General features: G+C 57.3%; 9 protein-coding genes, 1 long non-coding RNA gene and 1 other non-coding gene across 13 annotated transcripts; 6 read left to right on the top strand and 5 right to left on the bottom strand.

The window, feature by feature from the left end:
• Positions 1–210: 210 nt before the first annotated feature.
• Positions 211–1,176, bottom strand: LOC142003834 (uncharacterized). The gene is made up of 3 exons (XR_012642887.1): positions 1,041–1,176; positions 459–613; positions 211–241 (listed from the first exon to the last, which is right to left on the bottom strand). It is a non-coding gene; the product is annotated as an uncharacterized LOC142003834 (long non-coding RNA).
• Positions 1,177–9,252: 8,076 nt separating this feature from the next.
• On the bottom strand, positions 9,253–11,040 carry LOC142003669 (uncharacterized). The gene is made up of 4 exons (XM_074980812.1): positions 10,911–11,040; positions 10,696–10,793; positions 10,148–10,297; positions 9,253–10,035 (listed from the first exon to the last, which is right to left on the bottom strand). Exons 1-4 carry the CDS (start codon positions 10,978–10,980, stop codon positions 9,604–9,606), a joined length of 750 nt encoding a protein of 249 aa, XP_074836913.1. The 5' UTR covers positions 10,981–11,040; the 3' UTR covers positions 9,253–9,603.
• Positions 11,041–11,243: 203 nt separating this feature from the next.
• LOC142003668 (uncharacterized) lies at positions 11,244–14,810 on the top strand. The gene is made up of 4 exons (XM_074980811.1): positions 11,244–11,365; positions 11,483–11,580; positions 12,024–12,173; positions 12,522–14,810. The coding sequence occupies exons 1-4, from the start codon at positions 11,296–11,298 to the stop codon at positions 13,644–13,646; spliced, it is 1,443 nt and encodes a 480-aa protein (XP_074836912.1). The 5' UTR covers positions 11,244–11,295; the 3' UTR covers positions 13,647–14,810.
• Positions 14,811–14,910: 100 nt separating this feature from the next.
• On the bottom strand, positions 14,911–28,556 carry LOC142003851 (uncharacterized). Its single transcript, XM_074981175.1, has 7 exons — positions 28,454–28,556; positions 25,740–26,403; positions 23,928–25,060; positions 23,622–23,742; positions 22,437–23,072; positions 21,730–21,887; positions 14,911–21,387 (listed from the first exon to the last, which is right to left on the bottom strand). Exons 2-7 carry the CDS (start codon positions 26,395–26,397, stop codon positions 21,379–21,381), a joined length of 2,715 nt encoding a protein of 904 aa, XP_074837276.1. The 5' UTR covers positions 26,398–26,403; positions 28,454–28,556; the 3' UTR covers positions 14,911–21,378.
• A 1,480-nt stretch (positions 28,557–30,036) lies between these two features.
• LOC142003898 (uncharacterized) lies at positions 30,037–38,079 on the top strand. Of its 2 annotated transcripts, XM_074981256.1 has the most exons (7): positions 30,055–30,177; positions 30,537–30,976; positions 32,252–33,384; positions 33,570–33,696; positions 34,245–34,880; positions 35,451–35,608; positions 35,929–38,079. In XM_074981256.1, exons 2-7 carry the CDS (start codon positions 30,544–30,546, stop codon positions 35,935–35,937), a joined length of 2,496 nt encoding a protein of 831 aa, XP_074837357.1. In that variant the 5' UTR covers positions 30,055–30,177; positions 30,537–30,543; the 3' UTR covers positions 35,938–38,079. The 2 variants fall into 2 exon arrangements, with proteins under 2 accessions (XP_074837356.1, XP_074837357.1); XM_074981255.1 differs by having other exon boundaries at positions 30,037–30,976.
• Positions 38,080–39,877: 1,798 nt separating this feature from the next.
• PSMC4 (proteasome 26S subunit, ATPase 4) lies at positions 39,878–49,386 on the top strand. The gene is made up of 11 exons (XM_074980574.1): positions 39,878–39,985; positions 44,347–44,445; positions 45,140–45,326; positions 45,406–45,552; positions 45,808–45,917; positions 46,205–46,298; positions 46,591–46,758; positions 47,047–47,123; positions 47,284–47,452; positions 48,357–48,412; positions 49,210–49,386. Exons 1-11 carry the CDS (start codon positions 39,950–39,952, stop codon positions 49,321–49,323), a joined length of 1,257 nt encoding a protein of 418 aa, XP_074836675.1. The 5' UTR covers positions 39,878–39,949; the 3' UTR covers positions 49,324–49,386.
• A 3,585-nt stretch (positions 49,387–52,971) lies between these two features.
• TRNAI-AAU (transfer RNA isoleucine (anticodon AAU)) lies at positions 52,972–53,045 on the top strand. The gene has a single exon. It is a non-coding gene; the product is annotated as a tRNA-Ile (tRNA).
• Positions 53,046–58,037: 4,992 nt separating this feature from the next.
• Positions 58,038–78,499, top strand: GRAMD1A (GRAM domain containing 1A). Of its 2 annotated transcripts, XM_074980858.1 has the most exons (19): positions 58,038–58,145; positions 60,286–60,484; positions 60,966–60,986; positions 61,601–61,685; positions 62,096–62,199; positions 65,731–65,826; positions 66,311–66,391; positions 66,823–66,944; positions 67,174–67,327; positions 68,564–68,771; positions 69,094–69,231; positions 69,730–69,848; positions 70,038–70,180; positions 72,753–72,856; positions 75,305–75,490; positions 75,817–75,880; positions 76,906–77,004; positions 77,210–77,330; positions 77,806–78,499. In XM_074980858.1, the coding sequence occupies exons 1-19, from the start codon at positions 58,141–58,143 to the stop codon at positions 77,890–77,892; spliced, it is 2,136 nt and encodes a 711-aa protein (XP_074836959.1). In that variant the 5' UTR covers positions 58,038–58,140; the 3' UTR covers positions 77,893–78,499. The 2 variants fall into 2 exon arrangements, 1 of the variants encoding a protein (XP_074836959.1); XR_012642873.1 differs by lacking the exons at positions 75,817–75,880; positions 77,806–78,499.
• Positions 78,500–80,900: 2,401 nt separating this feature from the next.
• Positions 80,901–89,900, top strand: SCN1B (sodium voltage-gated channel beta subunit 1). Its single transcript, XM_074980810.1, has 6 exons — positions 80,901–81,887; positions 83,203–83,369; positions 85,556–85,796; positions 86,753–86,894; positions 86,993–87,102; positions 88,560–89,900. The coding sequence occupies exons 1-5, from the start codon at positions 81,845–81,847 to the stop codon at positions 87,057–87,059; spliced, it is 660 nt and encodes a 219-aa protein (XP_074836911.1). The 5' UTR covers positions 80,901–81,844; the 3' UTR covers positions 87,060–87,102; positions 88,560–89,900.
• A 16,293-nt stretch (positions 89,901–106,193) lies between these two features.
• LOC142004020 (olfactory receptor 6N2-like) lies at positions 106,194–107,147 on the bottom strand. The gene has a single exon (XM_074981440.1). The coding sequence runs from the start codon at positions 107,145–107,147 to the stop codon at positions 106,194–106,196; it is 954 nt and encodes a 317-aa protein (XP_074837541.1).
• An 11,351-nt stretch (positions 107,148–118,498) lies between these two features.
• LOC142004019 (olfactory receptor 6N1-like) lies at positions 118,499–119,452 on the bottom strand. Its single transcript, XM_074981439.1, has one exon. The coding sequence runs from the start codon at positions 119,450–119,452 to the stop codon at positions 118,499–118,501; it is 954 nt and encodes a 317-aa protein (XP_074837540.1).
• Positions 119,453–121,896: the final 2,444 nt, after the last annotated feature.

The following is a 121,896-nucleotide window of genomic DNA, read 5'->3' as shown; positions in this document are numbered from 1 at the left end:
GCTTGGGAGTTAGGGTGGGGGGAACCCGGGCTGAACTAGCCACAGAGGGAGAGATGCCCTCCCCACCACATACCCTACTTGGCCTCCTACCTGATCCAATGGCCGGGCTCCCCTGCAGGCCAGAGCCTTGGGGTGAGCCCCCTTCGGGAACAAGAGAGGGCCCCGGCACAGAGCCAGACAAAGCTGCATAGTAGGGGTAGAAGGAGGGATGGGAGAGCGTCCGGGTGGAGAGCAAGTGACCCTGTGGAGAGAAGAATAGAGAACTCAGGGCTCTGCCGACACCCCTCACTCCCAACCCACAGGCCTGAGCTCCCCAACCCCAGCCAGTGCCCCTCACTCCCAACCCACAGGCCTGAGCTCCCCCACCCCAGCCAGTGCCCCTCACTCCCACCCTGCAGCCCCCTGCTGGGCCCATACAGCTGCAGAGCCTGGTTTCTGACTGTCCCTTATTCACAGACCTGCCCAGTTAGCAGCCCTGGTTCCCAGGGGCTCTTGTCAGCAGGTGGATGCACAGACGCTGTCTGATCTGGTGCCAGTGGGGACAGCCCAGCGGGGTGAGCTCGGAGGTCCGTGCCCAACGGCTCCTGGTCCAGCCCAGCTCCAGAAAGGTGCCCTTGAAACAGGGAGATGTTCAGGCAGCTATCCCTTCCCCCACCTGGCAGTCCTAGCCCAGCACTGGGATGCAGCTGTCTCTGGAGTGGAGCTGGGCGACTGTTCGTACAGGGGTCTCACCCCTCACCCTGGAGAACTGGAGTCAATAGGGGGTCTGCGGGGAGAGCTCCCACCCCACCGCAGAGCTCCCTGTAGTGCTGCACTGGGCCAGCCCTGAGTGTGGGGGGACAGTGCCCCTACTGAGCCTGCAACATCCTGCTCCCTGCAGCACAGCACTACTGAGCCGCCACCCCCCAGCATGGTGCCCCCTGCTGAGCCCCCAACCCACTGCCCCCAGGGAAGACATGCATATTGGACTGGGTGAGATGAGCCCCATGTGCCTGGTGTATTGTCAACCCCAACCCGACCGCCCCCAGCCACCAACCGACCTGCCCAGCCGGCGAGCAAACCCCTGTAGCAGGGCTGGAGGCCGTGCGGGGAGAAGAGCTGCCGGCAACATGGCTGAGATCTGGCAAACTCATTACCCAGCTGGGGGAAGCTGTGACCCACCGGGGGGTCCTCCTGCAGCCTGTGGGGGTGGAAAACCCATTGAGCTTGAGGGACCGTCTGCTCCCCCAACTCCCGCCCCATAACCCCTGTCAGATCCCACCCAACAGCCCCCCTCCACCAGCCCCAGCCACCAGTCCCCAGCCTCCAGCAGCCCCTGCACCCCACAGCCCCACATCACCCCAAACCCAGCTCTCACCAGCCCCTATCCTCTGCCCAATCTGAGCCCAACTCCTCTTCCTCCTCAGACCAACTGCTCGCGCCGTCCTCAGCCCACAGGCCATGCTGGAGGCCCAGCTCCTCAAACAGCATCTTGACCCTACAAGGAAAGAAGCCGATGGTGAGAGCGCCAGCTGCCTCCCCACAGCCCCCGGCCACGTCCCCGCAGGCCGCTGCAGGGCTCCAGTCCCCTCCCGCTTTGCAGGCAGCCAGAACCTGCAGCCTCCCCGTGGGTCCAGCTGCCCCTGTGCTGGGACCTGGAGAGCTGGTGGGAGCAGCTCTGGGGCTGGTGCAGGGGGAGCCCAGGGGCTGGGAACCTTCCACCAACGCGGAGCCCAGCCCCTCCCACCTGGCCAGGGTGTGGAGCACAGTCCACTTGGCACCTGGTTAGCACCACTGGGCCACACCTTGCCCTGGGCTCAATGCAGGGGTGGGAGGCAGGGTGTCACTCAACAGGCTGCAGTCCACTGTGGGGCTTCCCAACTAGGGTCACAGCCTCAGCCCCACCCCTGGCCAGCAACCCCCATCTAGAGACCCCCAGCTCTGTAGGTGCCCCTCACTCCCAACCTGCAGCCCCCACTGCTCCAGTCAGCAGCCCTGTGCTGGGCTCAGCGGTTGGTGCAGTGCCCCGCCCAGCCCAGCTTTGGAGCTCACCCTGCAGCAGTCTCGTTTACGCCCACGGGCCCCCAAGACTCCGGATTTGCCCCAGTCACACGGGCCTCAGTGGCAGAGCCAGGATGGGCCCTGACTGGGCCCACTAGACTCACAGGGGAGGGGGTGGGGAGCAGCTGGCTTCAGCTTCCAGTGAAGGCAGGGGTGGGAGCTGAAGGGTTGGAGGCGGGGCTGGGCTTTGGATGGGGGTGCTTGTAATGAGGAGCATGGCCACGGACCCTTGGCACACACCTGTGCACCCCCCATGTGCCCACCCCCACCCTTGGCACACGCCTGTGCACCCCCCATGTGCCCATCCCCACCCCTTGGCACATGCCTGTGCAGCCCCATGCACCTGCCCCCAGCCTTGGCACATGCCTGCCTCACATACATGCTTGGAAGGTGCACACCCATCAGCGCGTGCGCACACACGCACACACGCGCACACACACACACAGAGTTCCTGTCCCTGAGCCCCTGTGCGCCCACGCAGCCCAGCTGATGGACCCAGCCCATGCCACCTGCTCAGGCCCAGCCAGCTGTGGTGACCAGTGTGAGTTTCCCCTCCCCCATGCCATGGGGAGGCTGGCAGGGGGCGTCATGATGGCTGCCAGGCCCCTGTGTGTGCGTCCCATCACCAGCCCACAGCCCAGGGCTCTGCTCAGGCCCAGCCCCACATGCCAGCCAGAGACCCCAGCCTCTCCCTTTACAACAAGCCAGGCCCTGCAACCCCCTCAGCTGGCCTCTGGCCCAGCTGGCAGGGAGCCCGGGCCAGTGGGATCCTCTGCTCTGGGGCTGCCCCCAGGCTCCCGGCCATGGACAAAGCCTCGGGGGGAGCTGAGTGGCCGTGAACCTTTTGACAATGGCACCGCCCAGAACTGCCCAGCCAGCCCCACTTCATAGCCCACCTGGCACCTGCTCCGCACCCCAGGGGAGCCAAAGGGCCTTGGTGGGGCCCTCTGGCAACAGGATCGGGACCACTTCATCCCTGGGGCTAATGGATCCTGTGCCTGTACCAGGTCTGGTGTGGAGCACAGCATGAGACTGTGTGCCAGGGCCTCGTGCAGAAGGGGCAGACCCATGGCCGACTGCACCTCCACAGGCTCAGCCCAGTGCTGTGCGACCAACTGGGAGCCCCCTGCCGTGTCACTCGCCACAGCCCCCTGTCTTTGTCACCTGCCGCTGGCCCCCTGCCCAGCCCCCCCGCCCATGTCACTTGCCCCTGGCCCCCCGCCCAGCCCTCCACCCGTGTCACTGCCCCTGGCCCCCAGCCTGGGCCAACCCCCACCCCTGGCCCCCGGCCCCTGGCCTGTGCCAATCCCACCTTCACTAGCACTGACCTTCCCTGCCCACATCAGCACCCCCCCAGCTCTCAAACCTGCCAGCCCCTGCCCAGCGCCACACAGTCCGTCCTGCCCCTGCTCACCTCTTCGGACCCAGGTACCCTCAGAGGGGCCAGCAGCTCCGGCCGTTTGCCCTTGGCCCAGGGGATCTCCGGCCCCTCTGGGGCATTTCCTGGTACTCCAAACTCTGAGCCCAGCCAGGCTCGCAACACTGGGAGCCGTAACACCACCTCATTGCCCTCACGGGGCAGTTGATGTCTTCTCCCCCACTCCATGGCCCCCACCTCTGGATACACCCCGGGCTGGTCCAGCCCCCTCCCAATGCCCAGCAGGAGTCTCCCAGCCCTGTGCCCCACAGAGAGGGAGTCTGCCAGGGCTCCCCGGCTGAGGGATGGGCAGAGGACACTGGAGCAGGGCAGGGCTGGCATGGGAAGAGGGGGCATGTTCTGAAGGGGGGCTGGGGTGGAGTGGGGCTTAGGGGGGCCAGAGCTGAAACCCCCAAACTTCCCAGCATTCCCCAGCCCAGCTTGGACCCCTCCCTCCTACACCCCACCCCCCCGAGCAGCACTGAGCTGCCCACCCCCATGGAGCAGAAGGGGGCAGGAACTCCCTCCCCACAGCTGGGGGAGCTTGGGGACAGGGGCTCAGAAACCTCTGGCCCTGGAGAGAACCTAGGGGCCAATGGGGGGTCCTAAAGGGGGTCATTCACCTTCCCCCCCCAGTGTCACTAGGAAGGAGGGACCCAGCCTCCCCCACACACCCCCTTCTGCTCTGGAGTTGTCACAGCCGAGGGGCCAGCAGCCATGGCCTGTTTGCAGCCCAGGCAGCCTGTACCCACAGGTCCAGCTTTGCAGAATGTGGGTCCCCCTCAGCGCTCCCCCCAAATGCGCTCCAGCCCCCCACCCTCACTGTGACCCCCTCCAACCCCACTGCTCCGTCTATGCCTCCTCCAGCCCCCGTGTTCTGACCCCTCCCCCGCTCTGACCTCCCACGTGCCCCCACCTGTTGGTTGCTCCACCCCCAGGTGAGCCGGTCGGGGCGGGGAGATCAGGGCCGCGGGACCAGCCGGGGCCCAGGGAGTGGCGCAGCTCCTGCAGCAGAGGCGGGAGGGGCCAGCCCCAAGCCCTGCGCGGGCCCAGCTGAACCAGCAGACAACCTGAGCGCGCTCAGCCGGAGGTGAGCTCCGCCGGAACCCCCGGGGGAGATCGGCCCCAGGTGCTGTGTCCGCACCGTGCACCCAGTGCGTCCAGTCTCTGCACCCTGTGTGTGTGCGCCATGCACCGAGCGCGTCCGGTCTCTGCACCCTGTGTGTGTGCCATGCACCGAGCGCGTCCGGTCTCTGCACCCTGTGTCTGTGCCATGCACCAAGCGTGTCCGGTCTCTGCACCCTGTGTCTGTGCCATGCACCGAGCGTGTCCGGTCTCTGCACCCTGTGTCTGTGCCATGCACCGAGCGCGTCCGGTCTCTGCACCCTGTGTCTGTGCCATGCACCGAGCGCGTCCGGTCTCTGCACCCTGTGTCTGTGCCATTCATTGAGTGCATCCGGTCTCTGCACCCTGTGTCTGTGCCATGCACCAAGCGTGTCTGGTCTCTGCACCCTGTGTCTGTGCCATGCACCGAGCGCGTTCGGTCTCTGCACCCTGTGTGTGCGCCATGCACCGAGCGCGTTCGGTCTCTGCACCCTGTGTCTGTGCCATGCACCGAGCGTGTCCGGTCTCTGCACCCTGTGTCTGTGCCATTCATTGAGTGCATCCGGTCTCTGCACCCTGTGTCTGTGCCATGCACCAAGCGTGTCCGGTCTCTGCAGCCTGTGTCTGTGCCATGCACCGAGCGCGTTCGGTCTCTGCACCCTGTGTCTGTGCCATGCACTGAGTGTGTCCCGTCTCTGCACCCTGTGTGTGTGCCATGCACCAAGCACGTTCGGTCTCTGCACCCTGTGTCTGTGCCATGCACTGAGTGTGTCCCGTCTCTGCACCCTGTGTGTGTGCCATGCACCGAGCGCGTTCGGTCTCTGCATCGTGTGTGTGTGCCATGCATTGAGTGCATCCGGTCTCTGCACCCTGTGTCTGTGCCATGCACCAAGCGCGTCCGGTCTCTGCACCCTGTGTCTGTGCCATGCACCGAGTGTGTCCCGTCTCTGCACCCTGTGTGTGCGCCATGCACCGAGCGCGTTCGGTCTCTGCACCATGTGTGTGTGCCATGCACCGAGCACGTTCGGTCTCTGCACCCTGTGTCTGTGCCATGCACTGAGCGTGTCCGGTCTCTGCACCCTGTGTCTGTGCCATGCATTGAGTGCGTCCGGTCTCTGCACCCTGTGTCTGTGTCATGCACCAAGTGTGTCCAGTCTCTGCACTCCATTTCCATGCCATGCACCAAGCATGTCCGGTCTCCGCGCTCCGTGTCCGTGCCATACACCGAGTGCATCCAGTCTCTGCAACTTCTGTCCGTGCCATGCACCTTCTGTCCATGCCATGCATTCAGCTTGTCCGGTCTCTGTGCCCCATGTCTGTGCCATTCACTGAGTGCGTCCAGTTTCTGCACTCCATGTTTGTGCATGCACCGAGTCCAGTCCTTGCACCCTGTGTCTGTGCCATGCACTGACTGTGTCCGGTCCCTGCACCTGTGTCTGTGCCATGCATTGATCGTGTCTGGTCTCTGCACCCTGTCTCTGTAATGCACTGAGCATGTCCAGTCCCTGTGTCCATATCATGCACCAAGCATGTCCAGCCTCTGCACCGTGTCTGTGCCATGCCCCGAGCATGTCCGCTCTGTACCCCGTGTCCATGCCATGCACCGAACATGTCCAGGCCCTGTACCCTGTGTCCATGCCATGCACTGAGCGTGGCTGCACTCTGTGTCTGTGCCATGCACCAAACATGTCCAGTCCCTCCACCCTGTATGCCATGTACTGAGTGTGTCCAGTTCCTGCACCATATCTGTGCTATGCACCAAGCATGTCAAGTTCTTGCACCATGTGTCTGTGCTCTGCACTGTGTGTCCAGTTTCTGCACCCTGAATCCATGCCATGCACCAAGTGTGTCCACTCTTTGTACTGTGTCTGTGCCATGCACCAAGTGTGTCCACTCTTTGTACTGTGTCTGTGCCATGCACTGAGCGTGTCCAGTCTTTGCATTGTGTGTCTCTGCCATATACTGAGCATTTTCTATCCCTGCACTGTGTGTCTCTGCCATGCACCGAGCATATCCAATCCTTGCACTGAGTGCCTGAGCGTGCCCTCACTGTAAGCCATGTAAAACAGCATATCCCTGAGGTACAGAGCTGTGGGCTTGGGTGATTCAGCTGTGGCCTTTTCTGTGTGATTCAGGAATGGCTCTGGGGGCACTCCTGCAAACTAGCTGGTTGTGGGCTCTGCCCATGCAGTTTTGCTGTGTGACAGCAGCACCTGGCGAGGTTTGCTCCTTGTCACTAACAAGTCATTGTGAGACAGCTTGGGCTGGAAAGTTGAAGGGGCAGAGAGATCCCACAGTAATGGGCTGCACCCTGGGGACCTGTCACGGTAGGGCAGAGGGCATGCACAGCCACTGGCATGAGGGGAAAGGGGGACAAGAGGAGACCCTAGCAAGGGGCAAGGGAAATAGGCAGGTTTATAGAGGAGGAGTTACAGGAAGTCCCTGAAATGTGGGGCCTGGCACTGGAGAGTGGCACCCAGGTCATGTTTGGGAGCAGGGTTAGATTCCAGGAACCCCTGGGTTGTGCAATGAGCTCAGCCTGCAGAAGCTACAAAGTATATGTACTGTAGTGAGTGGGGTTAACCCGTGAGACTCCCTACCACTGGGTTCTCAGTGAGATTAGCTGGTGTGATGCCATTCTAAGTCCATCAATTTTCCCCACTGGGGACATTGCTTCCCTGCCCCAGCCATGGCCCTGAAGAGCCATGAGAGGCTGTGGGGAAGATCTGGTAACCCTGGTGAGATGCTGAGATGGTCTGTGATGCTCAGCCCAACGCAGAGCACAGATCAGGAGCTGCACCCCTTGTGACTATCAGGAACAGGCCCAGCTTTCCCCACAGAGGTTCTGCCGTGGGCTGATAGGGCAGCAGTAGGAGCCGTATCCATCATGCACAACGCTGCTGTGCTACAGACTATGTGCCACAGCTGTCTTCAGGCAGCACTAGCAGAATGTGTGATGGGGCTCAGGGGTCCCCAAGCTCTGCACCCCGTCCGCAGGCAGGAGTGACTCTCACTCAGCAGGTAGAACAGGAAGTTTACTAGGCAACAGAGGCCCAGTTTCTCACAGAAGCGTCAGTGCAGCAGTCAGAGACAGTCATTCCAACCCATCCTGGGGAGAGGAGCCTGAGGGGTGCCCGTCTGGGGTGTAGCTTCCCCCCCTCGCCAGGCTGGCTGCCTTCCAGCTCCCTCTCCCCACAGCCTCCAACTGCTGCCTCCGATTCAAAAACCCCCGCTTTGGCTCCTCCCTCCTCCGTGTTCAGGGCAGAGGTGTTACCTGCCAGCCTAGGTTATAGCCCCAGGGTCATCCTTGGCCGCTGGGAGCTGCTCCGCTTGTCTCATACACATCCAGCCTGAGTCTCACACATGCACTCCCCACACTCCATCACAGAATGTCACACAGTACGCCAGGTACAGAGCCTGGTGTGGCTCACCATGGCATGACGCTCGAGATAGGCCTGCAGCATGGGGCCACCAAGGACAGAAGGTCCTGAGGCCTGGATCTTAAGGGTGTCATGCAGCATGTACATGCGGCAGTATGGAGCAGGATTCCCCCAGGAGCTGAGGACTGTCAATCTGGCAGCCCCAGCAGGAGCAGTTCATCCCCCAGACCACTGGGATCAGGGCATGCCGGGGGCATACAGGATCTTGGGGTCCAGGTGCTGGCAGTGCAGGCACTGAGAGGAGACAAAGGAGACGCTGACCACTGGACTGTGGTAGTCTATTTCCCCACGCTCTGAGCTCTCAGTATCCCCATGCTGGGGCTCCCTGCCCAACCAGATGGGGACTCCCTTGAAACCCTATGACTTAACAATTGCAGCCAGAGTCAGAGGGGTACAGGCTCGGGATTTCTTAAGTTTGAATTTTGATTTAGTATCCATCTATCCCTCCTAATGCACAATCATCTGTCTATCCATTTGTCCCCCTTTTGCCCCAACTATCCATTCCTCACCCCAAAATACCCATACTTCCATTTCTTCCACCTCACATCCATTCACCCATCCATCCCCCCATATACACATCCATGCATTCACTGCCCCCTCACGCACCCATTCATCCCGCACATCCATCCATCCAGTCATCCTCACACATCCGTTCATCTCACACATTCATCTATTCATCCCCCCGCCACACACACACACATTCATCCTACACCATCCATCCAACCACACACCCATCCATCCCACAGACCCATCCAGTCACCCCCCCAACTCATTCATCCCCCACACCCATCTATATCCATTGATATGCACATGTCCCTGTCCATCCATTCATGCCCCCTACATCTATTCATCCTACACACCCATTTATTCACCCCTCACACACACATTCATCCCACACACCCATCTACATCCATTCATACACACACACCTGTTCACCCATTCATCTCTCCCACATCTATTCATCCTACACACCCATTTATTCATCCCACACACCCATCTACATCCATTCACACTCACATGTAAACACACACACTCATTCATTCATTCTTCTACACACAGCCATCCATCCATTCATCCCCCTGCACCCGTCCACATCTATTCATACACACTCATCCCTGTTCATTCTTTCATCCCCCCTCACATGTCCATCCATTCATCCACAGACACGCACCCATTCATCCCTCCATCCTCATATACCCACACATCAACCATTAGTCAACCACACCAAAGATTTTGACTTTGGAATTTCTTTCATTTAAAGGTTTTTAATTAAAGCTCATGTCTGAAATCACAATGTCCATTACACAGGACTACAGGGAAGGCTCAGTCCATCTAGGGTCATCCACTCCCCACCCCCTCCTCATTCTTGCCCTCTTTATTCACTGCGATTTGATTCACTCATTCAGACTCATGAGTTGCTTGCACTGTATTACACTGGGTAGCACCTAACAGCCCCAGCCATGACCGCAACTCTCCATATCAGGGGCTGCAGTGACAGGGAGAGGAAACCCCTGCCCCCAATGACAGCCTGGGAGGGAGGGCAGAGCAGTCCCCTCATGCCCCCTCTCCAAAGCCTCAGGATTCAGCTCATGACACAGGGCACTACTGAGCTCCCATGGGCAATAGGGTTACTGCCTCCCTCCCACAGACCAGCTGCCTGTCAGCAATCTGACAGGGAAGCCGGTGCCCTCCGGATAGCCCCAGGCAGCGGTAGCAGAACACACAGTGGCATTCAGGGCAGATCACACTGGGGTAGCCTTGCAGGGTGTGGCTCAGAAGGGCGTAACAACGGGGACAGGCCCGCAGCGAGGGGCAGCCATGGAGGGAGGATGGGGGGGCCTGGATCTTGGGGGCATCATGCAGTGCAGCCTGCAGGGGGCAGCGTGGATCAGCGTGAGGTGAGGTGTCTGGCCAGTCCCTGCCGCAGCCCCAGCAGAAGCAGTACAGCCTCCTGGCCTGCTGGGAGCAGGGCAGGCAGGGGGTGCGCAAGGGCCCAGGTTCCAGGCGCTGGACGAGACGCTGGCAGCGCGGGCACTGGGGGGCAGAATGAGGTATTGTCAGCTACGGAGACCCCACATTCCAAATCCCAGCCAGGGCCGGGAAAGGGGGGCTGGGGTCTCCTCTCCCCCCCCCCCACAAAACTCACCTGGCGGTAGCTGCCCGTCGCCCCCTCCTGCACCAGGATTTGGGCCTCCAGCCTGGCACGGGCCTCATCAGTGAAGAGCCCAAGTTTGCACAGCTCCTGCCAGAGCCACGGGGATTCTGGGCAGCGCGGGCAGCGGAACGAGGGGATGCCCTGGACGGGAATGTGGGGAGCCAAATCAGCTGCCAATTTTACCCTGCGCTTCCGCCCCGCCCCCAACTCCCACCTGCCCACCCCTGCCTCTCCCTGACTCCCCTCTTCCACCCCAGACCCCTTCCCCCTCAGAACACCTGATCCCTCCCCTCTGAGCCCCCTTCCCCTCCCCATCCAGTCCCCCAGGGTGCGTCTAATGCTCCCCGCTTCCCCATCAGCCCCAGCTGACCCCTCCCCACACCCCCTTTCCCTGGCACCCCCCACACAGCCGCTCTCAACAGGCCCCACATCTGCTCTGAAGCTCCAGCCCCCTTCCACCGCCCATCCCCCACTCTCCTCGCTTTCCATTCCTGCAGCACCCCCCCCATCTCCCCCCAGCCCCAGGGGAGGGGGGTTACCTGGTCCAGCAGCGCCTGCACCCAGCCCTGCAGCCCAGCCACGTTCACCCAGTGCCCGCAGGACGCCAGCCCCGGCAGCGCCCCGGGGGACCCCACGCCTGGAGGGAGGCAGAGGGGGGAGGGTGAAACGGGGCCCAAAGGCCCTGGTAGCGCGGCCCCTCCCGCAGGGACGGCCCCAAAGGCGCCCCGCGCCGTGGGGAGGGGAGGGGTCTCACCTGGGGCCCCCCCAGAGGGGCAGATCAGCTGGAACTGCTCGGCCAGCGCCCGCCACTGCCCCGACGCCATCGCAGGCACCGACCGTCTCGGGCTGGGAGTCGCCCGCAGGGCACCCGCCCGCTTTCGCTTTCGCCCTCTCCGCGGCGCCCCGCTCCCACCCGCAGCCCCCGGCCCGGCCCGGCCCGGCCCGGGGCTCTCCTGCCCCCGCCCGGCTGGGCGAACGCCCCTGGGGCTGCCGGGGCGCAACCTGCCGCCGCCTTTGCCCAGCCCCGGGGCCCGGGGTGCAACGAACGCCCCAGCAGCGGGGCGCCGCGGGGAGGGCGAAAGCGAAAGCGGGCGGGTGCCCCGCGGGCGGCTCCCAGCCCGGGACGGTCGGTGCCTGCGATGGCGTCGGGGCAGTGGCGGGCGCTGGCCGAGCAGTTCCAGCTGATCTGCCCCTCTGGGGGGGCCCCAGGTGAGACCCCTCCCCTCCCCACGGCGCGGGACCCCTTTGGGGCCGTCCCTGCGGGAGGGGCCGCGCTACCAGGGCCTTTGGGCCCCGTTTCACCCTCCCCCCTCTGCCTCCCTCTAGGCGTGGGGTCCCCCGGGGAGCCGCCGGGGCTGGCGTCCTGCGGGCACTGGGTGAACGCGGCTGGGCTGCAGGGCTGGGTGCAGGCGCTGCTGGACCAGGTAACCCCCCTCCCCTGGGGCTGGGGCGAGGGGGCTGCAGGAATGGAAAGCGAGGAGAGTGGGGGATGGGCGGTGGAGGGGGCTGGAGGTTCAGAGCAGATGTGGGGCCTGTTGAGGGCGGCTGTGTGGGGGGTTCCAGGGAAAGGGGGTGTAGGGAGGGGTCAGCCGGGGCTGATGGGGAAAGGGTGGTTCGAGGTTGCCAGAGGGACTGGGTGGGGAGTGATGAGGGGGAGGAGAGAGATCAGTGGGGGTGATGGGAAGGGAGGGGTTGGGGTGCCGGGGGGGTTGGATGTGGAGAGGTGGGGGAGGGGGTGGGGCTCAGGGTGAGCTGGGGTGCTGGGGAAGGGCAGGAGGCTGGAGGGGGGAAGACAGAAGGGGAGAGGTGGGGGAGGGGCTGCAAGGGAGACTTGGAGGCTGATCCAGCTCCCCCGCTTCCCATCCAGGGCATCACCTCCTTCCGCTGCCCGCGCTGCCTGGACTCCCCGTGGCTCTGGCAGGAGCTGCGCAAACTCGGGCACTTCTCCGATGAGATCCGTGCCAGGCTGGAGGCCCAAATCCTGGTGCAGGAGGGGGCCAGGGGCAGGTACCGCCCGGTGAGTCCTGGGGGAAGGGAGGGGACCCCAGCAGCTCCATGGGGGGGTCTCAGTGGCTCTGGTGGATGGGTGACTGTGTCGGGCAGTGAGTAAAGGGGTGTGTCGGGGGTGGATACGTGGGTGCCTGGACGGACGGACAGACACTGGATTAACACAAAGCCTACAGAAATTCCCAGCCGAAAACCTTGGGACAGCAGCTGTGACTGTTAAGTCCCTTTATGGCATTTGGCGGGGGGGAGAGGGAGGGGGTCCCTAGTGAGCCTGACTGGGCCGAGCCCTGGGACACTGGCAGCTCAGAGCCTGGGGCAATAGACCCCAGGAGCTAAGCCCCTCATTCTGCCCCCCCAGTGCCCGCACTGCCAGCACCTTGTCCAGCGCCTGGAGCCTGGGCCCTTGCGCACGCCCTGCCTGCCCTGCTCCCAGCAGGCCGGGACGCTGTACTGCTTCTGCTGGGACTGCCACATGGACTGGCCGGATCCTCCAGCCCAGAGCGAGTCCTGCTCCAACCCCTGGTGTGCCCTGCAAGCTGCGCTGTACGACGCCCCCAAGATCCAGGCCCCCGACTCATCCGTCAAAGGCTGCCCCTCGCTGCGGGCCTGTCCCGAGTGCCAGGCCCTGGTGAGCCACACGGGGCTCGGCTGCCCCCTGGTGGAGTGCCCGGAGTGCTGGCTGGAGTTCTGCTACCGCTGCCTGGGGGACCATCTCTGGGAGGATGATGAGGTGCCCTGGGAGCAGGAGGAGGAGGAGGAGGTGGAGGAAGGCCTGGTCTATGCTGACTCCTGGGAGGATAGTTGCACCATCGCTGGGCGGCAGGAGCTGCACAGGGCCTCCCAGCCCAGGGGAGAGCCCAGACTCAGCTCTGCCTCAACCCCTCCAAACACCCCTCCTGCCTCCCCCAGGCCAGAGCCTGGCCCTTCCCTGGCAGCGCCCCCAGGTTCGGGGGCCCCCCAGGGTGCAACCCCCCCTCCTGGCTTGCAGGACACAGGGGGCAGTGCAGAGTTTCCAGGGCAGTGCAGTACATGCAGGAGCAATGCCTCTCCCCGATATGGGGGTGCAGAGGCCAGTGCTCCCTCTCCTGGGTTTTGGGGTGCAGAAGGAACTTACCCCTCTCTTCACTATTGGACTTCAGGGGCCATGGGCCCATCTCCAGGGTATCAGGGTTCACGGGAGGCTGATGCCTCCCCCAGATACCGGAGCACGGGGGGCAGTTTCCCTTCTGCAGCAGACTGGGGTTCTGGCAGCACTGCTGCTTTGCCTGGGTGCTGGGGGAGGGGGCTAGAACTGGGCTCCCCAGGTGGAGCACTAAGGCACCCATCATCGCTGTTCCCCCCACCACTAGTTTGCGGGTACTCAGAGGCTACTGTGCTCCCCCAAGCTCAGACAAGCTGGTGGGCAGAGGCTGCCCTCGCTCCCTTGACCCCTCACCTGGGTCTGGCCCCAGCGGGGGCAATGGGAGCGTGGAGCTGGTGGTGATGTCAGGGTGACAGCGTAAGTCATGTTCTTTGTGGGGTTGTGCCGGTGCCTAACTCCAATGCACTTAACGCAAAATCTTTCCTGTGAGCTGTCGCTGCAGAGCTTGTGCCCATCTGTGTCTGGTTTGGGTGTGCCTGGACTATCACTGTCAGCGTGTTCAGGCTGGGAAAAGCCCGTTGTCGGCCCAGCAGGACACAGAGCCAGGAGCAGGGACAGCTGAGGGGCAGAACTGTCTTCGAAGCCAGTGAGCACGTCACGGACGCTGAAATTCAGTGGAGCATTGTGCTTTTCCGCGGGGAGAGGGTGGAACACGGCTCCCACCCTGAGGAAAATGTATAGAAGGGGAAGTGAACAAAGATTGTCTTCGGCTGTCTTCCCTGACTCCCCATCCCTGGGATCCATGAGAACATCTGGAACCAAAGGGGCTGTAAGGATGGGGGTGGTGAACAGCTGGACCTGGTCTGAACAGAGGGCTCTGGCCCATGATGGACTTTCCCTGACCTATGAACCTGGGTGAGGAGCTCTGATTTGTAACAAGTTCACAGTGTCTTAGGCTCAGCTGGCGAGTTGGGTTTTCTTCTGCTTAGTAACTTACTTCGACCTGTCTGCTCACTTCTGCCGTGACAGAAATCTTATGGTTCATACTCACTAAACTCCTTTGTATTTATCAACCAACCCCGTGTGAATGACTGTCTGGGGCAGGCTGGGGTGGGGGAACCAGCTGGCGTATCTCGCTTACATTGATAGGGCACAGATGCGGGCTGAGCCTGCTCTGGACAAGCTTTACACTGTGTAAATGGATGTGGCTGGAGTTCTGGCCTGGCGTCTGCGCACCTGGGGCTGTGTCGCGTCCTGCGGCTGAGCCCTCCCAGCCCTCCCGTGTTGCTCTGTCGAGGGCTGTGACCCCAACTTTGTGCCTGTGCTGGAGACACCAGTGCCTGTGGCCCAGCAGGTGGGTGGTGGGTGCCCCAGAGAGCAGGTTCGGGGCTGTGACCAGCCCATCAAGTGACAGACTCAAGAGGATCTCTGTGACCCAACCCCTCACAGCCAGTCAGACCAGGGCAGCTCCCCATCACCGCTAAGTCGGCTGGTGGAGTTTGAGTGGGTGCAGTGCTCCTCCTTGGGCGGTGATACTTACCTAGCTGTGAGAGGGGAGCTGTGGGGAAGGGCCTGGTCCCAGACGAATGAGCTGTGGAGTCCATGGCGGCAGGCTGGCGGGGGGTGGAGACAGGGTTTGGGCTGGGGAAGGAGTGGTGGCTGAGACAGGCTGTGGTACCAGGGTGGAAAGCAGAAAGAAGCAGGATAGCACGTTAGGTTGTGAAGGGGAAGGGACAAGCTGGGTGCTGGGGCTTGGGGACTGCAAAGGGTGAGTGGAGTGGTGGTAATGGGTGCTGGGCACGTCCCCGGCTGTCTGTGAGACACAGCTGCGGTGCCACAGCAGGGCAACGAGGCCTGGGTGGGGAAGGAGGGATTGACGGACTGGCAGGGCTCTGACCTGGGTTTACACTGCACATCTGCACAGAAAGGGGCCTTGCCAGATGTGTCCCAAAGCGAGGTCTGGCCCATCACTGTGGGGACGCCATGCTAGGGAGAGGAGACCTTGTTCTGGCTGGGGGGGGAGAGTGTTTGAGCCCCCCAACTCACCAGCGGGTCGGATGGACCAAGGAGGGAGGGCAGGTTTTAAAAGCCAGAGGCCCGGTGACTAGCAGGAGCTTGTGACCAGCATGGGTCTGCTCATGTCAGTTTGTGAGGGGGAATCCGAGGGAGTCCTACCATGGTTAGGAAGACTCGTGTCACCTGTGCCAGCACTGTTCCTGTGTCCTCTACCTGCGCCTGTAGCCAGACAGATTGCCTGACCATGCCTGCCTCTACCCACACCCCGGTGTGGTTTTGCAGAGATGGTGACTCACATTTCCCTCATACTGAACTCCAGGATGAAAGTTGCCTGCTAGTGGAATCTGTCGGAAAGCAGGTGGGGAAGGTGCAGGAGGAAGTGATTAGGCTGAGGAACATTCAAGCTCATGAGGAATTCCTGGAGAGTATCCCCAAGGGGGCATTTAAGGCTGAAGAATCTATCCAGCTCCAGGGGACCGCTGGCACATCCCTGGTGGAGGAGGGGATGGCTCTGTCTCAAGGGGGACGCTGACAGCTGATTACTTCTCACAGCAGGCAGTGCTCCACCTCTGCTCTCAACGCTTCTACCATGGTTCTGGAGAACGTTATGCTGCTCTGGATACCAGAGCTGAGGAATCAGCCTCTCAGGTAGAGAAGCTATGCACCCCCAAGGCTGGGAGGTCTGCAAGCACCACTGTGAGGAGGACACACATGGCTGTGGGGTTCAGAGAATCCCTTCCGAGTGGGATGGAGGCACCCATCTCTTGCCCTGACATGACGTCTCAGGAGGTATGCTGCATGCAAGGGGCCCATATCTGAGATATTACAGAGGGATTGTCAAGGATCACCTAGCCCTCTGCCTACTACCCTCTGCTCCTCATCCACGTGGGCATGAATGATACTGCAAGGTGTGACCCTGAGCAGATCGCGAGTGACTACAGCACTCTGGGGGTATGGGTGAAGGAGTTTGGAGTGCAGGTGGTGTCCTCTTCAGTCCTTCTGGTCAGAGGCCCAGGCAGAGATGTGCATACTGGTGGTGAACGTCTGGCTGCAGCGATGGTGTTGCCAGGAGAGCTTTGGCTTTCTGGAGCATGGGATGCTGTTTTAAGGACTGTTAAACAGAGATGGGATTCACCTATCTAGGAAGGGTAGGAGAGTATTTGGATACAGACTGGCTAACCTAGTGAGGAGGGCTTTAAATTAGGTTTGACAGCAGGTGACCAAAGCCCACAGGCAAACGAAAGGCATGGAGACCTAGGAGATAGGTCAGAAATGGGAGGGAGCATGGGCTGTAATATCAGACATAAAGGAAGGACAAGGCAGAACTGGAAGGTAAAAGCAAATCAGTATCAAGTTGTCTGTATATAAATGCAAGACATATGGGGAATAAACAGGAAAAAGTTAATGCTAATAAACACAGGAATAACATATTTGCAGTCACTGAGACTTGGTGGGATAAAACACTTGGTTGGAGTATTGATACAGAAGGCTACAGTTTGGACAGGAAGGATAGGTCAGGCAGGGAAAAAAGGGAGGAGGGTTTGCATATACTCAGACTGAGGCTGAGACGGACATAGGAGACAAGCCTATTGAGAGTCTCTGGGTGAGGTTAAAAGGGATTATCCAATGAGTTCTTGGAATGTGCTGGAGACAACTTTTTTTTAAGTTCAGAAGGTAGAGAAAGCTACTGGGGGAAGCTGTTCTAAGTTTGATTTAACAAATAGGAACACGTTGAGAACTTGAAAGTAGCAAGCAACTTGGGTAACAGTGATCCTAACATGATATTCATGATTGTAAGGAGCAGTAGAAAGGAGAACAGCAAAATAAAGACAGTGGATTTCAGGAAGGCCGACTCCAGTAAACTTGGAAGGCTGAGCCCTTACCCATCTTGGATAGCAAGACTATGAGAAAAATCATTTGAAGACAGTTAGCAGTTTTTCAAAGGCACCTTACTAAAGGCACAAGAGCAAACCATTCCTCTGCATAGGAAGGATGGGAAGTTTGCAAGAGACGAACTCGGCTTAGCCAGAAGACTTTGAATGACCAAACATCAAACCAAAAATGTATAAAAAGTGGAAATTATGTCAAAGGAGGAATATAAACAAATAACACAAGAATCGAGGGGCAAAATTAGGAAGGCAAAAAGCACAAAATGAGCTTGATCCATAAAGGGAAACAAGAAAACATTCCATGAATTTATTAGAAGCATGAGGAAGATCAAAGACAGCATGGGCCATTGCTCAATCAGAGGAAGAAATGGTAACAGAAAATGTGGAAATGGCAAAGATACTCAATGATCTCTTTGTTTCAGTCTTCACCAAGAAGGTTCATGAAGTGACTGAACATAGTGAATGCGAGTGGAAGTGAGCAAAGTCAAGAAATTAAAATAGGGATGGAAAACAACGGTTACTTAGAAAAAGACAGAGGTCTTTAAGTTACTAGGGCCTGATGAAATGCATCCTAGTGTACTTAAGGAGCTGCTAAAGGAGGTATCAGACCCACTAGCTATCATCTTTGAAAAATCATGGAAGTCAGGAGAGATTCTAAAAGAATAGAAAAGGGCAAATACAGTGCCCATCTACAAAAAGGGAAATAAGGCCAACTCAGGAAATTACGGACCAGTCAGCGCTTAACTTCAGTGCCAAGAAATATGATGGAACAAATAAGGAATCCATCTGCAAACATCTGGACGATAATCAGGCGCTAGGGAACAGCATGGACTTGTCAAGATCAAATTATATCAAACCAAACCGCTAACTTTCATTGATAGGGTAACGAGCTTTGTGGATAAAGGAGAAGCGGTGGACTTCAGTAAGGCATTTGATAACAGTGACATATGATTTATCAGTAGACTAGGGAAATGCAACCTAGATGAGGCTACTATGAGGTGAGTATGTAACTGATTGGATAACTATTTACAGAGAGTAGTTATTAATGGTTCCCAGTCACGCTGGAAGGGAATAACAAGTGGAGTTCCACGGGGTCAGTTCTGTCCAACAGCTTCGTCAGTGACGTGAAGAGCAGGGAGAACTCCATCTTGGTGGTAGTGGGTGGGTTCTGCCTCAGGCGTTCCCACACCTTTTAGTCTAACACAGAGGTTGAGGCAGTGACCAAGGCCTGCTTCATCACTATTTTCAGCCAAGTAGGGGTCAGCAGATTTTGTCACAGCTGATGGCTGGGTGCGAGGCATGCCCAGACCAGTGCAGAAGACATGGAGGTGACTCAGAGCAGCCACAGCTGGAAAGAGCCTGGGACAGATAAGCACTAACTCATGAATAAGCTCAGTTGGACAGGGGCAGGCTGTGTGAATAAAGCCAGAAACCTGGCTGCAGTCATTGTGTGTGTAGTGGGGGGCAGGGGTAGAAGGAAACCCCCTGAGACCCAGCCTTGCAGGAAGGGGACAGCCAGGGTTCTGCATTGCTTAGAGGAACCTTAATGCAACCACAGTGCCAGCTGGATGCCATATGCCCCAAAGTGATGACATGCTAGATGCTTTAGGCAAAGCGAAAGAGCCAAGGAAGATTGACCTGGCAAAAGGATGCTGGCAGATTCTTTTAGATGAGGCACAAAAGAAGTCTGCTTTTATTTCAGACATGGAACTTCCTGAGTTTAAAATATTACTTTGGGGGTTAATTACAGGAGGGGCCTCTTGTCAATCAACTGTCTGTAATAAAACAGATTACAGGACTGTGCAGGAGCATGTCTCACTGATCTAGCAACTGCAGTGAAAATTCACACTTCACAAGAGACACTTGGGGTGTGAATTTTCAAAACTCAGAGATGCAGCTATTACAGTAAAAGCATCTAAATCAGAAACAGGAACAGCCACAATTCTCTGGTTTGAACACACAGAGGAGCAGCAAACCTTGGAAATTGTTAACTGTCCTACTCAGACCTTTCCTAGGTTCACGCTACTGACGTGAACGGGCTGAGATGCATTGTGTCCACCCTGAGGGACTTCGGAAGATGACAAAACCAATGTCCTGTGGCCAAAGGCTCGTCAGGAGGGCTTTGCTAAAGGAAGTCTTGTCTGAACAACCTGTTCTGGCTGGCCAGATTTGGACAAAACATTTGAATTCCACAGAGCTGCACCAGTCAGCGGTTTAAGTGCAATACTGGTGCAAGCCCAGGGAAGAAAGCATCCCCATGCAATCCTGAAGGAATTCTGTTCAGGAGAAGTCAGTTCCTGTCACATTATTTTATGGGCAATAAACTACGGGGTCATTCTTCGCACAGAACTCCAGGCTCTAACTGGCCCATCTCCACTGGTGTAGGTACACAAAACCAGAGGCACTAACTCCAAAATGCTGGGTTGGAGTACGACATGTCAAGCATATGCCATGGAAGTTGTGCCTATTAAAGGGAGGAAAAAACGTAGCCACAGCTGCCCTCTCCTGAAGCAAGAGTTCGGACCTGCAGCCTCCTTCCCACAGCACCGTAAAAGCTGAGACATGAGCCTAAGAGACCCTTCCGGCCAAACAGCAAAGGCTGAACAACATCCCTTGCCAGCATATTCAGCCAAATTGTGTCGTTAAAACCCAGTGACCCATTGTCCCTTGTGCCTTTGCCTGGGGGTGGCAGGGCTGCATATGTGTGGGTCCCGCTGTAGAGGCACTGCATGCATAAGATAAAGAAAGGGCGTTTGGCCTGGATACCTGTGTCTCCAGAACAGGATAACACAGACACTGGCAATACATCAAAGCAACTGGAGAAGCAGGGCACTGAGGAGGAGAGGCACACATCAAGGGTTCACTGGGCTATATATAGCCAGGGAAGGAGAGAGCTCTCAGCTATCCCCCACCTAACGGGCACAGGTCTGAAGGGCAGGAGATATTGGCAGCCAGAAAGTGGTTTATGGAAGGATTCAGTTTATTAGAGTTAAGTTTCAGGCACTACAAAGCATATTCCTTTATTGTGTTTGTAACCTTTTCCTCTCGCGTCTTCCTTTCTTCCCTTTGCATTCTCTATTATTAAACATTGTCTGATCACAAAACCGTCTCAGTGCTGTGCATCCCAGGGCAGGACCTTGGCTCAGCTAACAGACAGGGGTGGGCTCTGTCTCCTTGGAGGGAGCGAACCTGGTTTCTGTGAGTGGCCGTAGGAGGGATTGGACACTGCAGAGACAAGATTTGGGATGCCCAGCAAGGCAGAGGCTCAAGGCATTTGCTGGTGAGGTGGACAGACCAGAAGGGGCAGGGAGCTGTCATGCTCCAGGCAAAGCTCCCTCTCCGTGGAGCACAGATGTAACGCAGGGAGTTGGGAGTCTGGGTTCCCTGAGGAGAGTGGCACAGCCCTTCAGCACAAACCTGTTCTCTGCCTGCCCTGTGGTTCTGACCCCTGCCCAGCAGGGGAGGCTAGAGCCAGGAAAGGGATGGGTTCCTCTGGCTGGAGACAGAGGAAGACCTGTAAGGGTTGCACTGAGGGGAATGGGCACCAACAGAGCTTGGGGTGCCAGCTGCCTCCTGGCAGGTAGGTCCCTTGGAACAACGGTCCAGCTGGTGTGTGCAAGCAGCATCCCACAGGCCCTGCACTGCTAGGGGCCAGGACTCTGCCCTTAGCCCCTCTGCCCCATCGCAGTGAGGGGCCAGGAGATTGGGACAAAGTGCTGAGCACCCAGCACTCCCACTGAGAGCACAGGCTGCTACTGGGCCAAGGGAGACAGCAAAACAGTCTGTTCCAGAACAACGGCCACAGCCGGCCCGGACCCAGGGCCTCTGCCTGCATTCTGCACCTATGGGGCCCAGAGCACTGCACACTGCTTTACTGAGACCAACCTGAGAAGAGAAGGGGAATAGAGGGCTTTGGGGACATCATATCAAAAAGCTACTGAAGTAGGAAAGGCTCCCTCGAAAGTCCAGTGAGGAGACACCAGCTGCCAGGGTTCACCACAAGCCCTGCTGGATCCAACTCCCAGGACCGCTGGCCCAGTGCCACTCGGGTCCTGTCCAAGGCCTCCATGATGCAGGTTCTCGATGCCAGCGGCTCTGGGCTGGAGCGGGGCCCCCAGGGCCAAGTGGGAGATAGTCAGCTTCTGCTGGCACTGCCTATGCTGCTGCTGAACACGTGGCGGGCACTGGGGTGCTAGGCCATGGCCAGCTGCGCACCAGGCACTTGGGCTTCAGGAGAGCTGCAGGAAGGAACAGAGTGAGAACAGGAGCTGGTTGGCTTAGCCCGTGAGCCCCCATACTAGGCACCGGGTTCAGGCAAGGAGCTTGTCTCTGTTCCTTATGCTCAGAGCCCTGCATCCAGCACAGGGTGGATGCAAGGAACCGACTCAGCTGGGACTGGCAAGACACTGGGCAGGGGCAGAGAAAGGAAACTTCCCAGCATAGTGACCCCTCCCAGGGTGAGCTCTCCTGGCCCTGTGCAGCCCGAGCACAGGCAGCCTTGTGCCCAAGGCAGCTCTTAGTCTGTCCAGGCCAGGCGGGGCTGGGCCCCACCGCAGCTGTTGCTCTGGCTGGGCACTTACATGTGTTGGTCGGGGCAGGCCCACATCAGGACTCTCGGCTGCGGCCCAGGGGGGTTTCGTTGTTGTCAGCTTCCTGTCATTCAGGATGCGTGCAATGGTGCCCAGGGCTTCGGCCAGGCCCTGCAGGTGGGCGCCGCTGAGCCCATACAGGGTGGAAGCTGCAGAACAAACACTGACTGGGTCTCGCCATGTGGCTGAGAAGAGTACCCATCTCCCTGCCCACTCCCTCCTGACCAGTCTCTGGGTTAACCACCAGCTACTGCCACTTGCTGAGAGGACCAGCCGAGGGGTAGACAGCCTTCTACTGCCACCCTGGTACAGGAGTTGGCAGAACACCCCCCCAAAACCGCACCCAATCCCGCAGCAGCGCTGCCTGCTGGTGGAGTTGCTCCACTGGTGCATGTATCAGTCTGGGACTGTGACTCTGTCTCCATGGGCTGCTCCAGTCAGATCTCCTGCCCCATGGAGTAAATCCCTGAGCTCAGGCACCAGGGCTGGGACTTTGCACTGAGCTCTCCCCTACCCCTGGCAACAGGGCCAACCTGGAGCTGATCCCCAGAGGTGCTGCCTCTCCCCACTTGGATCCAGCGGCCTGCAGGTGCTGAGCCCATCTGGGGTCTGTTTGCTGCTGTCAGGCCCTGGCTGGAGACAGAGCTGTCTCTGACAGCAGCCCAACACCCCTGGGGCCGCTGGTGGCCAGCACCTACCTTGGGTGATTCTTAGTTCCTCCCGGGCAGCATCCAGCTCGGCCCGCAGCACCGTGCAGCCCAGGCAGCGGGGCCGTGCCCCCGGGCAGGCTACACAACCCTCTGGCGCTCTCTCTGCACTGCCCTCTCTGTCCCATGGGGAGTCCAGTGATGTCACCAGGCCATCCCTGAGGAAGGGGCCATCAAGCTCTGGGGACGTGCGGCCGGCGCTCCTGTGCTGGGAGCTGCAGATCCTGTCCCCCTTGGAGCCAGTGCGATCTGGCTGCATGTGGCTAGCAGGGCTCTGCTGCTCACACGGAGGACGGGGCACAGGCAGCCGCATAACCCCATTCGGAGCCTCCGAGACGCTGCTGTGCCCTTGCGTGGTGGCTCTGCCCTGTGACACGCTGCCCGTCCCCATGTGCCCTCCGGGGCCAGCACCACATGGCTCTCTGGCCTTCACAGCTGCTGGAGGCAGCACTGGGGCAGTGTTCTTCTCTGCTTGCCGCAGGGGCCTGGTGCTCTGCAGGGGCTCTAAGCCGTTCTCCACTTGCAATGCCTGCATGGAGCTCTCTCTGTCACACAGGGGCTGAAGAGCTGCAGGCTCAGTCGCCCCCAGGCTCAGTCTCTGCATCAGTGGAGCACACGCCATGGAACCTGGGAGCAAAAATCACCAAGAGTTACTGCTCGAGAGGCCAAGGGACCACGCAAGGCACTGGGGAGCTGGGTTCACCCCTCTGCACCAGTCTCCCTGGGACCTCTGGCCAGTCCCGGCTCTGGCCCTAGCTCTGAAAGGGGGATGAGAGCGTGGCCCTGCCTCATGGGAGCTGAGTGCAGAAGCCCGTGGCCGTGATTCAGCCTAGTTGCTCTGAGACATTCCCTTCATGCCCTGGCCCCTCCTCAGCCAGGGCACAGGCACAGTGACCCTCCCCCATGCAGTGCACTCAGCCCACGGGCGGGAGAGTGGGGAAACGTCAGACTCACACCTTGCTGCTGCTGGCCCTGCTCACACTGAGGGCCCTCAGGCTCAGTGCGCCACATGCTGCCGGCTGCCCAGGCGCAGAAGCTCACCAGCTGGTATGCGGGCAACTCAGGGGAGCTCCTGCTAGTCCCCTGTGACCACCCTGGCCGAGCCCCCAGCCCTGGGCTAGAGGCCCTGGCCATTTACAGCCAGCCAGCTCCAACCCTGTGGACAGGAGCACTCACCCAAGGAGCCGCCACGCCAGCCGTTCTCCTGCGCGCTGGCCCCCTGGCACGCCCTCAGCTGCTTGGCCAGCACAGCCTGCTGCACCACATCCACATCCCCGGCACCTTCCTGGACAGGCACCTGGAACAACGAGTGGCCCTCAGTGCCCTCTAGTCTGGGCCTGGTGCCCGGCTCAGCGCAGCCCCATGTCATGGAGCCACACAACATCCCCTGCACCAGGGACAGGACGGGCAGCGAGCCCGGGGCCAACCCTCAGCACACTCACTCCATGTGCCCATGAATGATGCAGGATCCTGCGGGCTCACCTGGGGCTGCTGCCGCCCAGGCTCCTGGGGAGCGAACTGGAACTCTTCGGCCAGAGCTACGGCCTCCTGGCCGCTCCCCGGGCCCCGCTCCCGCACCCAGATCTGCATTTCCATGGGCAGGAGGCTCAGGAACTGCTCCACAACCAGCAGCTCCAGCATCTGCTCCTTGGTGCGGGTCTCCGGCTGCAGCCAGCGACGGGACAGTTCCTGCAGGCGGCCGTAAACCTCCCGGGGCCCCTCTGCCTCCTGGTAGCGGAAGCCCCGGAAGCGCCGGCGTTGCGTCTCCATGTCGTCGTGGTGCAGGACGACTCCCTTCGCCTTGGCACCATCACCGCTGGCATCCAGGCTGGCCTGGCCTTGCTGGGCTTCCCCAGGGAGGGCGGGGAGAGGACAGACTCCCCCCGGCCCACCAGAACCCTGGCAGGTGTCAGTCACTCCTCTGGACAAGGCCAGATTGGGCTCCGTCTCCCCGGCTTCCCCCACTCCACGTGAGGCCAGAGGGGCTGAGAGGCCCGGCTGACCCTCCCGAACCCGCTCCCCCCAGGGCTGCTGCCCATTCAGCGGTTGCTGCGGCACCAGCCAGCGCAGGATCTCGTCTGCTGTCCAATACTGCACGGCCTGGGGGGTTTTCCCTGCTTGTTCCAGGGCCCCTGCAGGGGCAGGGCTGCCCGCCTCGGCCTCCAGCCCCTTGGCCTGTGCTCGCACACCCTGCTCCAGCACAGCGGGGGCATGGAGCCCGCCCCTGGCTCCAGCTCCCTCCCGCCCCACCGGCTGTGGCTCCTGCACTGGGGGTGTGGACTGGGCCAGGGTCCCCAACATCTCCAGCTGTTTCTGAAAGAGCTTCTCCAGCAGCTGGGCCTGGAACTCCCGGTCCTCCCGCCGCATCTCCCGGTCGTGCTGGATGAACTCGGCCAGGCTCTGCCTCTCGTCTGCCCGCCACCCACCAGCTCGACGCGCCCGCTTCAGCTCCAGCTGGCTGCGCCCTTGCTTCTGGTTGGGGCTTTGTGGTGTCTCCTGTGGGCCATCCTCCCGGGCCTTGCGCTTCTTGGCCCGGAGGTGCACGAGCCGGTCCAGCGCCGAGACCAGCTTCTGGGAGGCTGGTTGTGGCTCTGCTGATGCAACTGGGGAAGGGCCTGGAGAGAGCGAGAGCGGAGAATGAGGACATGCTGCACACCTGGCCGGGCACACGCCCCCTTTACTAGCAGAGTTAACCCCACATCTCATCCAGAGAAAGCAGAACCTCTGCGCACTATAGGCCAAGGTCCTCCACAAGGACCCCACCTACCAGCACTCTTCTGGAAGGACAGTACTGACTCTAGCATCCAGTTCCCTCTAAGCTGTAAACAATTTAAGAGCCCAGTAAGCACTGCACACATTCTCTGGGCTCTGGGTGAGGTCAAATTCCTTTCCCCAGAGCCAGACTTAGCCCAGCCCAGCCCACCCATGGACCTGCTGTTGCCATGGGAGATGCGCTCTTCCCCCAAAACTGAGTTGCTGGTGCAGGGAGACACCTGGGTGGGGAGTTGAAGGACAGGAGGTCCAGTTCCTCTATCACAGCCTTGGCGCTGACCGCACCCCAAGCTGCCCATCCCCAAAGCCACTCAGTAGGACTCCTAACCAGCCTCTCCCCCAGCCCCGAGTCCCCTTCCACACTCCAGACCTCTCAGCACATGAATTTGTTGCGTGACCCACTATGGGGTGATGTGGCTCACATCTCCGCCAGTTTGGAGCACATAACAAAATTCATTCCACACCTAGGTGGTTAAAATGAGACAGAACCTTGCCCAGCAACCCTTTAGCAAGGGGCCTTACGAGGCTCTGGGGGCAGCTCATCCGTGGATGCCTCCTCCTCCTTCACCTGCACAGCCTGCACCTCACCCAACAGCTCACATCCCCAGCTCTCAGGGGCCTGAGTCTCCCACTGATCGGAAGCTGGGCCCCCCCAGTTCTCCAGTGCGGCCATGCTCTCCTGCTTGTATGTGCCGCCAGGTTCCTCGCCACTCTCTGCCAGGAGGCTGGCGCGGGTGCTGACACAGCGCTGCATGATCTGGTCCATCTCCTCGTAGAAGGGGCAGCGCATGGGAGGCCTCCCAGATGCATTGTTCTCCTTGGCCTTGCGATATGCCACCTTCAGGGCTTTCATTTTCTCCCGGCATTGGTCCCCAGTGCGGTAGATGCCCAGCTTGGACAGGCGCTGGGAAATGCCATCGTAGACAATCCTGTTCCTGCCATGGGAGCCCAGGTCGTGCACAGCAGCCGCCTCTGCCCAGTAGGAAATGAGCACCATGACATGATCAGCTGGCCAGCTGGCTGCCCGCTCTGGGGGCCGGTCCCGATGCATAGCACCTGGTGGGAGGGGATCACCACACGGAGTTGGCTGCTGTGGAAACAGCTTGCATGCAGCAGGGAGAAAATCCTGTTCTCCTGGTGCGTGTGTACCAACAGAGAGGGGGGAATTTGCTGGAAACATGTGCGCCTGCAGAGAAAAGAGAATATATGCTGGGAAGGCACATCCCTGGGGATGGGGAATTATGCACAGATTGGGGTGGAGAGCGCTCAGGTAAGGTAAATTCTCAGGATGGGAGGGGTATGCACAGGTAAGCAAGCTGGGGTGGGGTTATGTGCAGGTAAAGCACAGGCCTGGAGGCACTGGGAAGTGGGCAACTTATGCCTAATTCCCTTCCTCCAACCCATAACCTATCCCCTTCTCCCCCTGGCCATACCATACCCTTTCTCTGCTTATCCACCCTCACCATCAACTCCTTACTCCATAACCCATGTTCCCTGTACGCCCTGTGCTTGACCATCCAGGAGAGTCCAATGCCACCCAGCTGATTAGCAAAGCGCCCACAGCCATCAAGCAGCATGTGTTCCACTGGTGGTGCACAGTAGCTTATGCCTTGGTGCAAAAAACAAAACTTGATCCCACACATGGATGCAAAAAATTAGAAGGAACACTGCCCATAGCCCACATCTTGGCCTGCGACCACACAACCCAGAGCCTTTCGCCTGAGTCTCATTATCCAGCTCCCTGTCCCTGGCCTTCCTGCTTACCCAACTGCCTGCCTCTCGGCCCAGACAGGCCTCTCCCCACCCCCCCTGCTCATCCACCTCTGTGCACAGTTCACAGTCTACCGATTCATAACCTAGCTCTCCGCCCCCAGACAAGACAGACACTGCCCTGACAATGCTTCCTCTAATCTTTCTACAGACTTTTTCCATCCATGTGTGAAATAATTGTTTTGCAGGCACTGAGGCATGCGTAAATGCGCACCACTAACAGGAAAAAAAAACAGCTGTGGGTGCTCTGCTAACCAACTGGGCCCAATTTGATTCTCTCCTGATTGGCCATACAGCATCCAGGGAACACTGCTCCCCACCCATCCGCTCCAGTACCTTGCTCCCTGGCTCTGTTGCCTCGCCCCATCCCCATCCGCCCCAGCTCCCAAACCCACCTCCTGGTCTGTTGCAATACATCTACGCAGCAAAGTCATGTTGCAATAACAGCCGCTATTTCAAAATAACTTTGCTCCTGTCTACGCAACATAACTGCTCGTTTAAAATAATTTCAAAAGAGCATCTGGCTTATTGTGAAAAAGGTAAACCTCATTAAAGGAGGAACAGCGCCTATTTCAAAACAGCAACAAAGAGGAAGCCGTGCTAGTCCATACGCTATCAAAACAAAAAGCAGTCAAGTAGCATTTTAAAGACTAGCAAAATGGTTTATTAGGTGAGCTTTCGTGGAGGGGCTTGTCTGCATAGTTGGCTCAATCTAATTCTTGATCTTCCCCCCCACCCCTCCACTCTCTGATTTGCTCACCTTGATTATCTTTTTCTGATTTATCCTCCTAGCTTACTGTTTTTGGTTCTCTGTGTCTTAAATATTGAGTCTGGTCTGGTCTGGCTATGGTCTGAAGAAGTGGGTCTGTCCCACGAAAGCTCACCTAATAAACCATTTTGCTAGTCTTTAAAGTGCTACTTGACTGCTTTTTGTTTCAAAGCAGCTGTTTCAAAACAGGTGCTGATATGACAAGGAATAGCACCAGTTTTGAAGAAAGCCCAAAGGCATCACACAGCGTCACGCATCCTGGTGCCGTAGAACATCGATCTGCAGCGTCCATGCGGGTTGCTCATGCACAGCAGGAATCTTGTGGTGCCATTAAATGGCTCTACTTCAAAGCAGGCTCTGCTGCGTGTGGGTGCCGTACTCGGAAAGAGCTGCGTGGGAATGCGATGCTGAAACGCCTTTTGTGTGTGGCAGTTACTTCGAAATAAACGAGTCCAGGAGCGCTCTACGTGTAGACACACCCTTATTGCCTGGCCCCACTTCCCTGCCCCATTATCCAGCCCCATTCCCCTGCCCCACAGCCCAGCCCAGCCCTGCTACCCTCTCACCCCAGCCCCCCGCCTGCCCCCCACCCCCCACCCCCAACGCTGCGCCCGCTGCCCCTTGACCCAGCCCCGCCACCCCGCTCGCCCAGAGCCCCCTGTCCCCAGGCCCCGGCCCGGCCCCGCCTCTCCCGTACGTCGCTCTCCGCCCGCCGGTCGCGGGTACCCGGAGGACTCCTGGCGAGGATGCGGGAGGCCCCTTGGTCACCAGGAACAGGGCTCGGCCCACGGCAACAAGGGGCACAGGCCCAACTCGCCGCCTATTGGTTGCTCCTGGCCGAGGCGAGGGCGGGCTCTTAGTGAAGCCAGCCCATCCGCTGTGTGACATGAGACTGCAGCCAATCACTGCCCAGAGGCGCCTCACTGACAGTCCTTCACACCAATTGCTAGTCGTAGGAACGCTGCTCCTCATTCCAGGGACCAGCCTATCCCTGGCTGCTCACCGCTCGTGGGGTCAGCCTATCCCGGCAACTGTATTGACAGACGCCCAGACCGCTCGCGATACCCTTCCCCTCTGACTGGCGGCCTCACCCTCCAATTGATGCGCCCACTTTTATGACTGACAGACACTTCAGCCAATTGTAAGGTGGCCTAGTGGCCTTGATGGCATTTCCCGAGAGCGCCCTGCGCAGGCTCCGCCTCAAGCAGACTTCCCCCCCACGCGGGGCCCTGGCAGCGGTAGGTGGCTCCGGTGCAGGGGGCCGGGCCCGGGTCGGGCCTGTTGGGGGTTCGTGACCCCTCCCTGCCGCCTCTTGCGGCAGCCGTTGGGCTAGTTCCTCCCGCGCGCTCCCGCTCCTTGTGCCGCTCTGCCCCCCCCCCCGCAGCTTGGCGGGCAGCTGTGGGGCGGGGCGCCGCCCCCCCCCCCCTCCAGTCCCCGGGCTGCTGGGCCCCCGCCCCCCGGGACCGTTCGGCCTTCAGGCCACGCCCCTCCCTCAGCGCCCCCCGCGCCTGGCGGGTAGCTCTGGGCCCGGGGAGGGGGAGCCCCCTGCACCTCCCGCCCTAGCACAGACACCATCCCCCATCTTCTCGGGGGCAGGGAGCTGGGCTATGGGGCGGGGGGAGGGAGGGGTGATCTGTCTGTTGCGGGGAGCTGGGCGATGGGGAGCAGGGAGCTGGGCTATGGGGAGGGAGGAGGAAATCTGTCGGGGGGAGCAGGGACCTGGGCTATGGGGGGATCTGTCTGTTGTGGGGAGCTGGGCTATGGGGCGGGGGGAGGGAGGGGTGATCTGTCTGTTGGGGGGAGCTGGGCGATGGGGAGCAGGGAGCTGGGCTATGGGGAGGGAGGAGGAAATCTGTCGGGGGGAGCAGGGAGCTGGGCTATGGGGGGATCTGTCTGTTGTGGGGAGCTGGGCTATGGGGGGGGAGGGGTGATCTGTCTGTTGGGGGGAGCTGGGTTTTGGGGGGGAGGGAGGGGTGATCTGTCTGTTGGGGGGAGCAGGGATCTCGGCTATGGGTTGGGGCAGGGGGAGCCTACTCAGGCAGAGAGAGCTGGGTACTTCACTGAGATCCGTGACCTGCCCACTTTGGCGCTTGGCCCCATAGGAACTGTGCCCATCTCCACTTGACCTGACTGATGCACTGGGGCCTGTGTGGCTGCACCTTGCTGTACCTGAGGGGGCTGGGCTGGGCTGGCCACTTGTGATTGGGAACCCACAGGGAATAGCAGCCACACTGATTGCATTTCTTATCTTGCTCAATACAGAACACTCGGCCTTGCTCATCTCTGCAGCACTGATGCCAAGGGGAATTTCTTTGGGGCTGATGTTACCCGGCAGATCTGGAGCCACTGGCCCTGTGCCTGAGAACCCCTGTGTCTGGTGTCTCCTAGCCATGGCCCATGAGGCACCTGGGGCCAGCCTGTGTGAGTTGTGACGTCTGGAGGAGGTGCAGGGAGCAGAGGCCTGAGGCCTGGCTAGGCTGGGTTGTGCTGTGTCACGTGGGTTCCCGGTGTCAGACCAGACCAGGGTGGTGCTGGGCATTGTAGCCTTTCCCTGGGGGTCTTCCATTTGTCCAGCCCCCTCTTGTTGCGATGCGCCGGGACAAGCCTCAGGAACGGGCAGCCAGCTGGCCAGCTGACCACATCAAGGTGCTGATTGCATTGTGGGCAGAGGCAGCCACCTCGCATGACCTGAGCTCACGTGGCAGGAATAGGGTTGTCTACGATGGCATCTCCCAGCGCCTGGCTGAATTGGGCATCTACCGCACTGGGGATCAATGCAGGGAGAAGATGAAAGGCCTCAAGGTGACGTATCGCAAGGCCAAGGAGAACAATGCGGCTGGGAGGCCTCCCATGCGCTGCCCCTTCTATGAGGAGATGGACCAGATCATGCAGCGCTGCGAGAGCACCCGCTGCAGCCTCCTGGCAGAGAGCGGGGAAGGGTCCAGTGCTGTGGACCGGCAGGAAGGCATGGGCGCCCCAGAGTCCTGGGGGGCACCAGCCTTTGAGCCCTGGGATTCCCAGGCTACTGCTGTCTTTGAGCACTGGGAGTCCCAGGCCTCAGCCTCTGACCATTGGGGGTCCCAGGCTGCTGCCTCGGAGAGCCAGGGAGCTGAGGAGGTGAGCTACATGCTACCGGAGGCACAGGCCCCGCTGGGCGAGGTGCAGGCTGTGCAGGTCAAGGAGGAGGAGGCGTCTGCGGATGAGCTGCCACCAGAACCTGGTAAGCCCTTGCTGGCACCTGGTAAGCCCTTTTTGGCAAAGGGTTATTGAGAGGTGCTGTGCTGGGGACCCTGTCTGGAGCTCTGGAATTCCAGCCATGCCAGAATCTCACCATCCTGGCAAGCAGCAGTCCTCTGGCCAGCCTGGGAGCTGGGCCAAGTTGGGACACACCGAGGGCTGCAGCTTCAGGATGTGGAAGGTGGCAGCAGCCATGCTGGCCACATGTCCTTGGTGTAGCTGAGTCCCAGGCCCGTGAGCAGGCTGAGGCCAGGGTTCCACAGGCACAAAGTGCCCCTGTTGTGGGCTGGTGTAGCTGAGCCCTGTTCCCCTGGTGGTGTCTAGACTGGGGGCCACTGTATAGAGGGGCAGAGCAACCTCACTGTTATCACATGGCCTGACTCACCACGCCTCAGAACATTAGGGCCACATCCTTCTCCAGGAAGAGTCCAGTCCCCTGCTGCCAGCAGCCCCATGCCATCTGCAGAGGAATGGGGGCGGGGGATGTTATGTTAATTAAGATGGAGCTGTAGCTTGATCTCAGGCAGACATCTAAGCTGGGCTGATCAACCACCACAGGGGTTCTCCAGCCTCTGGCTCACTGCCCTGGTGATGGACATCACCTGGCCATCGTGGAGGATGGGCATCGCTGAGAACCCCTGAGGTGCAGTGGTGGAGGGCAGAGGTTCTGGGCTGGAAGCTTTTCTCCAGAACTGGTCTATGGTTTTCCTCCCAGTCTCTACGTAGGCTGTGAAGGGGGCCTGAGTGGAGCAGAGCCCCTGGTCACTCTGCAGAAGTTAGCCCTGGCACACCAATGCCGCTCTTACTCCCAGGCCCAGCTTCCATGCAGGCCAGGCACTGCGGCCCCCTCTGAGTTGCACCAATCCAGCCTGGCTGCTTTCTTGTCCTGGCCAGAATCACTCTCCATGCCAGGGCCTGCTTCTGCTGGCGTGCCTGGCTCTGCCACGCTGCTGGTGCATCTGAATTGTATCTGAGGTCTCGGGCCTTCCTCTGCCTGCCTGCGGGCAGAAAGTCAGCCTGGGTTTCCTGCTACTTGTACTGGGCACCATCAGCTTGACCTGAGGTGGGGCACTGTGCCCCTCTTTCTAGGCAGCATCTCTGTCGGTGCCCCAGCCTGACTGCGACCAGGCTTCCAACTCCCTTGCTGCCTCGTGCTGTAAAGTAAACAATGGAAGTGCAGCCCTGGGCGGTACCATACCTGGTGTGTGCCCGGCCAGGTGTGCAGCACGTCCTCACTCTCCGCTCTCGCTCTCTCCAGGCCCTTCCCCAGTTGCATCAGCAGAGCCACGACCAGCCTCCCAGAAGCTGGTCTCGGCGCTGGACCGGCTCGTGCACCTCCGGGCCAAGAAGCGCAAGGCCCGGGAGGATGGCCCACAGGAGACACCACAAAGCCCCAGCCAGAAGCAAGGGCGCAGCCAGCTGGAGCTGAAGCGGGCGCGTCGAGCTGGTGGGTGGCGGGCAGACGAGAGGCAGAGCCTGGCCGAGTTCATCCAGCACGACCGGGAGATGCGGCGGGAAGACCGGGAGTTCCAGGCCCAGCTGCTGGAGAAGCTCTTTCAGAAACAGCTGGAGATGTTGGGGACCCTGGCCCAGTCCACACCCCCAGTGCAGGAGCCACAGCCGGTGGGGCGGGAGGGAGCTGGAGCCAGGGGCGGGCTGCATGCCCCCGCTGTGCTGGAGCAGGGTGTGCGAGCACAGGCCAAGGGGCTGGAGGCCGAGGCGGGCAGCCCTGCCCCTGCAGGGGCCCTGGAACAAGCAGGGAAAACCCCCCAGGCCGTGCAGTATTGGACAGCAGACGAGATCCTGCGCTGGCTGGTGCCACAGCAACCGCTGAACGGGCAGCAGCCCTGGGGGGAGCGGGTTCGGGAGGGTCAGCCGGGCCTCTTAGCCCCTCTGGCCTCACGTGGAGTGGGGGAAGCCGGGGAGACGGAGCCCAATCTGGCCTTGTCCAGAGGAGTGACTGACACCTGCCAGGGTTCTGGTGGGCCGGGGGGAGTCTGTCCTCTCCCCGCCCTCCCTGGGGAAGCCCAGCAAGGCCAGGCCAGCCTGGATGCCAGCGGTGATGGTGCCAAGGCGAAGGGAGTCGTCCTGCACCACGACGACATGGAGACGCAACGCCGGCGCTTCCGGGGCTTCCGCTACCAGGAGGCGGAGGGGCCCCGGGAGGTTTACGGCCGCCTGCAGGAACTGTCCCGTTGCTGGCTGCAGCCGGAGACCCGCACCAAGGAGCAGATGCTGGAGCTGCTGGTTGTGGAGCAGTTCCTGAGCCTCCTGCCCATGGAAATGCAGATCTGGGTGCGGGAGCGGGGCCCGGGGAGCGGCCAGGAGGCCGTAGCTCTGGCCGAAGAGTTCCAGTTCGCTCCCCAGGAGCCTGGGCGGCAGCAGCCCCAGGTGAGCCCGCGGGATCCTGCATCATCCATGGGCACATGGAGTGAGTGTGCTGAGGGTTGGCCCCGGGCTCACTGCCCGTCCTGTCCCTGGTGCAGGGGATGTTGTGTGGCTCCATGACATGGGGCTACGCTGAACCGGGCACCAGGCCCAGACTAGAGGGCACTGAGGGCCACTCGTTGTTCCAGGTGCAGGTGCCCGTCCAGGATGGTGCCAGGGACGTGGATGTGGTGCAGCAGGCTGTGCTGGCCAAGCAGCTGAGGGCGTGCCAGGGGGCCAGCGCGCAGGAGAACGGCTGGCGTGGCGGCTTCTTGGGTGAGTGCTCCTGTCCACAGGGTTGGAGCTGGCTGGCTGTAAATGGCCAGGGCCTCTAGCCCAGGGCTGGGGGCTCGGCCAGGGTGGTCACAGGGGACTAGCAGGAGCTCTCCTGAGTTGCCCGCATACCAGCTGGTGAGCTTCTGCGCCCTGGGCAGCTGGCAGCGTGTGGCGCACAGCCTGAGGGCCCTCAGTGTAAGCAGGACCAGCAGCAGCAAGTTGTGAGTCTGACGTTTCCCCACTCTCCTGCCCGTGGGCTGAGTGCATTGCACGGGGGAGGGTCACTGTGCCTGTGCCCTGGCTGAGGAGGGGCCAGGGCATGAAGGAAATGTCTCAGAGCAACTAGGCTGAATCATGGCCACAGGCTTCTGCACTCAGCTCCCATGAGGCAGGGCCACGCTCTCGTCCCCCTTTCAGAGCTAGGGCCAGAGCCGGGACTGGCCAGAGGTCCCAGGGAGACTGGTGCAGAGGGGTGAACCCAGCTCCCCAGTGCCTTGCGTGGTCCCTTGGCCTCTCGAGCAGTAACTCTTGGTGATTTTTGCTCCCAGGTTCCATGGCGTGTGCTCCACTGATGCAGAGACTGAGCCTGGGGGCGACTGAGCCTGCAGCTCTTCAGCCCCTGTGTGACAGAGAGAGCTCCATGCAGGCATTGCAAGTGGAGAACGGCTTAGAGCCCCTGCAGAGCACCAGGCCCCTGCGGCAAGCAGAGAAGAACGCTGCCCCAGTGCTGCCTCCAGCAGCTGTGAAGGCCAGAGAGCCATGTGGTGCTGGCCCCGGAGGGCACATGGGGACGGGCAGCGTGTCACAGGGCAGAGCCACCACGCAAGGGCACAGCAGCGTCTCGGAGGCTCCGAATGGGGTTATGCGGCTGCCTGTGCCCCGTCCTCCGTGTGAGCAGCAGAGCCCTGCTAGCCACGTGCAGCCAGATCGCACTGGCTCCAAGGGGGACAGGATCTGCAGCTCCCAGCACAGGAGCGCCGGCCGCACGTCCCCAGAGCTTGATGGCCCCTTCCTCAGGGATGGCCTGGTGACATCACTGGACTCCCCATGGGACAGAGAGGGCAGTGCAGAGAGAGCGCCAGAGGGTTGTGTAGCCTGCCCGGGGACACGGCCCCGCTGCCTGGGCTGCACGGTGCTGCGGGCCGAGCTGGATGCTGCCCGGGAGGAACTAAGAATCACCCAAGGTAGGCGCTGGTCACCAGCGTCCCCAGGGGTGTTGGGCTGCTGTCAGAGACAGCTCTGTCTCCAGCCAGGGCCTGACAGCAGCAAACAGACCCCAGATGGGCTCAGCACCTGCAGGCCGCTGGATCAAAGTGGGGAGAGGCAGCACCTCTGGGGATCAGCTCCAGGTTGGCCCTGTTGCCAGGGGTAGGGGAGAGCTCAGTGCAAAGTCCCAGCCCTGGTGCCTGAGCTCAGGGATTTACTCCATGGGGCAGGAGATCTGAGTGGAGCAGCCCATGGAGACAGAGTCTCAGTCCCAGACTGATACATGCACCAGTGGAGCAACTCCACCAGCAGGCAGCGCTGCTGCTGGGCTGTCCCCACATTTGGGTGAGGTTTGGGGGGGTGCTCCCCTGGCTCCTCTCAGCAGGTGGCAGTAGCAGGCTGTCCACCCCGGGCTTGGTCCTGTCAGCAGGCAGTAGTAGCAGGCTGTTAACCCAGGTGCTGGCTGGCATGTGGGAGGGCAGTAGGCAGGGAGATGGGTTCTGCTGCAAGCCATTGGGCGAGATCAACTCAGCGTGTTTGTCCTGCAGCTTCCACCCTGTATGGGCTCAGCGGCGCCCACCTGCAAGGCCTGACCGAGGCCCTGGGCACCATCTCACGCATCCTGAATGACAGGAAGCAGACCACAACCAAACCCCCCTGGGTCACGGCTGAGAGTCCTGACGTGGGCCTGCCCCGACCAACACATGTAAGTGCTCATCCAGGCCAACCATTGCCCTGTGGCCCAGTCCCACCCAGCTGGATCCACAGCTGCTTTGGGAACAAGGCTACCTTGGCAGCTCAGCCTGGGAGAGGGTACTCCTCTGGCTAGTTCCGTGGAAAGCTCTGTCCCCCGTGGCTTCCTGAGTGTCCCAGCTGAGCTGTTTCCTTGTATCCCCCCACAGCTGGGAGATGTCGTCTCTGCTTATTGTGCTCAGAGACCCACCTCTTTACCTGAGCCCGATGCCCAGCTTGGAGCTTACAGGCTCGTCTGGCCGGCTCCTGTTCTCACTCTGTCCCTCTCCACAGCTCTCCTGAAGCCCAAGTGCCTGGTGAGCGTCTGCCTGTGGCCTAGCACTGAGGAGCCGGATGAGTGTTCAGCAGCAGCATGGGCAATGCCAGGCAGAATGTGATCATCTCCCGCTTGGCCCTGTGGGCCCTGCTCCAGCCCAGAGCCACTGGCATCAAGCATCTGGAGTGGGCAGGCCTTGGATGGGATCTCAGGGGCACTGGGCCAGCAGTCCCAGGGCACTTGGAGCTGGATCCAGCATGGTTTGTGCTGAGCCCCGGCAGCTGGTGTCTCATCACTGGACTTTCTAGGGAGCCTTTCCTATTCCAGTAGCTTTTTGATACAACATTCCCAAAGCCTTCTCTCCCCTTTCACTTCTCAGGTTGGTCTCAATAAAGCAATGCACCTCGCTTGGGCCTGGGGCTATGCCTGCACCTGGGAGGAAGTATCTGTCAGGGACTCCCAAGTGCACCATGGCTCATTCAGTTCCCCTGGCAATAGCAGAGAATGGTTTCAGCACCCAGCCTGCCTTTTGGCAGGAGGCCCCTGACAGATGCCCAGTGCTTAGCCCTATGGCTGTTGACAGAGGGATCTGTTGCCTGGTGATACTGACCATAATGTAGTTAGACTTAACATCCCTATAACGGGAAAAACACTACAGTAATGCAGCACTGTAGCATTTAATTTCAGACTACACAAAAAATGAAGATCTTAAACAGAACTTAAAAGGCACAGTGCTAAAAGTGAAATCCCTGCAGACTCTATGGAAACTTCAAGACACTATCATGGAGGTTGAACTTAAATGTATGCCCTAAATTAAAAACACAGTAAGAGAACTAAACAAGTGTCACCATGGCTAAACAAAGTAAAGCTGTGTTTTTTAAAAATGGAAATTAAACCCTAATTGGAAAAATAGCATAAAGTCTGGTAAATGATATGTAAAAAAAATATGAGCAGAAAGTCAAACAAGAATTTTAAAAACAGCTAGCCCAAGACTCAAAGTAATAGCAAAAATTAAGTACATCAGACTCGGGCAGCCTGCTCTACAACCAGTGGGGCTACTGCATGACCAAGATGGTAAAGGAGCACTCATGGACTATAAGACTGTTGTGGAGAAACTAAATGAATTTTTTGCATCGGTTTTCAGGGCTGAGGGAGATTTCCAAACCTTAGCAATTCTTTTTCTATGACAAGTCTGAGGAACTGTCCCAGATTGAAGTGTTGTTAGAGGAGGTTTTGAAACAAATTAATAAAACAAGTAGCAAGTCATCAGGACCTGATGGTATCACCTAAGAGTTCTGAAGGAACTCAACTGTGAAATGGAAGAACTAATTGTGGTTTGTACCTCACCCTTCAAATGAGCTTCTGTACCAAGTGACTGGAGAATAGCTAATGTGACAGAGAATTTTACAAAGGTCTGTAGAGGTGATGCTAGCAATTACAGATCAGGAAGTACTGGGAAAACTGGTTGAAACTGTAGTAAAGAACAAAACTGTCAGACGTAGATGAATATAATTTGTTGGGGTATAGTCAACATGGTTTTTGTAAAAGGAAATCCTGCCTCAAAAATCTACTAGAATTCTGTGAGAGGGCGCTAAGCACATAGACAGGGGGTTCCAGTGGGTAAAGTGTACTTAGATTTTCAGAAAGCCTTTGACAGGCTCCCTCACCAAAGGCTCTTAAGCAAAATAAGCTGGGAAAAGAAGGGAGGCACTCTTATGAATTGGTAACTGGTTAAAAGATAGGGTATGAATAAATGGTCAGTTTTCAGAATGGTTTCTCCCTATGGTTTGTGGTGGGACCATTTGTATTCAACATATTCATAAATCATCTGGAACTAAAGGTAGTCAGCGAGGGGACAGAATTTGCAGTTCATGCAAAATTCTCCAAGATAGGTAGGTTCACAGAAGATTGTGATAAGCTTCAAAAGGATCTCACAAAACTGGATGACTGGGCAACAAAATGGCAAGTAATACATATTGGAAAACATAATGCCAACTATGCATATACAATGATGGTGTCTAAATGAGCTATGACCACTGGAGAAAGATCTTGGTATCATTGCAGATCATTTTCTAAAAATCTCTAATCAATGTACAGCAGCAAAGAAGTAAACAGGGTTGGGAATCATTAAGAAAAGGATACATAACACAGAATATATTATTGCTGCTTTATAAATTGGTGGTACACCGTACCTTGAATACCATGTGCAGATGTGGTCCCCTCATTTCAAAAAAGCTTGGAATTAGAAAATATTCAGAAAAAAATTCTTGATTAGGGTATGGAACAGCTGAGAGAGTAGTGAGACTGGCACTTTTCAGTTTGGAACAGAGTGAGGGGGTGGGGAGGGGTTTATGACAGAGATCTAAAATGATGACTGGTATGGAAAAAATAAAAGATATTCCCTGCCATAGCACAAGAAGTAGAAATTACCAAATTAATTTAATAGGCAGCAGGTTTAAAAGAAGTTTCTTCAGACAATGCACAATGAATCAACCCACTTCATCAGATGCACAAAAGCTTATGCTCCAAACTATCTGGGAGTCTATAAGGTGCCATAGAACTTTTTGTTGTTTTTCAAGATACTAATGGGGTACAAAAAAAAACCTAGGTGAATTCATGGAAAATGGCTGTTAGGTAGGACAGGCATGGATGGTTTCCCTTGTGTCTGTATGGACTAGGAATGGGGTGACAGGTTGAATCACTTCACAATTACCTGGTTTTATTCATTCCCTTGTGGGCACCTTGCATTGGCCACATCAGAAGACAGGATAAAGGGCTATATGGGCCTTTGGTTTGAACCACTAGGATCATGGTGGGCATTTTGGAGGCAGCATTAGAGGGATGTGAGAAAATTCCACCAGCAGCACAGGATGTGTTTCCACAGAACTTGAGATAAGTTGTAAAAACGGCATCTATTCAGCAGTGCAGGGAGGGGAAACAAAGCCTCCTTGACAATGCACTTTGAACGGTGTTTGCAAACCAAGGGCCTTGCAGGGAGCAGCACAGATCCCAGCGCCTGGCTAAAGCCTTCCAAACTGCAACCTCAGCCAGCCAAGTACCCTGCACCTTGTTTCTTACAAAGGGCTGGAACGTAGCGATGTGGGAGAATGCACCACACTGTTTGCAGGGACACCTCTGGCTCCCCGTGTGAGGAGTAACCCTCTTTTTGGGGCAAGGACCCAGGGGCTCTGCCAGAAGGACGTTAGCACCGATGTGGGTCCAGCTCTCAGCCTGGATCACTTCCCCCTTGAAGCTGCAGAGACAACTCACGCAGCTCAGAGCCGGGAGCCAGGGAAGTGTGCCAGGCTGGCGTTCAGTCCCGTTGAGCACAGGGCGGCAGCTGCTTGACCCTGTGGCTCTCTAGCAAGCACGTCCTTTCCTGGGGCCGTTTCCCAAGGTAGGGGCTGCTCCAAGCATCGCGCTGCCACCTGCTCCCCGGTGCTGGGACCGTGGCCGTAGCTGCACGAGCCAGGTTAGGAGCAGTCACTGTAAACCCGCCCGGCCCAGAGGAGCGCTGCAGGAGCGCTCAGGGCGGAGACAGGCGTGGGCCTGTTGCAGCCCGCTGGGCTTCGCGGCCGGACAACGCCTGGGTGCGTCGGTCCCGGGACAAAGGCTCTGCACGGGCCCAGCTCCCCGCGAGGGAAACGCGCGCGTGCGGGGCCGCCGCAGGGCTACGGGCGTCCTCGACGGGGCGGCGCGGGTGTGGCACGGGACGGGCTGGGATCCAGCGCCCAGCACCCACACCGGGCCGCCCCGCTCGGCTCCGGCCCGCACAGCGCGTCACTGCCCCACGCGGCCGGAGCCCCGCTCGTGCCCCGCTTCCCCCGCCCGGCAGGAGCAGGGCGGATAAAACCCACCAATGGCTGCGCGGGCCCAGCGGACTCAGTTCCCAGCAGCCCCCGCGCCGCGGAACTACGACTCCCGGCAAGCCCCGCGCTCAGGAAGGGATTCCCGCTCCCGGCAGCCCCCGCGCGCCTAGCGGAAGCGGTTCCGCTCCCAGCGGCCCCCGCGCGGAGAGAGGCGGCCCCGGCGGTGACAATGGAGGAAATCGGGATTTTGGTGGAGAAGACGCAGGTGCCGGCAGCGCGAGGCTCGCAGCGGCGGTGCGGGGACCCCGGGCCTCCCCGCCCCCGCCGTGCGTCCGTCCTCCCCAGTCCCCTTCCCGGCAGGTGCCGGGTCACTGCGGCTCTGGTGGGGAGTCCGGGCTCCCCCTCCCCGCCGGGCGCGGGACCCAGGAGTCCGAGTTGTTCCCTCCCGCCGGGCGCGGGGAGCCCGGGCCGTCCTCCCCGTTCCTCTTCCGCGCCCCCCGTAGCGTGTCCCACGACCCCTCCCCCCCCCCGAGAGATGCCGAGTCACTGCGGTCCCGGCCTGGAATCCGGGCGCCCTTCCGTGCCGGGCACAGGGCCCTTCCTCCTCCCCCGCCGGCCGTGGAAATCAAGAGTCCCGGTTCCTTCCCTTCTCCCCACCGAGCTGGGCGTGAAACCCCCTTCTGCTCGGAGCCCAAGTCCCCTCCCCGCGCACCTCCAGGGTCAGGGCTCCAGCCTGGGGGTCTGATTTGTGTTTGTTCCGTCTTAGTTGCTGCCTTTTTAGGATAACGTGGGGGAATTTTCATTTCTTACCTTCTCGGGGTTTAGCAAATGCTCCTGTTTGGTGATTAGGCAAGTCCTACGTTCATTGAAATCTGCGAACTCAACATTTTAGTTTTATCTGTTAACTAAAATGACTGTAAATATTTTGGACGCATGGGGGAGGGGTTATCAAGCCACGTTTTACCTGAAAAGTTTGCTGAGTTCATAAAATATTTATAGCTACGTAAACTCTTGTTTCATAGTTAGTAACTTGTGCTGACTGTTTCCTGTCACTGCGTAAAGACAGAGCTTGTACAGGACTAAAGTAGACCCCTGTGTGAGACTGAGATACTCTGAGGGCCCTAGGAGCGGGACCAGAGTGAGGAAGATTTCTGCACAGGGCAGTGTTGTTGGAGCTCTCAGGTGCTTGGTGCTCGCGTAGCTTGTTGGCATGCAGAGATTGGACAAGAAAACAGCTTTTCTGCTTGTTTAGCTCCCAGCTTGTTTCCTAATGTGGAATAAAGTGGTGAGGGAGCTGTGTCCTCTTCTTGCTGCAGGAGAGCAAAGGCTGGTTTAGCCCTCTCCCAGATATGGGTTCATCCTCCGACTTTCACTCGTTTGATGGCCTGATTTTCTCTAATATATCAGAAAACACGTACTTCTGATTATTTTAATAGGCTATGGCTACACCGTAGCTGTAACTCAAAATAATGAATTGTGCAAAGGTTTCGAGTTACCTTATTTTGAACTCTGTGCCATTCAAATGGCACCAGGCCATTTTGAGGTTTCTGCCATCCCTGTCACAACAAAGGGTAGTAGAAACATAATACTGCTATTATTTCGAGCATGGAGTTTAGCCCTGGAGTTGCTGTTGTATCCTGAAATAGTAACAATAGTATAGCCATAGCCACAGGTTCCCTTGGCTTCAACACTATACGCATGTCCAATAAAGTCATAGAACCTAGGGTGACTGGTGAGCTGGACCGGGGAAGGCCCACACAGCAGCACTGGCCATGTGACCCTCCCCCTCCTGGGGAAGGGTTGGGACAGCCCCCCCATCCCCACCCTAGGCTCTGCCTTTCCCCTTCTTGCCTGTGCCACCAGCTGAGGCGGCCTGGGCGTCCAGTGCCAGCAGCAGGAGTCCAGCCCCACTCCTGCACTCACCAGAAGCCATGTGGAAACTGAAGCAACGTGGCTCAGTTCACTTTGCTGTGTTGCTCCATTTCCCACCAGTGAGCGTGAGGGTGGTTCTGCAACATGGCTGGGAAAACAGAGTGAGACAGAGCTCCTTTGCTTGTTTTCCCTGTTGTTGAATGTGTGGGTGCTAGACCCCTGCTCCATGCACCAGTTGGACCTGCTAGCTGGTCCTTTGTCCCTTTGGGGAGGGTGGGAGAGCGGCACATGACCCTGCATGGAGTCCAGGGCCCATGCACCGTCCATTTCAAATTTAGGTATGCTCATTTTTGTTAAACTGCATTTAATTTATGCAAATCCAATCTAGCTTTAAAAAAATGATTAAAATCCATTGTATCAGCTTTGTCTGATTCCCAGCCTTCCTGCCCTAACCTCCATGCCCCATCCCAGAGCCAGGGATAGAACTGGTGTCCTGACTTCTAGCCCACTGCTCTAACCACTGAGTAACGCTTCTGTTTTCTCTTTGCTGTTTGACCTATCTAGAATCATTGAGGTACAAAGCACTGCAGTGGCTATCTAGTCTAACCCCCTTACTGAGGTGCAGGGTTCTTTGTGGTGAAACCATCTAAGAAAGCTGGCTCCAGTCTCCTTTTGAAACTTCCAGTGAGGGAGCTGCTCCCTTGGCTTTCTGTTCTCTCCACTAGGAAGTTATTCCTAAGATTTAATGGAAATCTGCCAGGCTGTAGTTTGGACCTGCTACCTCTTGTCTGCCCTCTGTGGCAGGAGAGAACAACTTCTCCCACTCTTATGGCTGCCTTTCGGGGATGTCCCTTAGCATGTCTCCCCTTTTCCAAACTAAACATGCCAGTTCCTTCAGCCTTTGCTCAGATGGCAGCACTCCATTCCTTTGATTGTCTCTGTTGCTCACCTCTACAACCTGGCCCTGTTGTTCACATCCTTTGTATATATTACTACTACTTAACCCTTGTACTCCGCGTGGAGCACAGGTCATCTACAAGTCTCCACTTCACTCTGTCTTGGGACAGAATTTCTCGCTGGCCCCAGGAGTACCCCAGTTATTGTCCTTCAGTCTCAGTCGATCTTCTCCACCTTGTCCAAGGTCTTCCTCTTTTGCGTATTCCATGCAGATTCCATGTGAGAGTGTAACGGACTTTGCTGGATGCCACCCCCGCTTTCTTCTGTGGATTTTCTGTATATTGGTGACCAATATTTGACACGACTCCAGCTGCAGCCTAGGCAGTGCCATGCAGAGCAGTGCTATCACCACCCATGACCTAACATTGCCTTTGATTTTCTTTTTTTTTTTCTTTTTTTTGCTGCTGCTGTTGAGGTTGTGATCCAACACAGTGCTCAGAGCTGGCTGCCACCAAGCCATTTTTCCTCATTCTGTATTTGTGCAGTTGGTTTTCTTCCTGCCGTGCAGCACCTGACTTTTCTTTGCAGAATTTCATTTTGCTGTCCAGAGCCCAGTTCTCCAATTAATCAAGAACTCTCTGATTTTGGCTGTGTCCTCCCAGTGTTTGCAATGTTGTCCTCCTCCAGCTTTGTGTCATCTGCAAATTTGTTCAGCTTGCTCTCGCTTCCTACTTCTGGGTCACTGAGAAAGATGTTAAACCCACTGCACCCAGAGCAGATCCCTGTGAGACCTGCCTCCAGTCCAACCCCTTCCCGTTACTAGTTACTCAGTTTGTGACAGTTTAACCAATCATGTATCCAGTCTGTAGCCAGTCAGTCAAGCCTGCATGTCTCCAGATTGCTTATCAGACTGTCATGTGGGACTGTGTTAAAAGTAGAACGGCCTGTTAAATGCAGCTAACTCACATGATTAACTAAACAAAATTAATTGCATTTTCAAAAATTGTGGTTAATTGCAGATGTAATCTCAGTGTTAAACCACAGAATGCCAGTTGATATTTATGTTTCTTTTGGTGGTGCACATAAAACGTATTTCAGCCATGGATGGAAAAAATTAGTGGGAACATGGATTTTGCCACTTACTTCCTGTGAGGGCGGTCTCCGGTGATGTCCTGACAACAAACATGTGCTGGGTCATTTTCACAACAGATTTGACAAAAGGCAGAGAAGGTACCAGTGTGAGCTTTTTAAAGCTAGCAACAGCCTAGTCAAAGTGCAGGAATATTACATCCACTGCATCTTCCTGTCTACCAAAGAAGGAAATCTGTCTGGTTTGGCATGGTCTGTTCCTGGTGAATCCCCCTTTGTCCTGCATGTATTAACAAATGGACTCTTGTGTCTATTGCTCTAGTAGCAGCCCAAGTGGTGAGGTGAGGCTGACTGGTCTGTGTTTCCCTGGCTCCTTTCCCATCTCTTAGAGCTGGGTGCTACCTTTACCCTTCTCCGGTCTTTCAGGATCTTTCCTGCCATCTGTTAGTTTCTGTTTTCAACAGTTGCACTGAGATTCCTGCAGCACCCTTGGGTGACTTGCATCCAGCCCCACTACCCTGAATTCATTCCTGTTCTCTGATGGCCCTCTACTCCCTTCATTCCCCTGTGCCCATGTGGCAGACAAATGAGGGGTGTCTGTCTCTTGTTGGGCTCAGGGCCTCAGCACTTGGCACCCTGGTGGCTGGGGTCAGGGTCAGATTGGGATTGAGACATTTGCTGCTCAGAGGGAGCTTCCCCCGTCCCTGGGCTGCGGTCATGGCCTCCGGAGCGTCCATCTCTTACCCTGCCTGTCTGTGGCTGTCCTAGGATGAGCTGCCTGCGCTGGCCATCTCCAGGCCCCAGACCGGCCTGTCCTTCCTGGCCCCAGAGCCTGAGGACCTGGAGGATCTCTACAGCCGGTACAAGGTGAGTCGGGGGCTGGGGTGGTAGGAAGGGGCTGCCCTCGTACAGGAGCTGTGCAGGGAGAGCAAGCCCCAGGGTGGGAGTGGCTCTCAGACCAGACAGGAGGAGCTGGGCTGGCAGGCCCTGAGGGGGGTGTCCTCGCACAGGGGTTGTGGGCCTGCAGGGACAAGCTGGCAAGCACTGAGGAAGATACTGTCCCATGGAAGCACATGGGTTGAGGGTACTGGGCTAGGAGGCTGTGAAGGTGGTGCCCTTGCATGGAAGCATGGAGGGAGGTGAGCTGGTGGATCCTGAAGGGGTGCCATGGTGCAGCGGGGTGGGGTGGGGTGGGGTAGGGCTGGCAGGCCCTGTCGCCTAGAGGGGACCTGGTAACACTTCTGATCAGGGTTGTGTGGCTGAGGTTTGGGGCCAGGGACTGGGTGATTCGGCCTCCAGTAAGCTCTCAGGGGTTTGGTTCTTCCAGTCCCAGCGCCGCCTGCAGCCTGCTGCCCTGCGGAGCATCCAGCCACAGCACTGAGCAGGGAGTTGCTGTGTGCTGAGCCACTTCCTCTAGCAGCTGCTGGGGGCCCCTGAGCAGAGCAGGGAGGAAGAGCTGTCTGTCTGTCTGTCCACCCATCCCTTTGTAAGCTGCAGCAGGGGCTGGAATCCCTGGTGGGGCAGGAGGAGAGGCTGTGTCTGTGTGTGTTTGTCTCTGTAGAAGCTGCAGCAGGAGCTGGAGTTCCTGGAGGTGCAGGAGGAGTACATCAAGGATGAGCAGAAGAACCTGAAGAAGGAATTCCTGCACGCACAGGAGGAGGTGAAGCGCATTCAGAGCATCCCCCTGGTCATCGGCCAGTTCCTGGAGGCCGTGGACCAGAACACAGCCATCGTGGGCTCCACCACAGGTGCTGGAGGGTGGAGTCGGTCAGGAAGGGGCAGGCCCCAGCTCTTCCTGGCTCACCATCATCTGCCTCCCACCCGCAGGCTCCAATTACTACGTGCGGATCCTGAGCACCATCGACCGGGAGCTGCTGAAGCCCAACGCGTCGGTGGCCTTGCACAAGCACAGCAACGCGCTGGTGGATGTGCTGCCGCCCGAGGCTGACAGCAGCATCATGATGCTGACGTCAGGTGGGGGCTCCTTGTGCCTGCCCCAGCATAGCCAGAGCCACAGGGAGCAGCACTCCCAGTGCCGGGGGGTGGGATGCCCTGGCTGTGGTGGGCATGAGTGGGTAGGGGTCCTGCAGGAGGGGGGGTCCCCTGGCCATGCTGCTCGGCTCCTGTGGGGGGTGGAGTCTGCTGGCCAGGCTAGGCGTACGGGGATGGGGTATTGCAAGAGGTGGGGTCCCCCAGCTGTGCTGGGCTCAGCCTGCTGTGTGCCCACAGATCAGAAGCCAGACGTAATGTACGCCGACATCGGGGGCATGGACATCCAGAAGCAGGAGGTGAGGGAGGCCGTGGAGCTGCCCCTGACCCACTTTGAGCTGTACAAACAGGTAAGGGTGAGCCCAGGCTGGGGGTGGGGAAGGACGACCTCCGGGGTGGCTTTTCCTGGGGCTGGGGCTGAGCTGCACCCTGCAGGCCAAACTGGGCAGTTCCTGCGGGGTCAGGACTGTGTGGGGTGGGGTGGGGTGGCAGGCTGGGGTTGCCAGGTTGCTCTCAGAGCAGGAGCTGCACAGCACCATTGACTCTGGGCAGTGCCCAACATGGACCCTGCCCGCTTCCTGGGCCCCTCGGAGCGGGGAGGCAGGGGAGCCCCCAGTAACTTGCTCTGTCCCCTCAGATCGGCATTGACCCCCCGCGTGGCGTCCTGATGTACGGGCCCCCTGGCTGTGGGAAGACCATGCTGGCCAAAGCCGTGGCCCATCACACCACAGGTGAGCAGGGTGCCAGGCGGCGGGGGAGCAGCAATGCCCAGCACCCAGCTGGCATCATGGGAGTCTGGCAAGATCCCTCGCTTCTCAGGCGCAAAGGTGCCAGGACCAGGGGCCCGGCTCAGGCAAAGCCCTGGTTTCTTGCTGCAAGTGCCAGAGGCTGGGGCCAGACCTGTGGGTTGCCCCAGGGAGCACTTGGCCTGTGGCGGACAGGGGGTGTCTCTCTGCTCAGGTGGGAGGGGGCTGTAGCCCTGCACGGGAGCCGGTCGCTCACACGGGGCGCCCATCTCTCCAGCTGCCTTCATCCGTGTCGTGGGCTCGGAGTTCGTGCAGAAGTACCTGGGCGAGGGGCCGCGCATGGTGCGCGACGTCTTCCGGCTGGCCAAGGAGAACGCGCCCGCCATCATTTTCATCGACGAGATCGACGCCATCGCCACCAAGCGCTTCGACGCCCAGACGGGGGGTGAGCGGGGCGCCGCCCGGGGCTGGCTGGGGCGGCAGTGGGGTGTGGGCCCGGATCCAGTGCCGGCTGCAGGGGAGCAGAGCTGCAGCCAGGACCCCTCCCTGCGGGTGCCAGTGTCACGGTGGGACGAGCCCTGTGCTCCCCAGGCAGTTGGGGCGGGGGGCAGGTCTGGGGGGTTGGGGCAGTGGGGGCAGGGCAGGACGGCAGCCAAGATGCGCAAGGGCAGCATAAAGGGAAGGGGGGAAGTGGGACAGGCGCCCTGCTCACCAGGCTGTCCCCCTTCCCCAGCCGACAGGGAGGTGCAGCGCATCCTGCTGGAGCTGCTCAACCAGATGGACGGCTTTGACCAGAACGTCAATGTCAAGGTGCGGGGCAGGGGCAGAGCCGGGGCTCTGCTGTACGGGGGAGGGCGGTGGAGGCTGCTGTCCCCGTGGGGTTGGGGGCCAGGACCCGGGGAGCTGAATCTCCCGATTGCAGATGGGGAGGGGGCTCTCTGGAAGCTGATTGTGGGCTCCTGCCCCCCAGGTTATCATGGCGACAAACCGGGCAGACACGCTGGACCCCGCCCTGCTGCGGCCCGGCCGACTTGACCGTAAGATCGAGTTTCCCCTGCCTGATCGGCGCCAGAAACGTCTCATCTTCTCCACCATCACCAGCAAGATGAACCTGTCCGAGGAGGTGGACCTGGAGGATTGTATCCTGCCTAGTGCCTGGCACAGGGGTAGATGGAAGGGAGGCTGGGGGGCCTGGCAGGGGCCAGGGGCCGCGTCCTGCTGGGAGCCCGGTACAATGTTGTTTCCTGCTAGAGCCCATGGCTGGCAGGGCCTGGGGGTTATGGCAGGGGGAGGGTGTGTTGTGTCACAGGGCCGGGCACAGGCCAGGGGCCATAGCTGGGGGTGGGAGGGGAGGGCTGTGTCCTGCTGGGGGCTATAGGGGGAGTGTCACACTGGGGTCTGGCAGAGGGGCACAGGGCGTCTTGGGCTCAGCTCATAAGCAGTTGCCTGTCAGCCCTCTCCCCACTTCTCCCTGCCCCCCAGCCCTCGGGGTGCATCCAGCCCCTGACGCTCGCTCAGTCACACAGGCCAGGAGTGCAGGGTGCACTGGCCCAAGAACCCCTCCCTGGGCAGCCCGGGCCGGGGGCTGCAATGGGAGCTGGGAGTTGTCCTGTCCCCTTCCGATGTCCAGCTGGATGGAGGGTGCCAGGAAAGACCTGGGCTGATCAGCTGCGCTCAGAGTGGGCAGGCTGGCCCCAGGGATGGGGCTGGGCCAGGGCCCCAGCTTAGCTGAGCCGGGGTTGCCTGGTTCTGCTTAGGGGATGGGCGGGGGGGAGCTGGCTCCTGTCTGTACCTGCATCCCCAGGCTGGGGAGGTCACTCTCCAAGCCCAGCCCCAACACGTGCCAGGCTTGTTGCCAGGCCAGCCTGCTCCATGGGCGCAGAGCTGGGTCCCACCCCACTGGGAGGGGTGCCCGGCTGCTCCCAGGCTCAGAGGAGCCAATCTGGCAGCCTGGCCGGCCCTGGCCCCTGGGAGGAGCTGGTGTGGGTGGTTCCCAAGGCCCGGCCCAGATGCTGTGCAGGGCTTTCCCTCACTGCCCTCCAGATGTGGCCCGGCCAGACAAGATCTCCGGTGCTGACATCAACTCCATCTGCCAGGAGGTGAGTGGGGGGCAGGGGGCTGGAAGCAGCTGGGGCGGCTCGGGGTGGTGTGGTCCTGCTACTTCCCCAGCCAGCCTGACCCCTCCACCAAGCAGCGGGGCTCTGGGGGCCTTGGGTGGGCGACGTGTGCAGGGTGTGAGGGGGTCACTGGGCTGGGGCTCGTGCCCATTGTGTGCAGGGCGGGGTGGGAGTCGCTGCACCTGGTCCCCCATCCCCTCCCCCTACGAGTGCATGTAGTGGGGCGGGGTCCCCTCCACGTGTGTGCCTTCCTGTGCAGCAGGCAGGGTCACAGATCTCGGGCCCCTCGCACTTGTCTGTCGTGCATAGCACAGGTGGGGGGCGGGGCTGTGTCCGCATGCCCCTCCCCTGGGGCGATGCCCATCGTGTGTGGGGTTGTCACTGCACCCAGCATCTCCCCCCAGGCATGTGCTCGTTTGTGTAGGGAAGGGTCCCTGTGCCCGACGTCCCACCCACGTGCCCCTCTGCAGGGCGGCAAGGGGGAGTCTCTGCACCTGCGCCTGGTGTCACCCCTTCACCCCGTCCCTGTGTGCACCGCAGGCATGGGGCGGTCACTGCTTTGGTGTCACCTCTCGCCCTGTACCCCTGCGTGGGGGGTGGGGGTTGTCACTGCACCCGCGTTGCCCCCCACCCTGTCCCTGTGTGCGTTGGGGGTGGTGAGGTGTCACTGCGCTGGCGTCACCCCTCCCGTGTCCCCATGTGCGCAGGGGGGTGGGGGCAGTGGGGCGTGAGGTGTCGCTGCTCCGGTGTGGCCCCTCACGCCGTCCCCGTGTGCGCAGGGCGGCATGCTGGCTGTGCGGGAGAACCGCTACATTGTGCTGGCCAAGGACTTCGAGAAGGCGTACAAGACGGTCATCAAGAAGGATGAGCAGGAGCACGAGTTCTACAAATGAGAGACTGGGGGGGGCGTGGGGCAGGTTCAAATTCCCCCCAATAAACCCAGCCCCAGCTCTCCACTTCTGCCGCCCTTGCTGCTGTCTGTTCCTGGGGCCCTTCGCCCTCAAGCACTGGTGCTCCTAGCCTGTGTTCCCCAGCTCCTGCGACTCCCCTTCCAACCTTGGGGCCCTGTGGACCCTGCCCCCAAGCACTGGGGTGTACAAGCTCTGAGCCCATTGGGTGGTGCTCTCGTACTGGCTGCCCCTGGCTGGCTTCATGGAGACCAAGCCTGTGCAGCGCTGCCCCCGTGGGACACCAGACCAGGGGCAAGTTTTCTGCGGGGTTCTGCAAAGGCAGCTGCTCCAGCGACAGAGGGACCCCGCCTGGGAGCCAGTCCAGCAGTTGGAGGTTTAGGAACACCTGGAAGGTGGGGCAGCACCCTGCCTAGCCTGGCCAATAACAGTCCCAGGACCTGCCATGGTGGGAGCAGCCAAGACTCCCTGCAGGCAACCCTGGAAGCCCTGCTGCTGAGCCAGCCGGGTGGGTGGCTATGACTCCCTGCCCACAAGCCTGGCAGCCCCAGCCTCATGCCAGCTACCACCATTGGTCTGCCCCCGCCAGCCTTTCCTCCACGGCTTCCCCAGTAACCTGACTGAGCCAGGCAGCCTGGCTCCATTTGAAAGCCTGGTTTGGTTTGCGGAGGCCCTGGGGTGATCGCAGCGGGGCCTGGCCCTGCCTGCTCTCACCTGGTGGCTCGCGAGCAGAGGGTTAGTCTGGAGCACTACACAGCCACAGATGTGGCTGCAGGTATCTGCAGCTCGTCTTCACAGACGCAGATACCAATGTTGTGTCTGCGCCAGGCTCTAGCCTGGTCTGTGCTGAATGTTCAGCTGCCCGGCTCTGTGCAAGCACCACCCCCTTGCCATAGCTCTGCCGCCCACGGCTGGGCAGCTGGAAGAGTTTGGCCAGTGCCTGGGCTGCAGTCTGGGAGGTGGATTAACCCCTGTGCAGGGCATGTCCTTCCCCGGCAGCAGGAAGCAGCTGCACTCAGCTCCATCTGTGTCCCTGCTTGGGCCCCTGCCGTACAGGCACAGCCCAGGCCCCTGAACACTGAAATGCTTTGGACTGAGTTGTGTTGGGGCTCTGCATGGCCCCTTCTGCCCACCGATGGTGGTGGGCTGCTGCGGCAGCAGTCGCCTGGCTGGGAATTTGGCTTTTCTGAATTTTTGGGGGCTGACTTGGAACAAGTTTTTTCTGGAAATGCAAAATCTGCCCCAGGCAGGAGCCTCTCCTGGGCCTGGCCCCACCCCAGAGGAAATGAGCACAAGCCACTGAATAGAAACCAGCATCACCCACCTCCCCTCTATTAACCAGGCACTGAAGGAGCCCTTGCCAGCTTCCTGCATTTGCCAGGGGGAGGGGAACAGGCTCCCTCTGGCTTCTCCCTGGTACCAGGGAGGCTTTGGTGGGTCCCAGGGAGGGGGAACCCTGGTGGCAGGGTGTCCATCTGCTGGAAACGCAGGCAGCTATTTGTGCTTGGCTGCGGGTGACGCCCTCCTGCACGGGCCCAGCTGTGAGCAGAGCGGGAAAGTGCACCTCAGGAGCTGCTTCTCCCTCTCACCTGCCCGTCTCTGAGGCAGAGCAGGGACACCAGCCCTGAGTGGGGAGTCCAGCCAGGGGCATGTGCTTCCCACACTTCTCCCACATCCCAGCTCCTCGCCCACTGCCCCTGCTCCTCAAACCTCAGCCATGGGACGTGGGCTGCAGCCATAGAGACCTTCTGTTCTGCCTGTAGGGACTGACCACAGGCCTGCTAGTGCATGCGTGGAGGCCTACCCCACGTTCCCTCCTAGCACTGCGCTGTGAGCCCCACAGCTCTGAGCTCCAGCAGTGTCCTGCCAGCGTTGGGACTATGACGTTCCCTCCAGCAGGGCCCTGGGAGCCCCAGAACTGTGATCTCCAGCAGAGCAGGGCAGCACGTCTCTGGAAGTGGGCTGGGACACCTAGGAGGTGCATGGGTTACACTTACAGGTACGTATATAGAGTTTTTCTAGAGGGGAACTAGATACACTGCACTAGCAGCTCAGTTTGAAGTTATCTGAAAAAAACAAACCAAGAGGTTTCTGGTGCCTACCTGGTCCCTGCAATCCTGGTTAACATCCCCTGCCATCAGAACTGGTTCCCTGACCAGGAGCCTGGCTAGGGGCAGGGTCTCTCCGGCCTGCACCCTGGTGCCCCTGGCAGCCACATGGAGTGAAACCAATGGAGACAACTGGAGCTCACATTCCCGCCTGAAAAGACTAAGGTGAATAAGAGGTAGAAGGAGACGTTCTCCAGTGGGACCCTCAGGGCCAGCGCCAGAGCTGGTGTGGGTCTGAAGCACCGCGCCTCAATATAGAGGCAAACTCAGTGGCCGAGAGGAATGTTCTTCTTCAGGGCCATAGAACACAACCCACGGGCCCCCCAGCTGTCTCCCCTGGCTTCAGAGGCAGGGACAGCATCCGATAATGCAGGCGTGCCAGGCCCATGAGCTCTGAACGACCTCAGGGAATGGCAGGCTATGAAAAGGGAGGCCCTGTCTTGTACCAAGCTCTACCTGACACTTGCTCGCTGTGTCTCTGGGCCTGTACATCACCCCAGGAATGAAGAGGCATTAGGAGGTGGAGTGGGGGCAAGCTGGGCCCTTTTCCCCTTCTGCATCAAAGCAGGCGAGAGCACCAGGCAAACCCAGTCCCAGCCAGCACTTTCCCATCCTGTCGCAGCCTGACAAACAGGCTGAGCGCACCCCCCCGGCATGGGCCTGAGGGAACCACATTTCCACGCCCCAGCACAGGCCTGGACTGCCCAGGGTAGGTTTCCTGCCAGGCACAAAGGGCCCAGTGGGGCACTGGGGTTGGCGGTGCTGATACCTGAGGGCTGGCTACTTGTGTGGATGGGCACTGGCTCTGTTTGCTGCTCAGGGATGCGGCCTGGCTTGGCAATGCAGCAGCTGCAGCTCCAGGGTTAGCAAACAGCCCCCAAAGGGTGGGGTTCCTGCTCTGGAGAAGCCCCTGGGGTGGGGGCTGCCATTCTGCTCCGCAGGGCAGGGCAGGAAGTGCCCGCGGGGTGAACGCTTTTAGCCCTGTTTAATTCAAGCCAACCCAACCAGGGGCTGCGTGGGACCCAGGCCTGTTTTCCAGTACCTGGATCTGCTCTCTGGCGCAGGTGCACGGCGCTGCCAGCGGAGAACCCTCACCTGCCACTCCTGGCCCTACTCAGGGTCCCTGTACCGCCGCCCGGGGCAGCCGCACCCTAGCCAATCCCATCCATTGCCTGCGGGGGAGCCCCGGGATCAGGCAGCTCCCATCGGTGGGCGCTGCAGGAGGCCCGGGCACCGAGCAGCTGACCCCGGTGAGGAGCAGCCCACGTGTAGCGCCCGATCCAGCTGGGCAGGATGCTGCCGCCCCGGGCCATCACACATGCACGTACAGTGCTGGCCCTGGGAGGATAGAAGCTGCCAGCTACCGCATTGCTGCGCCCGTGAAAGCACGTGTTCGAGGCCCCCAGCCGCTGTCTGGACTCGCAAAGAGGTGGGACATTTGGATGCCGTATCTACAACGGTCCACCAGGGGGCGCCCGGGGTGCTGAGTCACAGAACTGCATTGGGGAGAGACTTTCGTCAGTCCGGCCGGTTAGCTCAGTTGGTTAGAGCGTGGTGCTAATAACGCCAAGGTCGCGGGTTCGATCCCCGTACGGGCCAGAGAAGCTTTTGGGTCCTGCCATGGATAATTGCAAACCGCGGCAGAGCCAACCAGGTGTCACGGCATCGTCTCTGCAGAGCCTTTCGAACCGGGACAGGCAGGAAATGGGGCGTCACAAATTCTACCTCTAGGCCCTCTTCCTCCTTCCCCGACGCTGCTGTTTGTCAGGCCTCTCCTGCCCCCAGCCTTCGGCTAGAGAGAGGGCAGGGCTGGCCACAGTCGGAGGCTAGTGACTGCAGCGCCCAAAGCAGAGTCTGGCCAAGCTTCAGAGTAGTAACCGCATTAGTCTGTGTCTCCAAAACCAACAAGAAGTCCTGTGGTGCCTTATAGGCTAACAAATATTTTGGAGCATAAGCTTTTGTGGGCAAAGACTCATGCATCTGACCAAGCTGGTCTTTGCCCAAAGCTTATGCTCCAAAATATCTCTTACTCTCTAAGGTACCACAGGACTTCTTGGTTTTTTTGGCCAAGCTTGCGTCAGGCAGCCTGTCTGCTCCACGGGCAACTACGGAGGGGCAGGGGATGAGGTACAGGCAGTGAAGCCAGCATGGGGAGGGCTTCAAACCAGCCACTGCTGAGATACCAACCCATCCAGTGCTCTTGTGGGGCGAGGCACTTCTGGGGTCCAAATGCAGCAGGTGTATGTTGTGGGGCCAGCCTTCCAGGGCTCTAAACCCCACAGACACCTGGAGAACAGAGGCGCTGCTTCCTGGGCTCACACTTAGCTGGGTCAGGGGACATCGGGGGGGGGGTGTCTGTTACCTGGTGGGGTGAAACTGAACTGTGAAGTCACCATTCCCTCCCCCTCAACCCAACCAATCCACTCCTGCCCTTCGACAATGCCCTGCTGAGCTGGCAGGGCCTGTTCTGAAAGGAAACCACACAACACTTCTGGTACGTGATCCCTGGGGTGCGGCCTGGGAGTGTGGGATGGCCTGTAACTCCCCATCCTGGACTGTCCCCCACAGAGCTTTGATAATGATGAACAGCAACTCCCTCCAGGTGCTGTTATCACTCAGCACAACAGCAGGGAGAGCCCCACACCCAGCTTGATTGCACTGAATGCTCCCAGAGACATTGCTGAATCACCAGGCCTGCTGTCCAGGAGGGAGGGCAAAGGAGGCAGCTGCCCAAGAGCCCCAAAGGGTCTGGGATTTGGGGCCCTTTAAAGCACTGCCAGAGTCCTGGCAGCCTGCTCTGGGAAGGGCTGGATGGGGGCAGCTAGTCCCTAGCCCTCCCCCTTCTGGCTGAGGCCCAGCCTCTTCCAGGAGCTCAGAGCAGGACCCTCTCACCTTGCCCAGGGGCCCAGCAATGCTGTAGACCTCCTGCAGTGAATCACAGAGAGGGAGGCACCAGCCAAATCCCTAGCCTTGTATTTTAGAAATATACCATCTGCACTGCTCACCTTTGCTAATTGGTTCACCACTTCATCAATGGAAAGTGGCTGTACACCAGCCTTTGAAAACCTGAGTGCTTAGCAGGCACTTCAAGCAAACTCACTGGTAAGACTTGTTATGAATGGGAGCTGCAAAGGAAAATCTAAATGCACCTGGAGAGCTAGGAAAGGGAAACACTAACCAGCCTCTGCAAGAGGGTTTGAGGAAAGGTGGCAAAGATCCAATGTGAGCGAGCAGCAAAATTCAGACCTGAAACTGACTCACAGCAATATCTCTCCTTTGGTAGAAACAGAGACAGAAATGAGGGGGATCTCTCCAGGAACAGACAGGAGGAAATGAGCTCTTCCAGAACAGACCCCCGCCCTGACCCTGGGCTCATCCGAATGTGTGAGTATGGAAAAGTTTAGGTTGCTGTGTAAGATGTATTGTCTTCATTGTATGGGTGTTTGGAAATTATGTCTCATCTAGGTTTTTGTGCCTGTTGTTCTTTCCTATAACCAAGAAACCGACCAGGGAAAAATCCCTGTGTTTTGCTTCAGTTCATGATTTTTTTTTAACACCAAGCCTTTTACAATGCTTGCAAAGATAGTCTTGTTTTAATAATAAAAATGTTTTTTTCTTTGTTAACAAGTACTGGTTGTTGCCTCATGTCCTGCAGGGGCTTAAAACTGCATGCCTGACCACAGACACATTTTTGGAGAGCTCACAGATCCCTGCATGCTTATGGTTTGGTGCTCTTGTTATTTCTTTCCAAGCCTTTTGGAAAAGGAGTTTGGGGATTTTTCCCTCAGGGATGAGATTCCAAGAAATTTCGTTCCTGGACAGCCAATTTTGTACACTTGGGAATGGCAGCTACTGATTGATTTCAGGGAAAACTGAATTCAGGAGAACTTTTCTATCTCTGGGAACTGCAGAGATAGAATCTAGCAGTGTTTTATTTGCCTGTCTGGGGCTCTGTGTGGGGTCTGGCCCCAACTCCAAGGAGCGATCATTCTCTTCCAGCTGAGCAATGAGCTGAGCTTGGTGGATCTGCCACGAGGGAGCCCTCTCTTCTTGCATAACCGGGCAATGTGTGTTTTAAGGAGCTGGTAATATGCCATTGCTGCTGCTCAGGGAAGCCCCCTTCAGTGTGCCAGCCTCCTGGTGGATCACTCCTCTCCAGGGCTAGGCTGTAGGCCTCTCCACCTCTGGGGGCTGCAACTCATTGCCTTTCAGCATGCCTGTACCTCACTGGCCACCCTTCTTTCACCTGCCCCCAGTGACTGTTGGCTGGTCCATCCACAGGTTGCAGATGTAACACGGTTCAGGAGTCCTCGAGTTCTGCACCCCATCCGCAGCCAGGAGTGACTCTCACTCAGCAGATTGAGGTTTATTAGGCAACAGGAATACAGCATGAGACAGACTTGTCAGTACAGCAACCAGAAGTGGTCCGTCCGACCTATTTTGCGGGGAGGAGATGCCCCAGAGGGAATCCTAGGCCTGGAGATCCTGCAGGGGCCCTGCCTGCTTTGTTCATCTCGAGCCTCAGGACTAACTCCCCTACAATTGTCCAGCTTTTAATTAATAAAACAGCCAGGCCCCACCTCTCCCTTTGTCTAAAGAAAAGGTGTTACCTGGTTGCCTAGATTACAGATGGTCAGCCAGCAGGAATTCCACACCCCATGTTGAGCCACTTACATACACAAACCCCCACAGCTTCATCCCAGCTACTCTCTGTAGCGTCTTCTCCTTCTCCAGGTGTCTGGTCAAGGGCACCACATGGGCCAAGTATAACAGCTCTTAATGAAAACACCACAGGACTAGCAGCTGTCAGCAGACCGGTTTGGGCTGGGGGTCCTGGACCTGTTTGTAAAGATCTTTGCAGATCTTTACCTAGCTGCATGCTACCCCACCCTGCTGATGGTTGGGTCACCTCTTAGCTCATAGAGGAAATGCTCATCAGTGTCCCACCATCCTAGTCCTGGATTGACAGGAACATCTGCGAGTAGTGGTGTGACCTTGGTGTCCTGAGGTTACCTGAGGGTCCTTCCTCAGTGTTTTCTGGCATGGGACAATCCAACAATGCCCTTCAAGCAAAGCAGGTCCCCCTTGCTCTCGAGGGGTATGTGCTCCACCCTCATAGGAGATCTGTGATGTCTTGACAGCTACACCTCAAGACCACTGGGTAAGCTAACTTCAGGGCTACTACAACCAAGCACTGTCCTGCCCGCTGCCTGGCTTCCAGTTTCACCTCGGCAGTTGGGTAGGGGTTGATATTCCCACGTACGCATTGCAAATGTGTGGATGTGATGTTACAGGATTTTTACAGCAAGTTTAAAACCCTTTCTCTGACCACTGTATTAAGTTTGTACCAAATCTTGTGCCCCATGGCAGAAGTCTGGCTGGGTGGAGGACAAGGAGTGGGGCATGGGGCCTGTCCCCTTAGGGGGCACTAGCTCCAGCTGGCTTGGGGTGACACAGAATGGCCACAGGGCCTTTCCCCAGCTGGGCTTGGTTGGGTCTCTCCTATGGAATCTGGAGAGAGCTCGGAGCCTTGGGACAGTGCCGCTGGAGATGGGCATGACTGGGCCCATGCCAGCGCAGTGTCCATGGTGCCAGGCTGATAAGGACTAAGTAATCTCAGCCAGTGTTTGCAGATGGGATTATTGAATTGCAGAGCAAACACAGACTGCTTGCTGCCTGCTGGGGCCCATAGGAAGTGCCCGGACACACCTGCTCCTGTTGGCCCTGGACACTTCTCCAGCTATCCTCCAGGTTGTGGGGGGTGGGTGGGTGGACCCAGGGCCCACAGACAGTTGGGGGGGCCATATTAACCACAGCATGTTAAGGACAGAGAGGTGGGAGATGGCAGATGTCCCAGCAGCCCTTGTCACATGGCCTAGGGGAGGGTCATTCCCCGTGGTTTATTCCTGGGGAATGGGTGTGTGAGGTGGGGAAAGGAATCATCTCCCCAGGTTTATTCCTGCAGGTGGGGGATGGGGATTCATTTTCTCCAGTCTATTGTCCCCTCCAGTCTGTTGCCGAGTGTGGGGGATCAGCATCGTCCCCTCTGGTCCCTTCCTGGCTAGAAGCAGTGCAGGGGCTCAGAGACATTCAGGCAGCGGGGTTGGTGGGTCAGTGGGACATCATGCTGTGGGGAACAGGTCAGGGCCTTGGCAGGGGTACTGTGCTGCCAGGAAAGAGGCAAAGCTCTCAATAGGGGGCCCTGTGCTGTAGGGGGTGGTCTGGGCTCGGCAGGGGGCGTTGTGCTGGAGGGGGCGGGGGGCGCTGTGCTGCAGGGACCAGTCATGCTCGGCAGGGGGGGCTGTGCTGGAGGGGGCAGTCGGGGCTCGGCGGGGGGCGCTGTGCTGCTGGGGGCGCTGCGCTGTGGAGGCAGTGGGGGCTCGGCGGGGGGCGCTGCGCTGAGGGGGGCAGTGACGGGGCAGTAAATGACTCTCCCCCAGCTGTCAGCGCTGGTCCCTATTCACTCGCTGATTCCCAGAGGCTCGGTGCGTGGCCGTGGGCTGCCCCGCCCGGGGGCGCTGTGCTGGGGGACGTGCGAGTTTGGGGGCGTCTGGGGGGCTCTCCCAGCCCCCCGGGAGAACTGTGGCGTCCTGCCCCCCACCTTTGTGCAGCGGGCGGAGCACGGGAGGGGGCGGGAGGAAGTCGGCGGGCCTCGGCCTCCTTCCTCTTCCTCCGCGAGCGGCGGGGCTCGGCCATGGAGTAAGGGGGCGGCGGGCGCGGGACTGGGGGCACAGGCGGGGATGCGGGGGGAGGGGCGGCGGGGGCAGCAGGGTGGATGGCGAAGGGGTGAAGCGGGGGGGGCGGGCAGGGCGGGGGCTGATGGGGGGAGCGGGGCGGAGGTTAAGGAAGCGGGCGGGGAGCGGGGGAAGGGCTGTTGGGGAGCCGGGTTCTGGGCGGGCAGGACTCCTGGGTTCTCCACCTGGCTGTTCCAACCCCTCGCCGAGCCTCCCCCTCTCCCAGCGGGTTCCCGGCCGTGCTGAACGCGCCCCCAGCCCTGAGCCGGGCACTGAGCCCCGGCAGGGATCCTGGGCTGGGCACAGGCCTTTGGCACCCGCCTGAGCCCGGGGCTGTGGGTAGCGATGGGCTGAGATGTGCCACGTGGGGAGACAGTCACCTGTCGCGCCCTCTGCGCTCAGTCGAGCCGGACGCCGGGGTCCCTCTCCAGCCGGGGGCCAGCTGCCTTAGGACACGGGCTCTCGGCCTTGGCCTGTCTGAGGCCACCGCCGGGCTGCACAGCACAGCCGGGGCCTCTGGTGGGGCAGCGAGTGTTGCCTGGGCTCTCGTGCCCGGGGAGCAGAGGGCTCCCGAAGTTACATTGCTCAGGCTCCGATTCCCGCCCCCCCGGCTGCACCACGTGGCAGGACTTTGGCTTTCGGCCCTGGGTCCTGCGGAGTCTAACGCCAGCACATCCAAACCCGCTCGCACCCCCGGGGCGCCCGGCTGAGATCCAGGGCCCTTGTCAAGTGGGACGCAGGGCTGTGGGTGCCCGCAGACGGCAGGTCCCAGAGCCTGCGGGCCATGGAGAGGGGCTTGGATGCCAGCTCGGTCGGTCTTGTGCTGGCCGTGCCACCCCCGAAATCCCACTGCATGCACTGGGGTGGGGAAGTGCTCAGCACTGGGTGGGGGAAGGACTCGCCTGCTCTGTGCTCCTGCAGGGCAATAGAGGGCAGGGCAGGGCCTGTGCTCGGGGTGGATGCCCGCCTGGGGGACAGCCCCTGTCACGGGCATGGTATTAGAGCCTAGGCTCGAGGGGCTCTGAGAGTGGACCTGTCCACTGACTGCTTCCCTCTGTGCCCCCAGATCGCTCCCTAGACACCCTGCCCCACATGGCAGGGCAGAGTAGAGACAGTGGTGGTGTGGGGGAGCAAGAGTAGTGCAACAGGGGGCTGCAGGTCAGGAGAGAGGGGCATCAACTGGGCAGCGGGGAGCCCAAGGCTGAGATAGTGGGTAGTGCTACTACTGGGGGGAGGTGGGGAGGAGCCTGGCGGGAGGGCAGTGCCGCTGTTGGGGGGTTGCGGGGAGGGGGCCTGGCAGGAGGGCAGTGCCACTGTCGGGGGGTTGTGGGGAGGGGGCCTGGCAGGAGGTAATGCCACTACTGGGGGAAGGTGGGGGGAGAACTGGTGGTAGGCTAGGGCCAATATCGGGGAGGCAATGGAGCCGGGGGGCTCACAGGAGGGCAGTGCCACTGTCAGGGGAGGCAGCGAGTGGTGTGGTCTGATGCCCGTGTTGGCAGCGATAGATACTAAAGAAATAACAGATCAGCACCCCAACTTCCTGGTGCTCGGCAGCGCTGAGCTAGCAGCTGTCCCATCCCAGCGCCCTTTCCCCTCCTGCCCCCCGTCCACCCGTAACCTCTGCAGGGGCTGTGTGCTGCCAGCCGAGGTGGGGCTGAGACAGGCCAAAGCAGGATGCTGCTGACCCCTCTTCTATAGCCGCAGCCCACCCCCTGGCAGGCCCTCGCACAGAGGGGCTCTGGGGGCTGTGTGGTCCTGGGGTGAGCCATGCCTTGCACAGCTCTCGGGGCTGGAAATCCGTTGGTTCCCACTGCCCTGCTGGTTAATGGCTGAGCAGCACCGGCTGCCTGGGGTCCCCTCCGCCCGCGCAGTGAAGCTTGTCCAACTCTCCCTCCCCACTTTCCTTTGTCATCTCCAGCCAGGTGCGCGAGGGACTGGGGCTTGCAGGGAGCTGTTCTGAGGCTCGGGGGTGAGATGCGGGGCGCACTGGCCAGGAGGCAGGGGATGGAGGGTTGCACAGGAGGGCCAGGGGAAGGACCCTTGGCAGGAACGGGAGGGGTGTGTGGAGGGACGCGTGGGGCCCACTTCACTCTGTGTTCCCCCAGAAGAGGCAGCCCCTCGCCCCGGAGCAGTCCCAGCAGCTCTCCAGCCCTGCGCAAGCACCTGCCGCTACCCACCCGGCCCCCGCCGGAGCCCTCAGCAGATGCCGTGGTGGAGAAGAGCACAGAGGGTGCTCCAGAGCGGGGCCCCCTTCCCGCCCCCCTCAGCTACCCACTAAGCAGCCGGACTTTCATCCGCAACAAGGTCAGGGCGGGCTGTGGGTGTCTGTGTGGTGCCAGAATACTGGGGAGTTTGTAGGTAACCCTGCTAGCCTGGCTATGCACCCCAGCTCTGCCGGTGCCCCTCGCTACCCACCCGCAGGCCCTGCCAGGCCAGACCTGAGCTCCCCCTACCCTGGCCCTGCCAGTGCCTCTCACTCCTGGATCGCAGCCCCTGCTCACTCCAGGGTGGGCTCTTGGGGAGGCAAATCTTGGGGAAGAAAGTGAGTGTATCCCCAGGGGCCCTGCGGGAGCAGGGAGTGTACTTCAGGGGGTTCTTGGGGAGTAAGGTCTGTGGCTGTACCCCAGAGAGCCCTGGGGGAGCAGGCTCTGGTGGTGCACCCTTGGGGGACCCTGGGGGAGCAGCTCTGGGGCGTACCCCTGGGTACCCTGCAGGGGAGAGCAGGCTGTGGGGGGTGCACTGGTGGGGGGTTCTGTTCTAACCCATCTCTTTCTTTCCCTTGCAGAAGGCGCAGAGCTGGTACAGCGTGAGTCCTCTTGGCTCCGCCCACAGCCCGAGCTGCCCCCCTCCATTGCTTGGCTCCCCCAGCCACCCTCCCCATTGCCCCACCCCCTGCCTGGCAGCTGTGGAAGGGGCACCAAGAGAGACCCTGGGGACCCCCCGGGCTGAGCACAGCCCAGAGCTGGCGCACCCGGGACCGGGCAGACAGGCCCTGCTGCGCCTCCAGACCCCCATTTCCTCAGTGGCAGCCTAGTGGAGCTGGGGGTCGGGGGGGGGGCAGGGGTGCCACATTTATCACATGGTGGGGAGGGAGGGAGCATCAGAGTGGGGAAGGGCTTGGTTTGTGCCCCCCCCTTCTGATGTGGAGCTGCGTGGGGGAGGGGTGGGGTGCTCTGAGCTCTCTCCTGTCCCCTGGACTTTTGCTCAGCGGGGGCGGGGGCACAGGCTGACCCCTCCCCCACTGTTTGCTGGAAGGGGGGGAGGGGCTAGGTAGGGACACAACACTCCTCACCCCTCGGGGCCGTTCCACCCCCAGAGCCTGGCTGGGTCCCTGGTGGGCTGAGCCTCCCCCACCCCCTAGTGAGGCGTGTGGCCGTGGCAGGGCAGAGCTGTACGCCTGAGGGGCCCGATCCCCTGCAGGTGCTGAGCCCCACGTACAAGCAGCGCAACGAGGATTTCCGCAGGATCTTCAAGGGGCTGCCAGAGAGCGAGCGGCTGCTTGTGGGTGAGGGGCCGTGGGCTGGGGCTGGCTTGGAGGGGGGAGGGGGGCGCAGAGCTGCCCACAGGGAGGGGCTGTGGGTGTGAGGGGGGAGGCTGGGCTGGGAGGGGGGTGTGAAATGGGGCCCCCACGGCTCATTCTCCCCTCAGCTCTTTTCACAAGCGTTTCCCTCCCACCCCGTCCCTACCTGTGGGAGCTCCTGTGTTGGGGGGGGGGCTGTGCTGGCGCTTAGGCTGGTGGCTGCTGCTGTACCCGCCCCCCTCAACCTCCACCCCCCACTTTCCCCAGGCCCCCTATGCTGGCAGCTCCCTTCCCCCCATACCTGGCCTGCTCTCTGCACTGCCGAAAGGGGGTGGACTTCTCCCCCCGCATCTTTGTGGGTGCCCCTCACCCCCGACCCGCTGATGTCTCCCCAGATTACTCCTGCGCCCTGCAGCGCGACATCCTGCTCCAAGGGCGGCTCTACCTGTCGGAGAACTGGCTGTGCTTCTACAGCAACATCTTCCGGTGGGAGACAGCTGTGAGTGCCCTGCCCTGCCCTTCCCCGTCCCGCCTCTCCCCACTGCCCCCTGGAATCCTGCCTTGTCCCAGGCCTGCCCTAGGCCCTCCCCTGAGCACCCCAGAATCCTGCCCCTTCTCTAGCCCTGCCTGTTCCCTGGGCACCCCTGGGGCTCTGCCCCACCCCTCAGGTACCTCAGAATCCTGCCCCTTCCCTGGCCCTGCCCTTTCCCCAGACACTCCGTGGCCCTGCCCCCAGCAGCCCCGAATCCTGCATCACCCCCTGGCTTGCCCACCTCTCTCCCAGGCAATCCCAAGCCCTATACCTCTGCTGGCTCTCCTCCTTCCCCGCCCCGGTGCCTGTGGCCTTTGCCCTACCCCACTGCCCTGGGCCACTTCAGGCTTCCCCCATCCCTTCCCAGGGGCCTGTAAGCAGAGCCCTGCCCAGGAGTGCCTCTCCCAGGGGCCCAGAGCCCTGCCCTGTCAGGGTGCAGAGGCTGGGTGCTCTGCCGCCTCTGAATGAAGTTCAGCTAGGCCCTTGGGTGCTGTGAGCTCTGCTGGTGTCCACACCTCCTGACTCTGGGAGCTGCCCACGGGAGCCCGTCCCAGTTGGCTACCTGGGAATCCTACCCACCCAAGGGGCCTGCACACCCCATCCCCACAGGTACAGGGACTCTGCCAGCCTCCCTGAGCAGCCGAGAGCAGGTAATGGCCCAGCGAAGCACACCTGGAGAGACGCAGAACCTGGGATTCTCCCCCCAGCCCAAGCCAAGAGGCTGCCCACAGCCCAGCTGCCCTCCTGCAGCCTGTCCCCAGGCAAAGGGGTCATATGTGCCCCACCTCTCACTTTGCACCAGCTCCTTGCAGCTGGCTCCTTGCACAGGGAACCTCGGCCGCCAGTCCAGGCCCAGGGGCTGGGTGGCAGTCACACCTGCCCTCTAAGCGCCTCTGCCAGGATCACACGCTCTTGTCCCAGCCCCCCACAGGCACCCCTGAATCCTGCCTCTCCCCAAGGCGCCCTGAGACTTGTGCCACACAGGGGAAACTGAGGCACATAGTGTATTAATACAAAGCAACCATTTTCACTTCATCCCGCCATTCCCCTGGGAGACCGATGACGCAGGGTCCCCATTCCCATGGATGCTCCAGCATTTCTCTTGGTCCTCGGGTGGGGTGTTAACACAGGCCTGTCTCTCCAGTCTGCTGCTGACACTCGCAGGCCACAGTGGGGGCCTTTGTGCTGCTTGGGCCTCTTTGCCACCCCAAAGCCGTTGGGTTTCACATGGGGATCAGGCTGCCCCAGTTCTCCCATCTGGAGGGCTGTGATTTGGGTTCTCTGGGTTAATAGCCCCAGCTTGGCCTGGGACTCCCTCTGTCACCAGCAGCTCCCATCCACCTGCTGCCTCTTTCCTGGGGCCTCTCACACCTCCAGCCCAGGCAGCCTGGAGTGGCAGCTGTCCTGCCCTGTCTGTGGCTGCCTGGGCTCCCAGCTCAGCTCTGCCTCTGCTGTGCCTGAGCCAGCCTGAGCCCCCCGGGTGCCACTCCACTCCGGGGCTCGGTTACACACAGCTCCTCCCCACCAGCCACCTCGCTGGCATTTATGCTGCCCTCTGGTCTCCTGGCCCAGGCGTTCCCTGCATTCAGAGGCCGACCCTCGGCCTGACAGGAGCAGGGCCTGGATCCCGTCTCAGACAGTCATTCCCCAAGTGCGTCAGATGATGTCCTGGGGAACCTCAGCCCAAGCCCTCGGGTGTCTGCCCACAGGGCAAGGCGATCAGTCTCCACCCTGGCATCGTCACCTGTGTCACGGCTGACAGCATGTGATGGGGCCATGCCAGCGGGGCTCACAAGGCCCAGAATCTCCCCAACCCAGAGCAGCCCCTGCTCCGCTGGTGCTCCCAGGGCCAGAGCCCAGGCACACAGATGCTGGGCTGTGTCAGATTCCAGCCTGCCCAGAGAGCACACAGCGACTTACAGGCTGCCTCCCTTTGCAAGATTAGCCCTCCCAGGGCTTTCTGTGGTCCAGGCTGCCTGTCCTGCCAGCAGAGTAATGATGTCCCAGGCCCCCTGGAGGAGGTTCTCCCACTTGGCCTCTCCTCCATGACGTTCACTCACCATGAGCTGCCCTGCCTCGGACTTGCCCTTGGGTCGGTCCCCTCGAGGCCCTCCCCATGCCCAGGCCTGCTGTCCGCATGCTTCTCGGCCAGCCTGCCTGCCCTGTGTAGGTCTCTGGCTTCCTGCCCACTGGCTGCACTGGAAGGTCTCCCCCAGCTGCTCCAGTGCTGCTGGGTTGTACCTGTCCGCTATGCTGGGGGCCCAGTGCCGTACCCCGCGTGGGGTGAGATTCTCCCAGCAGGGTCACTCCAGGGTGTCTCGCACACCCCGGAGCCTTTGCCTGGGTGCCTCAGGGTCCCCCACACCGACGCACCAGCGCTTGCTTGAGCAGTTCCATCTCCCGTCCCACCCTGTGCATCTGGCCGAAGACCACCATGGCCGTGGGCCCAGCAGGGGAGCTGGCTACGGGAGCCTTTCTGCTGGGTTCACCTTGCCAGCCACCTCGGAGACATCCATCCCCCTTCCACTGGGCAGCGAGTTAGTATCTTGGTTCCCTATGGAATTGGCATCCCAGGGTCTGCGCCACTCCCCACGGGGGTCCCACAGCCTCAGCTCCAGTTCCCTCCCTTGCAGATCTACCGCCAGGGAACGTGGCATGATGCCCCCACTGGACACGGGGACACTGCTGCCGCTCCGGCACTGCCGGTCCCTCTTGTAGCCCAGGGTGAGTCAGCAGCCAGCACGTTGGGTCAGTCACCCTTCGCCAGCTGTGCTTTGTTGGGCTCTCCCGCTGCACAGCTGTGCAGTGCCTGGGTCTGCGCCATTGTCCACGGCTCCTAACACCCCCAGCTCCTGCCTGCCCCAGATCCCACCACTGCCACCAGCTGCCTTGGAGGAGCGGGTTGGTGCTCTAGACAGCGTGACATCCCCTGTCACTAGGCCAGCCTGGCTCTGCTCTCAGAGTGTTCAGCCCACCTGAGCATGTGGGGAAGCCTGAGACACCCCAAAGGCCCACGTAGCTCACCTCCACCGGCAGCGACTCAGGCAGAGAGCAGGAGGCTACAGCAAAGCCCATCGTGGGGGCAGCTCAGAGTCCTGGGCTCTCCCGACGAATCCAAAACCCAGCCTCAGTCTCGCCCAGCCGCCCCTCCCGGTCACCTGGCTCCTTGCAGAGGACTGATAGGGAATGTCAGGCCATTGTCATCAGTCGCACCTACCCCCTGGTGGCCTCTGCAGGGATCACCACGTGGAGAGCTCTGACGCATAAGGGAAACTGAGGCACACACGCAGCAGTCCTACAAAGGGTTAAGAAAATTCCTGTTTCCTCACTCCCCTGCTGCCCGGGGCCACCTCCAGCTCTGCTGCACCCTTCCCTCCCTCCCTCGGCCTTCTCAGTGCAGCCTCCAGCTTCCCTTTTACCACCCCTAACCCTGCCCACCCTCCCACCCCCACGCACCTGGGCCTGCCACGCTGCCCTCTTGACTGCTGCCCCCTGCAGCTCTCCATCCCTCTGCGGGAGGTGAAGTGCCTGAAGAAGGAGAAGATGGCCAGGCTGATCCCCAACGCCATCCAGGTCTGCACGGCAGCCGACAAGGTGAGATGAGCTGGGGGTTCCGGCAGCCCCCGGCCTATTCTTGCCCCTGCGCAGCCCCTCCCAGCAGGGCTGTGGCATCTCTGGTGCCCCTGCCCAGTTTGGGACAGACTCTGAGACAGCTGGGTGGGGTCCCTGTGGCCCTGAATCTGCAGGGGGAGGCCAGGTCCTGCGTGCCTCTCTGTGTCAGTGGTGCTGGCGTGCTCACTCAGGGAGGTGTGAGGTTAGGGGGCCTGGGGAGCATGTGGGGAAACCCCATCCCAGCCCCTCACAGGAGCCAGTGTCCTGCACTGGGGACACTGAATCTGGCCTCTTCCCCATGCTGAGGGGCCCCAGGGATGTGGAGGGACAGGCCATTTTCTGGGCTCCCCACTGAGAAGGAGTGGAGCCGGGGGGAAGCAGGTCTGGGCTTGAGGGGGGCTATGGATCAGGAGTGAGGGGCACCAGGAGAGACAGGGATTGGGGCTCACTTTCCCCCTCCCCCCAGCATTTCTTCACCTCCTTTGGGGCCCGCGATCGGTGCTTCATGCTGATCTTCCGCCTGTGGCAGAACGCGCTGCTGGAGAAGGTAGAGAGGCAGCAGGCGGGGGCAGTTGGGGGAGGGGGAGGCTCTGGGGGCACAGAGGGGAGCTGGAAGCTGGGTTGGGGTTCTGGGGGGTGCAGAGGGGAGCTTGGGGGAGGGGCTAACGGGGCATTGCTCGTATCCCCCCCAATCCTGTTCCCCTGATACCACCCCCTGAACACCGGCTCCTTGGACGCTGCTCCCCTCCCTACAGTGCTCCCCAGAGCTGTTCATCCAACACCGTTCCCCCCAAGAAGCTGTAGCCCAGCCTCTGCCCTCCCCAGCCCTAGTCCTCCCCCAGCTCTGCCCCCTGGTTGTCCCCCCAGGTTCTGTTCCCATTGTTCCCTGCCCCCGCCAGATACTGGTCCCCTCAGATGTTCCCCCCTGATGCTGTTCCCCCCCACAGAGATGGCCCCCTGACGCTGTTCTCCCACCAGACGCTGCCACCCCGGGAGCTCTGGCACATCGTCCACCAGGGCTATGGCTCCGAGCTTGGCCTCACCAGTGAGGACGACGATTATGTCTGCCCTGCCCCCGCCGACGAACTCAATGGCCTGGGGTGAGTGCGAGCCCCTCTCACGCCCCTCCGGTCGCCTGACTCCAGCCTCTAGTGGGGGGCCAGGAGTCTCAGGTTGGGCAGGGCCCCTCCTCTGCCCCTGCATGCCCAGGAGCAGGCTGGCCCCAGCATCCTGACCACCGGGGGCGGGGAGGTCCCTGCAACATGTCCTGGAGTGAATCCCGACTCCATGGGACCCAGTGACCTCGGTGTTCTCCTCTGTCTTCTCTAGCCCAGCCAGGGAGCTTGCAGACCTCCTGGAGCTGAAAGACCCCGCCTTGGCCTGCACTGCTCACCTCAGCCAGGAGCCCAGCCCCTCTCTGGACAGGACAGCCACCACTCAGAGCTTCCACTCGCTGGCCAACAGCAGCGACGGGGCTGCCTCGGTGAGTGGGTGGGGCTGCAGAGGGTTAGGGCTGGCGTGGCAAGGGGCGGGGTTTGGGTGACCTGGGGGTCGGGCTGGAAAGAGACTCAGGGATGGTACAGTAGACCCCCCCACTCACATGATTTCGACTTACACGTTTCTTGCAATAACGTGAGTTGAAATCATGAGCAGCAGGAGCCCAGAGCCAGGAGCAGCAGCGCTGGTCAGTTTCCTGGCTCCCCAGAACTTGCAGGAGCCGGGAAACTGACCAGCTTTGCTGTGCCTGGCTCTGGGCTCCCTTCCGCTCCTGGGAGCAGGGAGCTGGGAGCCAGGCGCAGCCAGGACCAAGGGACCTGAAGGAGGCAGGGCGCCTCCTCCACCTGGTCCCAGTTTATGAGAAATGTGATGTGTGTGGTTGCCTATGAACGCAACCTACGCGTGAGTCAGGGGGCTGCTGTACACCTGAGCTTGTATCCAGCCTGGGCTGCAGTGTCCTGGATTCTCCCCCCATCTGCACCGCTTCCTATCCCCCAGACAAATGGGACTTTCCGATGGCAGGTGAGTAACAAAGACCCAGTTGCGGTCCCAGGTACAGCATGGCCACACCTCCCTGTAGCCCCTGCTCGCTCTGTCTCTGCATCTGGATTTGCCCCAGAGGGAGCGTGCCTGGCAGCTCCCCGCAGATAGACACGCTGATGCGGAGCGCTCGTACAGGAGACCCATCTGCAGAGAAAGCCGGTGTTTCTTGGAGCCCGGCTGCCCGGGTTTTGGCGACCCAGTGGCTCCGAGTTCAGCAGCTCCGAGGCACTGGATCAGGCCCAGGAGTGGGAATTTCTCACCCTCCCAGGCTGGTTGTGCAGAGCTCCTGTGGCTGTGCAAAGTCCCAGGGACACTCGCTTTGAAGAGCGAATGTTTCCGCCCAGTCAGTTCCCCTCAGTCGAAGACCAGGCCAGCCCAGCGCCTGCGTGATCCGGGGCAAGGGGCTCACTGGGGCCGGTTCACTGGGGAGCGCTGGGCCTGCAGTTACCATCGCCTCTTGGTCTCTGCATTGTGTGGTTGGGTAGTCAGCTGCATGCAGGGGATGGCCCTGAGGTGGGCTGCGGAAAGATGGGGATGGGAGAGGTCCAGGGAGGTGGCAGGGCCTGGGGCAGCTCGGGGGGGGAGCACTGGGGGGGAGGTCAGGGAGGTTCTGAGGAAGGGAGAGGTGGAGCAGGTTTAAGGCCCACGTGGGGCCCCCTTCACGCTCCCCTCCCCTCAGCTGGCAGAGGATGTGGAGGAGCATGTGGACAACCAGGCAGATGCTGCCACAAACTGCACAGCAAAGCCAGGTCTGGAGACCCCCAAGGCTGCGGCGCTGCAGAGGGGAGACCTGCCTGCCCTGGGGGACCTGCTGCCCCATGAGGAGCTCCCCACTGACACCAGCAACAACTCCTCCTCCTCCTCCTCCTCCTCCACGCAGGATGAAGGTGACAGCCCAGCCCTGCCCTGAACGCTCCAGCCCTCGGCTTTAACCACCCCCGGAACCAGGCAGAGAACTTGAGTTCTGGCTCCCAGCCTTCAACTTTAACCACTAGTCCCCACGCCCCTCCCTCCGCTCTACTGAGCTTAGAACCCAGGAGTCCTGGCTGCCAGCCGTGCCTTTCTCTAACCATCACATGCCACCTCCCTCCCACAGCCAGGAGAGGAGCCCAGGAGTCCTGGCTCCTGATGCCCTTGTTCTGCCCCCACTGTCCTCCCAGATTTGGGTTAGGAGCCAGGCAGCCCCTCACCCCTCTTTCTCCTCAGCAGAGGCGGACGCCTTCTCAGACCTGTCTGGCCGGCTGCTGCTGAACTGTGTGTATCACCTGGGGGCCGAGCAGCTGCAGCAGATGCTTTTCAGCAACTCGCCCTTCATGCAGAGCTTTCTGAGCCAGCGCAAGTTCACAGGTGGGGGCAGGGACTCGCTCCATCCTGGCACTGCCAGCCGGCTGCCCCTGGCCCCCCAAAGGGTGGCTGGGCTGGGCTGGCTCATTCCCCAGGACAGCTGGGTGCTGCTGGGCCAAGTCGAGGTGTGTGGGGCAGGGATCCTGGTAGTTCCAGGCCGGGCAGCCTAACAGAGATCCTGGCCCAGGCCAGGCATGGGCAGTGTGGGTCAGGCTGGGGGGCCCAGCAGAGATCCCGGGCCTGGCACGGGCAGTATGGATATGGCTGGGTGGCCTGGGTAGAGGTGGGGCAGGGCGTAGTGTGTGGCCGTGGGGCAGGGCAGGGTGAGGCAGGGCGAAGAGGGAGGCAGGTGTTTATGCTGCCAGGTGCCTGCTGGACGACAACTGTTTAATGCCACTACAGGCAAGGCTGGGGGCAGGTGGGCTCTGGAACTACTAGCCCACGAGCAGGGAGATGCAGTGGGGGTATCTCCCTTCCCTGACGTGCCCCTGCTCTCCCCAGGCGTGACATTGACCTCATGGAGTGGCAAGAGCAAGTGCCGACAGAGCCGAGTCATCTCCTATACCATCCCCCTCAGCAACCCACTGGGGCCCAAGGCAGCAGCTGTAGTGGAGACGCAGGTGAGGCAAGCAGCAGAGCCCTGGAGGGCGTGGGGAAGCAGAGAGACAGGGCTGCGCTGCGTGGTGGGGCAGATATGGGGACAGAGAATGGACTGTGCCATGGGGGCAGCAGATGCAGGGTGGGGGCAGGAAGGGGGGGGGCTGTTTTTGGCCTGTGATAGGATGTGCAGAGCTTTCTTCCCCCACAAGACCCTGTTCCGTGCGAGCCCGGACAGCAACGCCTGTGTGGTGGATTCAGAGGTGATCACACAGGGCATCCCATACCAGGACTACTTCTACACTGCCCACCGCTACTACATCAGCACGTTAGCGACAGGCACGACCCGCATCAGGTATTGCCTGGCTCGGAGCCCTCTCTTGTTCTTGTTTTTGTTTTTGGGGAGAAGTACCCCACATCCAAAGAATTGTCCTGGGAATTCCTCTGGTGGTTGGCTGTCTTTGTCTCATGGGTGCTCTATGCTGTGAAAATTGAAATCAACAGGCCCTGATAACTTGCATCCAAGAGTTCAAAAATAGCTGGCTGAGGTACTCACTCACCTGTCAAGGTTGCTTTTCAATCAGTCTTGCACCACCAGGGAAGTTCTAAAAAGGTGGGAGAAAACTCCTATTGTGCCACTCTTTAGAAAGGATTAAAGGGATGGCCCAGGCGTTGATAGTCCTGACAGCAATCCTGTAAGAGAGAATGGAGCAGCTAACATGCAGCCACTAATGTGTTAAAGAAGAGGATGGACTGAATGGCAATTGCCGTGGGTTTATGCAGAATAGATCGTGTGGCTCTCTTGGTCTCTTTGGGAAGAGATGCCAAGGCTGGCGACTGAATGGAACCGTGCTGACCGAACACACTTAGCTCCAGTACAGCCTTTGAGAGTGAAAAACAGACCAATGAGAAATTGGCATGAGCTGGTCACAGGTGCAAGGCGCCTTATAACAGAGCCCCATGCAGCTGTGCAGCTAGGCACAGAGAGGGGTGGCCACACACTCAGCTCAGGGGACTCTGTCCCCTCCCTTTCTGGAGCAGCGATACTGGAAAGATCTGGAGGAGTCCTTGAGAGCCCCAGCCTCAGTGTCTCCCTGTTGCACTGGTTCTGTGCCAGTGCCCCGGCCTGTGCATTATTTCCTGCTCCTCTCCTCTACACACACTTTCAGGCAATTGATAAACCTGTGGATAGAAGAGGCGAAGACCTGATTCTCCACCAAACGTCCGTCTCTGCCCTCGGGAAACCCCCCGCAAGGACAGGCCCCTGCCCATCGGTTGGTTGTGGGCCCTCTCCACAGCCAGCTGGTCCCACGTTCAGTGCGGTCAGCTGGCTGCTGCTTCATCACTGTAGGCCACGCTGAGCTCAGGGCAGTCTCACATCTGCCTTCAAAATGTGGTGTGGTCTCCAGTCGAAGGGTCTTTCTTTGTGTTGCCAGCCGTGGCATCTGGTCCCAAAGAGATGAGCTGAGCAGGGGCTCCCTGTGCAACATGGGGAAGGAAGGGCCAGCAGGAATCTCCGGGGGCAGGTCGGGGATTTCCCCAGGAGCTCTGCTCGGTTGTGATGCCTCTGGTGCCCTGTGCCCAGTTCTTGTTCCCCCAGACCAGAGCGGTTGGTAATAAATAGGGGAGGGGTTGGGAAGAGCCCTGTGAATGCAGACAGGTCAGGAATCCTGCCTGGAGCTGCCACTCCTTTGCTTCTACCTGAGAAGGGCGGGTGAGGCTCTGTCTGGCCTGGCTGCCTGGGCTCAGACACTCGGTGCTGGAGGCTCCATCCAGCCTGGCTGCCTGGGCTCAGACACTCGGTGCTGGAGGCTCCGTCCAGCCTGGCTGCCTGGGCTTGGACACTCGGTGCTGGAGGCTCTGTCGATCCTCATCTGACAGCCCCATCTCTGCACCCCTTCTAGGATTGTTGTGAACTCATCTGCAATGGCCGAGTTCCCCAGCTCCTGGGGCTGCCCCACGCCCCCACCACTGACACACCGGCTACTCCCCAGAGCCACCTGCTCAGTCAGCCCCGCTCGACCTTGTGCCACATAGGATGTTAGCCCCACTGAAGCCCCCATCCCTGCTAGATTTTTGGGGTACATAGAGCCGGTGATGGGGGCTACGTATGCCCAGCTCATCCTGCCACTCTCAACCCACATATCCCCCAGTTGACTCCCCCTGGCCTGGGTGGAGCTGAGCTTCATTGGCCCTGGGGAATCAGACCTGGAGCCAGGATCCCACTGAGACACTGCAACAGGCCCAGGTGTTCACTCGGGGCAGGCCCATGCCAGGAGGGGATCAGCTCAGCCGAGCACAATGGTTCTTTCTGGCCTTGGGATCTGTGGGAGATCCCTGGGAAACAGCCCCCCCACCCTGCCTCTGGGAGCTGCTTCTTGGCACCCTGGCCTGGCAGCCACCCTCCAGTGCTCCGCAAGCAGCAGGTCATTGACCTAAGAATGGCCAGACTGGGTGAGACCAAAGGTCCGTCTTGCCGAGTGTCCTGTCTGCCAACAGCAGGCGCCCCAGAGGGAGTGAACTGAGCAGGTAACGATCTCTCTCCTGCTGTCCAGCTCCGGCCTCTGACACACACAGAGGCCAGGGACACCATTGCTACCCATCCTGGCTAATAGCCATTAATGGACCGAACTCCCGTACATTTCTCTAGCTCGTCTAAAACCCTGTTATAGTCCTACCCTTCGCAGCCTCCTCCGGCAGGGAGTTCCACAGGTTGACGGTGCGCTGTGTGAAGAAGACTCTCCTTTCATTTCTCTGAAACCTGCTGCCCATTAGTTTCATTTGGTGCCCTCTAGTTCTTATATTAAGGGAACAAGCAAATCATTTTTCCTTGTTCACTGTCTCCGCACCTATCATGATTTTATGCATCTCTGTTATATGCCCCCTTCATCTCCTCTTTTCTAAGCACCCATCTCTGCTTTCCCCAGAGTCTCCTCTGAGATCCGGTACCGGAAGCAGCCCTGGCCCCTGGTGCGAGCCCTGATTGAGAAGAATGCATGGAGCGGCATGGAAGAGTACTTCCAGCACCTGGGTACAGGCAGCCAGACGCCGGCGGGGGGAAGACAGAGCACGCCCTGTGCGGAGTGTGGGCATGCCCAGTGCAGGAGGATGCGTGTGCCCTATGGGGGCAGGAGGCTGTCGGAGGGTATTGGGCAGGTGGCAATGCAGGGATGGGTGAGCCTGGGGCAGAGCCACCCCATCCATAGGGCAGTTGGTGTGCTCTTAGCTGCTCAAGCTGTACGTGGACAGGAAGAACCAGGAATTAGGGGGGCCTGAGGCAGGGCTGGGGCAGTAGGGGCCCCCTTCCCCACGCAGTCATCACAGTGGCAGGGAGCTGGAGCACTGTGGCAACCTGCCCTGGAAGCCTGCCCTGCCCCACTGCCCTCTGCCAGCCCACTGCACTCAGCATCTCTCTGCCATGGGGACGCCAGGCACACAGGGTGGGAGTGGGCAGTGGGATGGGGTGGAGTGGAGCGAGGCCAGTCTGCCGCCTGCCGCCACTGTGGAAGGCGACCCCTGCTCCCGCCCCGCCCCGCCCCATGAGCTCTCCCTGCGACCCCCACTCCCACCCCTCTGACTTCTCCCTGTGACCACCTCTCCCTGCGACCCCCACTCCCGCCCACCCCTGACCTCTCCCTGCGACCCCCGCTTCCGCCCACCCCTGACCTCTCCCTGCGACCCCCGCTCCCGCCCCACCCCCGACCTCTCCCTGCGACCCCCACTCCCGCCCACCCCCGACCTCTCCCTGCGACCCCCGCTCCCGCCCCACCCCTGACCTCTCCCTGCGACCCCCGCTCCCGCCCCACCCCTGACCTCTCCCTGCGACCCCCACTCCCACCCCTCTGACTTCTCCCTGTGACCACCTCTCCCTGCGACCCCCACTCCCGCCCACCCCCGACCTCTCCCTGCGACCCCCGCTCCCGCCCCACCCCTGACCTCTCCCTGCGACCCCCACTCCCGCCCACCCCTGACCTCTCCCTGCGACCCCCGCTCCCGCCCCACCCCTGACCTCTCCCTGCGACCCCCACTCCCGCCCCACCCCTGACCTCTCCCTGCGACCCCCGCTTCCGCCCCACCCCTGACCTCTCCCTGCAACCCCCGCTCCCGCCCACCCCTGACCTCTCCCTGCGACCCCCGCTCCCGCCCCACCCCTGACCTCTCCCTGCGACCCCCACTCCTGCTGCACTCCACCCCCTGCAGTTCTGATTGTGTCATTGGAGGATGGGGCAAAGGAGAAGCGGGGGCGTGTTGGGGAAGGGGCGGAGCTGGGGCAGGGCAGGGCTTGCTGCAGGAGAGGGTTGCCATGGGTCCCACAGCTACCTTGGGCCAGCCCTGCCCAGAGGAGCCCCATGGAGTGGCTGGTGGGGGCAAGCCGTGTGAGGGGGCCTCCCCAGGGAACAGGCCTGGTGCTCTGGAGCTCTGAATCGTGCCCAGGCCAGCGACACTCTCCCAGCCCAGCCCGGGAGCGCCCCGCAGGAAGTCTGTCCCGCCTGCCCCATGGGGCCCTGCACCCACCCTGCAGGCACAGGAGCTCCACCGGCCAGGCACACAGAGGGCCGACCTGCCATCCGGAGCACAGCCTAGACAAGTGCCTTGTGAGCATCCAGCTCCGGTGCGGCAGGGCCGGTGCAGGCGGCTCTCGGTCTGGTGCAGGGGGACAGGCGCAGGTGCCTCTCCCACCAGAGTGGCTGGACAGCCGGGGGTGTCTTCCCCCGGTGTAGCTGAACAGGTGCAGACATCTCAGCTTCCTATGGGGGCGGTCCAGAGTGCATGGAGAGAGGCTGTTCTCAGTGGTGACGAACGGCAGAACAAGGAGCAATGGGCTGAAGTTACAGAGCGGGAGGTGCAGGGTGGATATTAGGAAAAACTGTTTCCCCAGGTGGGCGGGGACGCACTGGAATGCGTTGCCTAGAGAGGAGCTGGAACCTCCATCCCTAGAGGTTAATAAGTCCCAGCTTGACAAAGTCCTGCCTGGGATGATTTAGGTGGGGTGGATCCTGCTTTGGGCAGGGGCTGGACTCGAAAACCGCCTGAGCTCCCGTCCAGCCCTCGGGTTCTGCGATCTCCTCCCCATCCGTGTGGTGGGACAGGCGCAGGTGTCTCTCCCCCTGCGTAGCGGGACAGGCACAGGTGTCTCTCCTCCTGGTGTAGTGGGATAGACGTGGGCATCTCGCCCCCTTGGTTTAGTGGGACAGGCGCAAATGTCTCTCCCCCTGCGTAGCGGGACAGGCGCAGGTGTCTCTCCTCCTGGTGAAGCGGGACAGACACAGGCACCTCTCCCCATGGGATAGCAGGACAGGTGTGGGTGTCTGTGCCCCCACCTCCGTAGCGGGACAGGCATGAGCGTCTCTCCTCCCGGCGCAGCGGGGGAGGTGTGGGCATCTGCCCCCCTGTGTAGCAGGACAGACGTGGGCATCTCTCCCCTTTCGCCTGCCCTGGGCTGCTGGGAGCATCTCACCCCCACTCCCTGTTCTTGCAGGGCTGGCGCTGGCTCGGGTGGAGAAGACGCTGCTGGAGGACAGCGGCTGCAGGACAGAGCCCCGGGGGCTGCTGACTGGGCTCCGCCACAGGAAACGCACGCTGAGCTGGAGGGCCCCCCACGCCGAGCCCTCTCTGTCTACGCTGCCCCCCAGTGAGGCAGGGCCCTCTCCCTTGCGTCCCACCGGTAAGGCAAATCCTTCACCTTTCCCCAAGGGAGTCCATCCTTCCAGTACCCACCCCATCCCCAGGCCCTGTCAGAAGTGAGCCTGCCCTTGTCCAGCCCACCCCATTCCCATCCCCCCTCTCCCAGCCCCCGTCTGGAACCTGCCCCCATCTCTGCTCCCCCCGGGTAAGAAGGCGCACGCCCTGTCCCCAGTGCCTTCCCACGGGGAGAGCTTGGGGGCAGCTGTTTCTGCCCTCCAGAGGATGGGAGATGGGCTGCTGTGTTTCCCTGGGTGCATGGGGCTGGCCTGGCCTAGCCTGGCTGTAACCTGCCCCCTCTCCCCACAGGCAGCCTGGTGGAACAGGGCCGGGGCCCTACAATGACCACCCTCATCCTCATCGTCAGCCTGGTGTAAGGGGCGCGCAGGGCAGGGGTGGGGGGAAGGGGCTAAAGGGGTCTGATGTGGGCCGGGCGGAGCTGAGGTGGCACAGTGCAGGAGGCAGGCTGAGGGTTCTGTGGGGGCAATGGGGTGGGCAGGACTAGGCTCTGGTGGGAGTAATCAGGGACAGGGCTCGGGGGTGGCAGGGGCATGGGGCTTTGTGGGGAGGCTGGAGGGTTCAGTATTCAGGTTGTCCCCCTCCAGAGCTGGGCTCAGGCTGGGAGGGCAGAGCTGCAGACCAGACCCCTTCATCAGGTGGGTTGGGCATGGCCAGGCGGGGAACTGAGGGTGGGAAAGGGGGTGAGACTCAGGCACGGCTTCACCTGGCTCTTTCCTTCTGTCTCTGCCGCCCCCCAGGATATGTGTGAGGTACGGTGCGCCAGCCCCACCTCGCCCCGGACCCCCAACTCCATCCCCACTACCCCCAGCCGAGGACCCTGCTGCCCTGCCCTGCCTGGCCCCGCCCCTAGCGCTTGGACTGCCAAGAGGCGTGGTTTGCATACTGCACTGTGATTGGTCAGCACAGTGGTCACATGCTGAGTGATGGCCAACCTCAACTCCAGGCCCTGGCAAGCTGGGCGCAGTGTGCGGTGCCAGCTGTTGGCCGCAGTGTGCCCGGGCCAGGAGCGGCAGCCTGAGAACGCCGCACAACACCGGGGCAGGGCCAGGACTCCTGGGCAGGGTTCCCTCATTGTTTCCCTCCATGGGCAGAATAAATTTTGTTGTGTGCACGGGGGCGGATGTACACCCTGTCCGGAAATGCCTGCTGCCGGCTGGGGGTGGCCGTGGTGCTCCCCTGACCAGCTGGGAGGGGGACTGGAATCGCTCTCCGGCAGCAGCAGCCCATGTGCTCCTGGGGTCTCTCCCTGGCTCTGGAGAGGGGGTGAGGGTCTAGTGGGTGCCTGGGGTCTCTCCCTTATACGCAGGGCTGGGGGGTGACCCTTGGGTAGAGGTGGGGGCATGGCTCTGGCTCTGCTAACTTTTGCTCTCCCCCCAGTTTGCTGGTTCTGGTGGTTCTCAACGTGATGCTGCTGTACCGGCTGTGGGTGCTGGAGCACATGGCCTGCGCCTTCCAGGCCTCCTCACTGGCTCGAGGGTGAGTGACCCCTGCAGGGGAGGCCGTGTGGGGAGCACCAGGAGGGTTTGGGGTGAGCCCAGCGGGGGGCGGGAGGGGCAGTCTGCAGAGCACGAGAGGCAAGTGGGGGACTGGTGTTGTTGGGGTGCCGGGGAGGGGTCCCAGCAGCTGGTGTTGGGCGCCGTGGGGCCTTGCCACCAGCTGACTCAGCCTGCCCCACCCGTAGGAAGCTGCCCCAGACAGTGGGCGAGTGGGCCAAGGTCCTGGAGCTGCAGCGGAGGTTTCATGGGGCCGAGGTGAGGAAATGGAGACGGATCCTGGAGGCCTCCGTGGAGCTGCTGGACGAGGTGATGCTGCAGGGCCAGGCCAGGCTCTGTGGGTCCCTGCCCCGGGGGCTTGCAGCTTTGCCTCTGTGGCCATCAGCCTGCCCGCTTGATGGCCCTGAGGCCAGCAGGGCTACGGTGTAGTCACCCCACCCTGGGAGAGGGAAGAGGAGTCCCTGGGGAAAGTGTCAGCCCGTGGTTAGCGAGGGGGCTGAGAACTGCGACTCCTGGGTGCTCCCCTTGGCTCTCAGAGGGGAGTGGGATTATGTGGAGAGTCCTGGGCACCAGGACCAGGAGTGGGGACTGGGTGTGTGGGGCGGGAGGGGACAGGTCTGGGCACCAGGAGCGGGAGTGAGGGACCAGGATTCCTGGGTTCTCCCCCAGCTCTGAGGGGAGTGCTGTCGAGATGGAGGAACGGGCTGGGAGCCAGGACTGGAAGGCTCAAGCACTCTGGGTGGGCCGTGGCCACACAGGAGTAACTGGTGCCCCTGCCCCACAGATGAAGGTCTCCCTGGAGAAACTGCACCAAGGCCTCGCAGTGGCAGAGCCACCCCCAGAACCAGGCCAGGCTGAGGCTGTCTCCTGAGGCTGCGCTGGCGGCCAGGGGCCACAGGAGACCTGAGCTAGGAGGCCCCTTTGCTGGGCCGGTGCTGCCACCTGGATCCGCTCCGCTGCTGGCTACTGGCTGGCGTCAGCACCCGCTTAGCTCCTGCCACCGCTCCTGCCACCGCCCTGGAGGAGCCGGGGTCTGTGATGACGGCGCCGTGGGACACACGGGGTCCTCTGGGGGCCAGCTCGGTCCCCTGCTATCAGCCCCCTGCCTGCCGGCAAGGACAAGGCTGGCTGGGCTGCGGCTAGCAGCTGGGCCCAGCCATCCGTGTCAGCCAAAGTGGGGCTGAGGGCTGGCCTGGGCTAGGTGCTAAGGGGGGGCGGGTGCAGGGCAGGGGTGGAGCAGGCTCCAATCCCTGCCCATGGGCCTGCCCCCTTGCCCCAGTACTCGATTCCTGCAGGGCTCGGTGCCTGCCAGGTGCTGGATTGTGTTCCCCAACCTGGGCCCTGGGCCCTTCACCGCTGCCTGGGGAGCAGAGGTGTGAGCCGCCCCCACGGCCACGCACCCTGCTCCCTCCTCATCCTCAGTGTTACGGGGCTCGGCCCCGCTATTTATTACTGATTAAAGTGTGGCTGAGACAGTGCTGCCCACGGGGTCGGAAAGTCTGTGTGTGGGGGGGTTCACCTCGAGGGAGAGGACCCCCAGTGAGCATGTCATGTGCTGCCCAGCATCCCGCCAATGCTCCCACCCTGCCCCCCATGCTACCGCTCCCCCTGCCGCCCTCACCTGGGCACCCACCCCATCCCCGCCAGTGCGACCCCCTCCCCCTGCCACCCCCGCCAGTGCGACCCCTCCCGCTGCCACCCCCAGCTGGGCTCCCACCCCACCCTCGCCAGTGCTACCCATTCCCCTGCCATCCCCACTGAGGCTCCCACCCCACCCTCGCCAGTGCGACCCCTCCTCCTGCCGCCCCCACTGGGGGCTCCTGCCCCTCCCCCTCAGCACTCCTATCCAGCCCCTGTGTGGGCTCCTCCCCTCCTGCTGCCAGCACTCCTGCCCCCCCTCCACTTGCGCTTCCACCATGTCATCTCCTGCCAGTGCACGTACCCCTCCCACTACCCCCCCACCCATACTCCAGCCCCTTGCCCCCTCGGCTCTCCACACCCCCTACCAGCCAGCACTTCCACCCCCCACCCGGCTCCCATCTCTCCCACTCCTGCCCCATGCACCCTGCCAGTGCTCATGAGCCAGGGCCGGTGCCCCATTAGCCAGGGCTCAGCTCTGAGGGCACTCAGGGTCCTTCCCAGGCTGATGCCTGCCTGCCCGGCCCCCCCCGACCACACCTCACGGCTCTGCCCAGCCCGAGAGACCCTCCTCCTCGTGGTCCTTAGCCATGGGCCCAATCCTAACCCGCAGCCCCACAGTGCCACTCCTGACCCACAGCCCCTGCTGGCCCAGCCCTTGGCTCCCCGCGGCAGGCCCACAGTGCCCCTCCCTGAACACACACACTGGGGGTGCCTGAGCCCTAGTCAGGCTCTGGGGTCACTCAAGGACAAAACTGGGCCATGTGGCTGAAGGTGGTTGGAGCCTGGAGCTGGGATCTCCCGTCACCCTCTGTGTCTGGTGCTTCCTGGGCCAAGGTCACAGCACCCTGGGGATCTTCTGCTGCAGAGAGCATGAGCTCATTGGCAAGGCCTCACCTGCAAGGGGCAGTCCAGCGTGAGCCTTGGGGCACCGGGGGCAGTCCAGGGCACTGGGAACCGTGACCCACGTTCTCCTGGGCCGGGCTCCTCCCACATACTCCACACTTGCCTCCCGGCCCCATAGCTGTGTTGCAGCATCATTGAGGCCCTGTGATGGGCTGCAAAGGGGGTGCTGGGCCTGCCTTGCCTGCCCCCACAGCCTCCCAGTGTCAGCCCACCACTGGGGGGCTGTTGATGCCAGAGGTAGCTGGGTAGAGATCTGCTCTGGGGAAGGGGGGCCAGACTCCCCCAGATTCACAATGCCAGCCAAGGTGCAGGGTTCCCAGCTGGCTCCAGCCTCCTTTGGAAACCCCCAGGGAGGAGGCTTCTCCCTCTGCCTCCTGCTCTTGCTGCTAGGACCCACTCCTGAGATGTCATGGGAATCTGCCAGGCTGTGCTTGGGACTCACTGCTGGGCTATTGGGGGTGGGCACCGGCAGGGGGGACAGAGCTGGGCTGTGGGGGTGCAGGGTGGGAGGGGGGCACCAGCAGGGGGGCACAGCTGGGCTATGGGGCTGTGGGGCAGGAGGGGGGCACCGGCGGGGGGGCAGAGCTGGACCATGGGGGGCAGAGCTGGGTCATGGGGCTGCAGGGTGGGAGGGGGGCACCCGCACCCCCATAGCCCAGCTCTGTCCCCCCGCCAGTGCCCCCCTCCCGCACCGCACCCCCACAGCCCAGCTCTGCCTCCCTCCCACCCGCACCCCCATAGCCCAGCTCTGCCCCCCTGCTGGAGCCCCCCTCCCGGAGCCCCCCTCCCGCACCGCACCCCTATAGCCCAGCTCTGCCCCCATCCCATCCGCAAACCATAGCCAACTCTACCCCCCCACCAGTGCCCCCCTCCCGCACCGCACCCCCATAGCCCAGCTCTGTCCCCCGCCGGTGACCCCCTCCTGCACATCCATAGCCCAGCTCTGTTCCCCCACCCTGCAGCCCCATAGCCCAGCTCTGCCCCCTTGCCAGTGCCCCCCTCCCGCCCCGCAGCCCCATGACCCAGCTCTGCCCCCCATGGTCCGGCTCCGGCAGGGGGGCAGAGCTGGGCTGTGGGGTGCGGTGCGGGAAGGGGGCACCGGCGGGAGGCAGTGCTGGGCTATGGGGGTGCAGGTGGGAGGGGGGCAGAGCTAGGCTATGGGGGTGCGGTGCGGGAGGGGGGCACTGGCGGGGGGCAGAGCTGGGCTATGGGGCTGCAGGTGGGAGGGGGGCAGAGCTGGGCTAAGGGCGTGTGGGGCGCGGGGGCAGAGCTGGGCTATGGGGGTGCGGTGCGGGAGGCGGGTACCGGCGCGGGGGCAGTGCTGGGCTGCGGCCGGGAGCGAGGGTCTCGCGCCGAGGGGGCTCGGTCCCAGCCCCGGGTCCCGCCCCCGTCTGTCCCTGTGGGCGGGGATCGGGCCCCGCGCTCCCCGCGGCTGCTGCAATGCATCAAGTCCCCGCCCGCCCCCTGCGCCTGGCGCACGCTTTGATTCATTCGCAGCCGCAGCCGCAGCCGGCAGCCGGCTCCGCAGTGCGCCGGGCAGTGGCCGAGCCGCAGGGCCCCGACTTCCGAGCGGGTCCCGGCCCCACCTCGCCCCCTGCGGACCGGCCTGGCACCGGGCTCGCGGCCACCGCCGGGGCTGTCCCGGGGCCCCGCCCAGGCGGGCCGTGCTCCCTGCCCCGCACCATGCCCTGAGCCCCGCGGGCGGGACAGCCACCCCCGGGCAGCCGCAGCGCCGCAATGACCCTGAGAGCGTGGCTGGACTGGACCGAGCTGGGACTGCGGTGACCCCTCCCCCGCGTCCCGGGGGGCTGAGTCATCTGCTGGGCTGCAGGATCCCGGTGGCCGCCGCTGAGCCCTGGGCCGGGAGAGCCGGGTCGGGACCGGGTCGCTGGGCCGGCGAGGGGCCCAGGTCTGCTGAGGCAGCCCCCCAGCTCGCCTGTGCATGGCTCCCCCAGCCCGCCCTGTGCTCTGCCCTGGGCTGCGGGGTTGCCTCTTTCCCAGCAGGGCCGGGCCCTGGGCCCAGCTGGGGCAGCTTGCGGCACCTGGGGCAGCCAGGCCGTGGTAGCCTCTGCCTGGAACAAGCTGGCCTGTGGCTCCTCCAGGGCCGGGTGCCAGGACATTCCAAGGCGCAGGCCGGACAGTGCAGGGCACCGAGCCCTTGGCTATAAATACCCTCCTGGAAGATTTCTGCTGGGGATCGTCTGTCCACGGAGGCCGGAGCCGGAGCCGGGGCCAAGGAGACCCGCGGTCCCAGCCGGCCTCATCCCGGGGACCCTGCCATGGCTCCACTGAACCCCTCACTCCTGCTCTGCCTGGGCTTCGGTGAGTCACCCCTGGGGCTGGCCAGAGGGAGCCCCTGGGGCAGAGGTGTTGGGGAGAGTGGTCATAGGGCCTGTGCTAGTGGGGAGTCCCTGAGCCTTAGCTGTGCTGGGCTCCCACCCTCCCCCCACCCATCCTCACAGAGTCACACGTGGAAGGAAGGAGATCCTGGAGCAGGTGGCAGCCACACACCGGGATGGGACTGGCCCTGGCCCTGTGGCCCAGAGAGACAGCCAGTCCTGCAGGCCCAGGGGCAGGGGGAGACGTTGGGCAGAGACAGAGGGAGGGTCTGGAAACTGTTCGGACAGAGGCAGCTTTCTCAGGGGCTGACCCTGGAGTGACTTGGGCAGGAACCACCAGAGAAGGGTGAGATATTGAAGAGTCACAACTGCAGAGACAATGAACAGCCTAACTGGGCTCCCTGCTCTGCTGGTCCCTGTTACCTCTGACCTGCAGCCCCAGCTAGCCCTGTCCTGGGCTCCCCACTCTGCCGGTCCCCCATTACCTCTGACCTGCAGCCCCAGCTAGCCCCGTCCTTGTCTCTCTGCTCTGTCACTGCTCCTCACTCCGGATCTGCAGCCCGTTAGCCCCGTCCTGAGCTGTTTTGCCAGTGCCCTACTCTTGTCCCGCAGGCCTGCTAGCCCAGTCCAGCCCAGCCCAGCCCAGCCCTGCCCTGCCCTCCATTATCCCCTGCACTACTGGTGTTCCTTAGCCCTGACCTGCAGCTCCTGCTAAAACAGCCTGCCTCCCCCAGCTCCCGATCAACAGCCCCTGCTAACCCAGCCAGGCCCCCAACTCTTCCAGCATCCCTCATTCCCAGCCTGCAGCCTCCCCAGGCCAGCCATGGGCTTCACCCCCAGTTCATGCTTAGAGCATGCTGGAGCAGCCCAGGCAAAGACGGACACCCATAGAGTAGGCGTGATCCTGTCCTAACTTACAGGGGCCTCCCCAGGCTTCTGCCTTCATCACCTGCCTCTGGCTGTCAGAGCCACCCGCAGCTCACCCAGGTACAGCCCATCCAGCTGCTGGGAGCTGACTTAAGGAAAGCAGGGGGTAGGGGGAGCATATGGGGTAGCCCTGGGAGCTGGAGGGGGTCTGGAGGTGCTGGAGAAAGGGGGTTGCTCAGGGATGTAGATGGGGGCTAGTGGAAGGGGGTTGCTCGGGTAAGCAGATGGGTGGCTGGAGTGAATATGGGGGTGCTGGATGAAGGGGATTGCTCAGGAGGTGGCTGAGGGGGATTTGGCGTGCTGGTGGATGGCAGTAGCTCAGGGATGCAGGGGAGGAGCTCTGTGTGACCCCTTAATGCCCTGTCCCCCAGTGTCGTCATGCTGGGCCGGCTGCGTGGAGGTGGACTCCGAAACTGAGGCTGTTTTCGGGAAGACCTTCAAGATCCTCTGCATTTCTTGCAAGAAGCGGAGCGAGACGACGGCCGAGGCCTTCACTGATTGGTACTTCCGAGAGAAGGGCACAGAGACCTTCACCAGGGTGAGTGAGGCTGGCCAGGGCCTGGCCTGCTCTGGGACGCTCGGGGTGCGGTGGGGTACCAGATCCCTGGCTAGGGCTTTTTCCTCCTCATGCACTGTCCAGCCCAACCCCATGTGGTGTTAGACAGTGGCTGGGCCACACACCAGAGGCAGCTGCATCGCAGCACTGCCCGTTTCAGGCAGGCCCCATGGCTGGGAGCTGGTCACTGCCCTGAGCTGGGTAAAGGTGGACAAGCCTTGCTCTGTGCTGGGCATGCACCCCCTCCCTCCCCTGCCTTGCCAGCCCCTTAGAATTCACAGCCCACCCAGCACTGGCGACAGCCCTGCTCCCCGCCCCGCCCACCAACCCCCTAGACCTCACTCCCTCTGGTTCCCAGTCCTTCTCCCCAACTCCTGGCCAAGCCCCAGACTTCACTGCCCACTCAGTACTGGGGATAAACCAGGGGACTGGTTCCCTGCTCCCCACCCAGCTCTAAGCAGTAGACCCCACCCCATTCCCAGGAGGAGAGAACCTAGGAGTCCTGCTATGGAAAACAGGCACCATATCCACCCCATCTCATGTCTCCCTTTGCTGAGCAGGGGGGTCACTCTGGGACACTGTGGGTTGCTTGGAGGGAGCCACTCTCCACTGGGGCCGTGCAGGGTCTCTCTCCATGGGACTGTGGAGTTTGATCACTCTGTGTGGAGGGGGTCATTCTCCATGAGGCCATGGGTGTGTCACTCTTTGGGGAGCTGTCAGGGGTCACTCTTCATGGGGTCACTATCGTTGGTGCCCTAGAGATCAGTTACTCTTCGGGGGGGTCACTCTTTGTGGGGCCCTGGGGTGTCACTCTCCATGAGGGGGTCATTATCTGGGGGAGCCCATTGGGCCCTGGGAGGGTGTCACTGTCTATGGGGGGGTGACTTTTTGTGAGCTCCTGGGTTGTCACTTTCCATGGGGGGTTGCTGTATGTGTGTGGGGGCGGGTCACTGTTCACAAGGCCTGGGGGAGGCACAGAATCATAGAACACTAGAACTGGAAGGGACCTCAAGAGGTCACCGAGTCCAGCCCCCTGCCCTCGTGGCAGGACCCAGCACAGTGTAGATCATCCCTGATAAGTGTCTGTCTAACCTGCTCTTAAATATCTCCAGTGATGGAGATTCTACAACCTCCCTTGGCAATTTATTCCAGTATTTGACCACCCTGACAGTTAGGAAGTTTTTCCTAATGTCCAACCACAACCTCCCTTGCTGCAGTTTAAGCCCATTGCCTCTTGTTCTATCCTCAGAGGCCAAGAAGAACAAGTTTTCTCCCTTCTTGTAACACTCCTTTAGGTACTTGAAAACCACTATCATGTTCCCTCTAAGTCTTCTCTTTTCTAAACCGAATGAGCCCAGTTCTTTCAGTCTTCCTCCATAGCTCATGTTCTCTAGACCTTTGATCCTTTTTGTTCCTCTTCTCTGGACCTTCTCCAATTTCTCCACATCTTTCTTGAAATGTGGTGTCCAGAACTGGACTCCCACTGAGGCCTAATGAATGGAAGAATGACTTCCTGTGTCTGGCTCTCAACACTCGTGTTAACGCATCCCAGAATCATGTTTGCTTTTTTTGCAAGTGTCACACTGTTAGCTTGTGGTCCGCTATGACACTATCTGTGAGGATCTCATTATCCATGGGCCCTACGGGGGGTGGCTGTCTGTGAGGGTCACAGTCTGCAAAGCCCTGTGGGAGTCATTCTCCATGGTGGGTTGTGGTCCATGGATACCCAGGGGTGTCACTGTCTGTGTGTATGTCTTGGGGGGGGTCACCGTTCATGGAGACAGTGCTGGGGCTCCTGCCCCATACCCAGCCCCTCCATGGCCTGCCATGGGGAGGCAGGGGTCAGTCTCTGAGGGGCAGCAGGTTATGGGCGGGATCTTCCCGTGGGTCTGCTAAAAAACAGCGCTGTGGGGCAATCGTCTGGGCCAGAGTCACCTGGGGCCTGTCTCCTGGGAGCTGTGGTCTTAGTCTGTGGTGACTGTGGGCTGTGGTCTCAGGTGGGCTGGCCTTCTCCCTGCACCCTCCCCGTGAGGCTGTGACCACCTGTCCCACTGAGTATGGCTGTGGTCTTGGGCAGGCCAGTCCCCACCTCACGCACAGCAGGGCCGTGGTCTCAGGCGGGCCTCCCACATAGTGCACCGCCATCCATTTGTCTCCTGGCCCTGCAGATCCTGCGCTATGACCCCGATGCTCTGCTGGAGGTGGTGGACGAGCGGTTCCAGCACCTGGTGGTGTGGAACGGCAGCAAGAACACCCGGGACATGCAGGATCTCTCCATCTTCCTGACCAACGTCACCTACCAGCACGCAGGCGAGTACCTGTGCCGTGTGGACCGCAACCTCACCTTCAATGACTATGTCTTCAACATCGTCATCAACAAGACCATCCACGTCGCGGTGGTGGAGAAGGGTGAGCGGGAGCGAGCAGTGGGTGGGGCCAGGAGCAGAGGGCGGGGCCAGGGAGGTTGGAGCTATGTACTCAAGGTGATGCTATTAGGGGCCAGTAGGTGACACCAAATATCAGGACTGGGCTCTGATTGCTTGGGTGCTGTGTTCATGGGGCAGCAGCACAAGCACGGGGAGCTAGAGTGATGGGGACAGTTTGACCCTGGGGCGTGGGGCTGCCTCCAGAGGGTGTGGCCAGAGACACAAGGGTGGGGCCACACGCAGGAGTGGGATGCTCCACATGTGGGCTGCAGCCACACGGAAGGAAGGTCACACACTCTGGGGTGGGGCTGCACTCAGGGGGCATGGCCCCTCCCTCACCATGGGGCGATCCATGGCAGGGGGGACACCATATAGCTGGTGGGCAGGTTCATACGTGGCGTGGGGGTTGAGCCACAGGGGAAGAGGGACCCCACATCTGGAGGGAGGGGCTGTGCCCATGGGGAGGAAGGGGACAAGCGGGTAGAGCCACACACAGGGGCGAGAGGCAGGTCCCGGGGTGGAACCACACAGAGGAGTGGGTGGTTCCTACACCTTCCCCACGTCAGTCCAGTCCAGGCCGGGGCAGGGAACTGGGGGACTGAAAAGGGTAGGAAGAGCTGGGCTTGGACAGCTGCTGCACAGGGTTAGGAGTAGGGGGAGCAGTGGGGCTAAAGACTTACATGTACAGTTGTCAGGTGGCCCTGGTGGTAGGTGGTCTCTGAAGGCCAGAGGAGGAGGATCTGGGGCCATCTCCAGAGCCCGGGGAGTCTGTCCTATTGCAGACGGATGTTCCTGGGAAGTGCTCAGCTGGGGCAGAGCGCTGGGTGCCGAGTGGGCTTGTTGAACAAGGAGTGGAGCTGGGGGAGGGGAGAGGAGCAGGGGGACTGCAGGGGGGTGGGCGCAGGCCCCGTCTCACCCTGTCCCCTCTGCCCTTGGCAGCGAACCGGGACGTGGCGTCCATCGTGTCGGAGATCATGATGTACGTGCTCATCGTGGTGCTCACCATCTGGCTGGTGGCCGAGATGATCTATTGCTACAAGAAGATTGCAGCTGCCACGGAGGCGGCTGCGCAGGAGAATGCGTGAGTTGGGGGAGTGGGGGGCTCAGAGGGCACAGAGCTCGGCTGGCGGGTGCCTCGGGGCAGCCTGGCAGACAGTCCTCACCCCCATCTCTTCACAGCTCTGAGTACTTGGCCATCACGTCGGAGAGCAAGGAAAACTGCGCCGGGGTGCAGGTGGCGGAATAGCCTGAGTGGGCCGGCCGTGAGCTTGGGGGACCTCGTATGGCGGGTGAGACGGATGAGGGAGCACTGGGGGAAAGGGGGGGTGCACATAGGATTTGGTGCTACTCTGCCTTTGCCCTTAAGCAGGAGCAAGCAGCAGTTAGAGCACTGGCCTTGGAAACCCAGGGTTGTGAGTTCAATCCTTGAGGGGGCCATTTAGGGGTCTGGGGCAAATAGATTTAAAAAAAATCAGCCAGGAAGGGAGCTAGGTCCTGCTGTGAGGGCAGGGGGCTGGACTCGATGGCCTCTCAAAGTCCTTCCAGCTCTATGAGATCGGTATAGCTCCATGTTTTAAGATCTGCTGGCCCCAGGGCCTCTCCCTGCCTTGGTGGGGGCTCAGGAGCTCTCTGAATTCACCACAGTGCTGGGCCTTGTGCCACTGCCTGTGAGCCACAGCCAGGAGAGAACCCAGGAGTCCTGGATCCCCGTCTAACCACTAGTCATCACTTCCTACCTCATCTCTCAATGCGTTGCATCCTGCTCCCCTGAGCAGACCCTGTAGAGCAGGGCAAGTACAGCCCCTTTAGATCCTGCCTGCCACAATCCTCCAAGCTGCCAGTGTCCCTCAGGCTGGTCCCCTGCCTGCCACAGCCCTACAGGGAGCTCCAGCAGCTGCCCCCATAGGCCTGTTCCCAGCCCATGGGAGCTGTCTGGGCTATACATGCGGTGCAGAGACGCCCAGGCTGGCCCCAGCAGCTGGCTGCTTTGAGTGGCGGGTGGGAGTCCTACAAGGTGGGGACCTGCCTGAGGGTCCCACTGAGCTGCTGGTCTAGAACCACTAGGGTAAGCACCCTGCAGCCCAAGCCAGCACTTGGCCTCTCACCCCTGCGCCACGTCAAAACCAGTTCTCTGCACCCTGTCCCTGGTCATTACACCCTCCTCCAGGTCAGAATCCACCCCTGCATCTCAGTCCTCTGCCCCAGGTCACAGCCCCCTCCTCACCAATGTTCCCTCTCATTTTTCCCACTCATGGAATGAATTTTGTGACATGCACCAAGGCGTGTGGAACTGTGCACCCCCAGCAGGAACACACAGCCGGCTGCGGGAGCTCGGCTAATCAGCTGCATGGCACCTAAACCTCTCTTGGGCAGCCGTCCAAGCTCTCATCTCACAGAGAATACTGCTTCTGACCCACGTCGCAGCTCATACCCTCTGCACCCCCTCCTACATCCCTGCGCCAGGCCACAGCCCCCTCCTTCACCCAACACCCCCCGTCAGACCCACACACCCTGCTGCACCCCAGTCCCCTACCCAGAGCTCCCTCCTTCACCCATCCCCATCCCAGCCCCACACCCACTCCATTAATATCCTGGGAGAATGCGGCCCTTGAGCACTTACTGAATTCTTGGTGTGGCCCTGCCAGAGCGGATAACAGCCCACTACTGCTAGCAGCTGTGGGGCTCTCCTTTGACTGCAGGCTGTATCGTCGGGGCGCCTGATTTACAGTGACCTTGTTTGTTGCAGGCCCGAGGCTACGGCGAGGAATGAAGAGGGGAGTGACTCGCCATGGGGCGGCCCCCCCAGCTGGCTCCCCTCCACACTCTGCACACCTGGGGCTGTCCCCAAACAAAGCATGTTGTTGTGAACCCTAGCACCCGCTCTCCCAGCCCCACGGGGGGCAGGCAGTGGGCGCCTCGCTCTTTTAGACACAGCCCGTTGCCTCCGGGCGAACGAGGCTGCCCCCACTGCAATGCATGATGGGGGAAGCAACATGGCCGCCCACCTCTGGGCACTTGCACTCGCGCTTTCTGGTTTGCACATTTCTTGCGCTTCAGGTTGTTTTGGTGACTTTGCTGCCAGCATGTTTCGGGTCTGAGGAGCGGGGGCCCGGCGGGGCGTCCCGGGACCAGGGGAGGGAAGGGCCGTGCCCCACCTCAGGCTTTTTCCAGCCTGGTCCCAGGGAACCAGGACGAAGGATCAGCCTCTCAGGGACTTGTACGAGGTCTGGCCACCCACTGGCTTCCTAGGCCCGAGCCGGACTTGGAGCAGGGCCTGGGGCGGCCATGTCATGGAGTCCAGGCTAGTGCTGTAGGTGAGGGTGGGCTCCAAGATGGCTGTCCAGTGGGTCCCAATGTGGCCCACGCCCCGAGGCACCAGGGGGCTGGGGGAAATGCCCAAGGTGGCTGCATGGGGTCTTGAGGCCCACAGGGGATGAGGCAGGTGTTCAGGGTGGCTGTCTGTCTGTCAGGATCCCAGCATGTTCCCTGGAGGAGCCCATGTTTCCAGTCGCAGACAGGACCTTCCCCACTGCCCTGGGGCTGCTTCATTAACTCCCAGAACAGATGCCCCTGAGGTCCCCCCATCCCCTCCCAGTGGCCAAGGCGGGATGGGCAGGGCTGAGCCTGGTGGTGGGGGGGGCAAAATCTGGGGGAACAGCCCCCACAATGGGCCCCTGAGGGGTCTGCTAGTGAGCGCCCCCCCCAAGCCTCCCAGGCTCTGCCCTCTCCCTCCATTCCCTGACGCCAGAGATACCAGCCGCCTTTGTGGCCCCCCCCCCCCACCATGCAATACTCCCCAGTGCCATATCCTCCATGCCAGCCAGCCAGCCCCCAGCCCCAGAGGACCCATTGCCACAACCCAGCCATTCTGGGCTCTTCAGGGAATACAGCCAAGTGGCCCCCGGCCCTCCCTTCTCAGACCCTCGGGCTGGTCCCGGGGACCTGCCCGTCACTGTGCCGTAGGGGTTCTTCATGGAATAAAGAGACTGGATTTCACCCTGCGTTCCCAGCGTGATTCCTGGGGGAGAGGGCAGCGGTACGGGGTCAGGGAGCAGACAGTGGGGTGATGCTGCTGAGGAATCTGGGCTCAGCAAAATGAAGGTGCAGGGCAGGGCGGGGAGAGGGGTCCCCAGGTGAGGAGAAGGGGGGCAGTATTGGGTACATCGGCCGGGAAGGGAGCCTGGCAGCAGGGGAGGGAGTAGTAAGGGGTGTGTAGGAAGAACCCAGCAGTGGGGGTTGTGGGGTGGGGAGGGAGTCTGGCAGCAGGGAAGGGGCACTGTGGGGAGGGCAGGCTGGCTGCCCCAGGACCCCTTTGCCAAGGCCACCCAGCTGGGCCAGGGGCTGCAAAGCTGGCGTGAGAGGAGCTGGGGCCTTTCCCCGAGTGCGGCAGGAGCAAACATTTCATGTCTGGCCCGACTTTCCGCGTCTGCAGGTTGCCCCCCCGCGGCCCCAGCCCGCCCTGTCTCGTGCAGTCCAAACCGACTGACATTTCAGTTAAGTTCATGTGGAAGGAAAAAAAAACCCCAAACCTTTTGGCACATGTAAGAAAATGCATCTGTAGAATGTAAAACTGTTCTTCATGGGGATATAAAAGTGACTACACGGACCTAAAACCAGTGACACAGTTCAGCATTTTTAATAAGATGGATGAGTCTGAGACTCAGCAGTCGATCGTGCTCAGCTCCCCGACCGTAGGAAATGCCACGCCCCCCCTCAGCGCCGCCCCCCTTGGCACACCCCTGCCCTCAAGCTCAGGTCGTACTTGGGTGGCTGGGGGGAGGCGGATCTGGCTTGGTGCCACACATGGATCTAGTGAAGGTCCCCAGCCCGTCTAGGCCTAGAGGTTCCTGGCACAGGGCTCCACTCACCAAGTGTCGCTCACGGAATTAGGGGCAGTGGCTGCCACTCTGTGGCCTGGCAGCGGTGCTTGGCATGTGCAGTGCGGGGAGCCCAAGGAAGAGGCTGGGAGCCGCCCTGAACAGAGTGGGGGACAGAACCCAGGACTGCTGGCTCCAGCCCCACCCCTTCCCGAGCCAGGGCAGATCCTAGGAGTTCCTAGACCGTCCTAACCACCAGGGACCCCTCTCTTCCTCCAGCCAGGAGAGAACCCAGGTTTCTTCTTTCAGTGGGTCCCCGTGGATGCTCCACTGTGGGCGGATGTGCACCGTGTCTCTGCCTGGTGAGCGTTGGTAGCAGCATCGGGTCAGCCCACCTGTGCGCCTCTCCCCATGTTCTACCTTGAGGCTAACGTGTGCCGAGCAGATGAACCCTAGGGCATCAGGCCAGAGGCAGAGTGGACAGCAGTCCTGTCTCATACATCACAGTCTGAGAGTTTAGTTTTCAGAGCTGCTATTAGAGGTTCTGTTTGATTTACTCTGACAGGGTTTCTGTTAGTGGTCCCCTGATTAAAACCCCACCATCTTTTTTCTTACTCCTGGTTCCCCCCTTTTCCCCCCCTCTGGGGACCTCCCCAGTAGTAGGCATGCCTGGCTCCCCCAGATTTAAAAGGTGCCAGCTTACAACTGGACACCCCCACTATGCCTGGTGCCTTGGAGAGGCTCCCTGCCTCAGAAGCCAACAGCTGAAGCCTAGCCCCCAAAGAAATCTTGGGGAGGCAGGTACTTTTAATCTGGCATCTACCCTCAACCTTGAACCGGCTCTGTGGGACACAGCATCCGTAGAGCATTCTGCTCCGAAGGGGGGTGATCCCAGGAGGAAATCTGCAGGCTCCCCTCACGAGATCTGTGAAAAGGGGCTGCAAGCCCTCCAGCTGAGCCCTGGATCACCAGAAGAGCCCCGTACCCAACTGGTTATGGTGAGGGCCAAGCGTGGTTCCCATAGGACGTTTGGTCAGCTGGTGCACATGCTGCCTGTCAGCCTGATGACCCAAAGGGCCCAGGCTTGGAAGTGGCAGCAGCGCCCGCCAAAGGCAAGAGTGCCGATTGTATCACCTCTGCCAAGGTGGTACCAACTGCTCTTAAGCAACCCTCCCTTCACCAACCCTCTCAGGTGGGATATCTGCTCCCACGTGGCCAAGATGCCCATTCCTGGCACAGCTAGCAAGGTGCCCACCAAACCCTCCTCGCCTGCTCTCCCAAAATGAAGGACGAACCCAGCCTGCAGTTACCCTGGCTCAAGGCGTGGCTCGTTCGTGGCTCCAACACCGTGTGCTGCTGCTGCACCTGAAGAGGTGCAGGAAGTGGTGGTGTATGATGGGAAACTGGCTACCTGCCGCACTTACCTGCTGAGATGGAAAAGGTTCCAGGTGTGATGTGATTCCAAACAAATTACCCCCATCTTCCTCCCTCCCTCTGTCCCTTCCCACATGCTAGATTACAAAATTGCCTCAGGAGGACAGGACTACCTCTTAGTACATCCTGCGGCCATAACAGCTTTGCACCAGCAGCTAGAGGGATACTTGGTGGTCTGGCCACCCAGCGACAGAGATTGCTCAAGGGCCCAGAAACCTCTTCCCTCAACCCAGACACCCCACTCCACTGTTGGATCTGAATCGACTTCTGAAGAGCCTGCCGAGGTCTCCCTTTGAACTTGGAGCCCGTTTGCAATGTTACCCACCTATCAGAGAAGACCATGGTGTGGTCACTGTCCCCTCGGTTCACAAGACCAAGGGACACAGCAGATTTAACGGCACTCTTGTCGTCTTGTCTTCTCCTGCGAACCAGCTTGTTCGTGTTCCCCCAAAGCCTCACCATGACAAGAGGGAGGCTGTTCTGTGTAGGGAGCCTTGGCCTTCCATCTGGAAAGCACAAAGGCGTTTCAGAAATCTCTGCATTGCAGAAAGGTCAAAAAGCACAACTCTCCACCGAGGGCTTCAATTGTACTGGCTGCTGCTGTTGTGCTGAGCTGTGGTTACGGCTGTCCAGCATCCATACAAACGCCGTGAGATTGGTTTCCACGTCTGTTGCCATTGTTATAAATGTTGCCCATTCAAGAAAGCTGCAGGGCTTTCACAGCACACAGCGTGATTAGTAGAGCCTCTGCCTTCATAATGGCCTCGTCTCCAAAGCCCCAACCCTCCAGCGGGCCGCCTGCAGCACCCGCAGAGACGCTACTCCGAGAAGAGGTGCACCTTGTGCAGCGAGGATGGTTCTCTGGCTGCTCCATGACCTGTGCTCTGCCCCTCTGCTCTGGAGCTGTCAGTAGCGGCTCTGTGATGTGGGGGGAGAACCTCGAGGCAGAGCCTGAGAAAGAGCGTGAGCAGGTGTGGGTTGAATGCAGAGGTGCTGGCCGGGACGCAGGCACGTAGCAGAGCACCTGCAGGAGGAACGTAGAACTGCTGCAATGGCAGAGGGTGAGTAACTTCCTCGCCCTGCCGCCCAGCCCCCTGCCATAGCCCACCTGTCTCCCACGCAGTGTGAATCCTTCAGTGAACCTGGATGCTGGCAGGCTGAGGCACCGGGCCTGGCGCCCTGGCACAGAGCAGAGTGGGCTTTGCAGGCAACTGGGGCTCATCATGCCACCTTGTGGCTACCTTCCTCATCACAGCCTGGCTGCCAGCTGCACAAAGGCTGGTCTGTGAATATCACACCCACGTGCCGGTGCTCGGTGTCCCAGAGTGAACTGGGGGGCTGCAAGGGGAGGAAGTTGCTATTTCTGGGGTGTGGCTAGGTTGGTGTAGCAGACCACAAGCCACCGTCCAGGCGCTCTCCACTTTGGGGGGGCGGGTGGATGGGGTTTCACTGCACCTGCCCAGTCCTGGCTTAGCCCATGGCGCTCACAGCCAGATGAGGTCGTTAGAGCATGCACCCCAGCCCAGTGCAGGCCATGGCATGACACCTAGTGCCCCACGCCACCCAGTAGCAGGGTTAGAACAATGTGTGTCAGCCTGCACAGCCTCTCCAGGCAGAGTGGGAGGGGTGGGGGAGGGTCTGGCCACACATTGATGAGATGGAACAAGCCTGAGTGAGCCCAGAGGATGCCCCATACCCTCCTTCTTGGTCCCAATGCCTTCCACCCCTGCAATCCAGGGCATGCAGGTATGAGGCACCAGAAAGGCCCACTCAGAGTCCCCCACCTGCTGGGACCCCCCATGTGTGTCTCAGGAGGAGCCCCTCCCAAAAGTATCCGGCAGCCGTGCCTGCAGGGAGCTTGCTCTCAGGCAGGGTCACCCTGTCGCAGCTGGCCATGATTAAGGCTCAGGAGAGGCTGAGGGTCCTATTTGGGTTTGTTTAGTTTGCAGAAGAGAAGACTGAAGGGTGATTTAATAGCAGCCCTCAACTTCCTGAAGGGGGGCTCTAAAGAGGATGGAAGGAAACTGTTCTCAGTGGTGACAGATGGCAGAACAAGGAGCAATGGTCTGAAGTTACAGAAGGAGAGGTGTAGGTTGGATATTAGGAAAAATTACTTCACCAGGAGGGTGGTGAAGCACTGGAATGTGTTGCCTAGAGAGGTGATGGAATCTCCAACCCTAGAGGTTTTTAAGTCCCAGTTTGACAAGATCCTGGCTGGGTTGACTTAGTGGGGGTTGATCCTGCTTGAAGTAGGTGGCTGGACTCGATGACCTCCTGAGGTCCCTTCCAGACCTAGGATTCTAGGATTAAGCCCTAGCATACCGTTTGGACTGCTCAGCCCTGCTAAAGGGATGCTGGGCCTTGCCAACTGCCCTAGGGCTCACATAGTGTATTGCTCAGCCCTGCTGCCAGGCACTGAGCTCATTAACTACTGCCCCGCCCTGCCCCAGAGCCCAGGCTCATAAAATGTATGGCTCAGGCCTGCTGAAAGGCACTGGGCTTACCAGCCCCTGCGACTTTACTGGGCTGCTGTGACTGTTCCTGCCCTAGAGAGGGCAAACCCCAGGCACAAACTGCTAGCAACGGATTTATCCAATGTTTTGAGATCATCCATTGTTTGCTGTTTAGATACGAGTTGTTCATTTTTGGGTTTTTAGACATTCACTGTTTATTAAAAATAACCAAGAGGGTTATTTATTTTATTTTGCAATTATAGCTTTGGAAACCACAAAGAAATCCTTAAAGATCCACATGCAGTTCCAAAGCCACGGGTCGCAGACCCCTGAGCAAGTCAGTCAGCAGGTGACAAATTATGCATATCCTGGAGACAGCCAGGACCTCTTCACTTTGCAGGATCTTCTGCACTCAAGCAATGCTGGATAGGGCACTTCTGGTGAGTGTATTTTTTTAAACTGCTACAAGTATAATAGTATAACCAATATGGTTTCTCTAGGCATATTGAGAGGCCTAGAGCTTGTCTTTACCCAGAATAAAGAGCAGCAGCCATTAACTGTGACGCTACAAGTCACATACTCACATTCCCTCTACATTTCAGTACAATAGTGTCACATCAGTCTGTTAAATAGTAACAGAGAGGGAACCATGCTAGTCTGTATACTATCAAAACAAAAAAGCAGTCAAGTAGCACTTTAAAGGCTAAGAAAATAATTTATTAGGTGAGCTTTCGTGGGACAGACCCACTTCTTCTTCTTGGTCTGAAGAAGTGGGTCTGTCCCACGAAAGCTCACCTAATAAATTATTTTCTTAGTCTTTAAAGTGCTATTTGACTGCTTTTTTGTTGTTATCAGGTTGTTAAGAAGAAGACCATATCCTAATGCCACCCACTGTTAAACAGATCTCAAGATGGGTAAAGAAAACTTAGCTAACAGCCTTTTGTCTGGCAACCAATGACTTCTCAGTAGCTGAGTTTGTGGAATCACCATTCTATAATGATTGTCTTTGCTTTTCTATTGTTTTCTGTATAATTTCTGTCTCGTTTGTAATTCCTGCTGTCTTCTGTATAATTAATTTTGCTAGGTGTAAATCAGTTAAGGTGGTGGGTTATGATTGGTTAGATAATTCTGTTACAGTATGTTATGATTGGTTAGTAAAATTGTACTAAAATAATTGGTCAAGGTATAGCCAAGCAGGACTCAAGTTTCACTACTTAAATTGGGGTCCAAGAAGGAAACAGGAGGAAGAACAGAACATCAAACAGGAAGGAAAGCAAAGACCATCAAGCAGGAAAGAAGGAAGAAAGAACACCTTAAGGAGGACTCACCCGCAACACCAAGACCCTGAGGTGCAGCAATCAGCATCCAAAGAATGATTTTTGTCTGTCCAACAGGGGAAGTCTTCCTGCCTTATTCAGGATTGGTGAGCATGATACTGTGTGCTTGGCATGTATTCTGCTTACTTGATAATTGTAAATAAACAGAGAATAAGAATATGACTGTGCAAGGCTTGTTCAGTGGCACAGATTCTGCAGACTGGCAACGAATTATGCCCTGAGCCTTAGGAATTGGGTAAGGGCAGGAGTTTAACAGGGTCACGCCTTGAGCCCTATGGGTTGGGTAAAGGTGTGTGTGTCCCTGAGTGTGGAAGGGATAAGAAATTTATGTGGGTAATACAAGCAGGTTGTGGCTGGGGTGTGGTGGATCTATGCATATGCAGCCTGGGACCCCTAGAACACCTTAATGTTTCTGGGGACAGAGCTCTGATCCTTCTTGGAAATCTCCATACTGGTGTCAGACAGGTACTCCTTTTTTTCCATGAGAATTTTGGGGAGCCCTGAATTATTCTGGCTTCCATGATAGCATGCCACCAGCAAATAATCTGCAGTCATGGCACCACAGAACATTCTTGCAAATTTCCCAGCCCTGTGCCCACAGAATATGATCATATGTTCTCTTTTTTTTCACTTTCTGTTATTCTTAGGAAGCAGATGTATCTTTTTGCAGACTAGAAGAAGCATGAGAAATGTAATGAAAGTTTGTCCCTTTAACATTGGGTCCTGTGTTTAAAGTCCATTTAAATATCACAGGACTACCTCACCACACCATGTGGCTGATGGGTTCTCCCGCTCCCCCCGCCATCACACGGTTGCTGGGATCTCCAGGCTCTGCTTCCAGATGCATCAGGTCCAGCTTGGGGTTTCAGTGCTTTAAAAGGCCTTTTCTCAGCACAGGATTTAAGAGGAAACACCGAGAATTTTTTTTTCTGTGTTTTACATTTCACAGGACTGCCCTCCCTACCACAACCTGCCACGCTGATGGTGGCTCGTCCAGATCTTGCTTCCAGACACCATCATATCCAGCATGGTTATAATGCATTATTGCATGCCATGCTGTGCCCCGCCCCCTGCTCCCTCGGCCACCAGGCTCTTACCATGCCTGCAATGTGGAAACGCTCTGGAGAAGATATAGCTTTCTCGTTTTGCAGAGACTGATTCATTCTTAGCTTTAAGTAGACAAAAGTGGCCTTCTAAAACAAAAGATGCTATGATTGTGAAACAGACACCCATTTATTGTATGGCTCTGTGCATTGTGGCACATTTAAAACTTGTATCCAAATTTTGACCTTGAATGTCTTCAACAAGCAATACAAGTGGGAGGGTGATTGTTGTCCCTGCCTGTAGACAGGCCCACTCTAATGCTCCACAGGAAAAGAACAAAGCAGGACCTCATCTTACAACAGTTGGAAGAGTCTCAGAGAGACAGAGTGCAAGCCAGCACTGAGAGAGAGTGGACGCAAGAATGGTGCCAAAATGTGCTTTGGCATAGGATTCAGGACTCAGCAGAGCTCCTGTTAGCTGTCAGAGAACAGACTGACATCTTCTAGTCCCTAATGGAATTGTATAGGGGCCACTACACATCATGAAAATTTACCCAACCTCCTCACCATGTTCCTTGCCCTTCCCTTGTTGGAGGCCCAGAGTGCAAGGAGGAAGGGAAAGGACAGCCTTTTGGTCAACCCTCAGGAATGCTCCACACAACTGAAGGCCCATATCTCTCAACATATGATGGCAGATTTCCCTTGCTTTTCCACCCCTTAACCCTCAGCCCCTAAATAAAAACAATGTAGGTCAGAAAACCACAGTGTTTATTGGTTAATTGGGGTGTGGTAGAGTGGGGTGAAGTTGGGAGTGCTTTTATAAAGGGCAAGCAAACATCACTGGTGGGGCAGGGGTCACACTGCTTAAAAACATCAGGTTTGTGTGTCTGTCTGCTCATTCATAAAGCTATTTTTTTAAAGTATCCCTGATTTGCATTGCACCTATCTGTGCTCTCCTGATTGCCCTTGTGTCTGGCTGTTCATAAGTACTGGCCAGGACATCTGCCTCTACCCTCCAGCCTGGCATAAAATTTTCCCTCTTTACGTTACCAGAGTTATGAAGCATGTAGCAGGCCCCCACCACAAGGGAGATGCTGGCTTTGCTGAAGTCCAAATGAGATAGAAGGCACCTGAATCTGTCTTTTAAATGGCCAAAGGCACATAGTATCACTATTCTGTGCTTGCTTAGCCTATAGTTGAAGTGCTCCTTGCTGCCGCCCAGGGTGCCTGTGTGTGGCTTCATGAGCCATAGGAGCACAGGGTAAGCGGGGTTGCCCAGTATCACTATGGGCATCTCCACACCTTCAATCTTGATTTTTCTGTTCTGGGAAGAAAGTTACATTATGGAGCTTTCTGTACAGACCAGAATTTCTAAAGAGGCACACATCACACACCTTCTCCTCTCACTTGCTTTTTTTTTAACAAGAAGCTACAGGCTACTTCTTGAAGTGGCCATAACCCTCTGTGCAACAGCTTTAAGCTCCTCCAGATCCATGCTAGCCCCTTGTAATGTGTCAGGGCAGGCTTTGGAAAAGTGGTATGAAAATTCCTTTGGCAGTTCACACTGCCCTAACTCCCCTCCCCCTCCATTGAAAACAACCTGGGATGATGATATCACACACGCACAACCACTCGCTGTCCATTTTTTCCCCCATAGAACATTGGCACAGAAACCCAGAATGCAATGGGGCTGAAGGAACTGTGGGATAGGTACCCACAATGCACTGCTGACACAGTCAAACTTAGCTAAGGTAATGGAGACACATTATGTTGACTTTCTGAACATGTGTGCACACTCACTATTGACTTTAGAAAACCTAGTGGTAAAGAGTCAACGTTAATAAATTCGACTTTATTTCATAGTGTAGACCCAGCCTCAGCTAAGATTCTGCAAGCACTGCAACAAAAGCCATACTGTTCTAGCTAAAATATGTAACAGGTTTATTAATTACAGAAAGACAGATTTTAAAGTACCAAAAAGTGAAGGCATAGTGATCAAAGTTGATTACCTAAGAAATAAAAATACACTCTGAGTCTGGATTCTACAAATTATGCCAGGTCCAGATTTGCCAGTTACAGCTCTGAGATTCTCCCCATGTGAATGCTTGTAGCTGAGATAGGAGAGCTGAGGATTAGTATGGGAAGTGTATTAGGGCTGTGGCTGATTCTCCCCACATTAACCCTTGGGACTGAAATATAAGGAGCTCTGGAGGTTAGTGCAGGGAACATCTCAAAGCTGTAACTCGGGTACAAGGAGGTCTGGGCATTAGTGTGAGGAGTGTGTCAGAGCTGTGACTGGGATACAAAGCAATTTGAGGGTTAGTGTGGGAAGTATCGCAGAGCTGTATCTGAGGTGAGAGTATAAGTGAGGATTACCGTGGGATGCGTCTCAGAGCAGTGATGAGTGTTACTGTGGGAAGGTACTTAGATTTGGACTGAGATGAGAACATTTCAGAGACGGTATTGCTGGGTTGTGAATAAAAACAAAAAAGCAGTCATGTAGCACTTTAAAAGACTAACAAAATAATTTATTAGGTGATGAGCTCTGGTGGGACAGACCCACTTTTTCAGCTTATAGCCTTTCCCGAACAGACTCAACATATAAAGCACAGAGGTCCAAAAATTATCAGGATTGTGAATGAGATATTTGACAATTTGAGGACTAGTTTGGAAAGAATAGCAGAGCTGTGACTGAGAAATGAGGACAGTTGATGGTTTGTGGGGAAGGTGTCTCAGAGGTGTGATTGAACTATGAGGACAACTGAGGGTTAGCAAGGAAAGTGTCTCAGAGTTGTGCTGAGATCTGAGCAGATCTGAAGATTTGTGTGGGATCTCTGTCAGGCTTTTAATTGAAATATCCGGAGACTTGAGGGTTGCTCTGTCTCAGAATCGCTCTGTCTCAGAATTGTGCTTGAGGGTTGAGATTTGAGGGTTGGGGGAAAGTGTTGAAGAGTTATGATTGAGAGAGGAGGACTTTTACAAGTGGGGAAAGTAACTCAGCATTGCATTGGAGGTATGAGGAGATTTCATGTTTCCTTTGGAAAGCGTCACGGAAACGTAACTGAGGTATTACGTGTCAGGGGTAACGGCAAAAGTTTCTCAGAGCTATGTTTGAGCTACAAGGAGACTGGACTTTTAGTCTCGGTTGTTTGTGAGAGTTGTGACTGAGTTTTGAGGAGATTTGAGGGTCAGTGTCAAAAGTATCTCAGAATCATAGCTGAGCTATGGAGAGATTTGAGAGACAGTCTAGGATGTTTGGAAAAGTTGTGATTTGAATATGAGGTGATTTGAGGTTTACTGTAGGAAGTATCTGAGCATTGTGTATGAGCTATGAAGAGATTGGTGGCAGTGCAGAAGATATCAGAGTTGTGTTTGAGGGATGGGTCAATTTGAACACTAATGTGGCTATTGTGACTGAGATGTGAGGAGACTTGACATTCCTGTGTGAAGTGTCTAGGAGGTGTAACTGAACTATCAAATTTGAGTGTTCTTGGGGAAAGTTTATCAGAGAGATGATTTAGCCACAAGAGTATTTGAGGTTTACTCTGGAAACTTTCTCGGAGCAGTGATATAGATAAAAGATTTGTGCTGTACTCTGAGAAGTTTGAGAGAACGTACTGAGATATGGAGAAATCTGAGGGGCAGCAATGGAAAGACATTCCAAGTCATATTTGAGCTATGAAGAGATGGAGGTTTACCCTTGAATGTTTCTCAGAGTTGTAACTGAAGTATAAGGCAATTAGAAGATTAGCATGTAACTCCTCCACCACCTTTTCTCTCCTGCCTGTCCTTCCTGAGCAGTTTTGTACCCTTCCATGGCAGTGCTCCAATCATGAGAGACATCCCACTAAGTCTCTGTTATTCAAATCACATCGTGGCTTCTTGACTGCGCCAGGACTTCCACTTCTTCCTGCTTCTCAGGTTTCTTGAATTTGTGTACATACACATAAGGAAACGAGCTGATTGCCTACTTCCACGGTGTGGATAAACGGGTCCTCACCGCTACTTGAATCTGCTGCCCTTGAATTGTATTTGGATTTGGAGGGGTTTCAGTGTTTAGTGTGGAATGTTTGCCAGAGTTTGGAATGAGGTATGAGGTGATTTGAATGTTAGCGATGAAAGTATCTCAGTTGTATTTGAGCAATGAAGCAGTTCAAGGATTACTCTGGATTGTTTCTCAAAGTTGTGATTGAGCTATGAGGAAATTGGAGGGACAGTGTGTACGTATCTCCCAGACTTACTTGAACTTTCAGGAGATTCAAGGCTTAATTCCAGAGTTTTCTCTGAGATAGGAGGTAATGAGAAGGTCACGGGGAAAATGTGTCAGAGTTGTTTTTGACATCTGGTGAAGATAAGAGGTTGTCAAGGCTGATCCCCACTCTGACACCCTGACTGCAGAAGGTGGGGCCCTTCAAGAGATCTTAAAATATCATCATCATCAATAACTGCGGGCTCAGCACCTGTTGGTGTCTGATGCCTCTCTCACTATTTCCTTCCATCTTTCCCTTCCCATGCGGAGTGGCTTAGTTTCTGTACCTTAAAATACCTTACCTGCAAAGGCTTTCACTTAAAAGCTTCTCAAGGTCACAGATTCCCTGACCTTGGGCAGTAGCTGCCGCTACCCAAGTGAGGAAAAACCCCTTTATAAAACCCAGGAAGACACACTTGGGATGTCTCCCTGTAGGGTAACTCCAAGCTCTTAACCATCCCTTAGACCATGGGTGTCCAACCTTTCGGCTTGCCTGGGCCGCATTGAGTGAAGAGGAATTGTCTTGGGCTGCATATAAAATATATAATATAGTTAATGTATATAAATCACATAGTAATGTTAAAAGTTTACAATCTTGTGGGGCCGCATTACTAGCTGTCCAGAGCCACATGCGGCCTGCGGGCCGTGGGTTGGACACGCCTGCCTTAGAAGATAGAAATCTGATAGCTGACTTTTCAGTCTTACACATGGATATATACCGGCACTTCTCTAGACACAGGAATGAAATAATTGCCTTAAACAAAAAAAAAAGGTGATTTGTTGACAAAAGATATATGTAAAAAAGCATAACTCATTGCTAGGTGTTACAGAGCAGTAACAACAACAACAACAAAGTAGATTAAAGCACAGAGAATTACTTCCCTGGGATTCAGTTTAAAAGTTACAGTGTGCAGGGTAGTATATCAGCGAGCCTGAGAAGTCCTGCACCAAATCCAAAATACAAAAATAACCTGATCGTGTCTGATTAAACATTTCCTTTTTACTTACATAACTGTATGCCCAGATCTCCTTGTAGCTTGGATATTTATTGAATTCCTTGATCTGTGCCCTGTAAACATCTCTGTCTCTGTCTTCCGACCACACAAAAGAGACTCCTCAGCAGGTAACTGCTTCAGTCCAAAAGATCCTTCTCTTTTCCCATTGATTCACCTAGCTGCTTGTCAACAGAGAACCCACTCTCTCTGAGTTTAACTCTTTTATGATGGCTACCCTGAGAATCACGACTAAGTTTTCACCTTGCATCGCCAGAAAGCTTAGGTCTGACTCTGTGATATTTCCAGACTGAATCTGAGGTCTCCTCACAGGTTTAACACATCACTAGGATTCATTTCCTAGTAGGTCTCAAATCACATCAAAGCTGAAATCACATTGCAAGATTCCTTCCATGCTTACTCGTGCCTCGCCTAATGCCAATGCTGAGAATCACCGACAAGGTATCCTTGCATCCCCAGAAGGTGGAAATTCAACTCTGAAATATGTTCAACACTGACTCAGAAGTTGGCTAATATCTATTATAATCGCCATGATCAAAGGCTGGGGTTTAGTACACTAAGAGGGAGATCCCATCAAAGCTCAAATTGAACTGCAACAGTATTTCCTTGCTAAGACACACGTCTCCAGATACTTCCATTGAAGTGCTACAGGACCACCATTCCCACCTGGCTTTTAGTTTCTGAGCGTTCCGCTTGCCCTTATGCAGACTGCTCTTTACCAGAGTTCAGTTCTCATCGTCAGGGCTGTTTCTTTGTGCTGTGAATGTAGTTTGGCAAGTGGCTGAGTGCAGAAAGGCCTGTTAAAGGGGTGCAGGACAACTGGCAGACCTGGTGCTGAGTTACATTTCCAGTGTGTAGCCTCTGATCTTTCAGCATTTTTGGGATGATAGGGTGTGTGCCTGCAGGGCAGAAGTAGAAAGGATCTACTGAGAGGTGGGCTTAACTTACTGTTTCTTGGCTAGGGGGTTTGCAGCAGATGAGAGACGTGTGTAGCAATCTGAACAGCTTCACAGTGAAATCTTTTGTCTGCTACTGGGTTGCATATCTCATAGCTTGTGTTGTGTACCCCCTCTGTGCTCCTTCCATTCCTCCAGCCCTACCAGATCCCTGTGTATCACCCTCTATCCCCATCTTTCAGGGATTCCCTCCAACTCCCCTAGTGTCCCCCTCACCAGAGGTCCTGTGCACCCTTTATTCCTTACTCCTGTACAATGGTCCTCTATTCTCCCCACAGATCTGTGGCTGTCTGTGCACTGCTGTTCCCATTGTCCCATCTGCCCTCCATGCCATAGGTTCTATATTCCTCTTTCCCCTGCCTCGTATCAGTGTCCCCATTCTCCGGCTCCATGCCCAGGGGTTCTGTAGACCCCTGTTCACCCCTCCCCCCTCATCCTTTGCCCTGTGATATCAGTGTCCTCTAACCTTTGCATGGGCCAGAGCTTCTGTGGTTCCCCATTCACCCTCCAGCCTCTGCCATTCTCCCTCACTTCCCTCCATCCTTTCTCCCATCCCCCACCTGCTGACAGTAGGGGCTCTGTGTGAACCCTCATTTCCACCTTCCCCACCATATGATGGGCATTTTGTGCTTGCCTTATACCAGGGTCTCAATTCTTCCTTCCCACTCCAGGAGCTATGTGCACCTCTCCTTCCCTGTGGTTCCCCTTTCTTCTCCCCCCTTAGCCTTTTCTCGCTCTCGTTCAACATCACCCTATGTCTCACCTCACCAGAGGAGAGCAGCAGAGATGTCCTGCTGGAAGGAGCTGGAGGGGCCATCCACCCATTCTTTGATCCATAAATCATTGCAGAGGCACTGCAGGCTGAGGCTGGGCTGGTAGGGGCTCCATTTGTCCCCTGCCCGGTTTTCTGGCTTTGCCAGAATCAATCGATTCCTCACCCCCAATGCCTGGAACATTCCTGATCATTCTGGAGTTGATGAGAAGGGTTCAAAAGTTGCCACGTTATTTACCGAAGGTAAATGGGGTCTGACTCACCGCAGGGGTGCCTCCTGCTGGTTCCTCTGGGAATTAGCTCACTCACCAGAGGGGCGCCCCCCTCTGGCTGTTGAGTCACCTACTGTTGCCTCTGCTCTAGTGCTCGCTCTGCTCTGGATCCACATCGCTCCCCAGATCACAGTTAGCCTGTTCAGGCCGCTGCCTTCTGTCTCTTGCCAGTCTACTGCCCCCTTTTGGGGGAATCAGCGGTGGCCAACTGCAGCCTTCGTCTAGCTCCTCACCTCCTGGGCAAGCCACAGACCTTAAAGGCAACTCTGAGATGGGGCTAGGTGCAGTGCAAGGGAGAAAGGAAGGGACCCAAGCCCACTCTCTACTCTGCATCATAGCCTGGGGATTCCAGCCTTATCCTGCCCTCCTTCTCTCTCCACCTACAGAGCTTCCTATTCCCTGGGCCACGTCCCCTGTCACCCTTGCACCTTACTGGCCTTTGTATCAGGGCCAGCAGTCTGGCAGGTGTCAGGCTGCAGCTTCTGCCAAGCTCCCCTTAGCCTGCCAAGCCCTGCTCTGCTGCTGGGAGCCAGTACTGCCCCCTCCCAGGTCAGGACCCAACTGCCTTTGCTCGGCCGAGCAGTTCCAGCAAATTGCCCTCTGACTGGCTTCCCCTGGGAACCCTCTCCTAACTGGGTGGCATGCTGCACAGACTCCCTGCAGCCTGCTTTAACCCCTTCCCTGCAGGAAGTGGACGGTTGTCCCATTGTACCGAAATACATGCCGACAGAAAAGCAAGCTGAGGAAGCAAGCAAGCCACTTGGCAAGCTCAGCCAATTAATTTCCCAGAGATTTTTTAGTGCACAACTGGGGGAAGGGGAGCTTTATTGGGAAGCAGAGTGGGAGAATGGGGCTGGGCAGAAGTTTCTCCACTAGCAGCTGTGCATGAGCACTAATGTGCTGGCTCTATTATGAGATGAAGCTGAACAAAAAAGCACAGCTCGTGAGGCAGAAAAGTGCGTGCCTGGCAGAGGTGGGAAAAGTACTCTAAAAAGTTACTTGAGTAAAAATGCAGCTGCTTCTGGATACTTGCATACAATCAAGATATGACGTGTGCATGCATGCACTTTTACTCAAGTAGTTTTGCAGAGGGGTATTGGGGACTTGTACTTAAGTACATTCCTCCACAAACCAGCTGTGCATTTTCTCAAGTACTTTTTCCACCTCTGAGCCTTGGCCTCATCAGTGAGATTTATGTGCACTCTCTGCCCCCAGTCATGTTCACAAATATCCAGCCCTCACCAGTCAGGTTGATGTGTGCCTGGTCCTTCACCTTCAAGCAGATTTCTGTGTACAGTTTGCGTCTTGTATTGACTTTTGGGTTTTCTTCATTGTACACAAGTATCTAGACATACAGGTCCCAAAAGCTCCACCAGCATGTTGATTCAGTGTTCAATGAGATTTGAGCTTGTGGACAAACTTTACCAAATAAATATCATCTTTACTCCCATTTCCACATGTTCACTTTTAAATTCCAAAGACATTTTGTTACATTTTTGCGTTCAGCCAAGTTTTCAGCTATTACCCACCCATCAAGATGGTTATTTATAAATTGAAAATATATGCTTGTGGGTTGCCCACATTTTAAACTATTTTATATGTCAAATTTAGTTAGAAAAGTTCGAAAATGCACTTCTAGTCATTCTGCTCCAGAGACCATTTCTACAAGTGGGGAAAAGTAAGGCTGGTGAGCTAGTGAGGGGTTTTCCAGAAAATCCGTCACATGACCACTTGAACCATTTTACTGAATTCAATATATTTGATTTTGAACAGAGAAAAGGAAATTGAGTATGAATGGAGAGAAGATGAAGAGAGAAAGACAGAAGAGAGGAAAGAGGGGGAAGGATGAGACTGTGTTCAGGCAACCATTTACTCCAGTGAGCGATCGGAGCTGAGAGTACAGGCCAGTGTCTAGCCAGAGTGTAAATAAGAAAGAAAACCACATACATACAAGATATGCAGAACCACTCCATCTATGTTTCTACATAGACGTGGCTGATTCAGGTCTCTGAAGGAGAACAGTTCATACAAGAATCAAAGTTGTCCACTGCTCTTGATGACTCCTTTGTGTGGTATTTTCCTTTTTATTGCATTCAGTATTTCTTTGTTCCTTAAACTGTAGATGATTGGATTGACTAAAGGAGTCACAACTGCATAAATCACAGCAAAAGCCCTATCATAATCCAAGGAATAGCTTTTTTTTAATCGTACATACATGAATATAATACTTCCAAAAAATAGCAGAACTACCGTTAGGTGAGTGGCACAAGTGGAAAAGGCCTTTTTTCGCCCCTCAGCTGTGTGTATTTTCAATATGGCTTTTATAATCTTTATGTATGAGACCATAATGAACAAAAAAGTCACCAGGATTATAAATGCATTGACTATAAAGTCTACCAGGACATTAATGGAGGTGTCTGTGCAGGCCAAGCTCAGCAGAGGGGGGAAGTCACAGAAGATATGCTGGATTTCATTGGGACCACAGAAGGGCAGTTTAGAGACCAAGATTACCTCAATGACAGGACACATGAAGCCACAAATCCAACAGCCAGCAGCCAGCTGAGTGCACATTTTGGGGGTCATGATGGCAGGATAGCGCAGTGAGTTACAGATTGCTAAGTACCTGTCATAAGCCATTGCTGTCAACAGGTAGCATTCAGTGGCTCCTAGGGAATGGAAGAAATAAGTTTGTAAGAGGCACCCAGAAAAGGAAATGCTTTTCCTCTCACTGAGTAAGTTTGAAAGCATTTTGGGGATGGTAGCAGCTGTATACCAGATTTCCAAGAAAGATAAAATGCTGATAAAAAAGTACATGGGGGTGTGAAGTTGAACATCTGACCTGATGACTGTGAAAACCACTACGTTCCCGAAGATAGTGAAGATGTAGATGAGAAGCAGCAGGAGAAAGAGGAGAGTGTTGAGGCCCTGAAGGTTTGGGAAGCCCATGATTATGAAATCAGTGACACTGCTCCGGTTGGTGGTTCCCATGCTGCCAATGGATGATTCTGCAAGCAGAGATGTTTGACGCTCCACCACAATAAATGTCCCCTCAGATGATGGATCAACGAAGTAAAATGCTAAAAGTAACCCAAAGAAATCATTAGTACTTGGCGGATTTGGCTGATTGAGGTCTGAGTCCACAGACATTCCATCAACCTCTCCTTCCTCCTCGCCGTTTTGCTCTTCTGTGACACTTCAAACTAACCTTGGCCATAAATGGAGCTTCATGATTCGTAAACCGATGGATTCCAAGGTGAGAGGGACCATTGTGATCATCACGTCTGACCTCCTGAATAACACAGCCCACAGAAGTAGATCTTCCCCATGCTAAGAACTTCAAAGCGACCATAGAAGCACCCACAGCAGCCATCACCCTCTCCACGTGCATCCCTCCACAACAAGGAATCCCAACCTCTCCCCATGTCCTCAGACAGAGATCTCTTCAGTTCCTCTGCCGTGGAGAGGCTGGAACAGGAAACCTGGCATTCCTTCCCCACCTCCAGAAACAGGGAGCCTGTTACAGCCACCCACCCTCCACAGATAGGAATCGCAGCAGAATGGTCCTCTAAGATGACCTGGCTCAGGCACCTCCGGGAAGGATTCATGGCTGAGAATGGAAGCAAAGAGCTTGATAATCAGGAGTTACCTCCTGTGAGGTTTGGGGTATGTGGCCCCACTTTTCTCACTGGCATTTCCTATTGTCTAGATCAGTGGATCTCAACCTTTCCAGACTGCTTCCAGGAGTCTGACTAGTTACAGAGAGGTAGCTGTGATAATCTGCATCTTCACAAAACAAAGAAGCAGTCCTGTAGCACTTTAAAGACTAACAAAAATCATTTATTAGGCAATGACTTTTTGTGGGGCAGACCCACTTCTACAGATCTGAACAAACCTAAATAACGTTTCCAGATATTCCAAAATGTCTAATCCTCAAGAGTGTCCAGGCACTGACTGTTCCAGCAAAGCTCCCTGCTAATGCCCTGCTGCTCAAAAATGGTCTGTCCAGTTTTCTTCAGGCGGAACCCATTTGCAAAGCCAAAATTACAGAGGGCTAAACTAGGTCTTGGCAAGGAAAGTAGGTTGTGCTCTTAACTAGGGAGTGGAGAAGATCTCTCCATAATAAGATGTCTCCAAGAGCTGCAGTAGGTTAGGAAATTTCCCAAGTCCTTCTGTGATGCAGCAAGTAAGTCTCCAAAGCATTTTCTCCCTTTGCCTGCAGTAAATATGTGTCTCAGAGTCGCATGATCTTTTCTGACTCATGTGACTCTGACACGTTTATTGCAGGCAAAGGGAGAAAATGCTTTGGAGACTTACTTGTTGCAGCACAGAAGGACTTGGGAAATATCCTAACCTGCTGCAGCTCTTGGAGACATCTTATTGTGGAGAGATCTTCTCCTCTCCCTAGTTAAGAGAGCAACCTACGTTCCTTGCCAAGACCTAGTTTAGCCCTTTGTAATTTTGGCTTTGCAAATGTATTCACGCTCCAGTAAAACAAAGCCCTGACTGCCTGATATCCTTTAGCAAAATGTGAATCATGCTACATGCAACAAATCTCAGAAATGTAGAAAAGAAAGTCACTCCCACGCTTTCTCCTGAAGTCAATGGTTCCAGGAAGCAACCTCAGAAATACAGGGGGTGCATCATTAAGATCAAAATCACTCAAGAGATAGCACTTCTAGTTTATTAGAATTTGCATTTACCTGATCTTTACTGTAGTCCATTCCAGAGATGTCAACAAACTCCGCATGTTTAAACACAGTTTTCATTAGTGTTACCTTTCAGTTGTTCTGAAGAGTGATTTATTTTTGAGCACAATAACTGAGTTTATTCATAGCCTGCAAAATGTGGTCTATAAATAAATCTTGGTTCAAACTGCCACCGTGTGTCTTCACCAAAGACTCAACAGCCCTTCTCCATCCAGTTAGCAATTCCTCCCTGGAAAGAGGAGCTAAGGTTGTAAGCTACTGCCATATGTGCTGTTTCTATGCAGATTATATTTGGGCTGTATACCAAATTGGCAGCTTACCTTCAGAGCTCAAGCCCTATGAACGTGCCACCTGAGAAAGAGACTGGAAAGGAGTTTGTCCCTTTAATGAGAATGTGAATAGAAAAAGCAAGTCATGTTGCTTGCTTGGATACTGACCTGTGTAATGGCGACGTTTTCAGATTCCACCTCTGGCTGTCCTGATACAGTGCTTCTCTGGTAAGAATGAGGACCTCTTTCCTGGTTTTATGCCCTGCCCCCAAAAGGGAAGAATTTGTTTACCTGGACTTGTTTGTCCTTCTATCAGAGACCTAGAAGAAATTAAGTGCTCCCTTAGCTCAACAGCCAGGAGGAAAACACAGCAAAGCTCCCAGGAACTCTGTCCCAGGGGCATAAACACTGGAACTGGAATTTTTTTGTACACCACATCCCCACAACTGAACAATTATCCATCAGTTGCATAATGTATTGTGCCCCCCATGATTCTCAGACTGTGAAAGGCTGAGACAGGTAATATATTTCATCAGTGTTCTGTCCAGTTTAAAGTGTCTCATAGGATGGAAGTTCCACCACCCCCTTGGTAGATGATTTAAAGTTGAAAGTGTCCATGACATGGGCATCTGTTTTTGAACTAAACAACTAGTCAAAGGTGGAGGCCATGGGGATGTTCCAGGTAGGAGTAGCGATTAAATCAGCAGGTTTGTATTTTCTGTGTTTGTTTATCAGATTGCACGAAGATTTGCTCTTTAAATTCAGGGTGAGCCAAAACCAGGGGATAACTTGTTTAGCCCCACATCTCTTTAACCAACCATCACCAGACCCCAACGTGATCTCTCTAGCTTCTTGGGCCACAGCTTGTTTTCAGGATTCACCCTGAATTTCTTCAGGCTGCCTGCCTCACGTGGGTTGTGCGTTCCGCCTTCATCCACATACCCAGAGCCATTGCTGTCATCTAAGCATGGGGGCGGTTTCCAGACCTTGCGTTCCTCATTCGCAGTCAGAGGTGACTCCTAGTCAGCAGGTGGAACAGAACGTTTATTAGGACAACAGGGACATTGCGTGGAACAGACTTGTCAGCCCGGAAACCAGAAGCCATCAGTATAATCCATCTTGAGAGAGGGCTGGACAAAAGCCAAGGCCCTGGCCCTCCCCTTGCCTTCCAAGCCAGTCAAGACTGACCCTCTCCCAATTCCTCGTCCCAGCCACCCATCCAGGCACCACTGTTGGCCCTTGTCCATCTAACTATTAGTAGAGTGCCCCAGCGCAACTGAGGCACACATGGGGTTACTATTGGAGAGTAGAACTCACATTTTACATAACAAGGCAAATAAAATCCCTGCTTTGTTGTACTTACCCTAAGCAACACGCAGGAAACCCCCTCGGCATATACAGTTCAAAATTGCTTGGCAGATTCACAAAAGACCTTTGGTTTAGGTGAAAGCTTGGGATTTTGATCACTTAGGTTAACTGAAGGATGTATTCACACCTGTCAGTCTCAACCAGATTGTAACTCACGTCATAACAATGTTTAATTTAGCTCATGTGACACTCTGAAGAATCTGTAAAGTCACAGTCCCATCACTGGCTCACCATGAAGCTGCATATTCTTGACTTGTTTGTCCATCTGTCAGAGACCTGGAAGAAATTAAGCATGCTGTTGGCTCAATAGCTAGAAGGAAAACACATCTGCTGTAAAACAAAGAAAAGGAAATTGTTATTCACGCAGCGCACAGTCAGCCTATGGAACTCCTTGCCAGAGGAGGCTGTGAAGGGTAGGACTATAACAAGGTTTAAAAAAGAGCTAGATAAATTCATGGAGGTTAGGCCCATTGATGGTTATTAGCCAGGATGGGTAAGGAACGGTGTCCTTAGCCTCTGTTTGTTTGGAGATGGACAGCAGGAGAGCTCACTTGATCGTTACCTGTTTGGTCCACTCCCTCTGGGGCGACTGGTATTGGCCACTGTCGGCAGACAGGATACTGGGCTGGATGGACCTTTGGTCTAACCAGTATGGGCATTCTTATGTTCTTATCCATCTACTGAGATGGCCGGAGGTCAGAAATCAGAGAAACTGAGAACATGATGGGTGTGCTGTGGGCTGAGATTTCCTGGAGCACCTCATCCTTCCTCTGCACAGCGATGCTTGTGAGTGAGCCAGTTGTATAATGGAGGCAAGAGCACTCATTGTTAGGGGATATTGTGAAGGACAAAAGAATAAATGGATTCAAAAAAGGATTAGATAAGTGCATCAAGGATAGGACCATCAATGCCTATTAGTCAGGATGATCAGAGACACAACTTCATGCTGCTAGTGTCCCTAAGGCTATGTCTACACTACACGATAAACGCGAATGTAAGACAGGTATCTCGATTTTATGTCACTGTCTTCACTATAAATACCATTAGCTTGATTTAGGGAGCACTAAGATCGATATCCTAACATCCTAACATCCTAACATTGCTGAAAGTGGCTGGGTGTGGAGCCAAGTTCAAATTTAAAAGTTTGAGTGAAGGCTAGTGTGGAAGCACCATGTTTTGCAACTCAATTTCTTTGCCTCCAGAGGTGTTCTGTATGTATCCCACAATGACCCACAGTCCTCTGCTCTGGCTGCCTCTATCTCTGCTGCTCTCCAGGTATACGGGAATTAGGTAACAGGAGGCCCACGATGACTAGCCTGCAGGGTCATGCTTGTATGAGAGGCTCAGAAACATCTTTCTTTGATGTCAGTGCCGTGAATACATCTACCCATTACGAACAGCCCCAACACAGAGTTCATGGTTCTGTCTCTACCTCTGCAAGCTGAGCACTTGGAATATTTTTCTGTGCTGGTACCAGGCCCTGTCCCACCACACCACCTGGCAGCTAGGCTGTTGGAGGGCTCATGCTTGTATTGACAGGCTGAGAAACTTCTTTTCTGTGGTTCACATTTGTGCAGGGGCAGTTCCTCCCCTCCACAGGCACCATGCAGTCGGGGTCTTTCCCGCACCCAACCGCATCACTTGGCTAGCCCCCGACCCAATAGAAGGAAGTGCCTCCTGTTCAGTGTGGACCACGCTGCCAGGCAGCATCATGTCCTGGCTTGTACACGGTGAGGGCTCCAAGGGCAGGAAAGATTTTCAGGGGCTTGCTGCTACCCAGGAGAAGTGTCCCCCAGGGGCTATGGTTTTCACGAGCTTGCTGCTGCCAGGGGGAAGTCTCCCATGGTGACAATGATTTTGGGGATCTTGTTGCCATGTGGGAGGACCACATCAACTGGCTCTCTGGCCACAGACCCCACATTCCCCCTAAGGCAATGGGTGGGGGGTTGGCCCCTGCGCAGTCAATTGGGGCTGACTCCCGTCCTCCATCTGAACAACACTGAAGGGACCTTGTCAGTCTTCATCCCCTGATCCACCCAACCCCCGCCAATGGAACAAGGGGGTCCAGCTGCCTAACAAACAATCAGGGCTGGCCCCCACCTGAGCAATGCTGCTTGTTGAAATTTGGCGAGCCCCCTTCCCCACGTTGGACAACTCTGTGTAGCGAAGTGGGAAGCCAAAAATCTTTTTCCTAACCTTTCCTATCCTTCTCTTTCTTCAAGCTTTGGCCCCCTTCACATGTGAAAAGTGGCTGGAGGGTCAGTTCAGAAGACACAGATTCCTGGGTGATGCCAGAGCATAGAAGCGTTCATGTGTGTGTAAATTTGGTGAGCCCCATCTCTCATGTTGGGCACCTCTGTGTACCCATAGAATCCTAGGGCTGGAAGGGACCTCAGGAGGTCATCTAGTCCAGCCCCCTGCTTCAAGCAGGATCAATCCCCAAGTAATGAACTGGGAAGACAAAAATCTGCCTCATACATTCTCTTTTTTCCAAACCTTTACTATCCTACCTTTTCTTCAAGCTTTGCATTGTTCCTGTCTTATTTCCAGGGACCATGTTTCTGTAATCAATGGAGGGGGGAGAGTGGCTCCCTGGGGGTAGGAGGGGCCAAAGGAGAGAGGGCTTCACAAACCAGAGGCTAATGACCAGCTGGGAGCTGCAAAGAGAGGTGTTAGCCTGGGAGAGGGGAACCCCAGCTGAACCAGGTGAGAGCTTTGGAAAGTGTTTGTCTCCTGGGTTGGTTGTTTGAATTTCAGTTACTGACTGATCTCAGTAACTTGTCAGTGAGTTTGGGTGCTGGGCTGATTGTTTGAATTTGAATTTCAGTTTGCTAAGCTGATTGTATGAATTTGAATCTGAATTTGAATTTCAGTTTGCTAGGCTGATTGTCTGTGTGGATTTGAATCTGAATTTGAATTTGTCTGCTAAGCTGATTTGTGTGAATTTGAATTTGTTTGCTAAGTTGATTGTGTGAATTTGAATCTGAATTTGAATTTCAGTTTGCTAAGCTGATTGTCTGTGTGGATTTGAATCTGAATTTTTGAATCTGAATTTGAATTTCAGTTTGCTAAGCTGATTGTATGAATTTGAATCTGAATTTCAGTTACTGTGGCAGTTAGCCTGTGTGTGAGTGATTGAGCCCCTACTTCTCTGACTCACTGGGGTAAGAGGGACCAAAGGAGAGATGGCTTCACAAACTAGAGGCTAGTAACCAGCAGGAGCATGACCAGCTGTGAGCTGCAAACAAAGGTCTTCTAACCAGGGAGTTTGCCTGGGAGAGAATGTGACCCCCCCCCCCGCCCCTTCCCAGGTGAGAGCTATCGAGTGTGTGTGTCTCCTGGGCTGTTTGTTTGAACTTGAATGTCAATTCCTGCTTGATCTCAGTTGTTTGTGGGTGAGTTTGGGTGCTGGGCTGGTTGGTTGAATTTGAATTTCAATTGCTGATTGAGCTGTTCCCGTGGCAGTTCATGTGTGTAAGAGATTGAGCCCCTCTCCCTCTGACTAACGGGGGTAAGAGGGACCAAAGGTGAGAAGGCTTCACAAGCCAAAGGCTAGTGACCAGTGGGAGCCTGGGCACTTTGAAGTACTGGCTGGCTAGCCGCGGCTACACACAAGCTGGCACCTCAAAGTTGCCATGGGGGAGAATTAGCTTAATGAAACAGCAACGAAGCGTCCTGAGGCACCTTATAGACTAACAGAAAAGTTTTGAGCATGAGCTTTCGTGAGCACAGACTCACTTTATCAGATGCTGGTCTTGGATTTCCCTGCAGATTTCCAAGACCAGCATCTGATAAAGTGAGTCTGTGCTCACGAAAGCTCATGCTCAAAACTTTTCTGTTAGTCTATAAGGTGCCACAGGACCCTTCGTTGCTGTTATAGATCCAGACTAACATGGCTACCTCTCCAATAGCTTAATGAAGTGCTGCATATGCACCGCAGCACTTCATTAGTAATCTCCCGACACCCTAATTACCAGGCCCCCTTTGAAGCTGGGAGCTAGTGTAGACACAGCCTCTGAGAGGCCACCTGAACCAGTGAGGGGCTGTGTCACACCTTCCCTGCAAACCTGAGTACCTTACAATGGTTGCTGTTGTGGCTTCCAGCCTGGGTCGCTCACTTTCAGGCTGCTAGCAGGCAGGCCACACCCTGGGTCTCTGTGCACAGCCAGCCCCAGCAACACCCTAGTTACACTGGTTTCTGTCAGCCCCGAGTGCCACTTGCAAGGTAAACACAACAGACTCCAAAGCCGTGTCTACACTCGCCCCAAACTTCGAAATGGCCATGCAAATGGCCATTTCAAAGTTTACTAATGAAGCACTGAAATACATATTCAGCGCCTCATTAGCATGCGGGCGGCCGCGGCACTTCGAAATTGATGCACTCATCCAGACGGGGCTCCTTTTCGAAAGGACCCCCGGCTACTGCGAAGTCCCCTTATTTCTGTGAGCAGATGGGAATAAGGGGACTTTGAAGTAGCCGGGGGTCCTTTCGAAAAGGAGCCCTGTCTGGACGAGCCGCGCAGCTGCAAGCTGTGCCAATTTCGAAGTCCTGCGGCCGCCCACATGCTAATGAGGTGCTGAATATGTATTTCAGCGCTTCATTAGTAAACTTCGAAATGGTCATTTGCATGGCCATTTTGAAGTTTGGGGCACGTGTAGACATAGCCCAGGTCTCAGATTTTCCCCCACAACCATGTATTCTATACTGGTCAGCCCTTTTGTGGAGAGTCTGATTAGATTAGCTCCATTGTCCATCTAAAGGAGATCAATATACAGCAGTTTATCACTTTAAATGCCGCTATCGAAACAGTTTACAAAACTGGCTCAGTTTTGATTAAAGAATAAAAAGTGAGTTTATTTAACTATAAAGAGACAAAAAAGAGTGAGCAAAGTTAAAGTCACACAGTTACAATTGAAATAAGGATAAAATGCTTTCTGAACTTAACAAACTACACTTGTTTCAAGCTGAAATGCCGACCAACATTTCCCAGTAACACTGAGAGTAGATCCCAACCTGACAATTTAGTCAGCAAAGTCCATATCGTGTGTGTGTGTGTGTGTGTGTGTGTGTGTGTGTGTGTGAAAGATAGAGATGTATAGGGAGCACTAACTTGTGGTATTTAGTCCTTCAGAGTGTGTGTGTGTGTGTGTGAAAGAGAGAGATGTACAGGGAGGACTAAACTTGTGGTGTTTAGTCCTTCAGCTTTATAGTTTAGTTGCTCTCTGAAATACATTTCCTGGAGAGTTACTGCTGGACGAAGTTTAGTTCACTTGTGATAATAGACTCAAGGAATCTAGTGATGAGAAACTCCATGTTGTTGTCTGTTAAAATGCAGATTTGCTTATCTCCGCATTGCTGTTTCAAGGATCTTGTTTATTATGCATATATAAATTGAGATAAATATGCATTCAGTTACTTAAGATAAGCTGGTGTGACCAGTTCTGTGTAATTAGGGCAATGAGGATTTGAACATGTGCCACCAACGTAACTTATAACTTTACACAAAATGTCATTACATGCATATTACTGACCAACAAGTTATTAGTTTTCAAGTAACTCACAAACCATATTGCATACACAGGTTGTTACAACAGTGTGTGAATACACAGTGCCTTTGGTCACAATAATAAAGAAATGAAAACTATCTGAAAAAGGGGTAAGATAAAAGAAAAAAACAGGCCTGCTCTAAGTTGCTGCTCCCCTGCTAGCATACAGTTCTGTCCCCTCCCTAGTCTGGACCTAACTGACTTTGCTCTGCTGAGCAGCTTTTTATATACAGGGCTGCTCCAAAAAGCTTCCCTCTGATTGGCTCCCTAGGAGTCTTTTCCTAATTGACTGGGGTGCTGTACAAACTCCCTCCAATCTGCTTTAATCCCTTCTCTGTAGCCATACCATCACACCTTAATACATGCAAACAGAAATTCTGTCTGGTGGAAAGCTCAGCCAATTTAATTCCCAGAGTTTTTAATGCTTAAGTCAGTGAAGGGGAGCCTTGTTGGGAAGCAGGGTAGGAGAATGGAGGTGGGCAGGAGTGCAGAGGCTGATGGAGAAAGTTTCTCCATTAGCAGCTGTGCATGAGCCCTAAGATGATGGCTCTACTGTGAGATGAAACTAAACAAAAAAGTGTAGCTCATTCAGATTTATATGCACTTTCTGCCCCCAATCATGTTTACATATATCCAGCCCTGACCAGTCTGGTTGATGTGTGCCTGGTCCTTCACCATCAAGCAGATTTCCATGTACTGTTTGCATCTTGCACTGACCGTTGTATTTTTTCCCCATGCACAAGCACCTAGACTTAATAGCATCTTTACTCACATTTCCACAAGTTCATTTTTAAATCCCAAAGCTAACTTCTCACACTTCTGCATCTGATTGAGTTTTCAGCCATTGCCTTGCAAGTATACGCTTGTGGGTTGCCCGTATTTTGAAATATTTTATTATCAATCAAATTTAGTTTTAAGAGTTAGAAAATACACTTGCAGCCGTTCTGCCCTAGGGAAGCATTTCTACAAGTAGGGAAAAAGAAGGCTGGTGAGCTAGTGAGGGGTCTTTGCCCCCAGGGACCCTTTTACTGAATTCAGCGTATTTGGCTTTGACCGGAGAAAGGAAAGTCAAGTGTGAAGGGGGAGAAGGTGATGAGGGGAAGACAGAAGAGAGGAAAGGAGGGGAAGGGTGAAGTAGCACAATGGGCAGAGGAGTGAGGGATGGGGAATGAAGAGGAGGCAGTGGGACAAAAAGAAGTGTTTGCTTTGTAGCTTTGTAAATGGGTGACTGGAGAAAACACTGGGGTGGGGTGAGGTAGGGAGGGACACTACAGGAGTAGGTCATGTCTGCACCTGCTGAGGAGGTAAACCACACATGCACCAGAACAGGGGGGTCATCAGTGTTGGGGATAAGGAAGAAAGGACAGTCTGCAGAGCACTTTGGCTTGATTCTTTGGGGCCAGATGACGACATCGGTGTGGCAAGCGAGGTGATGAGAATGGCCGGGGGTATGGCCATGTGGCACTGGCACAAGGGCAGCTGACAGACCTGCTGGGCCTGGGAGAAGATAGGTGGGGGCTGGCTCTGCACCCCTGGAAGGAGGGGGCCATGGGCAGAATGAGCAGGCAGCGAGCTTCCCCCAGCCAATGCCCAGAATGTGCCGTTCGGGGTCTGGTGGTGATTTAAAGAGTTTGGGGCACCAGCTGCGGAGCCCTTTTAAACTGGCAAGCCCCAGACCAGCTCCCTTTGCCCCCCACTCCCTGACTGGCAGAAATAACTGTGCAAAGTGTAGGGCTACAGCGAATGGGCCTCTTGGTGCTGAGTTATTTCAAGCCTGGCTGGAAGTGAAGCGGTGGGAAGTGTAGAAAGGTGGATCGGAGGTCACTGGGTGTAGAGCTGGAGGCTGTGAACAGAAGGCTGCAGCTTGCTGGAGGCCTGATGTTGGTTCCAAAGTAGCAGAGAATTTTATACTCTGCATCCATCTGAAACGTAGCTGCTAGCACTGCATCTTGGCAAGCTGGAATGGGAGAAAGCCTATCCCATGGCCTTGCTCTGGACTGGCTGAAGGAAGGCAGGAAATAAGGACCTGTCCTGGGGCAGACCCTCCCTTTCCCATCCCCTATCTCCTGGTGCCTGGGGCTGCTAGAGAGATGGGGAAAACAAGATCACAATAAACAATTGGAGAAAAGTGCAGACAATTGGACGGCAAAAAGAAGAAAAACGTTAAAAAGTTACAAAGAAGGTGACAGGCACAAAGGGGCCAAAATGTAGAGGAAATAAAGTTGAATGTAAAGAAGTAACACGTTTTAAAATGTCACCTGCGAGACAGAGGTCAGGTGCCCATTCACTCCAGTGAGCAATCAGAACTGAGAGTACAGTCCAGGGCCCAGCCAGATTGTAAATGGGAAAGAAAACCACATACGTAGACCACATGCAAAACCACTCATTGCACATTCCCACATAAAAGCGGCTGGATCATGTCTCTGAAGGAGAACAGTTCATACAGGACTCAAGGTTGTCCACTGCTCTTGATGACTCCTTTGTGCGGGATTTTCCTTTTTATTGCATTCAGTATTTCTTTGTTCCGTAAACTGTAGATGACTGGATTGACTAAAGGAGTCACAACTGCATAAATCACAGCAAATGCCCTGTCATAATCCAAGGAATAGCTTTTCTTTAATCGTACATACATGAATATAACACTCCCAAAAAATAACAGAACCACAGTCAGGTGAGTGGCACAGGTGGAAAATGCCTTTTTTCGCCCCTCAGCTGTGTGTATTTTCAATATGGCTTTTATAATCTTTATGTATGAGACCATAATGAACAAAAAAGTCACAAGGCTTGTAAAGAGACAGATTATAAAGTCTACTAGGACATTGATGGAGGTGTCTGTGCAGGCCAAGCTCAGCAGAGGGGGGAAGTCACAGAAGATATGCTGGATCTCACTGGGGCCACAGAAAGGCAGTTTGGAGACCAGGAGTACCTCAATGACAGGACACATGAAGCCACAAATCCAACAGCCAGCAGCCAGCTGAGTGCACATTTTGGGGGTCATGATGGCAGGATAGCGCAGTGAGTTACAGATTGCTAAGTACCTGTCATAAGCCATTACTGTCAACAGGAAGCATTCAGTGGCTCCTAGGGAATGGAAGAAATAAGTTTGTAAGAGGCACCCAGAAAAGGAAATGCTTTTCCTCTCACTGAGTAAGTTTGAAAGCATTTTGGGGGTGGTAACTGCTGTATAACAGATTTCTAGGAAAGATAAAATGCTGATAAAAAAGTACATGGGGGTGTGAAGTCGAGCATCTGACCTGATGACTGTGAAAACCACTACGTTCCCAAAGATAGTGAAGATGTAGATGAGAAGCAGCAGGAGAAAGAGGAGAGTGTTGAGGCCCTGAAGGTTTGGGAAGCCCATGATTATGAAATCAGTGACACTACTCCAGTTGGTGGTTCCCATACTGCCAATGGATGATTCTGCAAGCAGAGATGTTTGAAGCTCCACCACAATAAATGTCCCCTCAGATGATGGATCAATGAAGTAAAATGCTAAAAGTAACCCAAAGAAATCATTAGTACTTGGCTGATTGAGGTCTGAGTCCACAAACATCCCATCACCCTCCTCGCCGTCTTGCTCTTCCATGACACTTTAAGCTAACCTTGGCCATAAATGGAGCTTCATGATTCAGAGACCGATGGATTTGAAGACAGGAGGGACCATTGTGATCATCACGTCTGACCTCCTGAATAACACAGCCCACAGAAGTAGATCTTCCCCATGCTAAGAACTTCAAAGCGACCATAGAAGCACCCACAGCAGCCATCACCCTCTCCACGTGCATCCCTCCACAACAAGGAATCCCAACCTCTCCCCATGTCCTCAGACAGAGATCTCTTCAGTTCCTCTGCCGTGGAGAGGCCGGAACAGGAAACCTGGCATTCCGTCCCCACCTCCAGAAACAGGGAGCCTGTTACAGCCACCCACCCTCCACAGATAGGAATCACAGCAGAATGGTCCTCTAAGATGACCTGGCTCAGGCACCTCCGGGAAGGATTCATGGCTGAGAATGGAAGCAAAGAGCTTGATAATCAGGAGTTACCTCCTGTGAGGGTTGGGGTATGTGGCCCCACTTTTCTCACTGGCATTTCCTATTGTCTAGATAAGCAGATCTCAACCTTTCCAGATTGCTTCTAGGAATCTGATTAGTTGCAGAGTAAGACGGCTAACTCTCTATCTTCACAAGACTAAAGAGCAGTCCTGTTGCACTTTAAAGACTAACAAAATCATTTATTAGGTGATGACCTGTAGACGTGGGTCTGCCCTATGAAATCTCATCATCTAAGAAGTTATTTTGTTAGTCTTTAAAGTGCTACAGGACTGCTTTTTTTGGTTTGTGATGGGTCTGATTAGTTTTTCATACTCCGTGTTTCATCTCACTTAAAAACTACTTGCTTACAAAATCATACAAAAGCATCAGAGCAAAACATTAATGGAAAAACAGGTGACTTTCTCATTTTATCTGTACTAGACTTTAATTTGTACCAGCTCTTCTGGTGCTTTTTTTTTTTTTTGTAGCCTCTTTTAAGGCTAGGCAAATACCTAGATGAGTTGATGCACCCCCTGGAAGGACTCTTTGTATGCCCAGGGGTATGCATACCCCGGGTTGAGAACCAGGAAGGTCCCCACACAGCGCGCTGGCTTCTGTGAATTCCAGTCTTAGCAGCTTGCTCTCCCCATGCATTGTCAGGAGGGCCAGTATGCCGAGCTTGGAGCTGTGGATGCTAATGAGTGGCAGGACATTTTCAGAAACTGCTCGCTCTTTCTCCAAATCGCTTTCCAAAACTCACCTCTTCCCTAATGAATATGTCAAACTGTGTCCTGAGCCTGGATGGGCAAGTGGAGAGATGTGATCACTCCTGTCACTGTCTTTGAACCAGGCATCTTCTGTTGAATATTTCTTATTTCCCTACCCTCTCACATCTCTCATCCTTACAGACTGCAAGCTGCCAAGCATGCAAGTAGGCTGTGAACGCTTTGGGGCAGAGATTGTCATCATAGAATCCTAAGGCTGGAAGGGACCTCAGGAGGTCATCAAGACCAGCCTCCTGCCCAAAGCAGGATCAACCCCAACTAAATCATCCCAACCAGGGCTCTGTCAAGCCAGGAATTAAAAACCTTGAGGGATGGAGATTCCACCACTTCTCTAGGTAACACATTCCAGTGCGTCACCACCCTCCTGGTGAAATAGTTTTTTTCCTAATATCCAACCTGCACCCCCGCTCTGTAAGTTCACACCACTGCTCCTTGTTTTGCCATCTGTTATCACTGACTGAGAACAGTCTCTCTCCAACCTCTTTAGAGCCCCCTTTCAGGAAGTTGAAGGCTGCTATCAAATTGTCCCTCAGGGTTCTCTTCTGCAAGCTAAATAAACCCAAACCTCTCAGTCTCTCCTCACAGGTCATGTGTTCCGGCCCCTTAATCATTTTCATTGTCCTCCACTGAACCTGCTCCAATGCAGCCACATCCTTTCTTTACTTGGGGGCCCAGAACTGGACACAATACTCCCAGATGTGGCCTCAACAGTGCCTAATATAGGGGAAAAATAATTTCTCTAGATCTTCTAGAAATGCTTCTCCTAATGCACCCCAATATGCCATTAGCCTTCTTGGCTACAAGGGCACACTAGTGACTCATATCCAGCCTCTCATCCACTGTCATCCCCAGATCCTTTTCTGCTGTACTGCTACTTAGCTGGTTGGTCCCCAGCCTGCAACCGTGCTTGGGATTCTTCTGTCCCAAGTGCAGGATTCCTCACGTGTCCTTGTTGAACCTCAACTGGTTTTTTTGACCCAGTCCTCCAATTTGTCTCGGTCACTCCGGACCCTATCCCTACCCTCCATTGT

This window comes from Carettochelys insculpta, chromosome 30, assembly GCF_033958435.1.
Source record: "Carettochelys insculpta isolate YL-2023 chromosome 30, ASM3395843v1, whole genome shotgun sequence".
Lineage (NCBI taxonomy): Eukaryota > Metazoa > Chordata > Testudines > Carettochelyidae > Carettochelys > Carettochelys insculpta.
Note: the sequence above shows the minus strand (reverse complement) of the source record. Positions and strands in the feature narration are given on the sequence as shown.

Bases quoted from the DNA above. Each gene is read 5' to 3' on its own strand.
- LOC142003669 (XM_074980812.1), bottom strand. From the start codon at position 10,980: ATGGCGTCGGGGCAGTGGCGGGCGCTGGCCGAGCAGTTCCAGCTGATC. The intron at 10,794-10,910 runs GTGAGACCCCTC...GCCTCCCTCCAG, and splicing joins CCCCTCTGGGGGGGCCCCAG to GCGTGGGGTCCCCCGGGGCG. The intron at 10,036-10,147 runs GTGAGTTTTGTG...TCTGCCCCCCAG, and splicing joins CGACGGGCAGCTACCGCCAG to TGCCCGCGCTGCCAGCGTCT.
- LOC142003668 (XM_074980811.1), top strand. From the start codon at position 11,296: ATGGCGTCGGGGCAGTGGCGGGCGCTGGCCGAGCAGTTCCAGCTGATC. The intron at 11,366-11,482 runs GTGAGACCCCTC...GCCTCCCTCTAG, and splicing joins CCCCTCTGGGGGGGCCCCAG to GCGTGGGGTCCCCCGGGGAG. The intron at 11,581-12,023 runs GTAACCCCCCTC...CTTCCCATCCAG, and splicing joins TGCAGGCGCTGCTGGACCAG to GGCATCACCTCCTTCCGCTG.
- LOC142003851 (XM_074981175.1), bottom strand. From the start codon at position 26,397: ATGTTTCCAGCAAATTCCCCCCTCTCTGTTGGTACACACGCACCAGGA. The intron at 23,743-23,927 runs GTGAGCCCGCAG...TCGTTGTTCCAG, and splicing joins CTGGGCGGCAGCAGCCCCAG to GTGCCTGTCCAGGAAGGTGC. The intron at 21,888-22,436 runs GTAGGTGCTGGC...TTTGTTCTGCAG, and splicing joins GGAACTAAGAATCACCCAAG to CTTCCACCCTGTATGGGCTC.
- LOC142003898 (XM_074981255.1), top strand. From the start codon at position 30,346: ATGCGCCGGGACAAGCCTCAGGAACGGGCAGCCAGCTGGCCAGCTGAC. The intron at 30,977-32,251 runs GTAAGCCCTTGC...CGCTCTCTCCAG, and splicing joins TGAGCTGCCACCAGAACCTG to GCCCTTCCCCAGTTGCATCA. The intron at 33,385-33,569 runs GTGAGCCCGCGG...TCGTTGTTCCAG, and splicing joins CTGGGCGGCAGCAGCCCCAG to GTGCAGGTGCCCGTCCAGGA.
- PSMC4 (XM_074980574.1), top strand. From the start codon at position 39,950: ATGGAGGAAATCGGGATTTTGGTGGAGAAGACGCAG. The intron at 44,446-45,139 runs GTGAGTCGGGGG...TTGTCTCTGTAG, and splicing joins ATCTCTACAGCCGGTACAAG to AAGCTGCAGCAGGAGCTGGA. The intron at 45,553-45,807 runs GTGGGGGCTCCT...GTGTGCCCACAG, and splicing joins CATCATGATGCTGACGTCAG to ATCAGAAGCCAGACGTAATG.
- GRAMD1A (XM_074980858.1), top strand. The intron at 60,987-61,600 runs GTGAGTCCTCTT...GATCCCCTGCAG, and splicing joins AGGCGCAGAGCTGGTACAGC to GTGCTGAGCCCCACGTACAA. The intron at 66,392-66,822 runs GTAGAGAGGCAG...TTCTCCCACCAG, and splicing joins AGAACGCGCTGCTGGAGAAG to ACGCTGCCACCCCGGGAGCT.
- SCN1B (XM_074980810.1), top strand. From the start codon at position 81,845: ATGGCTCCACTGAACCCCTCACTCCTGCTCTGCCTGGGCTTCG. The intron at 81,888-83,202 runs GTGAGTCACCCC...CCTGTCCCCCAG, and splicing joins CCTGCTCTGCCTGGGCTTCG to TGTCGTCATGCTGGGCCGGC. The intron at 85,797-86,752 runs GTGAGCGGGAGC...TGCCCTTGGCAG, and splicing joins CGTCGCGGTGGTGGAGAAGG to CGAACCGGGACGTGGCGTCC.
- LOC142004020 (XM_074981440.1), bottom strand. From the start codon at position 107,147: ATGGGAACCACCAACCGGAGCAGTGTCACTGATTTCATAATCATGGGC.
- LOC142004019 (XM_074981439.1), bottom strand. From the start codon at position 119,452: ATGGGAACCACCAACTGGAGTAGTGTCACTGATTTCATAATCATGGGC.